At 38.3% G+C, this 144,179-nt stretch overlaps 2 protein-coding genes across 6 annotated transcripts; both read left to right on the forward strand.

Moving 5' to 3' along the window:
- Positions 1-6,751: 6,751 nt before the first annotated feature.
- Positions 6,752-100,239, forward strand: Heph (hephaestin). 5 transcript variants are annotated; one of them, XM_040744224.1, is made up of 23 exons: positions 6,752-6,951; positions 10,844-11,043; positions 11,743-11,856; positions 13,959-14,162; positions 16,095-16,339; positions 19,044-19,256; positions 19,876-20,058; positions 22,348-22,602; positions 24,477-24,645; positions 34,144-34,280; positions 35,722-35,853; positions 49,662-49,873; positions 50,803-50,953; positions 53,853-54,065; positions 72,091-72,304; positions 73,723-73,862; positions 74,621-74,752; positions 84,431-84,537; positions 85,451-85,676; positions 88,019-88,158; positions 88,890-89,052; positions 95,062-95,106; positions 97,502-100,239. In XM_040744224.1, exons 4-23 carry the CDS (start codon positions 13,996-13,998, stop codon positions 97,732-97,734), a joined length of 3,477 nt encoding a protein of 1,158 aa, XP_040600158.1. In that variant the 5' UTR covers positions 6,752-6,951; positions 10,844-11,043; positions 11,743-11,856; positions 13,959-13,995; the 3' UTR covers positions 97,735-100,239. The 5 variants fall into 5 exon arrangements, with proteins under 5 accessions (XP_040600158.1, XP_040600157.1, XP_040600155.1 ...); XM_040744223.1 differs by lacking the exon at positions 11,743-11,856; XM_040744221.1 differs by lacking the exon at positions 11,743-11,856 and having other exon boundaries at positions 13,962-14,162.
- Positions 100,240-104,098: 3,859 nt separating this feature from the next.
- On the forward strand, positions 104,099-108,137 carry LOC101833705 (glyceraldehyde-3-phosphate dehydrogenase-like). Its single transcript, XM_040743748.1, has 3 exons — positions 104,099-104,128; positions 107,312-107,488; positions 107,637-108,137. The coding sequence occupies exons 1-3, from the start codon at positions 104,099-104,101 to the stop codon at positions 108,135-108,137; spliced, it is 708 nt and encodes a 235-aa protein (XP_040599682.1).
- Positions 108,138-144,179: the final 36,042 nt, after the last annotated feature.

The following is a 144,179-nucleotide window of genomic DNA, read 5'->3' on the forward strand; positions in this document are numbered from 1 at the left end:
TACAATTCCTCATTTTGATCTTTTCTTCTGCTTTCTCTTCTATGTTAATGGATCTGTCAGATATCACTTGGCCCACCCAGATAATACAGGATCATCTCCTTGTTTTAAGGCCAAGTGATTAACAACCAAGTGATTAGGTGATCAACTTCATCTTTGATTTTAATTGACCTTTGTCATGTAATATAATTATTTATAAATTTCAGGAAATGGGATGTAAAATCTTTTGGGAGAGGCATTGTTCCTTGTATGTTACTTTCCATGCAAAGAGTAGCCATTTGTCAGAGGAGTAATAGAGATATAAAAAGACATCCAGTTTCTATTGCATTACATAGACTATAACCTGAGATTTCGTTGTGTTCAGTATCTTGGAAGGTTGTTTGTATTTATTCTAAATATTGTGCATATGAACATGCTAGTGTGTGTGTGTGTGTGTGTGTGTGTGTGTATGTAGGTCAGAGGGTAGTTTCTGTTGTAGGGTCCTCACCTTCTACCCTGTTTAAGGTGGAGTGTCTTTTTCACTGTTGTACATTCCAGGCTACTGACCTGCAAACTTCTGAAGATCCTCTCATCTCTGGCTATGATCTCATCTCCTCAGAGCAGCACTAGGCTTGTACATGTGACTTACCATATCAGGCTATATATTGTCCTGGGGATCCAAACTCATGCCCTCACACATTTGCAGCAAGTGTTTTACCTTCCATTCCAATCCATCTTTCTAACGCCAACAGTTTCTTTGTCACAGATAGAAATAAAGAGAAGGAAAGAAAAATAGGCTCACATTCATTTTCCAGATATTCTTTTTTAAAAGTAAAAATACAGAAATGAATGTATGAGGGATGAAAATCTAAATAGCTCAAAATGTAAAGTGAAAGCCACACTTCCTGGTGCCAGGTCACAATTCCAAAAGTAATCCACTCCTGAGAGTTTTTTGGTTATAATATATATAGAATGAAAATTTCTTACACTCCCACATGGTGCATGTGTAAACACGTACATATATGGCTGCCTTTATTTAAGCATTTACCTTGCTTTTTTGCTTGTATCCCTTATTATGTGACAATGTTATGCTAGTTTTTTCATAAACATTTTTTTCATTTCATTTCTAAAACCTGTTGTTGCAGATGATCAAACAGATACTTGGAAAATTCAGTGACTTCACTAAAATCACACATTTCAGGAAGAAGAGTTAAAATTCAAGCCAGGCTTGCCTGTGCCCAGAAAACACCATAAGAAAGAAAATCTTGACAGCAAAGGAAGGTCAGAGGATGAATTGGATCAGCTGATGCCATTTAAAGAACCCTGTTATCAGGTAGGTGATCTGGGAAGAAAGCCTTTGTAGCTGGTCAAGCAGGGAGAAAGACATATTCACTCAAACAGGCAAGGTCTGGAGCAAAGGGAGTGGGAAAATAGATGTTTGGATGATTCTTGGGGAAATGCCACATAAATGAGATACATGAAGAAAATACATTTTTGACCTGGCCAGCCATAGACAAGAGGAGCAGGTATGGAGGTATGGAACTCAATCATCACATTACACAGGGAGGTGAAACATCAGGGGGCAAACATTCTTTTTTTAATTTATTTTACATACCAACCACAGGTTTCCCTCATTCATCTCCTCGCATTCACTCCCCTATCTGGTTTTTGTGACCCCCCTCCATTCCTCAGAAAGTGTAAAACCTCCCATGGGGGAGTCAACAAAGCCTGGCATATCAAGTTAAGCCACACTCCCCCCTCCTGCATCAAGGCTGAGTAGGCATCTCACCATAGGGAAAGGGCTCCAAAAAGCCAGCTCATAAGCCACAAACAGATGCAGGGTCCCTAGCTGTTGGTCTAGAGTCTGGGAGTTCTGTGAGCTGTGAACTCCGGTGTCTCTGTGGGTTTCTCCATCATGAACTTGACCCCCTCACATTGCTCATGCAATACCTCCTACCTCTCTTCGACTAGAATCCCAGAGCTCGGCCCAGTGCTTGGCTGTGGCTCTCTGCATCTACTTCCATCAGTTACTGGATGAAGGGTCTATGATGACAGGGTAGTCACCAATCTGATTACAGAACAAGGGCTATTCAGGCACCTTCTCTGCTATTGGTAGGAGTCTTAGCTTGGGTCTTCCTTATGGATTCCTGGGAAGTTCCCTAGAACCAGGTTTCTATAATGGCCCTCTCTATCAAAATATCTTTCATTGCTCTCCCTCTCCATCCCTCCCCTCTCTAGACTATCCTGATCCATCCTGTTCCCATCCCCCATTCCCTCTCCTCTACCCCTGCTCCCTTCAGTTTATCCATCAGATCTCATCTATTTTCCCTTTCCAGGGTCATCCATTTGTTCTTCTTAGAGTCTTTCTTGTTACGTAGATTCTCTGGGGTTGTGGATTGTAGCCTGATTATTCTTTACTTTGCATCTAATTTCCAAAGTGATTGTATAATTTTGCACTTCCACCAGCAGTGGAGGAGTATTCCTGGGGGTGAACTTTCAAGGAACAGTACTTTATGACAACGACAACATTAGCATCACCCACGAGGACACTGGAAATATGATAGTTTCATGTCACATGAAAGATATCCTGATCCAGAAGTTTGGAGTCTTAATAATTCTTCAAAGAATTCTAATAAGCACTCTAGTTTGAGACATGATTTCTTATTTTCTTTTGTTAGGCATAACATTTTACACCTTTGTAGGCTAATGACAGTAATCTAATGCATCTATACAAGAAACAATAAAAATAAGATAATAAGCATTTCCAGCTCTTCAAATGTTAGTAATTTGCATATTTTGTGAACTTTTTACTCTTTGAGATATCTGTAAATTTATTATAGATTACTGTAATCAAGCTACCAAATTTTGCTGCAGAAAGCCATAACTAGAATCCTTGATAACCTGATTTGATCCCTGGGGTCAACATAGTAGAAGGAAAGACCCTCTGACTTCTACACCTATGAAATATCATACGTGCACACACACACCCGCACCACCACGCATACATAGAAATGTAATAAAAGTAAAGCCATAACTCATTCCTCATATGTGTGTTATGGTACTCTTAGTATGACTTGTTTCTGTTCCATTCCCCACTTGCATGTCTCTGTTTCTAGTGACCACTTCTGAACTTTGTTCTTTTATGATCCTTAGTCTTTCTAACCCTAAATCACTTGTTTTTCCTACTATGAAATGCTATACCTATTTTTAGTGTCTTTGCAACCCTGTCTTCTTTGAAACTACTTCAGTGTTATACCCCTGTGAAAGTCTCTAAACAAGACACCTGGATATATTGATCAATTTGATGAATAAATGTAAGGAAGGGATGGATTAGTGACAGAGCTTAAAGCTTGAAGACCCATTAAGGATATTTTGTTTTAGTGCTTTTCATACCTGCTTTAGATGTCCTAAAGATTTCTTACTGGTTTACCAAGGTTAGCTATATTGCCTGGGAGAGTAAGCATGTTGTAGATTACCGAATCCCTTGTTGCGAGCACAAATCTGAAACTAGGGATACCTGTGGAATTATCCAGGTTTGTAACTCATTGCAAAAAAATTAGAGCAGGTATACATGACTAGAAATAGAAACAGAGACAGTTTATTTAAGAAAAGAACTCCTAACAATGGGAGCAGCAGAGGGAAAAGTTTAAAACTCCGTGGACTGTAAGCCCCTTTCACAGCAACTTCCTCTTCTTGAGCATGCCCCATATGTTGTAGGAAGACAAGGTGTGAAATGTCTTCCAGTCCTTTTAATCAAATGCCTACATACTGATAAACTTGAGGTAGTTTTTTTTTCAGGTTGTATTGTCCCGTCATACAATTTGTTAGCCCTATTATCTCTTTTCCTCCCCAAGTTACCTAGAACTGCTTGACTTTTATTTTCCACAGATAAGGGGTGCTTACTGTGGTTCTGTTTGTAGAAGATATTCAATGGTCAAAATTAAATTTTAACTATGGAAACCTACAGAGGACAGAAGATATCACCAACTTTACCCACATGTGAACTCTGACAGTTCCAACAATGACCAACCAACCTTACCCGGGGTGAACCCTGATAGTTACAACAATGACAAGCCTCATACGACGTACCCACTGGTGCAGTAGTAAAACTAATGTCATGGGATCAACCAGCCGTTTTTTTATGATTTTATTTAAATCCAATTCTACAACATGAAACACAAACTTGGCAAAATTTTGGGGGCCAAGTATTATGACTGAGCAGATCATATGCCCAAGGAGAGAACTTACTGTTATTACTCTGCCAAATGGACATAAATAGTAGTAAGCTGACTTGTAATGACTTAACATTATAAACATGGATTAATGCATCTTCTCAACCCTCAACAGAGAAGCTTCCATTTGTAATGGATGGTGATTAATATAGAGACCCACAAGCAGTCAAGGTGCAGAAAATAAGAAACTGTGGAATGCTGGTCCCTAAACAGAACATTTACATCACACTCCCTGCTCCAGAATCTCAGAATCACGGTGGAAGTAGGGCAGAAAGATTGTAAGAACCGGGTGTGTGTGTGTGTGTGTGTGTGTGTGTGTGTGAAGATGACTCCAAGAAAGCAGTGTTTTCTGGACAATGCAAATCAGTGACACCAATGAATTTATAGAAGCCAATATAGCTTGCACAAGACTTGTATGACATCAAGCAGACAAAATTTCACATAGAGAAAGGACGTGGATGTGAATTTCCACCATAACTAAGGAGCTATTGCCAATTGATAGCTGCAAGGAGAGGTGCAGTCCCTGGTGTTGATTACTATTCAGTGGAAGGCCATACATCCAAGCATATATTGGCAACACAAATCGGACTTGGTGGGTTTACTAAAACAAGAAGATAGAGCTGAGTGAGTTGGGAAGAGTTTATGGATCTGGGAGGAATGAGGGAAGGGAATGAATATGATTAAAATACACTGCACAAAATTATCAAAGAAAAAATCAAAGTGAAAAAAATTAAACGTGCACAATCATCTTAAAAATACGGAAGCCTAGTAATTTTACAAATGTTACTGTTAAAGGTCCCCCAGAGGTAAAATAATATGTTAAGGATCACTGTGTGTCCTTCAGAAACAACCAGAATGTAAAGCCAGAACTGTTGAAGCATGCTTCCTTTATTTATGTCTTAGTGACTTTTCTAATACTTGGAAGAGACACCAGGACAAAGGAAACTTATATAAGAAAGCATTTAATTGAGAGTTTACTTACAGTTCCAGAGACTTGGTCCATGATCATCATGGCAGGAAGCAGACAGGCATGGCACTGGAGCAGTGACTGTGAGCTTTACATCCTGATTCACTAGCAGCAGGGAAAGAAAGAGAGAAAGGAGATGGAAGGAGGGAGAGAGAGATAGAGAGATAGAGTGAATGAGAGAGAGAGAGAGAGAGAGAGAGAGAGAGAGAGAGAGAGAGAGAGAGCACCTGGAATGGACTTTTTGAAACCTCAAAATTACTCCCAGCCATGCCTCCTAATCCTTTGTAATCTGTCTATCAACTGGTGACTAAGTATTTAAACATATGCGCCTATTGGGGCAATTCTTATTCAAATCACCACAATATGCCATACATTCATACCATTTGTGTTAATAAGAAAGTTACTATTTAGTCTCACAAACTCTAGGCTGGCATAGAATTCAATACGATGCCAAAGATGACCTTGAACTTCTGATTTTCCTTCCTCTGTGCCCTGCTGGTATTACAGACATATGCCATAATGCCAAGTTTTCCATGGTGCTAGAAATTGGTCACAGGTCTCTGTGTATAGTTTTCAAACTCTATACCCACTAAGCTACTTCACCAACCCTAGTTTGATAGCTTTATTAAACATTAAGGCAGTCATCTCTGTCATTTTACTATGTACCAGTCACCATGTTCCCATATACAATTGCATTTCACTCCTTATAATAGTCCTACAAAACAGTTTCACAAGGGATGAAACTTATATTTGGAAAGATTAACACACTTTTCCAAGTTTTCATTATCTGGAAATGGCAAAATTGTGATTTCAATCAAGAACACCAGACTCACTTTTCATGTTCCTTGCAATGTAGTTCAAATGTTAATTCTCATATATTAAAAAAAAGAATGAAAGAAAGAAAAGAATAAAGTTCCATAGCTCATAGTCCAAATCATGTCTGTTGCTTTGATTTTATAAATTTTTAGTGCTCAAAGGTAGCTAGATCATATGAGCTATCACTATAGTTTGAAAAATTATAGCACTGAGAAGCTATGCTAGAAAAACAAACTATATACTAAGTAACATTTTACGTTGAAACTTGCCAACCTGTGGTCTACAGGCAGCTGTTTAAAACTGTATTTCAAGGGTCTCCCAAGAGAAAGGACCAGGAATGCACAGGATTTAAGTGAGAGGTGCTAACCACTTACGCTCTCAGTGAAATCTGTGACTAAATGATACAAGTCTGGAAAACCTGCCTCGCTTGCCTTCTGTAGTCTTTACTGTGTTGACTCAAGAGCATCTATAATGACCTGCTTCTTGTGTTTCATGAGTCAGAGCACAGACCTTATCCCTTCCCCTCCCTTCCCTGTCATAAATGCCTTAGAGCCTGGACTTGGATCCCAGCTTAATGGGTTTGGTCACTGCCTTCCCCCTCTGGCTTCAAGGTCCACATGTATGTCAGGCAGGTAATCCCAGGTGCTGCTATGAACCAATCCAGTTGCTGTTGGTCACTGCGTGTTTCTGAGGTAGCTGAGTCTGGTGGCTCCTCCCTTCTCTTTACTCATACTTCCACTTCCTTTGGTCTATGCTGCAATGCACAGGGCAGCTCCTCAGTGGCTGAGGATCCTGAAAACCTCTCGTTGTTTATGATTCAGACTTTGCCCTACTAGCTGAGTGGGACCTTCAGTCTTATGAAAATCCTCTTTCGTGGCCCCTACTCCAGGTGCTTCAGGTTCAGAGCAAGGACGTGTATTCAGCCTGAGTGAAGAAGACAATCTCAAGTAAAGACACCAGGTAGTAGACTGTCATCTTATCTGTACCCTTCCTGGGTCTGGGGGGTCTGGGTGTTAGAAGTAGTCCTTCCCAATAAGACATGGGGTATTCAGCTGTATCGGCATGACTCACTCCTCACTCATTCTTTTCTTATAGTTCTTTCTCAACTGTTCTTGTTACATAGAACACACCTTCATAGAATCCTAGATTTGAGATTTTACAGAGATGAATGGATTCCTATCTACTTTAAGGCTTTTATCATACAAATAGAAAGAGGCCCAGTAAAGCAAGGGCTTAGGCCAATTTCACTCAGCTAACTATTGCCAAAGTCAGAAGAGCTAGGACATAGGTTCTATTTAGTCCAGTGACTTTTCACTGCCCCTTCTTTGCAGAAGGGACAGAAATGGTATTTGGCTAAAAAATAAATAAAATCCAGACTACAGTGTTTTAAGATATTGTGGCATTACTATTGTCACCATCATTATCAACAGTTCTGCCAGTGATCTATACTCCTTGTCCTCCTATTTCTTAACCCAGGCAGTTGGAATCTGCCTGCGGGCTTTGGCTGGCTACACTGAAGATGCATTTTGATCTCAGCTCAGCAAAGCCAACTAGCAAGCTACTTAACAGCCCACCTCCTTGTAATTCCTCCGGAGATCCTCGCCAGGATTTGGAAAACACCCGGATGTTGTCAAAGAACCACCCCGGGTTTTGTACCAAACCGGCGGGAACAGGACATTCCAGTAGTTTAGTTTGTGGAAAAGAGGGCACCCAGCACTGTCCCCTCCCCCCTTTCACTCACCCCAGAAATCCTCGCCAGACAGGAGCCCTAGATTTAATTCATGGGAAGAGCTTTGTAACCTTGTTTACTAAGTAAACAGGGCTGGCAGGCTCGGGCTGGGGTCTGCAGTTCAGCATTGATGGGCCGCTGACATGAATTTGGAAGGAAGGTGGAAAGAAAGGAAGGAAGGGTTTTCCTTAACAAAGGTAAGCTTCTTTTTCTTTTGAAACAACCTCACTTGCCTTCCTATGCATAATGTTTATTCAGTTGGTTTTAGAAGAGTCCAGGGCCACTGGGAAAGAAAGTAGGTGGACTGCAAGTTGGAGGAAGTTTGGTTAGGTGTACAGGGAAGTAACAGGAGACAATAGACTGCCTTCCTTTTGTTCCTCTAGCCAAAATGGCCAGGATTTCACTGGTTCCACTGTTTCTGAGACAATCTTGAAGTCATCGAGAATAATTCACTTTACTCTCCAAACAGCCTGTTTATCTTCTGTCTCTCAGGTTGGGAAGTTTTACTGAGCTCATGGAACTGTAAATTCCAGGAATAGGAGGTCACAACCCTTAAAAACAACTCTGCTAGCTTTCATATTTTTCAAACAAGATAGGCACAATCAGAGTCTGTAAATGGTAATTGAGTCATACTAAAACAGTGAATTATTTTAAGAATCATTTTAAAGAGTACTTAGTGTTTAATGACCAAAATTTATCAGGCATGGATTTGAACTCTGGCCATGCTGATAACTGGCTGCATGATTTTGAACCAACATTTCACCACTGTGGTCTCAGTTTTCTAAGTATATCACAACTACTTACACACACACACACACACACATACACACACACACACAAAACTGGTCTTTAATAAAACTGGTCTCTAATGGTTTTGTAGATATGTAAGTATTTAGTTTACTCAGTTTCTGATTACTGAGTATCTGCCATACTATTTGTATGTAGTATACAAATAATTTGTATATTGCCTCAGATATTCAGCATTTGTTTGAGTCTCAAAACAGTCATGTGAAACAATTAAAATAATCAGAATCCCCATTTTGAGGATGAGAAAGCAGAGGCTCACAGAAGTGAAAACAATTTACTGAATGATAACTCATACAGGCAAGAGATGGAATTTGAATGAGGGTCATTAACATCACTATTTTTCTATCAACAGAGTGACAAAATGTTAAGAAAGCAGGGAACCAAAAGACGAGCCTTGACAGGTTGCTGAGAGGCTGGAGGCAGGGCTCGCTTAAGATAGCTCCAAATTCCTAGTTAGTTTAGTGACTTTTTAAATCTGGGATGAGCTTTTGAAACCCAATGTAGTTAACCAAGACAAGACTAAAGGGAGAAAAAAAGCATTATCACATTAAAGGAGCAACTTGCAAATTCTAGGGAAAACCTCGATGCAAATTGCCATGGTTGATAAGGCCTAGGCCAGGGGACCATAGTAACTGGAAGGAGAGGCTTGGCTTTCTACTCAGGTTGAAGCAAGGTTTCGGTGTACAGTGATTAAATTCTACTGCATTCCAAGTAGCCCAGAAAGTATCCTTAGCTGTTCTTTACCCCGAATGGCTCTAACTTTTTACTTCTTAAAGAAACTTCCTCTTTGCTTGTACCTAGTACTTAAGCTCACCTTACTTATCTCATTGCTTGTTTTCCTTTGCCCACACTGGTTTGGCTCTTCTCTGCAGGCCCAGCAGCAAGAAACATGTCATAGCTCTGCTGAAAAATTTTCAGGGGGTTGTCATGTCTTTCACCTATTTTGGTCTTCATAAGAACCATTGAGATGTCCAAGGTATAGATTTTCACTATTTAAGAAACAAGGAGCTTAGGTTCAGGAAGCCACATAACTTTCTCAGTGTCATATAATAAAAAAAACAGTGAATACGGAAGTGGATTCTCTCTCTCTCTTTCTCTCTCTCTCTCTTTATTGGTACTTGGATACTTTCCACATTCATCATGAAATGTCTAAGTGGTTCCAAAGGAAGTTTATGGGTTCTTCCTTTCCTCTGCCCTTAAAGTATATGATAAAAACCAAAGTAAACAACATAAATGACAACACCAATGACAAATTCAGTCTCAAGGCAGAAAGATAGGAGGGAAGTCAGTAATTTAAAGGAAGAAAAACTAGTACTTAAAAGATGCTTGATAAGTTCTAGATTCTATAACCATTTATCTTATTTAAACACAAAACAGATAGTCCTAGCAACTAAGTTTATCTGATGCTAAGTTCTTGTTCCATATATATACATATTCGAAAGACAGAGACACACAGAGGCAGAAAGACAGAGACAGCAGTTTAACCTGGACCTTACAATATAGCTCAGATTGGCTCTTGAGCTCCTGAACTTCCTGCCTCACCCTTCACCCCCTTGAGTACTAGAATTATAGGTATGTGTCACCGTAACTGACCCAAGTTTCTTCCAAGAAGAGAATGTCATCCTGGAATGTGTGCATTTTATAGCACTGTACGAGTACTTCTGTACATTGAATGTATTCCTGTTGTGTACAATGTATACATGTCTGTCATTATCAATAAAATTATAAGCTTTTGGCTATGAGTAATTTCCTTGCTTGTGCAACAACATGGATTTCATTCCCAGAACCAGAAAGGAAAAAAAAAGAGAAGACAAATAAACAGACAAAACAGGCAAATCTTTGTGATAGTGGTTGGTTTTATGTTCAAATCTATTTTCTCAATTTTAATAATAATAGCCACTATTACTTTCTCAGAACTACCTTGTATACATAAGCACTTTTGTGTGCTTTATACAGGTATAGATTGCTATTTATTTAATCCTCCCAACTCTATGAGACAGCAAATAGTATTAAAAATGAAGACTGGTAGATTCAGGCTTTGTCTAAGAGGTGTGAGTCCAAAGCTTCTGCACTGCATGCAAAACATGGAAATCAATCCATATCTTACAGGACTGTTGCAGATATGAAAAGCACATTGTGAAGTGAATGCTGCTGTGTTCTATGCTATCTAGACTTTGGGATTTTAGTCATCATTTTCAAAGTTTGAATGTTTGTTCATTCTTTGCTAAAGGTTTGTACTGTGTCCCCAGACAGTTCCTAGACTATTAGGTGAGACTGCACTCATGGAACTCTTACCTGTGACTGTTTTCTCTCTAGGTAAATAAGTTGAAGGCACAACTTCCTTGCTTGTAACTCCTTGAGAAGGAAGTTTGAACGAATTCCCGGTGACATTCAGACGTCCATTGAACAAAGGCTTCTCCTTCCAGGTTGAGGTTTCTTAAGGAATGGCTAACTGTGTTTCCATGCATAGTATTGTTTGTCGGTACATGTGACTGTACCTGTGTTTCATCGTAAAAGTGAGTATCGGCATCATATGAAAGAAATGAGTCTGTGAGAACCTTTTAAATACCAGATTTTTCATAGTTATGCACTTATGTATTTCCATTAGATTATAAAATATCCATAACTTCTACAATGTAAGTATTGTATGGTTCAGCTCTGGATGTTTCACTGTTTTATAGATGAGAAACTGGGCTCATTAAAGTAAAGAAACTTGACTGACATCACTATTCAAACTAGTACTGGAAGCTAGACTGGAGCAAACAGATGGGAACACGCATGCCTTGCCTATTCCTCTTTCTTTCACTTTAGCAGTAGCTTCTATGGTTGCCTACTAGACCTACTATACCACATCTGACAACAGGTACATAGATATCTGTATGACTTGACATCTATATTCAAGGATTGTATTATCCAGTGTGGTAAATGAAGGCAATTTCTTAGGAATACGCAAAGATACATTAGCAAGCTAGCTAGGAGAGAGAAGGAAAAGCTTGCAGTAGGAACTATTTCTTGTGTGCCAAACACTGATATTACTAGGGCTCTTTTAGGTAAATTTTCCAATTTATTCTTCCAAGGCTGATAACAAATTCACTTTACACATGAATAAGCAAGATCATAGCTATTAATAATAATCAGGTTATATAACCAATCAGTGGGACATCCAGGTTTCTGCAAGAAGTCCTCACCCCTGACAGACCTGTCTTTACATCTAGGGCTTTCTGCCAGACATAATATGGAGACTGGTGATTAATACTAACATAGTTGCTGTACATTGGAAAGCTTGAGAGTTCATTTTTAAAAAGTCTTTAAGTTTGATTTTAATCAAAGTAAGTATCTGGGCCTACCTAGGGTAAATATCTGAGTCTTTCCTATCCATATGTGAATCTGCTTATTTCTTTTAATTTTTTGTAGTACGTAGGGCTTGGATTAATTAATTAAGCAATTCATTAATTTTACAGAGTTTGTTCTCTATATGTAGTCCAGGCTGAGCTTGAACATGTACTCCTTCTGCCTCAATCTCCTGAGTGTTCTTAGTCATATACCACCACACCCAGGAGATACTGAGTTTCTAGTTTGGAGTAATAATCTCTATTACTTATGCTTTGAGTTGACTATTTAATGAAACAGTTTGTCTAAAGCACTGAACATGGTGTTTTGTGTTCAGTCATATCTCAGTGAAACACAGTTATTATCGTTATTATGATTAGCTCCTTGTATGATTATCTTTTTTGTTTCTAAAGTAAACATAGCTACATGCAATTGTATATTTTAGAATGCATGCAGTTTTTCTAGATACAGCTGTGGCTGTGAGTATATACATGTTTTCAGTGTGTATACCAGTAAGTGTGCAAGTATGTTTTTGTGCTAGCTAGCTAGCATCATAGTTACTGGAGTCATATTTCATGGAATTAAATCCCAACTCTAACGTTTGTTAACTAGCATGGCTTGGACAAATTACATTTCTGTTTACCAATTCCTCCAATATACCATGGGGAATAATGACATCTGCTTCATAGGGTGGTTGTCAGGCTTAAAGTATTTAATATATGTTAGATGATTAGAATGAGCACGCGATAGACCAATGGATACCTATTTATTATTGTTATTCTGAATGTGATGGTGTCTCTATGTTGGCAATACGGCAGTGTGTGGATGTAAATATGTGCGTCTGTGTTTTTAAGTAAAATTATGTGTGCAAGTGTTAATGTGCGTTTATGTTTATAGTTTTGAACTATGTATGGTACGACTAGTGCTTCCCTCCCAGGTTCAAGAATTCTAGCCTTCTTGTTTAAAACACTGAAATGAGAGGCTAGAAGGCTGGGTATGGCAGTGAATCAGGATGGAACATGTGAAATGAATTTATGTACAGCATTGGGAACCAGCTGAGAATCTAAGATGTTCAAACTAATTCCCTCACATATTTCGTTTATTTTTGTTCTATCTTTTTGCCTTTTTAAAGTCAAAAATAAAAGATGTGCAGAATGTCTATAAATCCTATATTTATCAGAATATTGTCAGAAACCACACACACCCATATGAATTGAATGCAGATAACGAAAGACAACATGCCTCTTCCCTTCCCAGTCCTTAATGTTTGCTTCAAGGGTGAACATTATCTCTACTTATTTTTTTTATAGTGTTAGGGATGGGATTCAGGAACTAACGTATAGTGTGTAAGAAGTAAACAGCTGAGCTGTTTTCCCACTTCTAACCTTGCTTCTAGTAGAGCAAATTCATTTCTGTCGTTTTCCCTTTGCCTGGTGAAATCATATCGTATGTATACTTTTGGGTTTTGTTTCTTTAGAGTTGCACTTGTCACATCTACCTACAGTTTTTTGCATAGTCGTAGCTTGTTCATTATTACTGCCATTCTGAATTCCATTGTGTAAGTAAAATGCAATTTACTCAACCATTTTAATATTGATTGGCATTTTGGCAGTTCTCATTTTGGGTCTATGAATATTCCAGTAAATGTCTTTTGATGATTTCTTACGTGTTTCTAAATATAATTTATTGATTATGGGAAGTAGCAGCTATGAGTCATTTTTGCTTAAGGGAAAACAGGCAAAGGAAGAATTACTGACTTGATTAAGGTACCAAGTCAGTCAGTATAGTCTAATCATGATTCTGATGACTGTTTCCTGATTCCAGGGTCAGAGTACATTCTCTCTTCCACACCACTGAAAGAATGAACTCAGGCTTCTCTTTTGAAGGAAGCAATGCATGATTAGTAGTATAGGTAAATTTTTAACTTTGTTCCCTAACAACCTATGTATAGAAGCCACTGAAAGGAATCTAGTGAAGTTAAAAAAACAACCTGGATTAATTGGATTTTCCTTTTTCAGCCATTTCATTTGTTTCTTGCTTCTTCAGTTTTCCAGATACATGCAAAATTTCGTTGTTCTCTTTTCTCTTTTTTTCATACCAGCAGATTCCATTCCCGGTTTCTCAGAGTAGTGTGGGCCATGAAGCCAGGCCATTTCATCTGGACTTTACTGTTCACGCACTCCTTGTGGCTTTTACCAACTGATGGGGCCATTCGAAACTACTACCTGGGCATCCAGGATGTGCAGTGGAACTATGCTCCCAAGGGAAGGAATGTCATCACAAACCAGACCCTGAACAATGACATGTAGGTTTAATCTCACGTATTATTAGATGTAGAGATAAAAGAGGATATTCTGGAAGTCAGGCAATGTCTTTTGAGGGTACTTTCTCAGGGTACCATAGCAACCAGTTTCCAATCTCTTTGGACCACACATGCAACAACAGTTTCCCTAGAAAGCAAGTTGGTTTAGGACCCAACATCCAGTCTCAAGTTTACATTTTAGGAATGAAGCACTTAAGCATGTTTAGATTCCTAAAGATAAGTCCATATTCCTTTCTGTCTAAGCTGGGATTCAAAGTGCCCATCTATCAACAGCTGTTCGATTTATTTTTTTAATGAAATGTATGCAACATTTGTAAGGCATGTGTAGTGAAAATATGCTATTGTATTCTGATGGAACTACCCTAATTCTAAATACATGAAAAAGTATTATAAGCAAGGAAATGATAGTAACAAATAGCTCTTAGACACTAGCTCTAGGGAAGGAGCCATACTAGACATCTACAAATATGTCATTCAACTCCTGAAAAATCTCTAAGAAGTATGAATATTATCAATCTTGTGGTATGAGGACAGAACCCAGGATCTTACACACGATAAACATGAACTCTACCACTGAAAAACATGTAACTATAGGCTGTCTTGGTTTTATTGATGAGAAAACAGGCTCATGAAAGTTATGTGACTCATCCAAATCCTGTAGACAATAAATGGAGGAGCTGGGATTTGAATCTCTGTAAAGGGATGTGTGTACTTGATTCTGTTTTTACCATTGCACCCCTCACATGATCAAACTTTCCTTTCTTCTCTTTTTTGCTACTCTGCATCCTCTGACCCTCTGTCTCCCTCTCCTCTCCCTTTCCCCTCTCTTTTTTGTTTTCAGAGACAAGATCTTACTTGTACTCTGCTACAGGCTGTTCTGGAACTCACTGTGAAACTCTTCCTATGTTTGAACTCATGACAACCCTCCTGCCTCAACCTCCCAAACTATGGGAAGGTTTACCTTTGGTGATCTTAGATACTGATTTATGCTTCACCAAAAGGTAAAGAAAATGAATGTACTGAAGCATCTTTTGTAATGGTAATTCATTTAATCTCTCCATAGCTCTCAGTTTTCCAACTTGAAGTACTAATAACTGTTTTGCTCTTTCTGGTTGGGTAGTGCTGCCATCCATCCTAGGACCTCATATATTGTAGGCAAGTGTTCTACAATTGAGATGTATGGCCAGCATAAGCTGTCTTTTGACACAAACCATTCATCCAACTTTGGAGCCAGAACACTTGTATTAAAATTGCTCTTTAAAGAGTAACAGCCACTCACCTTAGTAATTTGAAGTAATAGCATTGAGCTTTTGAGATTTTCTAGGTACTATCTAAAGGATTCCTGAAGTTTTCATTTACTTTTTTGTTTCTCATAGTTCCAAGAATCAATTACAAGGCCTTATACATGCTAACCATGTATTTTAAGTCTCCAGACATATAATACAATTTTTGTCACCATGACAACTTTGAAAGTCAGATCCCACAATAATCTTCATTTGGAAGATGATGAAATTATATACATGGAAGTTAAAGCAGCTTGTCAAATGTTCTAAAGATTTGAAAATGGAGCAGCTGGTATTTAGTACAGGTGGTCTGGCTCCAAGCCTGTGGTCATAGGCACTGTGATCTTCTGCTATTTCTCTAAGGGTTACATGAATGAGTTGTTATCATTTAAGAAGAGTCATTACACAGTTAGTTGTCTCCTTGTCATTGTACATTTGTTTGCACCGTGTAAGAGTGACTCTTTGTATGTTGGTCAAAATTCAGCAATTTCATATGACTCAGCTTCCTATTCACATCATATTTTCACAAGTGCAATCCAATTCTTTTATTTTGTCAGCATTCTCTAGGAAAAAAATGTCCAGTTGTTTGAAGATGGTAGGAAAGTTGTAATTCTGTCTTGCATTTTCTCAGAGTGGCTTCCAGCTTCCTAAAGTCTGGCAAAAACAGGATAGGGAGTAGTTACAAGAAGACTGTCTATAAGGAATACAGCGATGGAACATACACTGATGAAGTAGCCAAGCCTGCCTGGTTGGGCTTCCTAGGACCACTGTTACAGGCTGAGGTGGGGGATGTCATCCTTATCCACCTGAAGAATTTTGCAAGTCGGCCTTATACTATTCACCCTCATGGAGTTTTCTATGAGAAGGACTCAGAAGGTAAGGCAGCTTACCTTTCCTTTCTTCCTTTTCTACAAAGTATCACTTTTTCTTCCTGCCATCTGAGAAAGAGGGGTTTGGAACAAGATTGCCCCTCTCTCTATTTTCTTCGTCTTTCCAATAGAATGTTGGTCTGTGGCTGAGAATGGTTTAGAACTCATGATTCTTCTTCCTAAGCCTCCTGCGTGCTTGGATGCTATCATGCCCAGTCCCAAATAGCTTTTCTCATACTGATTTACCACAGCAAAATTTTGCTTCACGTAAACATGGCTGTGTACCAGTACTTACTTGGGCAAGACATTGTACTTCTTCGGGTTTCAGACTTTATATGAGGAATATGAAGACACAGTCCCTTTTTTATTACAAGTGATTATTTGAATTCCATTTCTACTGAGTATTTGAATATGCTTTTGAGAGAAAAGTTTTGTGAAAGTAATGGAGTGCTACTCTAATTCCCAAGTCTTCCAGAAGATCTGTTTTTTTTAGAATAAGTTCAATTTATTCTTTAGCATCTTCTAACATTCAAGGCATAATGGCAGATACTGTAGATAGTGAGGGAATTAATGGGAAGTCAGTAGCTCTGGTTTGGGATGAGGATGCAGAGAAAAGGAACTCTTTTATACTGTTGTTAGAAAGGTTAATTAATATATTCATCAGGTACCAATAAGCAGTTTTTAAAATTGGAATTATGTTATTGCCCAGAAATTCCATTACCAGGTTTATATCCAAAGGAAATCATATCAGCATGTTGAAGATACACATGCTCCCATGATTATTGTAACACTATTCACAATAACCACATTATATAATCATCCTAAAAAGTTAACTGAGGATATGGGAGATAGATTTGCAAGGAACTGGGTCCCATCCACAGAGCTGCAAAAACAAATTATATATATGAATATTATATATAAGTATATGAACATGAAAATTACACACACACATGAATGTTATTCACCTTTAGAAAGGAAGAAATATTTTTTATTATAAAATGGAGTAACCTGGAAGGGCACTATGCTGAGCAAACTAAAACATCTACGGACAGATAAATACTTATGATTTCATCATGTATAGAGTCTGAAGTAATTGTTATCATAGAAGTTGAAAATAAAATAGCAGTTACCGAGGCTGGGGCAAAGAAAGGATGAGAATGTGGAGAGATTACTCAAAGTTCAGTGTCACAACTGGAAGTTTTGGTGTAAATAGTACTATGATGATACACACCTATGATTTCAGCACTTGGGAGGCAGAGGCAGGAGGAAAATGAGTTCCAAGCTACCTTGGAATGTCTGAGGAAGCCCTGTGTCAAACCAACACCCCCTTTCACAAAATCAAAACTGTTAGAAGAGAGATCTTTAAATGTAAAGAAATACAATTGCTTGCAGTTTTATTTTCTCTACAGTGAGAAAGTAAGCCCACTGGCTATTAAATTGACTTTAAGCTAAATTGTGTTTGTTTGCTCTTTGCATTTCAAAGTAAGTGCTTAAAACCAAGGGCTTTCTTTACCTTCAGGCTGGGTCTCCTTCTACAACCCAGGCTAGCATTTTATCTGGAGACCCTCTGTCTCCTGAGTGTTAATAGAATTGTTCTGCCACGGGAGCTTGGAAGGAAGTTTTTCTTTTTTTCCTTGCTTTCACACCATTTAAGGTAGGCATACTTTTTTCAACATATATTTCTTCCCAAGTGATTTCTATTTATCTCAGAACCCTTTTAATTATGTTAATGCTTAAAATGGTAAATTATCAAATTCGCATCCCCTCCCCTATCCTTGCAATCACCATTCCCTCTTCCCAGCTTTATGCACTCTGTTTTTTTGAAGTGAACTCGGTACTCCACTTAGTTCTGCCAGCACATACATGGGTGGAGGGCCATTAACTGGAGCATGGGTAGCCTCTCAGGGACCACATCCCAAAGAAAATGAACTCTCTTCACCCAGCAGTCATGATTTGCCATTATGTCTTCAAATAAGGGTGCAACTTCATGATTCACTCCCCTATCTGTGCTTGGATTTTGCTTGGTTTGATCTTTTGCAGGTCTTGTGCATGCAGTTCCTGCCTTTGTTAGTCTATGTGTGTAACTGCCCTCTTACACGCAGAAAACATGTCTCAAGCCATCAAAGAGACTTCTTTTTGTATTGGATGGCTATTAACATAGAGACCCACAACTGATCAATATGCAGCACATTAGAAACTGAGAGATTCCAAGCCTTAACTGGGATATTTATATTGTGTCACTTCTCTCAGGGCTCAGGAATGAATAGGGAAGAGGATGGAGAAAGCTTTTAAGATCCAGAGGCAGTGAATGACTTATAGTAGCTTCTCCCTTTTACCTATTGTTGATGTGAGGACAGAGGTAAGGAACACTGTAGTACTGAACCTTAGATTTAACCTAAGTATCCCACATTTTTAAAAAATTTCCAACTTAATTGATTATCATTGTGTATGTGTGTATTGTGTGTGTGTGTGTGTGTGTCTGGGAGAACATGTGAATGCCACAGTCTACATGTTGAGAACAACTTTGTGAAGTTACTTTATTTCTTCTGGCTTTACATGGATTTTTTGGGATTGAATTCAGGTCAACAGGCTTGCTCAGATGAGTGCCTTTACCTGATGAGTGATCTCACTGATTAACGCCTTCTCTTTAATTCTTTATCTGTGTAATCTTACTCATACTGGTGCTAGACCTGTACACTTTAATTTTGTAGGCTCACTGTACCCAGATGGTTCTTTTGGGTACATGAAAGCAGATGATTCTGTTCCCCCGGGAGGCATCCATGTCTACAACTGGACTATTCCAGAAGGCCATGCACCCACTGCTGCGGACCCAGCATGCCTCACCTGGATTTACCATTCTCATGTAGATGCTCCACGAGACATTGCAGCTGGTCTCATTGGACCTCTTATCACCTGTAAAAGAGGTACTTACCCAGACAACCACACAAGATGCAATTTGGTACATCTATGGGAAGCAGTGAGATAGTTAAATCAAGATCATATTGAGTAGCAACCTGAGTGGTACCCATTTATTAGCCTGCCATACTCTCTCTCTACTCTTGTGTCTGTTTCATTACCTTTAAAAAACACCAAATAACTCTACTACTTTTCTGTTATTTATTTCACTTTTAAAATTCAAATAATTGATGATGGCAGCCAACTCACATTTGAGTAAGGTAACTAATAAAAGCTTAAGTTGAATCAGATAGAAAATGGAGCCACTAGGATTCAAGTATTCAGCTGCATGATTTTGAATGGGTTATTCTCAAAGTGTAGTCAGGACTGAAGGCCAGGGTATTGAAGGAATTGTATTAAGTTTAAACATTAAACACTGAGCATGATGGGAGGAAATTATTCTAGAATCTGTATTTTCCTCCTTTATGCCATAGATTCATCCGGCAAGTTTGGAAATAAAAACTGGCATCAGAAACATTTTCTGTTGTTGATAAACCTATAAGATCCTTTTCCCTCTTTTCCTATGTTTTCTTATGAGAATGCCTTGCCTTGTAGCCTATTATCAAGGATATTTTTATGCTTGCCCAGGTACCCTGGATGGTAACTCCCCACCTCAGAGGAAGGATGTGGACTACAATTTCTTCCTTCTCTTCAGTGTGGTAGATGAGAACCTTAGTTGGCACCTTGATGACAACATTGCTACGTACTGCTCAGATCCTGCCTCGGTGGACAAAGATGATGGAGCCTTTCAAGAGAGCAACAGGATGCATGGTGAGCTAGGAGGAAGTGGCTGCATTGTGACAATGGAGACTCTTATGTAGAGTTTCCATTTGCTCTACTATTTGTCTGATTCATTCATATGTGTTGTCCTTTTTTGAAACACTTTTTTATTATATACTCCCTCTCCCTCCCCTCCACGCCCAATACCCCCCACTCTAGACAGACAGACTCCATGGGGGATCTCTAGAGTCTGTCATTTCGTTCCAGGGAGGGCCCAGGCTGAGAAATCATTCCTCATTGTGGGATGGGTCCCCGAAATCCATTTGTGTGCAAGGGATAAGTACTGATCTACTACCCAGAGCCCCAAAGATTGCCTAGGTCTCCGCACTGATACCCACATTCAGGGGGTCTGGATCAGTCCCATGCTGGCCTCTCAGCCATCAGTCTGGTGTCCAAGAGCTCCCTCTTGTTCAGGTCAGCAGCCTCTGTGGGTTTCACCAGCCCAGTCTTGACCTCTTTGCTCATCACTCCTCCCTCTCTGTCACTAGGTTTCAGGAGTTCAGTTCAGTGTTTATCTGTGGGCGTCTGTCATTACTTCCATCTGTCACTGGATGGAGATTCTAGGATGGCATATAAAGTAGTCGTTAAACTCATTATCAGGGAGGGGCATTTAAGGTAGTCTCTCCACTATTGCTTAGTTTGCCAGTTGGTTCCATCCTTGTAGATCTCTGGAAATCTCATTGTCCCTTTAATACAAAGTTCAAGATAGGTGGAAAGATGGAGGGCAGGTGGACTTTCTTTTGTCTTAGAAAATATTGAGGATCATATCATTATGGATCGAAAATGGCACAACTTAAATCTTTCCTCTGATCTCTCCAGTTATATGGGCTGTACCCTGGCTCATTAATATTATCTTTTTCATAGTGAAGAATAGACAGGATTATTGATTCTGAATCATATATGACATAGTCACCTGAGTGAGTTGCCCGCTGATATAAGAAATTAATATTGCTTTGATTTTAAAAGGATGAAAGATGGCAAAATTATCTACTTTGTGGAGAAAACGATTACTTTCAAGATACATTCTTTATATTCTACTATTGGCTCGTATCTATTTTTTTTTTAATCGGGAGAGCATGAATGCAATTCCCCACAAATTATGCAGGGTCAGCATGTCTGAAGTTCAAAGGATAATTGGCTAATGTCTATAAAAGAATTGGTTACATCAAATTAAAGATTAATTATATTAAATTAAAGATAAATAAAATTACAGAATCCCCAGTCATGAACAGAGAACTGATTTTAGGAAAAGAAATATCCTGACTTTGTTTTTGTTAGTGAAGGAAGTTATTTGCTACTTTTGGATATAGGGATGCACTCAAAGCAATAAAGGAACTGAAATTTTAGTAGAAAGAAACAAAGGATGGACTGGTTAGTTTAAATTTATCTTGAGTTTTATAGAGATAGATTCCAGTGGCCATGATAGTAAGGTAATGTAACAGTCATACTATGGAAATTTCAAAAGGAAACTGGCCAGAAATGAAAGAATGGCTTGGGAAAAATATCTTACAGAAATTCCTTAGATCACTGGATTTGGAATACTGATTTTATTAATTAATAGATCTGTAGTTCTTGCATGGAAGTAACTTCACTTTTAATGTCTTGGTTTTCTCAATTTTTTGATTGACTAATAATATTTGTCTATTTTAATTGTTTCTCAAATTTACATGAAACAAGACATACATTCAGTGTAGTATGTTCTTTTTTGTTTTTTTCTTCCATTTTTTTATTTAAGTTAGAAAAAGGCTTGCTTCACATGTCAAAGCTCCCTGTCCCTCTCCTCCTCCCCGCCTTCCCCACCAGAACCCCCGGTCCCTCACCCAATCTCCACTGTGATCCCCAGGGAGGGTGAGGTCCTCCATGGAGCATCTCTACAGTCTGTCATTTCATCCAGGCCAGGGCCTAGGCCCTCCCCTAAGAGTCCACGCTGAGAGAGCATCCCTCATTGTGGTATGGGCACTCAAAGTCTGTTTGTACGCCAGGGATAAATAATACCCAAGGCCCCATAGATTACCTAGGCCTCCTCACTGACACCCACGTTCAGGGAGTCTGGGTCAGTCTCATGATGTCCACCCAGCCATCAGTTTGAGGTCTAAGAGCTCCCCCTTGTTCAGGTCAGCTGTTTTTGTGTGTTACACCAGCCCAGTCTTGACCCCTTTGCTCATCAGTGTAGTGTGTTCTTTAAACCTTCATTTGGATGCTATCTACTCTTTTTGTCAGATGATAAATGATTCTCCCATTTATCTGTCTTTTCCTAATTTCTGAATTTTTCTTCTGCAGCAATCAATGGGTTTGTCTTTGGGAACTTACCAGAACTAAGGATGTGTGCACAGAAGCATGTAGCCTGGCACTTGTTTGGCATGGGCAATGAAATAGACGTCCACACAGCTTTCTTCCATGGACAGATGCTGACTACCCGTGGACACCGCACTGACGTTGCTCACCTTTTTCCAGCCACCTTTGTGACTGCTGATATGGTGCCCCAGAAATCTGGAACCTGGTTAATTAGCTGTGGAGTGAATAGCCACTGGAAAAGTAAGGTCTAACATTTTTCACCCTTGGAATATGTGAGGAAAGTGTAGTTAATGGTCAGTGGGAAGTGGGCCTTCTAGCTTGGAGCCATCTACCTAATAGGTCTTTGAGACTTCTTGTTGTAAATAACTAGTATGAAGTCAGATACTTAGGCTATTTCTTGACTCTGCCATTAATGTGCTGAGTAAATTTAGAACCATTTTTTGGGGGTTGAATTTTCCTGTCTCAGTTAGGGATATATTGCCATGAAGAAACATCATGAGCACAACAACTCTAATAAAAGGAAAAAATTTAATTGGGGCCTGGTTTATAGTTCAGAGGTTTAATCCATTATTGTTATTTCTGGAAGCATGGTGGCAGACATGGTGTTGAAGAGGTGTCTGAGAATTCTACATCTGTATCTGCAGGCAGTCGGAAGTGACAGTCACACTAGACCTGGATTGAGTATTTTCACATCCAAAATTAGCTCCTTAGTCACATACATTCTCCAACAAAGTTACACCTACTCTAGCAAAGCCATACCTCCTAATAGTGCCACTTCCTATGGGCCTATGGGGGCCACTTTTATTCAAACTATCTCATTTCCACTCCCTGGCCTCCCACGAACTTATAGCTATATCATAATGCAAAACACATTTAGTACAACTTCAAAAGTCCCCATAGTCTATAACAGTTTTAATCCAGCGAAAGTCCAGTGTGCAAAGTCTCTTCTGGGACTCATGGCAATCTCTTACCTGTAATCTCTTATAAAATAAAAATAAAAAGGCAGATCACATGCTCCCAATACATAATGGCACAGTATATACATTACCATTCCAAAAGGGAGGAAAGGGAACATAGGAAATACTGGACTAAAGCAAGACCAAAAACCAACTGGACAAACATCAAACTCTGCATCTCCTTTTCTGATGTGAAAGCGCTCTTCAGATCTCCAATTGCTTTCAGCTTTGTTGACTGCAATACATGTCTCTCTCTTGGGCTCACTCCATTCCCTGTTAGCAACTTTTCTCAGTAGGTATCCTATGGCTTTGGCATCTCCAATGTCTTGTGTTCTGTATGGCAATCCAGGCTTCCCCTTCACAGCTTCACACAATGGCATTTCTAGGCCTCCATGCAGGGACACCCCTGAAACATGCCTGGTCTCAGTGGCTTTCCTTAGTATTGAGTGGCTTTCCTTAGTCTATCTTTTTTCTATCTTTAACTCTAAATCCAGAACCATATGACCAAAGCTGCTAAGTTCTGCTGCTTACTGGGGCTGGAACATGAACCCCTTGTTCAGTTACATCTTCCCTAGATTTCTGTTTTGCCATATATCATAAGAATAGTCTTTCAGCCACATGCTATTATTCTTCTTTGATACCTCTTGAACCAGGCCTTCACAGTTCAAATCACCCTCAGCATTAGTGTCCTCCATGTTCCTATTAGGATGGCCCATCAAGCCCCATGTAAAGAGTTCAACTGCTTGTCTCATCCAAAGTCCCAATGTCTACATTACTCCAACCAGGCATGCATGCCTCTGAGGCAGATTTCTTTATTCTCTTCACTTACAAAAGACGGGATGCTCAGACTGAGAGCTTATCTAAGTTCTTTCAGATAGTGACGCATAGTTGGCTTTAACTTTTATGTCCTGACTTGAGTCTTTATGATGTTGCCGAGACATAGATCTTTTGCAGAGGATAGGATGAAGACCTTAAGTGCATCAGTTATTGCCTGCACTCTCTCTTTCTACTAGCCAGACTCTTGAGTCAGGAAAAGTGGCTTATTTGGAGATAGCAGTAAAGAAACTAGAAGATGATGGGAGGAGATAAAGACAAGGAAAAGCATGGCCCTGAGTAGGAATTTTAGCTGTAGAAAAGGAAAGATGTGTTTTTTTCCAGGTGGCATGCAGGCCCTCTATAAGGTCGACTCTTGCTCCACGAACCCACCTGTGGACCAACTCACAGGCAAAGTTCGTCAATATTTCATTGAGGCCCATGAGATTCAATGGGACTATGGCCCAATGGGGCATGATGGCAGAACTGGGAAGAGTTTGAGAGAGCCAGGAAGGTAAGAGACAGAGGGATCCTCTACCTACTCCTACCCAAATACCTGTTATACTCCTCCTTTAAATCTCTTTACTTGCAGGGTAACAGCCTTGCCTCGATGGAATTGCTATTGTAATCCAATTTTTTTGTGATTTTCTTGTTTGCAGTATGTAGCAAACCTTCTGCAAGTGTATTCAATTAATGTTTCAAATATAATTTGATGTTGTCACTGCTAAATATGTGGCCATGTTTAGAATGAAAAGCCCAGGTAGAACCAGTTCCTCATCAATCAAAATGACTTTTCTTCATTTTTATCAATTATTTGTCTCCTTTCTCTTTCTTATCATTTTCTAAGGAGAACAAGTGAGCATGGGTATTACAAAAACACCTTGAGAAATATATGGGGAAATAGAGGCTGCTTGTGGTGAGCCAATGTCCATTCTTTTGTAGAAACTTCTCCAGTTTCCTTTCCTTTATATATGAGCCACATGTACAAAGGTTAGAGCAGGTTAGTTCTTCACTCGGTTGCCAGGCCTTAAGTTTCCAGCGTATTAGGCCATTGTCAGTGCAAGTTCTTTTATAGAGGTAGCACTTGGTAGATTACTAGGGCAAGACATAGGGAAGATACTTGGATACCATTCTCCCAGTAAGAAATGAAGTGAATATAGAGAAACCTTCAAAGTTGGCATTGAAATTCTGAAATGCTGTCAAAAAGCTCCATGTAGGCTTACTCACTTAGTAGGTTTTCATGTTAGAATGAAGGATTTTTATTTTCTCTTAATAAAAATGGGTCCAATTATGTTTCTATGGCTGGTCTTTAATTCCTGGACTCAAATGACCATCCTGCCTCAGGTTCTGGACTACCTAGAACTACATGCCTCTGGGGACTGAAAGCATACACTAATGTGTTCATCCATCTAAATATATTCTTGATAAATGAGAATAAAATATGGGACGATAAGTTAGAATAGAATACGGGGTATTGAATAGATTGGGCTTGCTTGACTGTAGGGTGAAATATAGCAGGTAGATTGGGATTCATTCCATCTACCTGCATAGAAATCACAGACAGGCAAGAAGTTTTCAAATGTTGGTTTCTAGCCTCTTTTGTGTTTTTTCCAGTGTTTGACATCAGCAAATGATGGTCACAGGCAGATAGAAGCAGCAGAAGCATCACCCTCTTTATTCCAGTCCTTAATTTTGGATTTAACAAATGGGAAAAGAGTATATGAACTCTTGGCTTTTGGCAAGAGCTAATTTTGTTTCTTAGTCTGGAATCTGAAGTCCTTGATCCTGATGATTTAGGAGCTATTTGGAACTCTATTGGTAACTCTCTTCTGGCTTCTTTCAGTCTGCTCTCTCAGTCTTTCCCATTCCATTTTGGGTCTTTTTTCTGAACTGGCTACTTTCAAACCATTCATTTGTTCCTCAGCTGTCATTGTTTTCTGCAAATCTTGGGTTATCGATCTCTATATACTTGGAGCCATGGTACATCTGTGGCTCCTGCTGCTGGTTGGGAGTCTGCGTTGTTCAGAAACTGAGCATGGGACATGGTAGGGATCATTTAGGGATAGAGTGCCCCCTCTCACTGAAAGCAGAATTCTTGATTTCCACGAGGAGTTATCAGGTATTCTACAGCTATCATGTTAACACTGTTGGGTGAATTCAGGCCTTTGGGCCCTGCTACTGTGCAGATATGAGGCCTCCACAAATGCTATTTCTTCAGCTATTAAATGGCATTTGCCAGTACTCTGTACTGGGGATCCTGGCCCTGGGCTCCCAAACTAGGCAGTGGTTGCAAGCAGGTCTGTTTGAAATTCTTCCTAGAAATACGGCATTAGCTTCTGGGACTGTCTTCAAGGCTGCCTGTTCTTCTTCAGCTATGAAACAACAATGAAAGTACCAATACTTTGTATTTGGAAGCTTGGGGCTCAGAAATGCATGCTGGTCTGGTCAACAGAAGCCCAGTATCAGGGATCAGAAGCAACATTGAAAGTAAAGGTGGTGCTTGGCAATGTTGAGTTTGTACAGTGCCCATGTGTGGCACTGAATGGTATTGTATTCAAGTTTTACCTGTGTATATTCTTCAGCTGTCAGTCACTGATCTGAGATCAAGTTATTGTTGAAGGCAGGAACTTGTTCAACTACCAAACAACTAGGCAGTGCATGGGTTAGTATGGGGCCTATGGCATCAATGTTTATCTCAAGCAATATAAACTTGTTAGTTTAGACTACTTCCACTGCCAATTTTTCACATTAAGACCACACAATAACAACAAAAATAGGTAAAAGACATTTGAAAGAAATGTTTACTGGAACCAATGCTGCAATATAGGAGAGGCAGCACAGTATAGTGTCTTCTTGCTGACTTTCTGAGTAAGCTTAGATTGCCTGATTCTATAGTTTGAGAAGGCAAATTTGGATCAAATCATAGGCATTTGATTTGTCAATTATAACCATTCATTTTACAATCCCAGTCAATTAGGCTGTATTTCTGATCAGTCATAGCACTGCCCCACTCCATGGAAATGGTTCCCAATTTGAGTAAGGTGGAAATGTTGTATCAAGACTTCTGATTGCAAAAAGTCTGGCACAAATTATTTCAGACAGTCTTGGCTAGAACTGTACCTCTAGGAGCCAAGACAATCAGCTGTTATCGTCATGTCTCAAGGCATCAATAGTTGGTGCTCCTACAAGTATCGTCTGGCTGGTTATTAGACTGATACTCCTTTTTCCCACAGCAGCTCAGGCAGCAAGGCGTTTAATAGTTGCTAATTAGAAAGCCAGATTGGCTCATTCCTAATATTTTTGCTTGTTTATTGGAAAATGAATACTGGAAGGAATCATAATATAAATTGGTAGAACTTATTGTCAGTAATAGCAATGATCTTTATTTTATGTTCTGCTTTTTAACTTTTCCTTACATGTATGTATACTGTATAGTAGGTATATGATTCCCACCCTGTTCTTCCCTAACCTCCCTCTTCTCACTCCTTCCCCTTCCCATTAGTATCATTTATTTCTGTGAATAGTTAATTCCCTTTATTTCTGATACTACCTTTCTGTCATGTATACATGCATAATTTCAAGTGACTATAAAATCTAGGAAGCACAGAGCATAGAAAACATACAATATTTATCTTTTGGAAACTAGCTTAATTCGATTAGCATTATTATCTCCAGTGTATCCATTTTTCTGCAATTAGTATGCTTCATCCTGTATGATGGCTGTAAAAATTCCACTGTGTATACACACCATATTTTCCTTATCCATTTCTGTGTTGTTGGGAATGTAAGTAGATTTCATAGCTTGCCTATTGTGCATAATGCTTCAGTAAACACTGGTGAGCAAGAATCTCTGTGATATGTTGAATTTCTTGGTCCTTTGAGTAAATACCCAGCCATGGCACACCTGGGTTATATGATAGATCTATTTTTAGGTGATGTTTCCTTCCTTCCTTCCTTCCTTCCTTCCTTCCTTCCTTCCTTCCTTCCTTTCTTCGTTTTTTTGAGAGTCCTCCATACTGATTTCCATAGTGGCTTGACTGGTTTACATTCCAATCTGCAGTGTATAAAAGTTTCCTTGTTTCCACACCTGAATCAACATTTACTATTGTTTTTTGTCTTCATGACTGATATTCTACCAGATGTAAGGTAGCAACTCAGTGTAGTTTTGAGATGAGACGGAACGCAGTTTTTTTTTTGATTTTTTTAAAATTTTAAATAGCTTGTTTTACATGTCAATCCCAGTTCCCTCTCCCTCCCCTCCTCCCGCACTCCCCTTCCCCCCCCCACCCTCCCACCCTATTGCCAAATCCATCCACATAGGGGATATCAGAGTCTGTCATTTTACTCTGGGTAGGGTCCAGGCACTCCCCTAAGAGTCCAGGCTGAGAGAGCATCCCTCTTTGTGCTATAGGCACACGAAGACTGTTTGTATATCAGGGATAGACACTGATCCACAGCTCAGGGCCCCATAGGTTGCCCAGGCCTTCTCGCTGACACTCACATTTGGGGGGCCCAGATCAGTCCCTTGCTGGCCTCCCCACTATCAGTCTGGGGTCCAAGAGCTCTCCCCTGTTCAGATCAGCTGTCTCTGCTGGTTTTGCCAGCCCATTCTTTGCCAATTTGCTCATCACTCCTCTCTCTTTGTCACTGCGTTCCTTGGGTTCAGTTCAGTGATTAATTGTGTGTTTGCCTCTGCTTCCATCAGTCACAGGATGAAGGCTCCCGGATGGTTATAGACATCAAGTTCATTATCAGGAATGGGCATTCGAGGTGGTCTCTCCACGGCGAGGGGTGGGAGGGAGTGGGACCTGGGAAAAAGAGAGGGGGTGAAGAGGAAGAGAGTTGGTCATGGGGGAAAAGGAAGTTGAGGGGGTGGGGGTAGAATAGGGGGAAGAGGGAATCATAGGATCGAATACAGATCAGGCACCAGAGCGACCTCGAGTGATCTAAAGGGATAACACCAATTGGAACACAGTTTTATATGTGTTTATTGACCATTTGTATTCTTTGTTTGAGAACTGTCTGTTCAGGGAGTGGGTGGATGGCTCAGTAGAGAATAGGGTTTGTTCTGCAAGCATGTAAACTTGAGTTTGAGTCTCCAACACCTACATGAAAAATTGGACATAGCTACTCATGCTTATAAACCCCAACAATGGGGCATAGAGACAGGTAGATCCCAAAAGCCATCCAGCCTAGTGAAGAGGCAAATGACATACTATCTCAAGGTAGTAAGGGGAAACAACAAGAGAGGAAGACACTGTCTTTCTCCGGACTTTTCATGTACACACATGAGCATATGCACTTACATACTTGTATGCATGCATCATGTGCACATGCAATACAACACATACAAAAGAGATTTTAAACCAAAAAGGCAACTACTAGTTTTAAATATTTTGCATTGGCTTGGATTTTTTTGTACATTGATACAAAACTAAGTTTATCTTGCTAGAACATACAGTACTTACATTTCTAATTTTATTCAAGGCATTGTACCAATTCAAATCATTTAACAATGTAATATAAATTTTTAGCCCTTGAAGGTTATTATTATCAGCTATTTAGAATAATAAGGAAATTTAGTTTAGCTATTAGTTACCTATTACAACTGAACTTGTAGTCATATTAGGTATGGTTTCAAGGTCAAACAGAGATATATTTTAGATAGATAGGTGGTCTTCAAACGCTTCAGAGATCAACAGAATATGACAATTAATATGTTTTAATAACATAGATTTTTTTCTCTTTTTATGACAATGAGTCATGTATGTTCCTGGCAGCACCAATCTACTTTAGAGAAGATGATGGGCATCAAAGAAACTCCACATGGAGTTTACTTTCTTTGTGGCAAAAGTTAGCCACTGGGCAAGAAAGTGTTCTTGCCTTGATGCTGACAGTATGCTGTCCAAATTGGACAAGCAAGACACACAAAAAATTAACAGCTGAACTTGGCCACAAGAAGGTAGGATAGCCCTTCAGAAAACCCTACTTCACAGAAAAGTATGGCAGATATGCTAGGCATATAAGCTGAGGATGGATGCCTCAACATTGAAGAGGAAACTTGCGTGACTCTCCAGGCAGCCAGTTGTTTCTGTCATTTCTCACATTTTTTTGGAATTCGGTTGCTCATGCTTCCTGCTTACTCAAGTAATATTATTTCCTTCTTGGGATTCTGATGGAGTTGACGACTTTATAGTTTTCCTTGTTACCAGATTCAGGAAAGAAATGTAAAGTGTATACGGTTGAGAGACATAAAAAGATAGTTTTGGTAATATAAGTTAAAATAGAAGCAAATTAGGTACAACCTTTTGGACTCACCAAGATAGGATACATAAGGAGTATTTTCTATGAATTTGTTAATTTTTAATGGATTAGACATTGTTGATATATTTATTGCCATACACATTACATATAGTTATTGTACTTACTGTGCATAGTTTTTCTTGTATTATTTATAACCCTTTTTATTTCAGACAAAAAAGGGAAATGTTATGTTTCCATTTCTCAGTGTCAGCCTTATATTCTAAATGACTGTAGTCCTCAGAAAGCCATTATCTATGGCTATATAGTTTTATTGTTTTTCTTTCTCTACCCTCTAGCAGTTTAGAAATTCAAGTCTTACATTAAGATCCTTGATCCGTTTGGACTTGATTTTTGAGCAGGGTGAGGAATACAAATCTAATTTCAATTTTCTACATGTGGGCATCCAATTTTGCTAGCACTATTTGTTGAAAAGTCAGTCTTTTCTCCAACATGTGTTTTTGACATCTTTGTAAAACTTCAGGGCACTGTAACTGAGTGGGTGGGCTTATGTGAATCTTTGATTGTGTTCCATTTATCTTCATGTCAGTATTTGTTGAAGCACCATTCTGCTTCTGATGTTTTTTTTGATAACTGGCTTGCTATTTTTAATGTAGTGAGATATAATATAGTTACATAATTTTCCCCTTCCCTCTCCTCCCTCTAAGTCCTCCCATATACCTGCCCTTTCTTTTTCTTTAATTATTGTTATAATTATAGGTTTGTAATGTAACTTGAAATCAGTTATGGTGAATACCTCTAGCATTATTTTCTTTGTGTGTTCCCCATTGCCTTGCCTTGATGATCTGGGATCTTTCATGCTTCCAAATGAATTTTAAGATTTTTTTTCCTGTTTCTGTGCAGGTTGACAAATTTTGATGGACATTGCATCGAATCTATAGCATAACTATTTTCACAGTATTAATTCTTCCTGTTCATGTGTATGTGATTTATTTCTATCTCTAGAGTCATGATTAATTTATTTCTTGAGTGCTTAAAAGTTTGCATTGTAGGGGTTGTTTGCTTCCTTGGTTAAATTTTTTTCCAAAATAACTTTGGAGGCAATTTTGGTGGGCTCGGTAATTTGATTTCTTTCTCAGCATGTTTACTGTTGGTGTATAGGTAGACTACTGATTTTTATGTGTTAATTTGCATATTTTGAAGTATCACTGCACCCCTGGAATAAAATCAAGTTGATCATAGCAATGACATATTTGATTTCATTCATGAGTATTAAGGAATATGGCATCAATGCTTATCAACGAGATTGCTCTAAACGATATATTTTTTCTTTTTGTGTGTTCGTGCCTTTGTCTGGTTTTGGTATTAGACAAATGCAGATTTTCTACACAAAGTTCTATAGCATTCCTCTCTTTAAATAGCAGTGAGTTTTAAAGAACAAACAAAGAAACAGATTTCAAGATTGTGTAACATCTGCATGGTGCCTAGGGAGAGTGTTCCATATGAAGAATGAACCCTGGCAGTTGTGCAATTGATTTTGAATGGATGGCTTTTATTAAGCAGACAGCAACTAGGAATAAAAGAATAAAAGAAACAACAAGCAGAATGGAGATGATAAAATATCAAACCAGACATGTATATCTTTCAATAGAAACTGACTGGGCAAACCCTGGGAACCAAAACAGTCAGTTGGAGCCTCTGACCAGTAAATAGGGTCCTGGGTACAATGTCTTCTCCTTAGTGATATTTCTAATTAGTTGTTCCTAGTTATAGCATGTTATATTTTTATATCATAGGATAATCAGTAGCTGAATTTTTTGCTTTGAGAAGGTACTTGGGAATGATTTGTCTCTCTCCCGTGTTCAGGGACACAGTGTTTTGACTAACAATTTACCCTCCTTCATGGCATTTTTACTCTTGTCATGTTTTGTTGTTCTCATTCAGCTTTCTCACAGTGAGCTTAAAGAACATGAGGTAATTTACTAATAATATGTATATTATAGAGAGCGTCCCTTCATTTTCTCTAGAGAAATTTGGAGTATATGTGGGGTAAAACTGGCCTTGTGATGGCAGGATGTGTGAGGGCATAGGAAAGTTCTTGAAGGTGTCTGATGAGGAGAAGGTTAGAAACGACTGCTCCTTCGAGCTGTCTGCCTAGGACTTACAAATTATGTTAGTGAGGGTTTTTGTTTGTTTTAGCATCTAGGATCTAAAGATATTTTGATCATAATTCTGACAAACCAAAGTTAGGTGTCCAGATGCACAAGTTCCAGTGATAATAGGGTGACAATTTCAGAAACTTTATTCACGACTAGATAAGGACAACAGGTTTTTTTTCCTGTTGCTTGCTGTTCATAGAGAAACGGGTAAGAAATTTTTGAATCTCCTAGGAAGAAAAGATCTAATAAGCTAGTGGATTATCACTTTAAAAATGCGAAGAAACACAGACATGTAACAATGCAACAAGCTATCAGGATCCATAGAAAGAACAGTAAATGAACATTAATTGCTGGGGGGTGGCTATTCCCTTGGGGCAGCACCAGAGATGGTCCACCTGTGTGGAAGGAGAAAGGAACCAATATTCCAGCCAAGATGTTCATGTACTGCTGAAGCTCTGAAATAAAATCTATTCATTATGTAAAAACAGTGACCTCAAAGGTTACTAAAGGGGTAAAAGTTAAGCATCCAAGGCCCAGTTTCTGGAAACTATCTAGAGTGGAGGGGCCAGAAGAGCTCTGGAAACTTCTTCATAGTAGGCAAGTGAACTTGGACACAGAAGACTGTTGGTTGGTATAGGACTTTTGGAAGCCCAAGATAATCTTCAGAGATTCCATTGGTGTGCCTTAGCAATTTGGTAACATATCAATTCCTATACCTCAGTACTACTCATCAGTCATCCTGTGAAACAGACAGAAAATAAGGGCATAATAACCCTTCTAAACTAATTAATGAGTCACAGTTCACCATGAATATCCAGACTTGGTTAGCTGATTGTAGGAGGCTGTTATAGAAATTTACCAACATCTACAGGAACAGCAATGCCCAAATCTTCATTGTACTTTCCTGGCCATCCACAGTGCCTTCAGCTTTGTTCTCATGATTACCTTCTCAAAAAATGGGGGTGATTTTGAAGGAAGCCAAGCTGTCCAATACAATCACCATGCAGAAATGCAGCAGTTAACATACTCTTTCTGCCCACCTTCTCACCTCCCTCTGTGTTCTCCACAGGCCATCAGCTGTGCCTCACAAAGATCACAGTTCCTGCCTGCACCCTGTGTACAGCCAGCAGTTAAATGCCATAGACTCTTAGTAGTTATGTGTTCTTAGACTTTGAATATTTACTTTCTCATTATATTATATTTCTTGGGTTTTACCATGATCAGTGAACTCCAAAAAAAAAAAGGGAAAGCAAAAAAGATTAAGGAAAATAAAAGAACAGATATAGGCTGTGCAACTGGAGGACTACACTAGTCTCAGTTCATAGAAATTAGAAGCAATATAATTTTCTTTTCTAAAAAGAATAAACAAATAAGATACAGCACTTTCTCTGAAAATAAGATCTTTGTCTTTGGAAATGTTCGAGAAAAATCTGTATCCCACTTAATAGTGTTATCACCGGAGAAGGTGTTTTCATTGTTATGAGCTAATCTAGGTGGTTCATAAAGATCTAGAAGTTATATGTTTAAGGATGAGGTGGAACTCTATTTGATACTCTGTGGATTCATTTAACATTTACCCTCTTACATGTCAGTGGCCCAGATAAGTACTTCCAGAAGAGCTCTAGCCGAATTGGAGGTACTTATTGGAAAGTTCGATATGAAGCCTTCCAAGATGAGACATTCCAGGAAAGGGTACATCAAGAGGAAGAAGCACATCTCGGAATTCTGGGTGAGGAATCTTTAACTCTCAATATCCCTGAACTAGGAACAAAAGGAGGAGATTTTAATAACTTGAAACTGTTGGTGACTAAAGTAATGTGTAAATGCATCTTCCAAGTTGAATCCCAAGAAATAAGTGTTTGTAAAAAGTGTTTCAGATCTGAGAGTGTTTTAAAATCATTATCTTTTAAGCATAGTCAAATAGAGTTTTTCTGTAAGACTTTTGTTTATGATAAATGTTCAAGATGGAAATGGAAATTATATATCATTTCTCAAACTTTCACTAATAAAATGTTTTGGTACCACTCTCTAGTATCACTATGGTACATAGTACATTCTGTGAATTGCCTGGGTAGAGGTACTCCGAGGAATTATTTAAAAGCAGTAAGGCCATCCCAAATCCTGATAGTGTAGAGCCAGAAGCACACTCCTACCATGTATAGACATGTTCATTATTATTAGAGAAGAACTAGGCTTGTTGTATGATATTGGAGACTACATATAGAAGGTCCAAAGCACATTATTAATGCAGTTTAAGAAGGTTGGATGTGGTCTAATCCGTTCATAGAACCAAGAAATGAAGTATGTTTGGTGGGAGAAAAGTTTGGAAATAATATATTATTCCAGGGATATTTGTCTGCAGTTGACGCTGAATTAAAAAAGAATGATAAGCACTACATTAGCTGAACAGGAAAATAAATGTAAGGAGAAAATATCCCTAGAAAAGAGAGGTATTGGTTTATGTGAAGGCGATTTGGTTGGTCGGTGTTCTCTATATATACCAAGTCGTTCAGTTATAAAGACCATGTGGAAACTGAGATAGGAAACCAAGCTAGAAGGTCTGACCTTGGAGTCGAGCCACTATAAACAGTCTGGCTACTGTCTTTCTTGGCTGTCTTAAAAGTGACCCAAGTCAGGTTGGAAGTGATAATGAGTAGCAAAACACACAGAACTCCAGAAGTTTTGCCTAGACTACGTAGTCCCAGGGCTTTATCCTCTTTGCTTAGAATTTGGTTAAGATTTTAGTGAGCTCATATCTTAGATTGAATTTACCAGGTAGTATAACTATGGGATAACAGAGAATAAAGTCAGTACTGGCTGAATTGGATCTGACTGTGGTATAGAAGAAAGGCATGGCCTTAGGATCTGGCTTTGCAATTGCTGTTAGAATTTTTATAGGTCAACACTTCTTTCCTGACGTTATTTAATCTGTAAAATGGAGGCAATAACCTCTCCTACTATACCTTAGAGTAACATGTGAGAACCATAAGTGATAATGGATTTAATAGTGATTTTTATTATTATAAATAGCATGATGCTTACGATAGATTATTTTAAAAGGAAGCATTCTCTATCTTGTGTATATTCCATTACCTTTTCTCTCCCTACCCTTTTGTTTCCATTATTCATATTTGTTTTCATTCTCATGGTCTCTACTTTCCATTTGTCAGGACCAGTGATAAGGGCTGAAGTGGGTGACACCATCCAGGTTGTCTTCTACAACCGTGCCTCCCAGCCATTCAGCATGCAGCCCCATGGAGTCTTTTATGAGAAAGACTACGAGGGTACCGTGTACAATGATGGTGAGCTGGAAGGGTTTCCAACAATGTAGGCTGCAGGTGGCTCCAGAAGAAATAAAGAGTTGGTAGAAAGAGCAAAATTTGTGGTCATGTGAATGAATGAATGTCAGGATAGTGAAGCAGAGCCTACCTCAATAATAGAAAACTTTTTAAAAGTTTAGAAATGATCCTTGAACATATAGTCCTATAAAAAGTACTTTTAGAAGGCACAGGTATAGTGTAGTGATAGAGTTTATACCCTGCATTTGCAAAGTCCACAGTTCTATTCTCAGAAACAAAATAAAAATACACTTAGATATATTCTTATTATAAACTGTATACACCATGAACTTTTAAAAAACAAATACATAAAATTATAAAACAATCATCATTCATAGACAAACTGTCATATGCATTTTATATGCCATTTAATATTTTTCTGTCTGTAATTATATATTTAAGAAATGAGATGATATGATTTGAACATTTTTTTCATTATACTTTGGTCTACATTACATTGTATCTGTCTATGATCATAATACATTTTACTAACCGTCTAACACTCTTTGACATGGATTTTTACTTTTGCTTGTGTTGCTCAGGCATATATGTTTTTAGTAGTTTTAAATATTGCTCATTTAAATAGTAACATGAGTGTTTATACCCTAATTTCATGGGGGGGTTACATCACATGACAGACAGAATCCTATTAGTGGTATTACTCTGCAACTAATTTCTTATTTTCTCTGATGATGTTTTCACATGCCCAGTCTAAGATAAACATGTAAAAAGCACTGAATGCATAAATATCAAAGTTACAAACAAATATAAAAGAACTTTCCATGAGGCATTCAGATCTTGTTCTTTTCTGAAGTCAATACTGTGAAGGAGGGGGCAGGGTTACACAGGTAACAACCAAATGCATCCTGCAAACTTCTATTGATCCTTGATGCACAAATAGCTTAAAGAGTCATTCAGAATCCAGATATGAGTGCGCACATGTAATACTAGTACTTCAGAGGCTGTCAGAATATTTACAAGCTTGAAGCCACCCTGGTGCTATTAAACATGTTTGGTGTGATGGCTCATGTCTATGATCACAGAAGCTGGGAAACAAAGGAGGATTGCCAGGAAGGGTGTAGCTATCCTGGGCTGCTACTTGGTTCCAGGCTAGCCTGTGCTGCCTAGTAAAATTCTGTCACAAGAAAATTTAAAAAGTGAAACAAAGCAGAAACTTTGAGGATAACTTAAAAAGTTTGGGCAAAGATTAGTCCTTGAATGGTATTAAGAAATTTCTTAGCTGTGATAATGCTGTTCTGATAAAACAGAAGACAAATTTTAAGGTTTATTTTTCCCATTTTATTAGTTCTTTAAGAGTTTCATACAATGTATTTTGATCATATGCACTCCCTCCACCCATTACTCCCAGATCCATGCCTACTTCCCTACTAACCCAACTTAGTATATTAAGAAAACAACAACAAAAAAGACCCAGCTCCCATTTGTGTTGCACATATACTTTGGATGTGTATCCTTCACTGGAAGGTCTTCAATCCATCAGGGGCTCCACACTTTAAGAAAACAAACTCTCTCTCCCCAAGCAGGCAATAGCTTTTTAGCTATGTGTAAGACTTTGTATTTAATTCCATTCTCCAAGATGGAATTTAGTCTGGCCTGAGATTGTGCAGGTCTTATACATGCTCTCTCAGCTGTTATGAATTCACATGTGCAGCTACCCTGCTGTGTTCATCTTGTAGCCATCCTCCACCTCTGCCTCTTAGGTTATTTCTGCTCCCTTTCTGCAATGATTTCTGAGCCTTGGATATAAATGTTGTGTTTAGGTCTGAGTAACATCCAGTCTCTTTTTCTGTATACCTTGACCAGTTGTGAGTTACTGTGTTAGTCACTATCTACTGCAAAAATGTTTCTCTGATGAAGGTTGAGAGATGCACCAATCTCTTCATAGAAAAATACATTAGACACTAGGAGTGAGTTTCATATTATACCAATTTAGCAGAATGATGGTTGTCGCACGCGCCTCGACCAGCAAGGAAGACTCAACACCCAGACTCTTCTTTAAGCAGTTTATTCAGGAAACCTTGAACAATCTTCTTTTCCCGGGGGAGCGCCAACCCACAGCTTAAAAGCCCTTGGGGGGCCAACCCCAGTATGCCACATGGAACATGCAGATAGGTCCACGTACGCAGAAGCAAGCCTGATATCCAGCCTTAACCAAATACAGGTGTTGTTTATCACAGAGAGCACCTGCTGTCGGGCTAGCAGAAGGTGGAAGCCAGTGCCATCTTAAGGGTGAGGCACTTTGTAGCTCTCTACAGTTCCCCCTTTTTTGTTTTAAACGCAACAGGCAAGAGTAGAGGTCTGATCTCTGACATAGACAGGGACATTGTACTGCTTTCTCATTTGGTGTCATCCACCCAACGAGCATCAGACCCGTTGGATACCCTTTTTTTTCAGAGGCTGGACGTTTTTGAGGCGGGATGTTCTTTGGGTACCTACCCGCATGCAATCAGACGTGCTCTTCTCTGGGTCACTATTAGCTGACTCAGAGTGCAGTGCTTTGCCTTGCATCCTGATCTTGGAACACATGGAAAGCAAGCCGTAATTCCATACGTACTTGCTTCCATGTCCCTGGAAAAAAGGACCATCCAGAGCATGGACCCTGAGTAGGCTGTTCCACTTCCTGGTATGGCAGTGGAGCAGTAGGTCTGCAACAGCCCTTCACTTCAATACCTGTCATAGTTTTTTTCTTTTTCCCTTTTCTTTTCCTTTTTCCTGCAAGCCACTTGCATGGCTGGTAGACTGGGTAGCATTTAATGAGTAGAGGGGTAAAGCGACTAATACCACACTGGCTGTAATAGATTCTAATCAGGGCAGCATTAACTGGCTAAAATAGGCCCAGGTGGTGTGAGGCAGCTGGAGAAAGCTGAGTAGCATTAGTAAGGTAGTAAGTTATTATATATTAAGTTGACCGCTTCACTAATCGCAGTGGGAAAAGACATGCCAAGCCTGCAGTGAGGGAGGGGAAAGTAAGAACATTGATCTCAGCTGGCCTGTGCTTCTAACATTGATCTCAGCTGGCCTGTGCTTCTGCTTGTACAGTTACCTTTAATGGTCCAAACTGCTTCGTGCTGGAAGGGGGCGCTGTTCATACCATAGGGATCATGACAAAACTCAGAAACCTGTATAAGTCCTTACTTTTGGGGTCTGTAAAGCTGTATCATCTTAGCTGTTTCAGTTGTTGGAACACCTGGCCCACTGTTTCCGGGGGTCTTGGTTCATTAAACCACAGAAGCCTGGAAGGAATCCTTAGCTTTTAATTTTCTGTAGAAACATAAACAACAACTCCTTTCCAAAGTAACATATCTTTAAATTTTGAAGTCAAGGCATTTTTAAAAGATATAAGTTGAATTAATTCAGCAGCATTTATAATCAAGTGTACTTTAGCAGTTGTTCCTTCCTAAGCAATCAAAAACTGAAAAACACAATAGCATTCAGTATCCAGACTTTCTGTGTATTTTCCATATTGTTCCTTGGTCCCATGCAAAATCAAGATCTCTCCCTAACTTCCAAAAATCTTAAATTCTTAGAACCAAGCAGCTCATTCAGAGCCAAAAAAAAAAAAATTGGGTGCGACTGAGAAACGCCCATAGCCAAAGTAACAATGTTTCTTTTAAGCTTTTACTTTGGTTCACTGCTAGCCAAACTAACAATGTTTCTTTCTCTCTCTCTTTCTTTCTTTCTTTCTTTCTTTCTTTCTTTCTTTCTTTCTTTCTTTCTTTCTTTCTTTCTTTCTTTCTTTCTTTCTTTCTTTCTTTCTTTCTTTCTTTCTTTCTTTTTTTTTTTTTTTTTTTTTTTGGTTTTACGAGACAGGGTTTCTCTGTTTTGGAGGCTGTTGGTCCAGCCTGGCCTCGAAATCACAGAGATCCGCCTGCCTCTGCCTCCAAGCTTTTACTTTCGGTTTGCTGCTAGCCAAACTAACAATGTTTCTTTTAAGCTTTTACTTTCGGTTTGCTGCTCGGTGAACCGTTTGTCCCACTCTCTCTTTACCTACAGAGAAGAGCAAACCAACCGGCTCTTGTAGCGGTCCCTTTTTTACTCCACTCTTGTTGCGGTCCCTTTTTTGTCTCACCTTACCTTGGGAACTTACCAGACCGCTGCCTTGACTGCAAAAAGTTCTGAGTCAGTTGGAAAAGACTCCCCTTACAGGCCACCATTTGTCGCACCCTCTTTGACCAACAAGGAAGACTCAACACCCAGACTCTTCTTTAAGCAGTTTATTCAGGAACCTTAAACAATCTTCTTTTGCCGGGGAGCGCCAACCCACAGCTTAAAGGCCCTTGGGCGGCCAACTCCAGTATGCCACTTGGAACATACAGATAGGTCCACGTATGCGGAAGCAAGCCTGATATCCAGCCTTAACCAAATACAGGTGTTGTTTATCACAGAGAGCACCTGCTGTCAGGCTAGCAGAAGGTGGAAGCCAGTGCCATCTTAAGGGTGCGGTACTTCGCAGCTCTCTACAGATGGCAATAGGTTCTCTCCTATCATCTGTCACTTGACTATTCGCAGGATCTTGGCCCCAATAATGGTTATAGCTATGGCTTTCAACTTGAGGGGCAGGCCTTAAATCCAATCACAATGTAGTTGGTTATGCCCATAGCATTAATGTGCAAGTGGCATGTTTTGCTAGGCTGGTTATTGTTGTAGCTCGTAGGGTTCGAAGCTAGGTGAGGTTGGTTCCTTTTCTCTTCCTCTGTCATTCGTATCACCACCTAACATAACAGCTAACCAGTAGATGTGAAATTTCCAGGTGTATCAGCTTGATTTTCCATGTCCTATGACTCAAGTGTATGGTGGCTTCATCAACAGAGCTTTGCTATCTAGTTCTGGGTGGTAACCAAAAACATTTCTAAGAAACTTTAATATTTAGAGGTCAACGGAACATTACTTATCAAAATTTCCAAAAGCGATAACTCATTCCTTTCACTGGACTTATTTGTTGGCCTGTGGTATCTAATAGGGGCATGCTGTGCTGCTGTGGGGTAACTCAATGTAAATTCTTTTTCGATGGTGCATGAGTATATTTTAGGTTTCTCATATGAATTTTCCAAAATGTCCCTAATGTTAATAATTATATCTTTTTATTCTCTCCTTTGTGCTGCCATGCCCTTTTCTTTCCCATTTAACCATTCCTGTCCATTATTCCCCTTAAATATTACTGTATTGTATTTCCCCTCCCTTGAAACCTACTGATGTTCAGATCTCTCTTTTTAATATATTCTGTGTACTTATCTTCTATTAGATAAATACTTGGTAAAGATTATTTCTAATTCTGTAGGCTGAAACTTTGCCTGAATAACGATGATATTTGCTCTACAGAAGCTCTTCAATTTCATGAAGTCCTATTTAATAATTTTTGGTCTTAGTGCTTGTGTTATTTGTTCTGTTCAGAAATTTCTTTCTTGTGTCAGTGAGTTCAAGGCTTTTTGTCATGCTCTCTTCTGTCAGATTCAGATTTCTGATCTTATGTTGAGGTCCTTCACCCATTTGGAATTGAGTTTTGTACATGGTGAGAAACAAGGATCTACTTTCATTCTACATATAGCTATCAAGTTTGATCAGCACCACTTGCTGAAGGTGCTATTTTTCCTCCAATGTTTATTGACTATCACTTTGTCAAAATCAGATGGATGCCATAATGTGGGCTTACTTGTAGCTCCTCAATTCTATTCCATTGAACAATGTGTCTCTTTTATTGTCAGTACCACACAATTTTATTATTATAGCTGTCTAACACAACTGGAAATCTAGGATAGTGATACTTCTAGCTTTTCTTTCACTGTTTTGGATTGCGTTTGTGTATCTGGATTGTGTATCCTAGGTCATTTGTGTTTCCATATGAAATTTAAGATTGTTTTGTAATTTCTGCGAAGAATTACACTGGAATTTTGATGGGAATTTTACTGAATCTGTAAATTGTTTTTGGTAGGGTAACGTTTTTGCATTATTAATGCTGTCAGTCTATAAATATGGGGGTTCTTTCTGTCTTCTAATATCTTATTCAGTGTCCTATTGCTGCATCTTAAAGCTTGCATTGTACAAGTCTTTCAGATCCTTTGTTAGATTTGGTATGAGCTATTTTATTTGGGGGGCACTTGTGAATGAAAATTTTTCCTGATATCATTCTTGGTATGATTTCCCTCTATTTATGTGAAGACTACAGGTTTTTGTCTGCTGGTTTTCTAGTCTGTTACTTTGTTGAATGTAGTTATAAGGTATAGGATATTTCTGGCAGAATATTTAAATATGCCACATCATAGGTATCTAAAAATGCATGCATTTGTTAGATTTTTTATAACTTGGTGAAATATATATTTTTTGATAGTATGTACTCCTGATTCTCGGAATTTCCTTAATGTCTATTATATTGTCGCTCTTTTCATTTGTATTTTTTCTTAATTTGAACTCACAATTTCTTTTGATTAATTTGACCAAAGGTTTATTAATGTTTTCAAACAACCAATTCTTTTCTTCATTGACTCATTGTACTGAGTTTTTTATTTCTGTTTTGTTAATTCAGGTCTTATTTTGATTACATCATTTCATCTACGTTTTTTGGAGGGGGTTGTTTGCTATTGTTTTTCAAGGGTTTCAGTTGCATCACTAATGCATTTATTTGAGATCCCTTAATTTTTTCATGTAGGAATTTAGTGATAAATTTTCCTTTTAGGCCTGCCTTCATTGTGTCCCGTAGATTTTGAAATGTTGTATTTTCATTTTCATTCAATTGTAAGAAGATTCTTTTAGTTTTTTAAGGATTCATCACAAAAGTTTTAGTTTTATGTGTATGAATGTTTTACAGATATGTATGCATGCACACCATGTGCGTGCCTGGTGCACATAGAAGTCAGATCTGGAATAATGGGAACTGGGGCCATAGGCAGTTGTGAGATGCCTTATGGATTCTAGGAAGCAAACCCAGGTCCTCTTCAAACCTAGGAAATTTCCTTAATGAATTGACTTCATCCTTGATCCAATTATTCAGTTGTATGTTGTTTAAATTCCATGAGTTTTTACAGTTTCTGTCATTTCTTGGCTGTTGATATCTAGTTCTATTTTACTGTTTTTTGAATAGACTGCAGGATGTGATTTCAGTTTTCCAATATTGCTTAGTCTTGCTTTGAGTCACAGTATGTGGTCTATTATGGAGAACGTTGCATATTCTTTGATGCTTGAGTGGAATATTCTGTGGATTTCTGTTAGGTACATTTGATTGTTTTCTTTTTTATGTGATTTAGTTCCAATATATCTCTCTTTAGTTTATTTCTGGATGACCTATCTATTGGTGAGAGTCACATATTGATGTTAACCACTGTCACTATGCTGTACTGAATTGGTGGTTTTTAGTTCTAATAGTGATTTTTTATGAAATCAGGTACCAGTGTGTTTAGTGTGTTTATGTTCATGATTGTGATTACTTGTTGGTAGCATTTTTCTTTAAGGATTATGAAATACCCTCCTTAAGTCTCTGATTAATTTTGTCAGATATTAGAATAGGTATGCCTGCTTCTTTTTCAGTTTCATTTGCTTGGAATGCATTTTTTATCACTTTAACTTAAGGAGGTATCTGTCTTTCATGGTGAAGTGTATTTCTTGAAGGCAACAAAAAATGAATCATCTATTCCAATAAAATCTGTTAGTTTCTGTCTTTTTATTATAAAATCAAGATCAATAATCTTCAGTTATTACTGAATGATGTACATTAATTCTTGTCACTTTGTTGATTTGGTACTATTTTCTTAGATCTCTTTGATTACCTGTCCTGGCATTGCTTATTTGTTTCTTATTAACTCTTGGTTATTATTCTTCTCTTCAAGTTGAAATGATGCTTCTAACATCCTCTGAAGACTAAATTCCTTTAGACTGTTTTTACCATGGAAATTTTGTTTCTTCTTTAATTTTAATAGTTTTATGGGTATAATAGTCTGTGTTGACAATTGTGACCCCTCAGGACTTGGAGTCATCTTTCTAGGACTTTTTGGTTTTAAAGTTTTTATTAAATACTAGTTGTTTTTACAATAGATCTGCTTTTAAATGAGACTTGACTTTTCTCTCTTGCATCTTTCAATATCCTTTCTTTATCATCTATTTTTAATGTTTTAACTATAATATGCCTATTCCCATCTGCTTGTTTCCCTTTAGGCCTTTTGGGCCTGGATGGTCATCTCTTTCTCTTGGTTGAGAAGTTTTCTTCTATGATTTTTCTAAAGATATTTTCTATGCCTTCATTGTGGTATTCTTTACTTTCTTCTGTGCCCATATTTGAAGGCTAGGTCTTTTTATGATGTCTCAAAGCTTGTTCATGTTCCTTTCATATGTATTAAGTTTCTTTCATTGACCTATACTAAGCAATCCAATTCCTGTACTTTGTGTGCTCTTCCTGAATCCGGTTTTGTCATGACACGTTTTGTTAGTGATGCTGTCCATTAACACTTCTAGTTGACTTTTGAGTTTTTCATTTCCAGCATTTTTTCAGTTTGAGTTGTATTTAAATTTTTAAACTTTATTTTCATGTCTTGATTTGACTTACTTATTTCAAGTACCTCTTTGTTTTATCTTCTTTGAGTTGTTTGCCGTGGTGATGATCATTCTTTTGAATTCTTTGTCTGAAAATTTCTACGTTTATTTTCAACAGAGGATATTGCTGGGGGATTTGTGTTTTGGAGATAGCATGCTATTTTGCTTTTTGTGTCTTGTTATTTCTGCATTAGGATTTGTACATCTGGAGTTACTTTGTTGATTGATTTTTTTCTTTTGTTTTTGTTCAACTCACTTTTTCTTCTTTCAGCAGAGATTTTTGCAATGTTCTAGACATGGCCATTTCACAATAGTATTGGAATCTTGATTTCATCTGTTTAACTTGTATTTAGGAATATATCCTCTAGCAAGGTTTGGTTAAGGAGTCTTGAGCAAGTTTCTCTTGGCAGTGTAGATTGATTCTGCATTTAAAGGCCCCAAAGGACAATTATAGGGTCCTAGTCAGGCAGCTGGCAGGGCCCTGGAACTTTGGGTTATGTGTGATAACTGGAAGACCTCTCCTGGGCATTGATCTGGGATCTGGTGAGTGCCAGAGGAAGAGAAACTACAGGCTGATGGGAGATAACTAGTCCTGGAAATCAGCCTTGGGCCTCGGTGACTTGATGGAGGGAGGCAGTGAGAGAGAGAGAGAGAGAGAGAGAGAGCAATGGTAGCTACTTGGGCCCTGTACATAGGTTCAGTTTTATTATTTTTGATTATGCATATATGTGTTTGTATATGTGCACATGAATTCAGATGCCCTTGAAGGCTAGAGGTGTCCAGTTCCCCTGGAACTGGAGTGGTTTGTCAGTCTCCTGAAGTGTGTGCTGGGAACTGAACTCAGGTTTACTGCAAGAGTATATGCTCTTAACTGCTCAGCCATCTGTCCAGCCCTATCATAGGAGATTCTTACTGATTTGTTTTTATGTTTGAGGTCATGGTGGTTTAAATTTTATTTGTAAATGACTCAACAAAGGAAAACAAATACGTGAAAGCCTGTGTGTAGGCATATAGATGTACTATATCCACAAATGGATACTTTTATTCCCTCATGGTGGCTGAGGATAAAACTTAGGACTTAATACCTGCTAAGCAAATGTTCTCACACTGAGCTATACCCATCAGTAGATATAGACACATTAGCGATGGCAAAATTTTATAAGTACACATTGAGTCTAGAAGTTAGTGTCACAATTATGCTATTTAAATAACTTCTCTTGTTCTTGATTATAAATACTGAGTTTCATAATAGTATTTTAATATGTATACAATATGTTTTTATCATATTCCCTCCATAACCATTTTCTTCCCCTACTTCTTCCTTTCTCTTATCAACAAGCCCTTTTCTTTCTCCTCCTCCTCCTCCTCCTTTTTTGTGTTTTCAAGACAGGGTTTTCTGTATTGCTTTGGAGGCTGTCCTGGAACTTGCTCTGTAGACCAGGCTGGTCTTGAACACACAGACATCTGCTTGCATCTGCCTCCTAATTACTGGGATTAAAGGCTCAGCTCTTTCTTCTTATTTCACATCCATTGTACTATTCTTTAAAGTCTTCTACCTATAAAAATTTAAGGAGTTAGAAATGATGAGTGAATGAGAAAAGATATGTTCATAACACATCAAATTTTATCCTTTTGCTACAAGCCATGCTACCAATGGCCTTTTTTTATGCTCTTATAGGATTTTAGTGATTAATTCTTCAGGTTATATTTTTTCAGATGTTCTCATTTAAATTAGAAACAATCTTGTTTTACATATCGATCCCAGTTCCTTCTCCCTTCCATCTTCCCCTCCTCCCCTGCCCCCACTGAAGCCCTATCCCATCCCCTGTCTGCTACCCAGGGAGGGTGACATCTTCCATGGTGGATCCTAAAAGTCTGTCGTATCATTTGGTGAAGGGCTTAAGTCCTCCCCCGTTTATATAGGCTGGGAGAGTATCCCTCTATGTGGAATAAGCTCCCAAAGACTATTCATATACTAGGGATAAATACTGATCCACTGCCAGAGGTCCCATAGATTGCCCAGCCTGATTATTCACAGCCACAATCAGGGGGTGTGGGTTGGTCTTACGTTAGTTTCCCAGCTATCAGTCTGAGGTCCATGAGATCCCCCTTGTTCAGGTCAGCTGTTTCTGTGGGTTTCTCCAACCTGGTCTTAACCCCTTTGCCCATCACTCTTCCCTCTCTGCAACTGGATTCCAGGAGTTCATTCAGTTCCGTGTTTAGCTGTGGGTGTCTGCTTCTGCTTCCATCATTACTGGATGAAGGCTCTAGGATGGTATATAAGGTAGTCACCAACCTTACTACCTGGGAAGGACATTTACAGTAGCCTCTCCACTATTACTTGGATTGTTAGTTGGTGTCGTCCTTGTAGATCTCTGGACATTTCCCTAGTGCCAGATATCTCTTTATGGTATCTCTTCTTGCTCTCCTCTGTTCTTCCCTTGACTTAATCTTCCTGTTCTCCCATGTCCTCCTCTACCCTCTTCTTCTCCCCTTCTCTTTCTCCTAACTCCCTCTCACTTCCCCCCATGCTCCCAATTTACTCAAGAGATCTTGTCCCTTTTCCCTTCACCAGGGGACCATGCATGTCTCTCTTAGGGTCCTCTTTGTTTCCTAGCATCTTTGGTGGTCCAGATTGTCAATCCTTAGTTCTATGTCTAAAATCCATATATGAGTGAGTATATACCATGTTTGTCTTTTAGTTACTGGGTTACCTCGCTCAGGATTTGCCTGCAAATTTCAAGATTCCATTGTTTTTTTCGCCCACTGAGTAGTACTCTATTGTGTAAATGTACCACATTTTCTCTATCCATTCTTTTTTAACTGCTTTTATATAAATTAGAAAATAGCTTGCTTCACATGTCAATCCCAGCTCCCTCTCACTCTCCTCCTACCCTGCCTGTCCAACACCCCCAGATCCCCACTAAATCCCAACTCCACTCTCCAGTGAGTGTGAGGCTCTTCATGGGGGATCTCCAAAGTCTGTCATATCATCCCCGGGCAGGAGCTAGACCCTCTCTCATATGTCCAGGCTGAGAGAGCATCCTTCTATGTGGGCTCCCAAAGTCCATTTGGGTGCCAGGGATAAATACTGATCTATTGCCTGAGGCCCCAAAGAATGCCAAGAGCACCTCAGTGACACCCATGTTCAGGGGGTTTGGATCAGTCCCATGTTGGCCTCTCAGCTGTCAATCTGGGGTCCATGAGCTCCCCCTTGTTCAGGTCAGCAGTTTCTGTGGGTTTCACCAGCCTGCTCCCAACCCTTGGCTCATCACTCCTCCCTCTCTGCAACTGGTTTCTAGGCGTTCAGTTCACTGTTTAGCTGTGGGTGTCTGCCTCTGCTTACATCAGCCACTGGATGGAGGCTCTAGGATGTCATACAAGGTAGTCATCAGTCACATCATCGGGGAAGGGCATTTAAGGTAGCCTCTCCACTATTGGTTAGATTGCCAGTAGGTGTCATCCCTGTAGATCTCTGGAAATCTCACTAGTGCCAAATCTCTCCTTAAACCTATAGTGGCTCCCTCTATTATGGTATCTCTCACCCTGCCCTCCTCTATTCTTCCCCCGACTTAACCTTCTTGCTCTCCCATGTCCTCCTCTTCCCTCCTCTTCAACCCCTCTCTCTGTCCCAGATCCCTCTCACCTCCCCCGATGCTCCCATTTCCCTCTGGAGAACCTGTCTCATATCTCTCTTAGGGTCCTACCTGTTTCCCAGACTCTCTGGCGGTGAGATTGTAGGATGGCACTGCTCTGTTTCATGTCTGAATTCCAAATATGAGTGGGTACATACCGTGTTTGTCTTTTTGTGAATGGGTTACCTCACTTCGGATGGTTTCTTCTAGTGTCATCCATTTGCCTAATACCCGGGTTTTCAATTCGATTCCATTGGTCTACCTGTCTATTTTTGTGCCAATACCAAGCTGTTTTCAGGACTATAGCTCTATAATAGGGTTTGAAGTCAGGGCTGGTGTTGCCTCCAGAAGTTTATTTATGGTACAGGGTTGTTTTGGCTATTCAGGGTCTTTTTTCCATATAAAGTTGATTATTGTTCTTTCAAGGTCTGTGAAGAATTGTGTCGGTATTTTGATGGCAATTGTGTTAAATCTTTAGACTGTTTTTGACAAGATTGCCATTTTACTATGTTGATCCTTAGCTATCCATTCTTCAGTTGAGGGGCATTTAGGTTGCTTCCAGATTCTGGCTATTACAATTCATGCTGCTTGGGCTGGAGCAATGTCTCAGCCATTAGAGGCTAGGTTCACAACCAAAAAATATGCAGGTTATATTTTTCAGATGTAAAATTAGTTTGTCAGGACTATGGACACCCCCACAGAGGGCCTCACCATCCCTGGGGAAATGAGGGGATAATGGGGGGTTGGGGGAAGGGCACGGGAGGAGGGGAGGGAAAGGGAGAGGGTCCTGGAACTGACTTGTGAAGCAACCTTGTTTCTTATCTAAATTTAAACTGAAAAATAATAAAAAATTAGTTTGTCAGAGGATATGCATATTGAAATTTTACCACCTATTTCCATATTGTTCTCTAGACAGATTTGTAGTCTGATTAACTTGTAGTTGCATCAATAGTACTGAAAAGTTTATTTCTTTACAACCTCACTTGCATTAGGACATCTCTACTTTTTTGTCAAAATGAGTGTCTAACAAGCAACATCAATGCAACTCACTCTTGTTTTGATTTGCATTCATTCAATTGTTTTATTTTAACATTATTTATACTAATACTAATATCTTACTTCATTTTAAGACTTTTGCAATTTGCCAGTATTATTTTCAAAAAAAGTTATTTCTGTGTACATTTAAACTCTCTTTATAGGTAAGGAAAAGAGCTAGATGCTATCTGAACCATTTTCACTGCAGTGATTAAAATTTATAATGTATTTGCCAATTTTATTGATCAGAAATTATTTAGGTGCTTTCATTTATACTTCTTTGATTACTAATATAATGAAAATAAAAATACAATTCTTTATATTGCTTGATCATGCTGTGTGTCCATTTAAAGGATTTACAGCCTTAAGATAGGCTGCAGGTCAGTGGTAAAACTCTTGTCTAGCATGCAAAATGCTCTCAAGCATTTCAGTATCCATCACTGCATGTTACTGCCATCACTGCTGCCTTAAAATGTCTTTGTAGTTTTCATTTTTATTATACTCTTTGGAGTTGATGATCCCTACTCTAGCCAATGTGAATAATAGTTTCATGTTTCCTTTCAGGCACATCGCATCCTGGCTTGGTAGCCAAACCCTTTGAAAAAGTAACGTACAACTGGTCAGTTCCTCCTCATGCTGGGCCCACTGCTCAGGATCCTGCCTGTCTAACCTGGATGTACTTCTCTGCAGCAGATCCTGCAAGAGATACAAATTCTGGCCTGGTGGGCCCTCTGCTGGTTTGCAAGGCTGGCGCCTTAGGTGTAGATGGCAAGCAGGTATTTCTGGGGTGTCTGGGTAGGATGTCTTGCTGGAGAGATGTAGAGTTGAGTTTCTGGGTATGTGTCAAGAATGGGGCTGGATCCTGGAGGTAAGGGAATAAAAAAAGATAAACCAAGCAATTATATCAGAAATTAATAGTTGGTGACTTTCTATCCTTTTGTATATTATTTACATGCAAACACATATCTCTCTTAGCTTGTGATTCTTACTTTTGCCATATCCCCAAATCATTATTCTCCCTCCCACCTCGGTGGTCCATAGCATTGTTCATAATTGATAACCTTGCTTTGTGTTTGCCATTCTTTTCGTTTAGCCCATCATTTCTGTGTAACTTGGAGCAAGTTATTTAAAATCTCTTTAGCTTATCTTTTTCATCTGTAAAGAAAGGGTTAACCAAGGAAATTGTCTTTGATTTCTTTGAAGAATCATGAAATTAATACACGTGAAGTGCTTACTGCAGTGTTTGGCATCTAGTGAACACCCAGTAAACATAAGCTTTAAAACTTACAAAGAATGTTAATGCATTTCTAATGTTTTTAATTTTCAATTTTCTTCCATAGACCTTCCCTGCTTTCTTAGCTATTTTCTCCTCCATCCTCTTCCCAGGTGACTTTAGGCTATCTTTGGTCACATACTGTGCTGTTTCTTTAATCCTCACCCTGTGCTTCTTCCCTGCTTCCTTTCATACATTATTCGCCTCTAGTCTTGTCCTTTTACTCTGCCCTTTCTCCTCTACAATTTGAAGTTTTCCTGAGGAAAACCTGCCTAGCAACAACTGCAGCTCTGAGCATGAGATATGGGCCTGGCTCTGAATCTGAAAAAGGAAATGAAAAAGAATCAGGAATCGTTGGGTCTACAACTACGCAATATTCAACTGCTGAAACAATTGTCATTCCTCCCTCTATTTTTTCCAATGGGACTACAGAAAGGAATGGATAAAGAATTTTTTCTCCTCTTCACTGTGTTTGATGAGAACATGAGCTGGTACAACAATACCAATAAAGCAGCTGGTATGTTGGATTCCCGACTGCTCTCAGAGGATGTCGAGGGCTTCCAGGACTCCAATCAAATGCATGGTATGCGGAATAGTTTTGCCTTTGACTATAACTTTGGGGTCTCAAAGAAAATGTAATTGTATCCACATTCATAACCAATTCCTTAAAGTGTTCATTTCATTGATAATCTGTATGCAAGGGACAAGCTAGATTGAGGAATATAACATAAAAAACAGTTTTCCTGTTTTAAAATTCATTATTATTATTATTATTATTTCTCTCTCGCTGTGTGCGTGCGTGCATGCGTGTGTGTGTGTGTGTGTGTGTGTGTGTGTGTGTGTGTGTGTATACGGAGTCTAGAAGAGGTTATACCATTGAACTGGAAGTGGTTGTGAGCCACTAGATGTGGGTGCTGGGAGCTGAACTCAGGTCTTATGAAGAGTTTCAAGAGCTTGTAGCCACTGAACCATGTCACCACCCTGTAACAACAGCTGTTCTTACACTGATGTCTTGTGCCATGATATGCATTGCACAGTATGGGAGGAACTAGAAGATGAAAATTGTGTATATGTGCTATTCTATAGGGTATGGCAGATTAAGCAGGGATGATATTCTTTAATTATTTTTCTTTGTAGTTCTGGTAACAGAATGCAGGTCTCTTTTACCTGCTAGGCAAGTGCTCTTCCACTAGGCTACACCTGCAGGTTCCCTCCAGTTTTGTCTCCTTTTACCCTTCCCCCACATCTCTTACCTCATCAAAGCGTGACCAATTTATTTCATTCTTTGCATTGCTGTGCCCCTCAGTTGAAATATACATTTTTCACCTATTTACCTTCAACATTTAGAAATTCTGCCCAGTTTCCAAGTTTCTACTCAAAAGCTACATTACCAATAAGTGCACTTCTTATCACTCAAGTCCAGAGTAGTGACTCTCATTTCTAAGTACCACTGTGTGCTAGGAATTTTAAAAGCATACGCTCCATGTATTATTCAACATTGTAATTATTTGTTACATGGTGCTTCATTACTTCTGGAGTATGCTGATTATCTCTGCCTCTTCCACATTTTATTTAATTATTAGGTTCTCACAAAGTGCATGTTAATTGAATTACTGAACTACAAATCAATGGGTAGACGGATGAAAGAATGAAGGAAAACTAGTCCCAGATTTCAGGGAGAGTCCAGTAATTTTTCAATGAGATGTGACTAGCACCCATGAAAATAATTATTAGAATGATCCAAACAGACTGCTATATGTGTATAGGACCCTTTTAAGTGCAAAGGAGAAAACTACTAATAAGGAACAAATTTAGGTGATTCGTTGAAGGATGGAATGCTTGGGTGGAGGCTGAAGACTGAATAGGGTTCCAATCAAGACATTATAGACAGGGGATGCAGAACTGAGGAATAGCAATGTTCTCATGAAAATCTTAGGGTATTGGTGAAATAAGTCCTGGAATCTGACTTCAGTGAAGATGGGAACACAGAAAAGTTTCACCATATTTGGGGACAAGTAATAATAAGAGGACATATAAATTAATGTATTGTCTTCTGCATCCTTCTTGTTTTCCTATCCCAGGGAGTACATTGTTATGGGACAAGTAAGGCACTTTCATGAGTCATATTATTCCACTTTGAATTTATTAAACTCTTAATAGGCAGTCATAGGGATACAAAAAATGAGATGGTTAATGTAGAAATATTTTGGACACCCTGGAATAAGTTTTATTACATAAATTTTCCTCAAAGGGAGAGGGAGAGATGGAAAGACAGAGGGATATTTATATACATATATATATATATATGCATGCTTCATAAAGGGTAGTTCTATTTGAGCTAGGGCATGATGGATGAGTAGATTAGTGGATTACATAGAGACAAGAAATGAAGTCTATTCTAGGGCTGAGGGGAAGTGTATAAAACTCAACAAATACACAGCAAATAAACTAGATTTAAAACTTTATGAAAAGTTTCTACACCCCTATAATCCTCTCTGCTGATGCAGCAATCCAAATCAGACCAAATCAAACTGAATTAGAAAAGCTCACGTTTAATGGATACAATGCTCCCCGATGACCTTCCAGCCCCCAGAGAGGAGACAGGAAAGGGAGACCAGAAGAACCACAAGTCTTGTCTCTGGGGGGCAGTTTAAGTGCCCTGTGGGAATGGTCTTGAGTTTTTTGGGGGAGTGGCCATCATTTGGTGGGCTTTCTGAGATGCAGCAGGTTCTGGAGGGAGATGGGAGAGGGGGGCTTGGGTGCAATTTCCACCATAACATCCCAGACTCTTTGGGTATGTGGATTCCAGGGGGTGAGGCAAAGCTTTTATCATAACATCCAAAACTCTTTGGGTATTTTAGATGTAGAGATGAATAGGTATGCTAAGACAGTAGTGTGTGTGTGGGGGGGTGGCTATGCCTGTATAAAGACTTCAAGGAAAGGTATTTGGAAAGAGGTTTTTTCACAACAGCTCTAAATATCCTTGGTATTACCAGTGAAAATACAGAGAAGGACTTACCTTGAACTTGGAACTGGAAAATACATTCTATCGGGGGTGTGAATTAGAACAGTGAGGAGAAAGAAAAAGCAGATACTGCAAGAAAACTAGAAAGTATAGCCTGAAAGAAAGTTGGAGAGCAGGAGTAAATTGAAGTTCAATGGTGTGTGTGTGTGTGTGTGTGTGTGTGTGTGTGTGTGTGTGTGTGTTTTGGCATGTGCATGAAGGAATTGAAGTAGCAGAAAATAGTTCATTGTTTCCAGAGTATGGTAAAGGAGGTGAAAGAGGTGAGACCAAAAAAGCTAGTTGGAGGTCTCATCCCAAAGGCATTCTATGAGTAGAATCTGACTAGCATAATAGAAAGCAGAGGATGATCTGCAATTTCATGCTATAAAAAATCATAGTATAGGGCTGATATGCTCCAGACCATGATTTGAGCCATCTAATCTCATTTTCCTGTTTTGTCTGTGTTTTTGTTTTCCAGCTATTAATGGGTTTCTGTTCTCTAACCTGCCCAGGCTGGACATGTGCAAGGGTGATATGGTAGCCTGGCACTTGCTTGGCCTGGGCACAGAGACTGATGTCCATGGGGTCACATTCGAGGGCAACACTGTAGAGCTTCAGGGCATGAGGAAAGGTGCAGCCATGCTCTTTCCTCACACCTTTGTGATGGCTGTCATGCAGCCTGACAATATTGGTAAGTACTTCAGCAGAAGTCACAGGACTCACAGGGTTTGTTATGTAGTGGGTCCAGAGTGACATGGGATAACATGGGAGGAGGAAGGGCTGGCGAAAAGAAAGGAGTGTGTTCAGGGGGCTTGGGAGATTTTCAAAACTCTTGCATTTCTTCAATGTATTGTCCATGTTCTGGTTATTTGATGTTTTCTTCATTTGCAGAGGTTGAGAAAGCTCTGTTCTGGAGCAAGAGGAGGGTAATTCAGGCACTGCTCAGCTTCAGGGCAGTGCAAATATGAGACAGTACATTTGACTACATAGCTCATTGGCCATGCAGAGACAGATTATAATACAATCCTATATTTGGGAGGTCAGTGGAATGGAGTTGTGTTTTGAACTCTGCTATTCTGTGAAGATTTCTGCAAGCTCTTCTATTTGTGTGTGTGTGTGTGTGTGTGTCTGTGTTTAGTCAAATGTATTTGTAATGAAAACAAAAGACTAGAGAAAACTGTTTTGTTCAACTACATGCCTTAGTTATAACTAAGATTGAGGAACACTTGCGGCCTTCCTTTGGGCTGTAACAAGGAACAGAAGTGTAAACAATGTGAAATGAAGTCATTGTTTGTGTATAAAAAGGAGGGACAAGAAATCTGAAGATCTGGAATACAGAATCTGCTTAGCTACTGCCAGAAAGCATGACATGAGCAATCTGCTTCACTTGCTTTCTTTTAGATCAGAAATCAAAACCTCAGAATGACGTTTACCAACCTGCTAATCAGTTTGTTCTAATCACTCCCTTATCTGTACAGAATCAGCCCTCCCTCCCTCCCTTTCTTCCTTCTTCCTCATTTTCTTTCTTTTCTGCACTTCCTCTCTTCTCACTTCTTTTTTGTGAAGAAATTTGACTTAAATGTTTTTCAGTTTTTCTCAGATTCCATTAACCTCAAGTTTTTTTTATAGTGCACCCACATTTTCTTTAGTCCCTAGGGTGGAATCTAGCCAGCAGGTGGCAAGTAACTTTGTAAGGAAGGTCTCTACTAAACTTCCATTTTTATTGTTTGTAACGTTTATTTTATTTATTTACTGACTTATTTATTGGTTTTTCGAGATAGGGTATTTCTGTGACTTTCGAGCCTGTCCTGGAACTAATTCTTGTAGACCAGGCTGGACTCGAACTCACAGAGATCCTCCTGCTTCTGCCTCCCGAGTGCTGGGATTAAAGGCGTGCACCACCAACACCTGGCCTTAACTTTTATTTTAGTTGTGAAAATTCTATTTATATTTGGAATATAATTCCTTAAAAAGACCAATTCTTTGCAACGATTTAAAACATTTCTTCATGGATGCGAACTTTACAAACACAACACAATGCGTTTCTCTTCAGATATCTTATTATTTTCCATCTACCTAGAATATTTTCTTGACCAGAAATAGTTGTTAGAAATCTATACACATCGGTTAAAAGAGTTGAAAGAAACAAGAGGAGCATGCACAAGAGGGTAGGAAAGCCCTGAATAAGAAAGATCATATTATTGACCTGCAATCCCAAAGCAAAACTCCAAATTTAATCTCCTTTTTGAAAAACCAGCTGGGATCCCCAGGAACATCTACATCCTTTCTTAGGGTTCATTATAACTTTAAATGAATCAAATTATTATTTTTTTGCTATCATGTAATAGACCAGAAAGGATAGCTTTAAAACATTCTGGTTAGACATGATAATATGTCTTTATAGTCCTGGTAACTTCAGTGACTGAGGCAGGGGGATTGCTTAAGCTCAGGATATGGAGACCACCCTGAGCAACAGGATTGAAAAAAGAAAAAAATGTTGAGAAGTCTGGAGGGAAATATAATGGTAGGTTTTCAAGTATAAAGCTTAAAATGTCACTATTGACTAAGATTCTTGAATTTTGTTACTCTTGAAAACAAGTCTTTTTTTTCTTTCTTTGCACGTTAATTATTTTTAAAACTTCTTTGTCAAAGAAATGTCAAGCTATATAATATTGGAATCTATAAGGCTCCTTTTAAATCACTTAAATTCACTTATTTTGCTAATTGATACAAAGAATACTTACTTGAAAGGGATAAATGACTTCCTCATTAAGCGTACTTATTGAGAAAAGATTGTTTAAAAAATGTATCCAAAAAAAAAAAGAAGTACAGACTATAAATTTTTAGCTTTTCCTCTGGTTCATCCTCCATCAAATTCTATTAATTCTCACTCCTGGATGACATTTTGAATCTGAACTTTCCATTTGTCCCCTGGACACTTGCTCTTTTATTAAGGAGGAGAGAGTCCACTGTGAGTAGTTCTCCAAAATCAAAGTACTATAATGACCAATCTAGATCAGAACCCGGCTTTAGAATTCTGCGGAGACTAGTATTGATGGGCAGTAATGAACATACGGTTGGGCTTGTTCAGCTTTGTGGATGATTTATACACCTCACTGTAGCCAAGCACAGTGTGCCATAGCTTCAGTCCAAACATCTTAGAAGGCTAAATTAGGAAAATGAATGACCTGAGCCAGAGAACTTGACAACACCCTGAGCAATAGAACAAGACTCTCTCATAAAACTCCCTGTTGGAGATTCAGCATGTTATGTTCTTATACTTATGTTTGAAAAAAAACAAACAAAAACCATGCAACAAAATCAGATATTAAAGAATAAACAAGAAATATTTAAAGAATCCATATGTATACCTACTGTCATCATCATTTTTTCTTTGCTGTAATATTTTTCATTTATGTATTTGTAATTTTAATGGGCTTATATTACCTTTAATTGAAAATATCATCTTGTACTTAAAAATAGCACCCTAAATAGTGGGCCTCAGCTAGTCAGACTGAAATACTGAGACTACTAGATCTTTAATAATAAAGAAGGTGTCAGATAAAAGGTTAAAGCCTGAATATATTATACTCCATTAAACTCAAGTTAGCTATTCAATAGTATAGATAATATATTTTTTTTTTACCACCCAGACCCTGATTAGTGTTTCTTTCCTTTGTTCCTTTTTTGTCATTGGAGCTCTTTCTTTGTTTGCTGTTTCCATCCTTCCTTCTCTTTGCCATTTCCTTTGTGTGGTCGTTTTGAAGACATTAATAGTAAACTCCGAGTCACCAATAAAATTTGTCGCTTTTGCACTAAGGGGAAAAATAATTAAAGTATTTCCTCCCGGTGTCATTTAACTAAGAACAAACCCAGATTAGAATTCTGTAGTTTTCCTTCCCAGTATCTTCTGTCCTCTGTCTTTCTGTTGTATGTGTGTGATTGTGTGCCTGCTTGAATGCTGTCCTGTGAATCTGCCCCTGCGTCTGTGTCTGTCTGGCCCTAACAAAGGACTTTGCTCTGTATCATTGAATAGCACAGAAGGTATCACATGGGAAAGGAATGAGGATCCTTTCCAGAAATCTTTAACAGAATTTTACAAGGAGTTAAATCACTCATCCTGACTGACCTGACTAGCAAGCAATACTATAAACATCATTGTTTGTCATGCAATATCTGAATGCTGTGTTCAACATTTATTGTAGATCTCCATTTTGTAACAATGCTCCCAAATTCTATTTTCGCTCTTTTCAGCAAATGATTATTAGAACACATGTGTTACTGTAGGTAAGAGACATGGAAGACTATATTATTTAAGATTACGGCTATGGGTTAATCTAGGTGGTAAAAGTTGATGACATGGCAAGTCCAAGGGAAGTAAGGTTGGTTGTTGCATTATTCTCTTAAAGGTAGGTTAAATAAACAGGGTAAGTACACAGTAAGCTAGAAGTCTTATGTGACCTCAAGGTGTATTTTTAACTCTGGCTATGAAGTCCAACAAAATTCCAGGTTCTTAGAATTGAAGAAATATTTGCATCAGTTTGCATCACCACACTTCTTCTGTTTTTGTTTTATTGAAGAAGTAACACACTGATGGAGGTAGTTACTGGTGAAGAGCTGGTCAAGGTATGGTGCATGGTAGGGGCAGTCTAAATCAGCATTTCACTTTGTTCTGGATGATCCTTTTGAAAAATAGACAAGGGCACACTAGTACTGCAGAAAAGAGGCAGACAAACTGAGTGGTTCTTCCTGTAAAAGACCACATTTTAAGATTTAGTCCTGAAAAGCAATTAGAGAGGTTGAACCTGTTAGTATAAAACATCATTTCAAGCTGTTTATTTTGAAGATAGGAATTTATAGTTGTCTTAGTTTGGATGGACTGAGTTAAGGCTATGTTAGCAGTTGTAGCTCTAACTGTGGCAGCTGGGACACCTGCAATAATCATTGCAATGAATCTTTTGTACATATAGGTTCAAGGGAATAATTAAGTTGCTCTGAAGCAGATTCTCCATGTCATGGGCAAGCCAGATTAACCGGAATCCTGGCATGCATGGGCTTGCTTTAGAATTAAAACTAAGAGAGAAAATATCATTGTAATGAGAGTAACTCTGGAAAAAGGTGAGAATTAGAAGTGGCATACAGTTTATATGTAGTTGAAAGTCAGGCAAGTGTCCCTCTTTTGTTTCCAGGTTGTTGTCTTCTGGTTCCACTTTATGGTGTGACTTTTCCAGTCCTGTTGTAATTGAGAAAAGGCATATAGGAGAAAGCAGAGATGTGAACCCACAGCCCCAAGTTCTAAAGGGAATAGTACCCAAACACAGGTTAGGTCCTTCAGATAATTTATATAAAATCATGGGTTTGGATAAACTCTTTGCTTTTTAAATTTTTATAGACGTCAGGGAAAGGACTGAGATAAACAGTTGTTAAAATTGCAAGAGTACATTGCTTTGGCAAGTTGCTACTGTTCCTTTATCCTCCACCCATTTTTATTTGTGTATTTGGTTTCTTTTTTTAATAAAAGATAAGCTTGTTCAATTATGATTTGTCCTTGGGGTTATAGGGCATTCCTTATAACCATGAGAGACATGGCCATTTCAAAGTTGACAAAAAGAGATAAAGGCTGAGATCATCAGAAGGACCATTGTCCATTTTGATCTCTCTGAGATCCTCATAGCAGAGAAACCCTCAGCAAATTTTTGCAGTTGATTAGTGTCTGAACTGTAGCAAAAAAAGAAACCTTTAAAGTTATCAACACAAACATGAAAACATTTTTAATATCCAAAAGAAATTTAAGGTTTTGGGACCATGTCTATGAAAATTTTACCTTGGTTTTGTAAAGCTTTGGTGGGTAGTACTTACAACTTACAAAAACCCCATTGATTTAAGTAGAGGCTTAATATCAATGAATTAAACATAGAGGTTTTAATGTCATATGTACCATCTATCAGTCTTGTCTTTCCCATACTTTGAATCATCTACTCAGACCCTCACAACTTGCACACGTTTTCTACCTTTCCTTTCCATATGGAAACATCTGACCATTTACCCCCCCCCTTTTTAAACTAAAACTCTTTCTTTACACCCATTTTTGAGTTTTTATGTATTGCTTTCCCCTTTTAATACTATGAGATATAGATGCTTGATTATTGAGAGGAGTCATTGGAAAGGCAAGTTTTTACATTATTAGGATGTAAAGATGTAGTAAAAAGCAATCTTTAAGTCAATCACAACAGCATGGTAGTTTTAAATGTGTTTTCCCATTGAAACCGGTTTGTGAGTTTACTTCTCTCAGTAGGAAGCCTATTGGCTCTAGGAGAAGGCAAACCCTGCTTTCCACATTGGAAACTCTTAAAGAGCTCTAGTCACAATTTATATTTTCACAAGTCAATAAAAGAAGTAAGCTGCCAGCAATCTCTTCATCATTTCCAGCAAAGGCCATAAAGTTCTCTGTGTGTGTGTGTGTGTGTGTGTGTGTGTGTGTGTGTGTGTGTGTGTGTGTGTGGCTTTGTTTGTTTGTTTTTTGTCTGATATTGGAACAAGACTCCCCGAGTGTGTATTAAGGTCAGGGATTTCATTTGTTTATTTACTTACTTACTTTAGACCCTTGCTTCAGAGTCTGTGAGCCTGTTGTGAGTCTTGAGGACTGGAGGGCAACTGTGCCTCAGTTTAGAAGTTTTCTTATTTTAGAGACTCAGATAATTCCACTTTCTTTTCACGCTCTCAGATTTATATCATCAGCAAGAAATGTGACCATCCTTTGTCTGCCGAGACAGTACAAAGCCAAAATGTTTTCAAGGTGAAAGCTGTGGATGGACTGGCCAGGCAGCCTCAGGGGAAGTACTGGCAGAGGCTTGCTTGCTGGGACAAAGAGGCCCCAGAGGAATTGCATAGGCATGGTGTGCTCCATGAAACTTTACAAGCTTGTTTTAATGATGTCTCAGATCTAATTTTTAAAAGAAATTTGTTAACTGCTGTGCATGGATATAACATAGAGGGCTCAAGACATTCTCCATAGTGAGCGCAGAGGGCAAAGTGGAAAGGCAGGCTGTGCATTGGAGTGCTTAAGAGAGAGCCCTCTGCTTGTGGTGGCAGTTGAATTAGAATTAAACAGGACTTGACTAAAACAACAAGAAGAAGGAACTAAAAGCCTAGAGGAGAGCTTTCAGGTCATGGACCATTGCTACCTAGAGTGACCTGTAGGTTCTTCCCACCTGAGATGTCCAGATTTCCCTTTTCCTTGCGACACTGTTCCCCACTGCAGACATATAAAGGGAGCTTTGGGGAGAGTCACAGACTACTGTTACTTTTGGCAACTGAGACATCCAAAATTCAAATCCCTAACATCCCATGCGTCACCCACAAGCAATCTTCCCCATGCACTCATATAAATTCAGGCTATCCTGCTCTCACACTGGGTGCTTCAAATGTTTCACTAATGCATTAAAAGTATCTCACACAGAACACCAAAATGTGTGGATTAAACACATTAGAGATTGCTTATACAGGGCACCAAAATGTGGTCAGTTTCAAAGTATTAGTAATAACCTTGGAGTCAGTATTACATTAGGAACACAAAAGCACATCCTCTTGGTATCATTCAAACAAGAGCTGCTATCATGTAAACAAGAATGAGATTTGATTTCTCTTCACTCTCCTTTTGTCTTCTGTTGTCTGTTCATCTGTTGTGTGAGTCTGAATTTCTCATTTTCCTTTCATCTCTCATTCCTGTGTACTGTTTTGTTCCCTTGCTTTGATGTCCTTTTTTCTTATTTTTTTCTCTTTTTCTTGTTTACCTCCCATTTGCACGTTGGTTTTACTTATCTTTATACCCTTATTTGCATTATTCTATTCCTTACTTTACCAATTTTCTTCTACTCTTGTCTCTTTTTAATTTTGCTCTAAGATGTCTTTAATTTATTGAAAATGGGTTGTTTTCTCATATAATATATCGCGATTAGAGTGTCTCATCCCTTTATCTCTCCCAGTTCCTCCCCACCTCCACTCCTATCCAGATCCACCCACTTCCTGTCTCATAAGAAAGAGAACATACTTCTAAGGGATAATAATACAATAAAATACAACAAGATAAAACTGAAATTAACACATTGGGATAAAACAAAACAGACAAGCAAAAGGAAAAAGAGCCCAAGATAAGAACAAGAAACAGATAAAAGACTCAGATCTAACCATAACCAAACCCAGGAATCCCATAAATAAAATAAAAATAATTTTAAAAGTCCTGACATGACATTATGAGACAAAAAACCTCCAAAGAAGCCAGTGCATTTGTTTTCTTTTTACTGTTGGGCATGCAGCCTACCCTTAAGAGTGTTTTTTTTTTCCTCAGTGAGACTCTCTTGGAAAAAAACTAAATTTTCATTTGCAAGTAGTTATCAATTAGAGGTAACTTCTGGATTAAGGATGGGTGCGTATGTCCACTTTTTTCAGCTCTAGGACCCCATGCGGCTTAGACTCTTGGAGGCCCTGTATATACTGCTACAGTCACTGTGATATCGTATGTTGATCTAGAAGTCCTTGTTTCTATGGTGACCTACCTCCCCTTGACTGGCACACACACTTTTTCCTCCTCCTCTTTCACAGGATTCCCTGAAGGCTAAGAGAGGGATTTGATGGAAATTTCCCACATAAGGTTTAGTGCTCCTAGGTCTCTATCTGCATACTGTCTGGCTGGAGGAAGCTTCTCTGATGATGACTGAGCAAACACTGATCTGTGAGTTAGCAGAATATCATTAGGAGTCACCTTATTTCTAGTTCTTTTAGTAGACCAGCATTATTTGGTTTTCTCCTAGGTCCCTGGACTATCTAGTCTCTGATTCTTGGTCACCCAAACAATATTTGGTATGGGTTCCATCTCTTAGAATGGGCCTTAAGTCAAATCATATATTGCTTGGTTATTCCTACAAGCTTTGTACTACTATTGAACTAGGGTATCTTGTAGACAGGACACAACTGCAGATCAAAAGGTTTGTAAATGGATTGGTGTTTATGTTTCTCCTTTGGTAGCCTGCAGAGTACCTTCCACTACCAAAGATACTAGTACATAGAGGTAAAGACTCCATGGAGGGACCATTTCAACTTCTCTGTGTGCAATGAGTTGTGTAGATGTTGTCTTCAGCAATGGGACCTTGAGATCAGCTTTTGGAGAGCAACCTATAGTCTTAGGAACAGTCTGGGTTGTTTGGGGGTTTCTATGAGACCTCCTTGGCCAACAATTCTGTTAGGCATAATTCATTACCAGTACTGGAAGCTTCATTGAATGCTAAGAGATGTCCAATTAGGGCTTTCTCTCCCCCATTATTTGACAGTTTCATTTATATCACTTTCATGTATGTATATATTTTAGGAAGCTTTTAATGTGTTAGGTTTCATATTACTCCTCAGATGTCCTTAATTTTAGCTATCTCTCCCTGTATTCCCTCCCTCATTCCTATATCTCCCTCACCTCCCCATTTTATCACCCTTTTCCAGTCTTCCCCACCCTTCCCTAATTACCTATTTTATTTCTCTTTCCTAGGTAGAACTATCTGAGCCCCCTACCACCTTCCTTTCTCTATACCTAATCTCTGTGGTTCTATATATTATAGGTTGGTTGTCATTGGCTTAACAGCTAATATCCACATAGAAGTGAATACAGTCTATATTTGTCTTTCTGGGTTACCTTCTTTAGGATGTTTTTTTCCTAGCTCTATCCATTTAACTGAGAATTTCATGAGTTTATTTTATTAACGGTTGAGTAATATTCCATGTGTAAATGTGCCACATTTTCTTTTTCCATTCATCTGTGAATTGCATACAGTTTGTCACGAATTTCTGACTATTATGAATACAGCAGCTATGAACATGGTTGAGCAAGTGTCTTGTGGTAAGGTGAAGTGTCTTTGGGTATATGCCCAAGAGTGGTATAGCAGGATCTTGAAGTAGATCAATTTCTATCTTCCTGCAGACCACTACACTGATTTCTTTAGTGGCTTGCAAGTTTGCCTCCCCACCAGCAATGTGTGAGTGTTCTCCTTCCACCACATCCTTGCCAGCATAAACTGTCATTTGTTTTATTGACCTTAGCCATTCTGATGGGTGTAAGATAAAATCTCAAAGTGCATTTGATTTTTATTCCCCTGATGACTAAGGATGTTGCATGTTTCTTTTTAAGTGTTTCTCAGTTATTTGAGTTTCTTCTTTTGAGAATTCTTTGTTTAGATTTATACCCCATTTTTGAAATGGGTTATAACTTGATACCCAGTTTTTTTTAGTTCTTCATACATTTTAGATAGTAGGTCTCTATCAAATGTGGAGTTGGTAAAAACTTTTCTGATTCTGTAGGCTGCCATTTTGCTCAAATGATAGTATACTTTGCCATGCAAAAGTCTTTCAGTTTCATATCTGCTTTTGTGCAACACCATGCTGTTTTCGTTACTACAGCTCTTTAGTACAACTTCAAATTGGGGATGGTGACATCTACAGCAGTTTTTCTTTTCCAGAATGTTTTTAGCTACCATAGGTTTGTGTGTGTGTGTGTGTGTGTGTGTGTGTGTGTGTGTGTGTGTGTGTGTGTGTGTGTGTGTGTGTGTGTGTTTTCATATGAAGCTGAAAATTGTCTTTTCTGTGAAGAAATGTTCTGTAATGTTTATGGGGGTTGTAATGAATCTGTAGATTGCTTTTGGTAAGATGCCTATTTTGACTATATTAATCCTACCTATCCATGAGCATACATTTGTCTCCTTCCATTCTGTAGCTTTTCTTCCCTCTATCTTTTTCCTCTTTTTATTCCCCCATTCCTCATTTTGTATTTTCTAGTAAACTTTTTGAGTTGATATCTGTTTTCTTCCACTTCTTGTCTTATGTGATGGATGAATCAGGCAGCTTAAAGATAGTGGGAAAAGGTAGTATGTATGTAGATATTACCAAGTTCATAATGGCACTATGTGCCAAGAACTATGGCAGGGAGGGAACTGTGAAAAAGTTTTCCTGACTTACAGAGTGAAGGTTTTCTAGGAAAGCAGACATTCTGACTGAGGTTTTACACCTGTAGTCTCTGACACAGGTGAAAAGATCACTACAGACATCAAGAAGCAGTACTTTAACTAGAGAAAGTTGGCTCTAACGATTTGTTTCTTTACTTGATATGGTATGGTAAAAGGTATTTATAACTGTGGTAATGTTTTATTTGTAACAATGATGTGGAGTGTTAATATTGTGATGTTCAGTATTAAGAACCTGAAACAGAAGAGTATGGAAAAAGAAGTGGCCTAAAAAACAGCATTGATATGAGAAAATGTATGCAACATTATACGATTCTTCCTGGAATGTTTTCTAGTTGTTTCCATAGCATCAAGTGTTTATCAGACTTTTTAAAAGAAAATGCTAGGTCCTGACCTGTAACATTACTTTGATATTTCACTTTTTAATTCAATTAATTAATTTATGGGGGTGTGCATACCACAGCACTTGAATGGAGTTAAGATGACAACTTTGTGGAGTTGGTTTTCTCCTTTCATCAGGAGAGGTCCACAAGCAAACTCAGGATGTCAGGCATGGCAACAAGTGCCAGGACCTTCTAAACAACCTTACTAGCCTGGCTTTTGGGCAGTGTGCATAAATCACTCCATTTGCTGGTACATTTAGTCATAAAACCACTATTAATTGAACACCTTTTACTGTTAAGATTGTAATAGTGTGTTAAATAAGATGTGTAACTGATATAGTATGTCCTTCTGTATGCTGTGAATATGTGTTGCTTTTCTTGGTTGATAAATAAAGCTGTTTTAGCCAATGGCCTGGAAATATATAGCTGAGGGAAAATTCAAATAAAGATGCAGAGAGAAGGAAGGCATAGTCAGGGAGATGCCATATAGCTGCTGAAGGAGTAACATGCTGGAGAATTAGCAATAAATCACAGTCTCATGGCAATGCACAGAACAAATAGAAATGGGTTAATTTATAGGTAGAGCTAGCTAGTAAGCAGCCTGAGCCATTGGCCAAACAATTACCATTTAATATTAGCTTTGGTGTGATGATTTTGTAATTGGCTATGGGGACAACGTGTGGGGGAAACTGGTCCAGTAGAAATGGGCAAGACAGAGATACTTCAAACAACACACAACAGTCTTTTTGAGTGTGTGATTTTTGTGTTTTGATGTATGATCTTGCTATACAGCTGTGTTGAAACTTGCTGCGTTGAATTTATGATTGATTATATTGCCTCTACTTCCCAAGTGCTAGGTTCCAGACATTCACCACCATACGTGTCCTAATATACATAAATAAATTCAGATACTGATACAGGTTAGAAAACAAAAGGCAGTGATAATGCTATTTTAAAGAAATTGATCCAAGAGAAATACTCTGTGAAAAATGTGATCTGAAACCTGAACCCTAAATGGTGAGGAAAAGGAACAATGTAAAGATTTCTGAGCAGAGAGTGCTAAGTGATTGCAAATACCCTAAAGTGAGAACAAACATAGCTTGTTCAAGAGTCAGTAAAATGTCAGTCTGGCTAAACATGGTGATTCATGCATGTATTACCAGAACTGTGGAGACAGAGACAGAAAGATAACAAATTTGAATCCAGTTTCTGCTACATAGTGAGTTCAAGGCCAGCTTTGGCTATGTAAGGTGACTCTATTTTAAAAGAAAGATATATAGAGAGAAATCAAGCATTGACATGCAGTAGGTTAAGGTATGTTTTATATGATATAAAGTTATAGATTCTCTCCCCTGTGTCATATAATCTATTGGTGACTCTTCAGAGTTTTCTGTGTCATCCTAAAGTTTCCATTTCCGGTTTTATTTCAATTTGAATTTCCTTTAATTATTCTATTTTGTTAAATTCCACTACCATTTCTTGTATCACTTTCATTATTTCCTTCAACTGTTTTCCCTCATGGGCTTCATTAAATGATTCATTCATATTCTCTTCAATGTCCTTGAACATATTCATAATTGCTACTTTGAAGTCCTTGTCTTGTGCTTCAGCTATATTACATTCTACAGTGCCTTCTGCAGTAAGAATACTAGATTCTGGTGGAGGCATATTTGCCTGGCTGTTCCTGTTTCAATTTTTTCCAAGACAATGTTTTTCTGTGTAGCCCTAGCTGTCTTGGAAGTCATTCTGTACACCAAGCTGGCCTCAAACTCAGAGATCGGCCTGCCTCTGCCTCCTGAGTTGCAATTTTGCACTGGGATTGAGACATCTAGAATTATATTTGAGATTTTTTTTGGAGTCAATATCTGTTCTTGAATTTTTTGGGTGTGTGTTTTAGTCTTGTTATTGTTTCCCTCTCTGTTTCCAAGAAAAGTAGGCTGTGGGTCACTGGAAAAGAGTGTTTCTGTGGGCCAGTAGGGAACACAAATGAATAGAGATAGACTGAGAAGGCTGATGTGAAAGGGCTGTACTGGGTTTGCACCAAGAAGTGGAGCCCCACAGCAATGGAGTAAAACACTGACTTTTTTTTTGAGAGTCTTTATTTTATATTTTCTTTTATTTTATTTTCCAGTTTAAATTTAGATAAGAGACAAGGTTGCTTCACAAGTCAGTTCCAGGTCCCTCTCCCTTTCCCTCCACTCCTCCCATACCCTCCCCTCAACTCCCCCCAACCCCCCCCCGTTATCCCCTCATTCCCCCAGGGAGGGTGAGGCCCTCCATGGGGGTGTCCATAGTCTGTCATTTCATATAGGGCAGGGCCTAGACCCTTCCCCAAGAGTTCAGGGTGAGAGTGCACCTCACATTGTTCTATGGGAGTCCAAAGTCCATGTGTATACTTGGGATGGGTAATGATCTGCTGCCCAAGGCTCAATAGATTACCTAGGCCTCCTCACTGACACCCAGATTCAGGGGGTCTTGATCAGTCCCATGCTGGATTCCCAGGCTGATGCCTGGGATTCAAGAGTTAACCTTTGTCTGGTCAGCTGTTTCTGGGGGTTAAACCAGCCCAGTCTTAATCCCTTTGATCATCAGGCCTCCCTCTCTGTTACTGGCTTTCTTGAGTTCAGCTCAGTACTTAACCAAGGGAGTCTGCCTCTTCTTCGATCAGCCACTAAATGAAGTTTCTGTTTCCCAGACTCTCTGGCCATAGGATTGTAGGCTGGCACTCCCCAGATCTATGTCTAAAATCCATTTATGAGAGAGTACATGCCATGTTTCTCTTTTTGTGACTGGGTTACCTCACTCAGGATGGTTTCTTCTAGTGTCATTCATTTGCCTGCGAATCTCATGACTCCATTACTTTTTTCTGCTGAATAGTACTCCATTGTGTAGATGTACCACATTTTCTCTATCCACTCTTCGGTTGAGGGACATCTAAGTTGCTTCCAAGTTCTGGCTATTACAAATAAAGCTGCTATGAACATAGTGGAACAGACATCTTTGTTGTATGAATGGGCATCTTTTGGATATATGCCTAAGAGTGGAGTTGCTGGGTCTTGTGGTAGGTTTATTCCCATTATTCTGAGGAATCTCCATACTGATTTCCAAAGGGGCTGAACCAGTTGGCACTCCCACCAGCAATGGAGGAGTGTCCCCCTTTCACCACATCCTCTCCAGCATAAATTGTCATTGGTGTTTTTGATTCTAGCCATTCTGTCAGGAGTGAGATGGTATCTCAGAGTTGTTTTGATTTGCATTTCCTGGATGGCTAAGGATGTTGAGCACTTTCTCAAGTGCCTCTCAGCCATTTTACACTCCTCTATTGAAAACTCTCTATTTAGTTCTGCAGCCCACTTTTTAATTGGGTCCTTTGATGTTTTGGAGACTTGCTTCTTGAGTTCTTTGTAAATTTTGGAGATCAACCCTCTGTCAGATGTGGGATTAGTGAATATTTTTTCCCATTCTGTGGGCTGCCTTTTTGTCTTGCTGACTGTGTCCTTTGCCTTACAGAAGCTTCTCAGTTTCAGGAGGTCCCATTTATCGATTGTGGATCTCACTGTCTGTGCTAGTGGTGTTATGTTCAGGAAGCTGTCTCCTGTACCAATTCGTTCAAGGGTACCACCCACTTTCTCTTCTAAGAGATTCAGTGTGGCTGGATTTATGTTGAGGTCTTTGATCCATTTGGACATAAGTTTTGTGCATGGCGATAAACATGGATCGATCCATATTCTTCTACATGCCAGTCTCCAGTTATGCCAGCACCATTTGTTGAAGATGCTTTCTTTATTCCATTGTATATTTTTAGCTTCTTTGTCAAAGATCAGATGTTCGTACGTGTGTGGATTAATACCCGGGTTTTCAATTCGATTCCATTGGTCTACCTGTCTATTTTTGTGCCAATACCAAGCTGTTTTCAGGACTATAGCTCTGTAATAGAGCTTGAGGTCAGGGATAGTGATGCCTCCGGACGTTGCCTTGTTGAACAGGGTTGTTTTGGCTATCCTGGGTCTTTTGTTTTTCCGTACAAAATTGATTATTGTTCTTTCAAGGTCTGTGAAGAATTGTGCTGGGATTTTAATGGGGATTGCATTGAATCTGTAGATTGTTTTTGGCAGGATTGCCATTTTTACTACATTGATCCTACCTATCCAAGAGCATGGGAGATCTTTCCATTTTCTGAGGGCTTCTTTAATTTCTTTCTTTAAAGATTCAAAGTTCTTACGATACAGGTCTTTCACTTGTTTGGTTAGCATTACCCCTAGGTATTTTATGTTGTTTGTGGCAATTTTAAAGGGTGATATTTCTCTGATTTCTTTTTCAGCCCTTTTATCATCTGTATATAGTAGGGCTACTGATTTTCTTGAGTTGATCTTGTAGCCTGCCACTTTGCTGAAGGTGTTAATCAGCTGTAAGAGTTCCCTGGTAGAGTTCTTTGGGTCATTGATGTAAACTATCATATTGTCTGCAAACAGTGAAAGTTTGACCTCTTCCTTTCCAATTTGTATCCCCTTGATCCCCCTTTGTTGTCAAATGGCAATGGCTAGAACTTCAAGTACCATGTTGAAAAGGTATGGAGAGAGTGGACAGCCTTGTTTTGTTCCTGATTTTAGAGGAATTGGGTTGAGTTTCTGTCCATTTAGGTTGATGTTGGCTGTTGGTTTACTGTATATAGCTTTTATTATGTTTAAGTATGTTCCTGTTATCCCAGATCTCTCCAAGACCTTTATCATGAAGGGGTGTTGGATTTTGTCAAAGGCTTTTTCAGCATCTAGTGAGATGATCATGTGATTTTTGTTTTTCAGCTTGTTTATATGGTGGATTACGTTGATGGATTTTCGTATGTTGAACCATCCCTGCATCCCTGGGATGAAACCTACTTGATCGTGGTGAATGATTGTTTTGATGTGTTCTTGGATCCGATTTGCTAGTATTTTATTGAGTATTTTTGCATCAATGTTCATGAGGGATATTGGTCTGAAGTTCTCTTTCTTAGTTGTATCTTTGTGTGGCTTGGGGATCAAGGTTATTGAAGCCTCATAGAAAGAGTTTGGCAAAGACCCTTCTGCTTCTATTTTGTCGAACACTTTGAGAAGAATTGGTATAAGCTGTTCTTTGAATTTCTGGTAGAATTCTGCACTGAGGCCATCTGGACCTGGACTTTTTTTGGTTGGGAGACTTTTGATGACTGCTTCTATTTCCATAGGGGTTATAGGTCTATTTAAATTGCTTATCTGTTCTTGATTTAGTTTTGGCAAGTGATAGCTATCCAGGAAGTCATCCATTTCCTTTAAATTTTCGAATTTTGTGCAGTACAGGTTTTCAAAGTATGACCTAATGATTCTCTGGATTTCCTCAGAGTCTGTTGTTATTTCCCCCTTTTCATTTCTGAAATTACTGACTTTTAAATGAAGATGTGATAGGATTTACTGATGGAATGGATATAGAGGATGATGAAGATAGAAGACCTGGGAGGTAGATATGAAAAGAAATGAGAAGACCCTTTCTTTCAAGATGTCTATCAAATAATCTAAGGCACTAATTTTAAATAGAGAATACTTCAGTCTCTTACCATGCCATTTATGTATGGAACACACAATAATGAAAAGGTCAAGAGTATAGTGTCCATTAGGGCCCAAGCCATCTGGGAGGGATTTCTAAAGGAGATAAACTATGAATTGTGTCTTGAAGAAGGAGTGGGCTCTCACAGAGTTTGAGAGTTGGACAAACATATATATATATATATTTCAGACAGGAATAACATCATGAGTGAAAAATGCAAGGTAGAAATTAGATATGTAAGGAGGCAGTCAGAAAAAGATTTAGTTACCAAAATAATTGAGTGGGGAAAATGGGGCTGGATCGATAGTATAGGGACAGCTCATAAGAGGCTTTGCAACTGATGAAATATTTGTAGTGGTATGGTAGGCAGTAGACCACAAAGTAAGGAAGGAGGAAAATAATAAATGTAAGATAGTTAGCTCCATTTGATTAACATAATCTGAGCCAGAGTTTATGACACAGAAACCTGTGGCTGGAGACAGGTCCATGTAGCTCTGCATCACAGATATCCAAGATAGACATCTGAACATTTCATGGTATAAAACCTAAGATGCCATCTTTACAAGATCTATCATGTAAGCGATGTGTGGTGACACACACCATTGATCCCAGCATTTGGGAAGCAGAGGCAGGTGGAGCTCTGAATTTGAGGCCAGCTTGATCTACAAAGCAAGTTCTAGGACAGCTAGGGTTACATGGGGTTACACTGGGAAACCTGTCTGAGAGAGAGAGAAGAGAGAGAGAGAGAGAGACAGAGAGACAGAGACAGAGAACAAAATAAAAGGAAAAAGTTAAAAAGATCTAGCATGTAAGCATCAGACAGTTTCTTTTAAACATCTATTTAAATCCATATGGTTTGTTTGTTGTTGTTGTTGGTAGGGTTTTATATTTTGGGGTTATTTCATAGGAAGAAAGAGGTCAGTGTTTCTATCAAATGATAATTATTAAGCTGTATTGTTTACTGTTTATTTATAATTTCAATTACTGAACATTTGTTAGACATGGTGATATATATTGTATTTCTTTCTGGGTTAATTACTATTGGCCATGTATTTATGTATGATGTGAATGGGTGAGTCCGGTGGCGTGTATGGTATGACACATGGAAATTAGAGTACAACTTTTAGAAGTGGGTTTTTACTCTTACTGTGGGTTCAAGGATTGAGCTCAGATTGCCAGACTCCTGGGGAAAATACCTTGACTTGCTGAGCAGTCTTGTAAAACAGCCAAAAGGAGTAAGCAAAATGTTTCTCAATTTACTGAAGAGGAAACTGAAACACAGAGCATTGAAAACCTGTACAAGCTTAGATGGCTAATAAGTAACAAATAGGGTTACTCACTACCTAAGAACAAGGGCTTCCAATGATGCGGCAACCCTGGAAGAGTTCCTTATTCTCCTGGAAAATGTTAGTGGTTAACACAGTGGCTTTGGAACTGGAACTCTTCTGGGTCTTTAGTCTCAACAATTTTTTGTTTGTTTTTCCAGACAGGGTTTCTCTGTATTGCTTTGGAGCCTGTCCTGGAACTTGCTCTGTAGACCAGGCTGGCCTTGAACTCACAGAGATACACACCTGCCTCTGCCTCCCGAGTGCTGGGATTAAAGGTGTGAACCACCAATGCCAGTAATCTCAACAAATTCTAATGCACTTTAATGTACATAAGAGCTTTCTCATAAACTGTCTTTCCTCTGAAGTATAGCTAGGAAAAGGGTCGATATCCCCATGTGCTTTCATGGGTATTCTCACTTAGATTTTGTTCTCCAATTATCTTTTAGGGACATTTGAAATCTATTGCCAAGCAGGCAGCCACAGAGAAGCAGGGATGAGGGCAGTTTACAATGTCTCCCAGTGTTCTGGTCGTCAAGACAGCCCACGACAACACTACCAAGCTTCAAGAGTCTACTACATCATGGCAGAAGAGGTGGAGTGGGATTATTGCCCTGATAGAAGCTGGGAACTGGAATGGCACAACACATCTGAGAAGGACAGGTAAGGTTTCAGAAAAGGAGAGATCACAGCTTTAGAAAATCATTTCAAAGGTGAAGATCCTGAAACTAAAAGTAGGAGGCATTTTTTTTATAACCACCCAATATGATGCCAATATGAATCTAGAATGGAGGGATCTTGAAGTCCAGCTTCATGTTTCTTCTACATTCATTAGCTATGGAACTGAAGAAAAGACCTCGCTACATTCTTTCTCTCTTAGCCTTGCTTCACTTCTAATTAGCTAAAACGTACCTAGAGTGGGATTTAAAGTTCATAGGGGTTTACTCAAGCAATGAACTAACTCAAGGTCATTTATTACGGTAGAGACCAAGCTGGGAAACAGAAAAAGTCCAAAACAGAGTACTTTAAATAGGTTACAATTTTATCTGCTATTTACATATGAACAGTCTAGGTCTGGCAGGTGAACCAAGCTGCCCTCATCTTGTACTTTCTGGGCCCCAGATGCTTATTGTAGTTGTTCCTATCCCCAACTTTCAAGTTAGGGTAAGCAGCAATGCCTGTAAGGATAGACCTGTAAGCTTACATATCAATTTTTTCTCGTGTTCTATTTCCTAAGCTTATTCACATGACTACATGTAACATCTGTGTGAGTAGCCATGTGTCCCAATAAAACCTAGGTGATTCTATTACTAAAGAGAGGGGGAGTGAATACAATCTGAGGTACAATGTATTACTAATAATAGTTTTCTCTAGTTTGTGGTGCTTTCAGTGTCTTTTGTCAGTTCTAGACCATTACAAATTTAGGTTGAAGTCTTCATGCAAACATTCTGTGGGAGTGAGAAAATGTGAAGTTTCTTCTGTTAGCCCTTATTTCTTCTACTATGCATAGCTGAAAAAAACATTACTGGAGAAGAAGGAAGGGTAGGAACAGTAGATTTAACTCTAAGTCCTGTCTGCCTTCTGGGTGACAGTCTTTCTGTACATATTCCTGTCAGTTCTGGGCTAGTGATTGTACCTCTGAGGCCAACCTATTTGGAATATTCACTGTTAAAATTAATGATAAACACTGTCAACTGTTAAGAATCCTATAATGAAAAAATATGTGTTCCCACTTTTGTTCTCCAACAGCAGCTACGGGTGTTCAACTGACACTTTTTGTCTTGTCCTTTTGTAAAAATAATTCCAAATCTAAGACTCTATTAAGGCTAGAACCAAAGCCACAGACTTTTGATTCTTAACTCAGTTAGGCATACTGCAGATATCTTTCTGGATGATGGAAAATAACTGTTGCAACTTCACAAACCTATTATTTTCAATCATGGTAATGCAATTTGACATTATAATGGATAGAGCTTACATTTTTTCATATTCGACATGAGAATAGTTCTAAATTAATTTTCCCATATCTGAAAATAACGGTTGAAGGTCAGGTGTTAATAACAGTCTTTGGATTCTTCTAGTTATGGTTATGTTTTCCTGAGCAACAAGGATGGGCTCCTGGGTTCCAGATATAAAAAAGCTGTATTCAGGGAATACACTGATGGTACTTTCAGGATTCCTCAGCCAAGGTCTGGACCAGAGGAACACTTGGGAATCTTGGGTAAGGGAATTCTACTTACATCCTAAGACAGCTATATATCAGGGAGGCTTGCTTTCCCAACCCTTATTCTCAGAAATTCCATGTAGACTATTAAAAGTATGGCCCTATTTCATAAAATGGACATGAATACAAGCACTGGAGAGAAATGTAGAAGCATGAATTCTGAAGTAGCATTGCCCAAAATGTTTCCATTTTCTATACCTATGAGTCATGGATCCTTTGAAGGTAATAAATTTTAAAAGACTCCAGAGGCAAGTGAATTTAGGAATTCTAGCAAGCAAAAACAAAAAATGGTACACAAAGCCACAATTACCCCCATACCTCAGTTTAATCAAGACTACATGCGATTTTGTATGATGGGTGTCTTTATTCTCATCCTAGACCAGACAGGACCCACTGGCCTCTGGAGAGAGTACAGCTATTCTATGTGCTATGTGTATGGCAATATTTCAGTCCTTACTATCAATGATTCTACAAAATTCAGAATGTCAAGAGCTCTTGGTTATTACGTAGAGGAAAATAGGATGATGAAAGTGGGGATAGTAGGAAGCATATTTCTGTTTTTGAGGTACCCCCATGCTGTGGGTAGCAATACCAATTTTAGGGCTTCTGAATCTGAAAATTGTCCTAGGCATATCTTCTAGTCTTGGGAAGATTAATTCCCAATTCTGTGGATCTTGCAGGTGTGCCTTGTTTTTTTGGTGTCTCCCATTTCACTCCCCTGCTAATGAAACTTGTACTTCTTTTGTATGTATCAGGTCCGCTTATCAGAGGAGAGGTTGGTGATATCTTAACTGTGGTGTTCAAGAATAATGCCAGTCGACCATATTCCATACATGCCCATGGAGTTCTAGAATCTAGTACTGGCTGGCCACAGGCTGCTGAGCCTGGTGAGTTGGAACACTTAGTAAAGGGACGAAGGCTTTCCAGTCCTACTTTAGTCTTCTGATTTATTGTTTTAAACACCTTATATTCTTGGTCTGGGAGTGTGGCTCAATGAAAAGTAGAGGGAATTAACTGGTGAATTGGAGTGGAAGGCATGTTTTTCTTTTGTATTTTGGGTAGTTCCTGTAGTTCAGTTAAAAATACCTTGTTTAGGACATGATTTACTTTGTAACTTTCCAAGTTCCTTAGAGTGTAAGTTGGGTTGTTTATGTGTACTAATATGTAACTTTTGATTACAGTAAAGAAATGCCAGACAGTCTACTTTAATAAATAAGAGGGGTTTGTTTGGCTCACAGTTCTACAAGTATAAGGTTTGAGAACCTCATTCAGCAATGACTTTGTATTTTGAGACTGTACAAACCATCACAGACAGAAAATGTGTGTGTGTGTGTGTGTGTGTGTGTGTGTATGTTTGTCTAGTCACCTCATAAAACCAGAAGACTCATTTTTCCAGTTTTCGACCCTAATAACGTCCTCAAAGCCATATCTCTAAATTAGCTGGATCAAATCTGTACCATTTTACTACTTTAAAATATGAAGTAAATTTGAACATATGAAGTGTTAGGTCATAGTCAAACCATACCTGAAACATCCCTTTATATCTCTCTTTCGGCTTAATGTGGATATCTATAGCTCTAAATGTGTCTATAGCATCTCCTCAGTTTGAATATATTTTAAAATTCATTTTAGGGTATTCTCTAGTTGTTTTTATAAGTTTTTCCTTTTAAAATTTATTTTTCATTATTTTTTCAAATTCTTGTTGTATGAATACATTACATATGTCACAGTATTTGGTAAAGATGATTTCATGTAAGTATATACTGTTGTACATTGAGCATATTTCCCCCATATTCCCTTACTCTCCTTTTTCTTATCCTTCCCTTCTCATTTATTCTCCAGTACAGTTTTACTTATACCTTCAGGACATACATACGCACACACACACACACACACACACACACACACACACACACACACACACACAAACGCATGATTTTCTGTATCTCTATACAGATCTAAGAATGATAAATGGATGAAGCCTATGATATTTGCATTTCTGGCTTAGTTTGATTAATATGATTGTCTCCAGTTTTATGTATTTTCCTACAAATGACACAAGCTTGCTCTTCTTTGTGGCAGAGAAGAATTCCTTATTTATTTAAATCAGGTTTTCCTTATCCAATACTTTCTTGGACACATAGGTTACTTCCATAACTTAGCTACTAAGAGTAATGCTGTGATAAAACTTAGGTCTGGAAGGATGCTTGTAATGGGTGGACTTGGAGTTGTTTCAGTAAATACCCAGGATTGTTTTTCTTGAAGAACCCCCATACTGATTTTCATAGTGACAAGTCTACTCTTTAACCAGAAGTGTGTAAGGGTTTCTTTCTTTTTCTTTTTCTATTTTCCCTCCTTCCCTCCTTCCCTCCTTCCCTCCCTCCCTCCCTTCCTTCCTTCTTTTCTTCTTTCCTTCCTGGTTTTCTTTTCAAGACAATATTTCTCTATGTAAAGGCCCTGACTGTGCTGGAGCATGCTCTGTAGACCAGACTGGCCTAGAAGTCACAGAGATCTTGCTGTCTCTGCCCTCCAGAGTGCTGGAATTAAAGGCATGCACCAAGACTGCCTGGTTCTTTTGTTCTTTTTCTGTTTTCTTAATGACTGCTTTTGGGACTATGATGAGAATCTCAATGTAGTTTTAATTTGTAGTTCTTTGATGACTAGTGAGTTTGAACAGTTTCTATTTGTTTATTAACTATATAAGACCTGTTAGTGCATTAATTGAATTATTTGATTTATCATGGTTTAGTTCTTTTATATTCTAGACATTAATCTTATCAGATATCCAACTAGTAGAGATCTTCTTCCATTCTGTACCTTGTCGTTCCACTCATTTAACTGTTTCCTTTCTGTTCAGTGCTTTCGAATCTCATGATGTCTTATTTGCCAATTGTTGGTATTATTTACTGAGCAACTGCAATCTAACTTTAGAAAGTCCTCCCATATACCTAATCCTTCAGATGTTTTCCATACTATTCGAACTAACAGTTTCAGCAGGCCAGGTTTAGGTCTTAGGTTAATTTGGTTGGTTTTTGTGCTGGGTGAGATACGATAGGGATATAATTTCATTCTTCTACATGTAGCTATTCAGTTTCACTAGCAACATTTTTGAGGAGATTTTTCTAAAATGTATGTTTTTGAAATTATTGCCAGGTATCTGGTCACTATGGCTACATGTGCTTCTCTATTCTGCTGATTTGTGTTTCTGCTTTGTGACAGCTCTATGCTGTTTTCTAACTCTGTCTGTGCAGTTTGGCATGCAACCAAGGATTATTCTTTTTGCTCAGGATTGCTTTGGCTATCCAAGGTATTTATTGTTGTAATTTGTGAGTGCACCTCAATGTGGATTTTAAGATTTTTTTAATTTTGTGAAGAACAGCATTGGAATTATATGGGGATTGCATTGAATCTGTAGATTGCCTTGAGTACTGTAGCCATTTTCACAATATTAATTTTTCCAGTCTGTAAGTGTGGGAGGCATTTTAATCTCTTAGTGGCTTGCTTTATTTCTTCCTTTAGTGTTATGAAGTTTTTAAGACAGATATTTTTTTACTTCTTTGGTTAGATGTATTCCAAAGTATTCATTCTGATTGTTCTTTTGAGAGCTTCACTCACTATGTAACTATGGCTGCCCTGGAACTTGCTGTGTAAGTCAAGTTGACTTTAAACTTTTAGAGATCCACCTATTTCTGCTTTTCCAGTGCTGGGAGGCAGGTGTGGTTCTAAGGCATCAGTAGCTGAGAGCTTACATCCTCATCTGCAAGTAGGAGGCAGAGGGAGAGAGGGAGGGAGGGAGAGAGAGAGGCAAAGAGAGAGACAGAGAGACAGAGACAGAGAGAGGAAAGAAAGGAGAGAGGGGAGAGGGAGATAGAGGGGAGTGAAAGGGTGAGAGGAGAGAGAGAGAGCGAGCGAGAGAGAGAGAGAGAGAGAGAGAGAGAGAGAGAGAGAGAGAGAGAGAGAGAGAGAGAGAGAGAGGAATGTGGTATAGACTTTTAAAACCTCAAAGCCAGTTCCAGATGACACACCTGCTCCAAGGAGGCCAGACCTCCCAATCTTCACAAACAGTTCTACCAGTTGGGGTCCAAATATTGAAATACTAGAGCCTATGGGGGCCATTCTCATTCAAAACACCACATCAAACACCCAGGTCCTAAGCCATGAGAAACTGTGTTTCTTTTTTAAGCTAGCCTATCTTCCTTCTGAGAAAAATATATTGTGGGATTCTATTTCTTGCTAACATCTCCAGCCTGTGGGCCATGGGTTGCACATACATGAATCCAAATTAATGACTAATTTTTGTCATGTGGAAGTTGCACTAATTTTCTAGTGGTGAACCAGGAAAATACTACAAATTGAGTGGTATGAACAACAGGCATTTTATTGTCTCAAATTGCTAGACTAGAGGTCTACATTAATGTACTGGGAAAGATTGCCTATGTTTTTTAATGTCTGTGAGGGAAGGCGTTTTTGAAGATCTCAGTCTTTTTGAATTATAGACAGCCATCTTTTCCTTGTTTTCTGCCTTAATTTTCCATTGTTGTATTAAACACCATGACCAAAAGCAACCTGGGAGTAAAAGGGTGTATTTCATCTTAGGTCTCTCAAGTCACAATCCCTCAGTGAGTAAATTCAGGGCAGGAATATAGAGACAGTAACTGATACAGGAATACTGTGTACTGACTTGCTCATTGTGGCTTGCTCACACATAGGACCACCTACCTACCTAGGGGGAAAAGTCTAAGATTGCTCAACTGTGGGCTCCTGAAAAATAAAATAAATGTTGCATATTTTCGTACTCCAAGAGGGAAGAACAAGGGCACAGTCACAATACCAAGCCACAATACAACACTGTAAACAGTTCAGTGCTTGATGTCTGGGACAGGATCAAAATCTTTTGGGCTCCACAGGCCTGTGCAGTTTCCCTTATCCATCTCTGTCTTTTGCAGCATAATCAGTTTGTCTCATGAGCTCAGGCCAGCTCCATGCCACAGTTGCTGCTGTCCTTAGTAGTCATCCTGTAGTACTGGTATTTCCAAAATTTTGGAGTCTCCTCTGCAACTAAGTATGAATCTTCACCAGTGGCCTCTACTGTCTTCTCTTCAGGGACTCCCATCCCTATGACATATTGCCAATCCTCAGCTGCTCTCCATTACCTCTTCAGATCTTCAAAACCAGTACTACCTGACTCTAGAGAACAGTACCAATTTTGGCTGTGTTGACCACCCTGGACCCCAGTTTGTATGTTTTAATCCAGGACGTTTCTCTTAAATGATGCTGGTCTTTTCTTAACAGAAGCTTATTTCTCAGCCCCAGGGAGCCAGCATCATTTGTGTCAGTATAGCAAAATTTTTACTTCAGTAGTGCTAGTCTCTTGTTAACCACATGACTCTTCAGCTCCAGCTGACCAGAGTCAAGGAATCTTAATACAAAACATCACACAACTAGCCCTGGGAGAGTCTTTGTTTCCTTCTGAAACTGCGCAAGCCAGTCTTTCATCATTTACATCTCTTTCAGCATTTTTTACCTTTCCAGCTCCCAAAGCTCATTAAGCTCTGAGCACTCAGTGGCTTTCCTAGATCAAAGTTCCAACGTCCTTCCACTCCTGAGACAGTGTGATCGGGTCTGCCACAAGTACACCTCATGAACCTGATACCAACTTCTGTTTTAGGTTTCTAAGGCCTTAATAAAGACCATGACCAAATAAACTTGAGGAGTACAGGCTTTATTTCAGCTTACAGTTCCACATCACATTCTATCATCAAAGGAAGTCAGGGCAGGAACTCAAGGTAGGAACCCAGAGGCAGGAGCTGAAGTAAAGACCATAAAAGAAGGCTGCTTACTGGCTTGCTCATCACTGCTTGCTTAGCCTGTTTTCTTATAGAACCCAGGACCACCTGCCCCAGGCCCGGTAAAATCCACAGTGAGCTGGGCCCTCCCTCATTAATCATTAAGAAAATTCCCTATATACTTGCCAATATCTGGTGGAAGCAGTTTCTCAACTTATGTTCTCCCTAGATAACTCGAGCTGGCATCAAGTTGACAAAAACAAACAAACAACCAGGATACTCTACCTTCGTGTCATTTTCTTTTTATGTGTGGCTCTACACCTAAAGTTCTCCTTTTTTTTAAGGATGCTGGATAATATTGGAGGCCTGCCTTACTAACCTCATTTAAAACTGATTTCCTCTTGTTTCTAATTTGGCCATGTTTCTAAAGGAGGTCAGATTCTGAGCTAATAGGGGCTAAGACTTCAATATATAATATTTTGAAAGGGACACATTTGAACCAAAAACAGATAGACGATTAATAAGTAGCAAAAAGGAAATGAGGAAATCAAGATAGTAAATGTTGGCAGAACTGTAAAATTCGTAATTATAAAGGAAACATGATTAGGTTGAAAGAAGCAGCAGTTTAGGGTTACAACAGAAGCAAGGATAGAATTAAGCATGGTATATAAGGGAAGAGGGATGACTAGAGGAGACGTTAAAGATTCAGATGGGAGGATAAATGAAAATCTGACAATACACAAGAAGAAATGGCATTGGGAACTCTCATTAAAGGCATAATCTCATGTCATAAAATGAGAACTTCCTCATCTGAGACTGGAGTGACGAGTGGATATCAATACAAATGTGTCACTAGATTTGGTAATGACAGTACAAGAGATGAGAGCCTTCACAATAGTATGTGAAGGCTCATTTTGTTTCTCACTTTAATTGAACTGAGGAGTTGGTGGGAATTTGTAAAATACTTATCTGGGTGTATCTGTGATGGCATTTCCAGAAAAATTAAGGCAAGAATACGTACTGTTTATGTACACAACGACATCCTATTCTGAGCAAAGAGCCGAATGTATAAGGCATTACCTCACTCTACTTCCTGACCACTATATTTGAAGCTGCTTGTTCTACAATTCCTTGTTACTCACTATGTACCAAAAACATGACTCATGGTAAATCTTTCTTTAAGGTGTTTATATTAGATATTTTGTCACAAGGACAAGAAAAGTTATTAATCTAGTTTGTATGAACAGAATTCTAGACCTAGGCTTCACAAATTCAAATTTCAGTCCTATGTGTGGCATTTGGACAGCTACTTTAACATCTGTCTGTGACCTTCTCTTCCTATCTGCAAAGGTTTCTTTTTGAAAATTCAGGATTTCAATTTGCTATATGTGCTATACAAGAATTTGGCAATGTCATTACTATTATTATGTAAAGTCTGAGTGAAAATTAGTTTTGGAGTGTGAGGTACAAAACAGGTGAGACCTGAAAGAATGTGGTAAACATTGGAGTCACCAAAGAGGACAGGATATGGAGCTACAAAATTAAATAGCACTTGGGACATAACCGAGACCACATAGATTTTTAAATGCTACAATAAGCAGGACCAAGCAGCTTTTATCAGCTTTGTTTAGCATCTGCTGGTCTAATACCAGAGGACATGGATTCCAAGATGATATATATTTTAGTAGTTTATAACTTTAGTGAACATGAAAATTACTTGAAGTTATTAATCATATGTGATCAGTGATATAATATTGTGCTTATTTATCGACGGTGAAGGCAAAGCCATGTTCTTGTGCATGTTGGGAAAAATTCTACCATTAAGCTAAAAAAACCAAGATCATTGAGATTTTTTATTTTTATTTTCGTTTTTCTGATAGCTGCTGCTGCTGAAAGTCTTTTATATTCTTATTTATATTTTTATATAATATTTAGTGAATTGTGCATTCAAAGTCTTGCTTATTTTTATTGGCTAGTTTGTTTTTGTTTTGTTAAATTGTTTATGTTGTTTCATAAAATAAATTAGCAAATTATTTAAATAAATATTTCTCTCAAAATGTATTTAAAAATACCAGAAAATGACAGAGAAAATTCTTAACATCATTAGACATGAGAGAACAACATATCAGAATTTCATTAGAATATCCTATTTCCTTCATTGAAGCAAAATTAAGAAAAAAGATAACTAGTTTTTATGAGAATATTGAGGACTTAGAATGTGCACAGTGATGTTTGATGATTCCACTGCTTTGCAAACCAGTTTGCCAATTCTTCCAATTGTTAAAAATTGCCATTACTGTATAGTTCAATAAGTCCATCCCAAGTTATATACCCAAGACAAATGAAAACATAACTTCATATAAAAGCTTATATGATAATTAATGGTGGCAATTTTATGGTGTTTTGAATTAAGCCAAAGGTCTCACTCATGCTAGGAAAGCACTTTATCACTGAGCTACAACTGTAGTCCTTAATGTCAGTGTCATTCATATTATGCTCAAAACAGAAATAACCAAATATCTGTCAATTGATGAGTAGATGAGTAAAATGTAATATATCCATAAAATGTCATATGCTTTGGCAATAAAAAAACAACTGTTTAAGTGGCAGCATGTGTAGACCATTACAATATTATAAGAATTAAATTAGTAAGAGAAAGACAATAAAATGATTCAATTTGTGTGAAATGTTCAGAATGAGATAGAAAACAAATTTGTAGTTGCATTGGAGTGATGGGTAGATTAAAGGATGACAAGAATATAGGAATTTGTTGATTGTAATGAATAGTTCTAAAATACATCATGGTAGTAGTTAGAAAACTATGTGAAATTCTATTATTTATGGGAGCAATATTTTATTTTTTCTGTTATTTTAAATATATTTATGAACTATATGATAATCATATATATGTATAAAAGTATCAAATGATGAAATTTGGATAGTTTGGTAATGAATGAATTGTATGGCTTGTAAACCATATCTCAATAAAGTTGCTATACAAGGTCAATATGAGAATAATTGGAAGTTGTTTAGAAAAGGCAAGGTTATGACAAGGATGATGCCTGGGAATCCAACATGGGACTGATCAAGACCCCCTGAATGTGGGTGTCAGTGAGGAGGCCTAGGTAATCTATTGAGCCTTGGGCAGTAGATCAGTATTCATCCCGAGTATACACATGGACTTTGGACTCCCATCCAACAATGAGAGATGCACTCTCACCCTGAACTCTTGGGGGAGTGTCTAGGCCCTGCCCTGGATGAAATGGCAATCTATGGACACCCCCATGGAGGGCCTCACCCTCCCTGGGGAAATGAGGGGATAATGGGGGAGTTGGGGGGAGGGCACAGGAGGAGGGGAGGGAAAGGGACCTGGAACTGACTTGTGAACCAACCATGTTTCTGATCTAAATTTAAACTTAAAAAAATTAATAATAAAAAAGAAAAGGCAAGGTTAGAGGCTGAGGGACTTCTTAGAGTTAGGAGTTAGTCACTTTTCTTATAGAGATGTGAACAGAAATCTATTCACCACAGATAGAGCAGTGACAATTGGTCAATCAAGCTACTCTATACAAATTTACCTTCATGAACTGGTGAGTTTATTGGAGTACTTAAAGCAGCAGTGATGGTTCAGGGGCTACTTAAAGGAACTTGGATAATAAAAAAAAATTGAAAACCTCACCCTGTAATAGGTGCTGACTCATCAAATTTGCATTAATGGAGCTTCCTGCACATTCCTCTTTTTTTTTTTAGCAGATTTTACAATCTCTAATGGCAACTACTTGTGAATCTTGAAAGTATTTGGAGTAAAGATATGAATCAATTGTTAAGAATAAATATTTATCTTCCAGAGGACATAAATTCAGTTCCAAAAAGGCACACCAGGCAGCTTAGAACTGTCTCTGGTTCCAGCTCCAAAGGATATCATGGTGCTTTCTTGTCTAAATGGCCATCAGCGTTATGTGGACATAGTCCCCATATACATGAATTTGAAATAAAATAAATCTTAAAAAACTAAACTATATCATAAGACTTGGTACTTCATTGGATGTTGAATAAATGAATGTTAAAGTGGCAAAGAAAACTAAAGTTTATGTCTTAGCAACTAGAAAATAGGAATGCTATTTCTAAACATCAGAGGCAAAATTGAAAAAATAAGATAATTTATAACAATTTTAGGTTGTATTTGGTCCTGAAGATAGAAGCTAGGGCTTCATACATACTAAGATGCTCTACTATTGAATTATAACCCCCAATAGAAAATTATTATTTTTATCTGCTATTAGGACAGTATTAAAATGATGCCTAATATTTAATTACAATTTTGGTGTGAGAATTTAGTAACAAAGTAGGTCTATCTTGAAGTACTTAAGATTTTTCAAGACATATATCATAATACGTGAATGAAATCTTCCATAGGGTATTGAAAGAAGGGAGGGAGATGAGAACAGAGTTTGTGGAAACAGTTTCATTAAGGAGGCAGCAGCAAGAAATCAAGATGAACACAGAACCCAAATGATAGATCATCATAGCTAGTGCAAACAGCAGCAGGATCACATTGCCACAGGATTAGGACTGAGCTTTTGTGCATGGAGAGGCTAGAAATGTAATACTGAGTAATTTTCAAGAAGGGAGAAAAATGTGACAAAAATAAAATGGTGCCTGGTATGAGAATGATGGAAAGGGATCTTAAGGGTGCTGAGACTCAGCCAATATAGCCTTTAGAAATTGATAGAAATGTTTTACTTGCTTCAATGAGACCTCCCTTTCTACCTTTCTTAGGTGAAGTACTTACTTACCAGTGGAACATTCCAGACAGAGCTGGTCCTGGACCCAGTGACTCTGCTTGTGTTTCCTGGATTTATTATTCGGCAGTGGATCCCATCAAGGTAAAGAAAAAATTGAGTATTTAAAGGAGGATCCCAGAAATGGGCAAACTACCTGGCAAAACCATGACAAAAGATGGAGTTCAAACAAACAAACAAACAAACAAAAACTAAAGCAACCGACCAACTAACCAATCAACTAACCAACCAACAATAACAACAACAAAAAACTCTGTAATACCCGGGATATAAGGAAATTTCCTCAAATGCTTCCCTTATTTTAATTGTCAGGAAGAAGAATGGATGTAGTGCATGACACCAGATGCTTGTCCTGAGGATTTTCCTTTTTTTTTTCTATTTTGGATCCTGTAAAGCAGTATGTTCTCATACCTTTTACAAATGGAGATAGTTGTCAGGAAATTAGGGGCCTAGTCGCAAATTTGGCACTAGAGTGACTTTGGAATAGCTATCATAAAGTCATACTGCCTCTGTTTCCTAATCTGGAAAATGAATTTTGTCTATCTAGTCAGTTAATAGTGACAAGCCATGGGAAATATATTGTGTCTACTCTGTTATGGGTATTTTTCTTAATGTTACGGATGATACAAATGTAAAGTGCATGATCCAATAGAGCAAAAGGGAAGTAGAGAAGCTATCAGAAGGGAAGCTACCTGTAATCTAGATTTTGAAATCTAAATGAGAGTATGCCATAGATAAGGAGTATGTTGGAAGGAAGGCACTGCCTAAAAAAGCATTAGGTTGATAGATGAATAGTTCAATCTAGCTAAAGCATAAGTTACACATCATCTCTCAACTATGTATTAAATGATTGGTAGAATGAATTTTGATATCAGAGTATCATACTTATGAATATAAGGCATTTATGATGAAATTCTAAGGGGCTTAGAGTATGCTGATATGTGACTCAACTCAACTGTCATCCAGGAATAACCTCATGTTTTTCTTCCTTCATCAGGATATGTATAGTGGTCTGGTGGGACCCTTAGTCATCTGTCGAAAGGGTATCTTGGGACCCCATGGAGGTCGGAATGATATGGACCGGGAATTTGCCTTGTTGTTTTTGATCTTTGATGAGAACCAGTCTTGGTATCTGGAAGAGAACGTTGCAACATATGGGCCCCAAGAGACAAACCATGTTAATCTACAGGATGAGACCTTCTTGGAGAGCAATAAAATGCATGGTCTGTAGAAAAGAAGCTACTCTTATTTCAAAGTAGTCCACCCTGTTTTCATAAGATGATCTGCTAGGTTCACCTCTATTATCTGGAAAAGATGAGAAACTTGGACAGTGGAATGGGAATGACTTAGAAAAAAACTTTCTTATTATTCTACACACATATTTGCAGAACAGATACATGGCCCAGACTAGATGAGGTGCCCAAAAAGAAGGAAGCTAACTCTTTAAAGTTATCATGATGGCACAAGCAAATTTTAACAATCTAGATAAAGGAACATGGACATTTATGACCCTCTATATACATAATTAGCCGCCTTGTAAGTACCCCTCTGTGTCAAAATTCTGAGTTTGTTTTCCTCTCAAAAGCACGATACTGAATCACTATTTTTAATTCTGGATCTGTTCTGCCCCAATATAGACAAATGAAGGACAACTTATCATTTTTACTATATGTAATGCAAAATTTAAATTTACATGGAGTAGTTGGAGAAGACAGCCACAGAAAATAGCACACTGAGCTTATGTTCCATACAATAAAAAACTTTTTGATTCTTGAGTGGAGCTGGGGTGGGAGAATTGTATCATCAAAGCCTCCCTTTGCTCTAGATATCTGGTAGCTTTGCACAAAAAAGAGAAAGTCACGAATAAGAGGGAGGGCTTAAGTGCAGTGGAATGTATGAAGTGATCTCTCCCTACCACTTCTTGCCCAAGACTTTTTTGATCTGAAAGTGAGGTGCAGCTTTTATAATGACTCTAATGGAACTCAAAAGTAGTATCCCATTGTCCTACAGATTTTATCTGTTTCCCCTTGATGGAAAGATGAGTGATTCACACTAGAACAGATGATTCACAACTTTACAAAGTGAACTTTCTTAGTTTCTGTCAAATCAAGGAAATAAAATGAGCTAGAACAAAGAGGAAACGAGGGCACGGTTAGGTCCTCCCAATTCAGGATTTGGCTAATGCTCACCTTCATCTACTCAGGTGCCCACTTTTCCAAACTTCAGATATCACTCTACCTAGGTAGCTAGATAGCAGATATTTTTGAACATATTCTGAGCACTAGTGCTATAAATACCAAGAAAAATAATGTTGCAGTCAGTCCAAGAGGACAAGTAAATAATATTTTAACTCCTCTTTTACATTTCTGAACAAAATGAGAAAAATAAATGGTTAAGATAAAATATGAGCCTTATTACTGAGAATGCTAATTGGAAAACTGAATTTGATTTTATAACTAAATATGATTACTGATACTTTCCATGCAATGAATAGGTTTTCAAATTGTCATTGACATCAGTGGACAAGAAAGTTTCTCTGCATTAAGACAGGCAGGATCTTACCAGAACCAATTAGAGAACCAATTTGCACCCTTTTCTATTATCAAAGAGATAAAATATCTAGAAGTGGATGAACTGAACAATTTTTGTTCATTTTTTTTACCAAATCCACAATTTGATGTTGGTAGACATCGAGAAATACTGTACCTGTTCCTTACATTATTTTCCTCTTGAAAAGTAGAGTAGAAATTACCTCTCATATATGAGAAAATGAGATGTGGGAGGAAATGATTTTGGGTAAGATCGTACCAATGGGAGTTAATGTAACAATGAATAGTTCAGTGTCTTTGCAGCATAGGATGTGACTTTGGAAGAGAATGTGTTAATTAAACAATGTATATTGCAGTCTGAGTTATCTGCTTGTGCAAATGTGCAAGAAAGCTATAGCACTGTAGTATATGAATTTATTTCCTGCTTATTAGTAACCTAAGACAAGTTGGTAACATAAGCTTTCACACCTTAAAAGATAAATAAACTTAGAAGACAGATTTTGGAGAGCTCTAATGAATCATGCTGAGGAGTACTGGAGGAGTTCAAAGGGGGAAGGTGATATAAGAAATTGAGGTTACATAGAGGAGCTTAGGAAATCAGAAAAGTTTTCTTAAGGAGGCAAAATTTTAAAGAGAAAAAATAAGGCAGTAAATATTGACAAGAGGGAAAGAAAAAATCCCACTCATTGGAATCAATGCCATTGTCAGTAGGAGGTGAATCTGGGAAAGTTGGTGTGGAAGTACATTTTAAATGAGTTTATTAGCTGAGCTACAGAGCCATGCACTTGTTCTTTGGGAAAGAGAGGAACCCTTAACTTTTTTTAACTTCAGAATTACATGGTTAGAATAGTTGCTTGGAAATAACTCTGATATTATTATTGTGGAAGATATTTTGAAGAGAGAGATGTAGCAAAATACTAGCCTATTACGATCATCAGAAATGATGAGAAATAGACATAGGGCAGTGGTTAAATATGAATAAAAGAAAAGATATGAGACATTTTCTTCTTTTACAGCTATCAATGGGAAACTCTACGCTAATCTCAGGGGTCTCACAGTATACCAAGGAGAACGGGTAGCCTGGTACATGCTAGCCATGGGCCAAGATACTGACATTCACACTGTACACTTCCATGCAGAGAGTTTTCTCTATCAGGTGAGCTGAAATATGGTTGACCCTCACAGGTAGTCACTTCTGTGCTTTAGCTTTTTTCTGATAAGTAAGAATGTCTCATTGAAAAGTCAAGTAGACAGAAGGAACCTGTGTCACTGTATCTGAGCCAAAGACTTTAGACTCGATGAGCAATGATTTGAGCAGCAAGGAATTTCAAATATTCTTAAAATCCCTGAAAGTCTTTAAAACATCGTTGCAAGAGTTTAAATTCAGGAGCTACATAGAACAATGTATGATTCTGGAAATGTTTTAATCATAGGAAAGAGCATGGAATTGGAGGCATCATTGTAGACAGAGATCTAGAACTATTTTGATCAGGTTCTTGCCAAGAAGGAGTAACTTAGCTGAATTAATTCACTTCTAAAGGAAACATGAAGATCCTTCTTAGAGGTCAGAACTTAATCCAGACTCTCCAGATTTTAGCTTATAGAAAATTTCAGGGAAACTAGGTTTTAACCCTCTACAAGAACTGATTATACCTTTCATCTGTGGCACTTTATGAAAAAGTAGCAGGAGAAAAGAGTTCTGTTGTTTTAGTTTGCATGCCTGGATTCTAGGAGAGATAAATAAAATGGACCTTTGAGGTTTCTCGTTGCTACAGATATTTTACACTATTAAGACTCTAAAATGAACATCATAGACTTTTAGTTCTTATAAGTTGTAAATCTATTCCTATAATTTTCAGTTTTTCTCCCCCATCAACTTTCTTGTAGAATGGACACAGTTACCGGGCAGATGTTGTGGATCTCTTTCCAGGGACATTTGAGGTTGTGGAAATGGTAGCCAGCAACCCTGGGACATGGCTGATGCACTGCCATGTGACTGATCATGTTCATGCTGGCATGGAGACCATCTTTACTGTCTTGACTCATGAAGGTAAGACCCAAATCTCCCAAGTGTGTTATCTTCTAACCTTTTGTCTAGCCTGTAGAAAATAGGTGATAGTAAGGAACAGCTTGCCCTTCCCCTACTGACTCAGAAGAACCAGGTTTTATCACAGATCAGGGCCCTTGGTTAGATATTTACCAAAGCTGCATTTCCCATCCTCCCTTGCAAATGTAATAAGCTCACATGGGTGAGTTCGCCTAGATTGCAACTGGGAGCACTCTTTGCTAGTATGGATTTACTACCCATTGACAAAAAACTAATTAGTTAGTTTTCAAATTCATCATTGAAAGTCCAAGAGAAATACTATTTCAAGGAAATTACTAGTGAATCTTTCTTTGATGTGTTCATTGTCAAGGACAAATACATGGGGCTGGGAAGATGACAGAGTGGGCAACAATGTTTGCAAGCAAGCATGAGAACCCAAGTTTGCAGCCACTTAAAAGACCAAAGTATCTGTAACCCAAGTGTTACAGGAAGAAGACAGGAAGATCCTGGGAGCTCAGTGGCTAGTTAGCTAAGCCAAGCAGCAAGTTCTGGGATCAGTGCAAGACTATCAGTGAAACAAAGTTGGAAAGCAGTAGAACAAAACATTCAGTGCCCTCCTCTAGCCTTTGCATGCATGGTCATGAGCACACATACCTGAACAAATACATGTGAGCATATATAGATCACATTACACACACACACACACACACATACACACACACACACACACACACACACACACACACACACACACACACACACTGATCCACTCTCCCAGATCACAGTGATCCCTTTTCTAAAGAAAAGAAAAATAATTCTAGTGGATCCTCTAATCTTGGTTTTGTGAAGGTTTTTTCCATGGCATTCTTCAGAACTATCTCTGTGTAAGTTAAATGATAAATGTCTCACTCTTCTGCATGAACTGTGTCCAGCCACCAGCACTGTTTCCCTTCCAAGAAGCCTTCTTGGAAAAAAGCATATTTTTACTTTCTTTTTATTTTTGAGATTATTATTGCATTTTCCCCTTTCCTTTCCTCCCTCCAAACCCTTGCATATAGTCCTTCTTACTCCATTTCAAAGTCATGACCTCTTTTCCATTAATTATTATTGCATGCACAAATTTGTATTTATATATACACATATATTTTCCTAATTATAACCAGCTCGGTCCATATAATGGTACTTGCATGTGTGTTTTTAAATTTTTTTCATGTATCATACTGCTTTGGAAAATAATGGTATTAGAGTAGGTATTCTGAGATTGGCAGCCACTGACTCTATCAAAAGACATAGAGAGGGAAGATACTTTTGATTATTGAGACTACAGACCACAAGATACACTATCAAGGTACAATAGATTCAAGAAAATAGGCTCTCTTCTTACCTTACAATAAGTTATCCTTATATATGAGCCATCAAAAATATGAGACCATTTCAGTATGTATCATCAGAGTACCTCAGATTAACACTTGAGAAGATCCAGCCCACAACTCTTAATCTGTTTGCGATTTTTTTGTTTATTCAATATGAATTGCTTCCATTTTGCTCTGACTCTACATATATTAGCAGGGCAATCAGAAGAAAGAATTAAAGAAAGATAGAAATAAAAAGCCCAACTATTTTATTTATTAAGGTTTTATTTTATTATTTAAAACAATTTTTAATTTTAAATATATTTGACCATATTTTCCTCTTCCCTCGAGTCCTTCCAGATCTTCTCTCTCTCCCTACCCACCCAACTTTAAATTCTTGTTTTCACAAGTGAAAGCCCCATACAACACCTTCCCCAAAACAAGAAAACAATATAAAAGAACACCTAAACAGCAAAACAAACAAGAAAGAACCCATCAAACTGTAATCAAATAAAAGCAAGCACATCAGGACAGCCTCAAAGCTAGAGAGAAACCCTGTCTCGAAAAACCAACAAAATGCACATGTGTATGTTGATCAGCTACTCCTGAAAAAGAGGCCTGACCTAGACTGATTGATATACACAGGATCACTCCATTTAAGAAAATGTATTTTACCTCTCTCAGCAGAAGTGAGTGTTCAGTTGCTAGCATTTACCCTAGTGGCTATGTTTTCCATTTATTCCCTCGTTCATTTTTTTTAAATAGACACAAATAAATAAGATAAAGCAAAAACTGTCACAACAAAATCATATAAGACAAACCCACAAAAGGAAATGAACCCAAGAGAAGGCACAAGAACCAGAAACAGACTCATAAGTACCATCAGGAATCTGATAAAAACACTAAACTAGAAGCCGTAATATTTATGCAGAGGACATAGTGCAAACCCCATGCAGTCCCTGCACATGTTGCCTTAATCTTTGGGAGTTCATGTAAGCTTTTCTCATGCTGATTTAGATGGTCTTTTTCTCTTGATGTCCTCCATCCTCTCTGGTTTTTACACTCTTTCTGCCTCTTCTCTCTTAGTGTTCCCTGAGCTCTGAGCAGGAAGGGATTTGATGGAGATTTCCCACTTTGGGATGAGTGTTCCAAAGTCTCTCACACTCTGCATAATGTCTGGCTGTGGTTCTGTATATTTGTTCCCAAATGCTGTAGGAGGAAACTTCTCTGACAATGACTGAGTAGGCATTGTTTTATGAATATAGCAAAATATAATTAGGAATCATTTAATCACTATGCTTTTTTGTTGTTTTGTTTTCCTCTTTTAGACCAACATTATTTAGTTTTTCCCTAGGTCACAGGGCTATCTTGTCCTTGGTTCTTGGTCACCCAGGTAGTATTGGGTATGGGTTTCATCTCATAAAGTGGACCTTATGTCTAATCAGTTATTGGTTGGTTACTCTTACAAGTTTTGTGCCATCATCACCCTAGCACATCTCGCAGACAAGCCACCATTGTAGATTGAAGGATTTGTGACTGGATTGGCATTTATGTTGCTCTTTTGAGAGAACACAGAGTGCATTTCTGTACTAAAGAAGCTAGAACTTAAAAGGAAAGGCTCTATGCAGGCACCAGCTTAACTTCTCCATGTTCAGTAAATTGTGTAGGAGTTATCTTCAGCAACGGAGCCTTACTCTCAGTTTGTGGAGAGCAACCTATAGGCTTGGCAAAAGCCTGAGTTGTTTGAGCCTTCCCATTGGGCCACTTTGGCCAACAACTCAATTAGATAGGTGTATCCTAATCCTGGTACAGGAAGCTTTAATTGGTAACAAGAGATGTCTAGCTGGGACTCTTCCTCCCTTGTTATTTAGCTATTTCATTAAGATCATCTTCATATATGTACTTTAGGAAGTTTCTACTGTATAAGGCTTTCATACTACCCCTTAAATGTCACTTAATTTTAGCTGTTTCCCACAGTATTCCCTCCTACAACCCTGTATCCACTTGATCCTTCTGTTCCAGTCCCCCATCCTTGTCAATTTATAATTATCTGTTCTACTTCCCTTTCCTAATGAGGTCTATCTTTTTATTCCTACCCTCTGTGGGTCTGCAGATTGTGGCTTAGTTATTGACTTAACAGCTAATATCCACATATAAATGGATATCAACATGTTCGTCATGCTGGGTCTGGGTTACCTTACTCAGGATGATGTTTTTCTTGTTCCATTCATTTGCTTTCAAATTTCATGATATCATTTTTTGAAAAAGATGAGTAATACTCCATTGTGTGAATGTTCCACATTTTCTTTACCCATTATTCTGTTGAGAGACCTCTAGGTTGTTTCCAATTTCTAAAAAATCTATTTCTTTGATAAAGTTCCTGATGAAACTATGAGGTATATGAACGACATCTAAGATGAAAGATTAATACAATGCTGCAGGAAGATAATCCTTCTATTGTGATAAAAGAGAAGACAGAAAAAAAGAGTATGAGTGTGTAGGCTTAGAAAAAGGTCATGACAAGCAGATTTTCTGCCTCTTGTTCTCTTGATTCCTTTGGAGTGTAGCTTATAGTGTCATCTGCTGAGTGGGAACTACTTGAGGAAATTGAGAGAAGTGTTAATATAGTTACTTTGGGGTGGAGAATTAAGTCACTGTTATCTTATAGCATTGAGGGATTAGTTAGAATTAGACACAGAGAATCCAAGTACTTACATGTGTATGTTTTCTGATGGTATTCAGCATACTGGGTAAAATACAAGGCAGGAACAGTTACTGTGATTCCGTATGTCAGAGTTTGAAGTTATAGACCATGGATTCTAATCTATTCATTAGTGGAAGAGAAGACCATGGATAAATTGGTAGGTCAGGAATTCCTATGATTTAGGAATAAAATGTTTAATGATGGGAGAATAACAGGATTTTTGCTAACAAAATAATGAGCATTAAAATGAGAGATTTTTGTCAAGTTTGGAATTTCTGAGGTGCTGCAGACCTGGAGGAGCGATCCAATATGACCATGATTGACCATGAGTGGTAAAACTGGAGTGAACACACCATGTGACAAGAATGAAACAGTCTATTCCTGGGAGCAGAATTGAGAAAGACTATATTGATAACCAATGGCTTCCAGGGACAAAGAGAAATACTAGATAATGGTCAAAAGAAATGTTTAGTTTTTCTGCCTAGTCAATGTGAATATCAAAAGAAATCAATCTTTACTAGAATGGGAGAAACAGTATTTGAATAGCACATACCTCAGAAAATAGTTCAGCTTCACTGAAGAAAGAAAAGAAGAATTATTTTGAGACAGGATTGAATGTGTACAGAAATACACTTGACAGCAAGGGATGACTGAAGGGATAATGGGAAATGGTGGAAGAGAAATAGTATAATATTCAATGGGGATAGAGAAAGTGATAAGAAACACAGAAATAAAGGCATAGGGTAAGCTATATTTTGGTTTATAGGTCTATGCACTTGTCCTTGTTTCCTGTGAACACTCAAAATCAAATTAACATTTTAATATTGATTTTTACTGATGACATTTTGTATGTGACAATTTCTTGCATGTCTGTTAATGTATTCTGTTTACTCTCTCTACCTTAACTACCTCTTTCCCCAGACCAGTCAGTCCCTTTCTTTTTCATGACATTTTGGTTGGTTTTGTGACATTCAGTTTAGTCAGAGCCATCTGCTTGACCTTTGGGATTGGAACTATTTGTTGGAGCCTGGTGAGATAAATCATCAGTGTACTTAACTGAAGGCAATGGTCCTCACTCTCTCTTATCTATCTCTAGCAATGTCCAGCCATGAGGGGAAGAGTCCTCTGAGCCCCTCCTCCAACTGTGCTTGACTGTTGATAGTGCCATTCTTGTGCAGATCCACTACAGGCAGCCACACCTGCTTTGAGTTTGTGATTACAGGGGCTTTTTTTCCCCTCAGGAGATGATATTTTGCAGCGCTTCTCTGTGTCTTCTAATTCCTACATTCTTTTTTTAATACATAGTAGCTTGGATGAACTTTATTAATCTGAAGTTCTCACTTTTGAAAATGTAATAATAAACAATTTATGCTAGGTGTGGTGTTGTACATCTTTAATTTAATTACTCTGGAGGCAGAGGCAGGTGGGTAGATCTCTGAGTTCAAGACCAGCCTGGTCTATAATATAGCAAGTTCCAGGCTAACCAAGACTACGTGGTGAGACTTCTTAGTGACACTTCTTCCACAGTGTTCCTCAAAGCATACAGTGGATACTATGTGTTTTTTAGGCCTGAGCACCTGTGCAGCGATAGGCCTCTGCTTTCATCATTATTCACAGGAAACAGTTTTCTTTCATTAAAGTTGAGAGAGTACCATATGTTTAAAAGGATGAATGTAGCTTTTTAGAAGGTGGCTTGATTATATGTTAATTTGTCAAACAATGGTATTCCCTACCCCCTACCAGACACACAGTCTTATCATGGATTTTTGATTAGGTTTAAAGTGCTAGACATGGATGCCCTTGTTCTCCTAGAGCAGATATCAAATCCAATCAAAGAGACCTTAATAAAGTAGTAAATTCCAGAAAGAAGTTGCTTCAAGTATTGTAAATTTCCCATAGAAATCCTATAGGTTGATACAAAGAATAATAGGATCAACCTCTTGTCTTTTTTCACAGAACATTTAAGTACTATGACTACCATTACCAAAGAGATTGGAAAAGGTATGTATGATGATATATATGCACTGAGAAGTTACATGTGGTGTGTGTGTGAGTGTGTGTGTGTGTGTGTGAGATATGTGACACTTCTATCATAACTAAACTTGGGCATGTGTGTGTGTGTGTGTGTGTGTGTGTGTGTGTGTGTGTGTGTGTGATATGTGACACTTCTATCATGAATAAACTTGGGCACCATAATATAACACCTTAAGATTTTTGTAAAATGTCAGAAACCAATGAGCTAGAGTTTAGTTACCCTCAACATGTTTACTCACCTTGTGTCTTTCCCATAACTTTTAGAACTTGGGGAAACAGCCACATAGAAAGCTCTATTCTTAGCTCAAAAAATATTTATGAGGGAGAATAAAATTCCAAATCCTGCTATTTTATATCTGAATGAATGACAATATGAGACTGGAAAAATACCAAACATCCTTTAGGAACTACTTTTATTCTTTTCTCTTTTTATCTATAGAATAACAAAGAAGTGTAGCTTTAGGACTATTCATTTTTTCCCTTTGGGAAATAATGATTATTTTCCTATGATGCCTAGGTCAAAATTATTCTTTCATTCTTTGCTCCATTTTTGCCTTTTGACAGGAAAGATTCAGAAAGTTGTATGAAGTACAAGAACTATTAGACTCATGTGCTACCATGCCTGATATCTCCGCACTTGGAAAGTAGAACAGGAGAATCACAGGTTCCAGACAAACTTGACTTGAAGTGAGATCATGTCCCAAAAGATTAAAAACAACACAATAAAAGGGACACTAAGGAATATGAATTTACTCTGGAGATTTTCAGCTCTATTGAAAATCAGCTTCTCATTAGTAAAGTCCCTATGATCTACCTAAGTGTCCCGTGAATTATTAACCATGGACTAGGATGTATCCTGGATAGGTTAGAGAAAGTTAAGGTAAGGTTGAAAGGGCAATCCTCAGATCACATTTCCTTCCACTCAGGTAAATATATATATATATATATATATATATATATATATATATAGTGTAATATGTGCATATTTATACATGCATATATAAATATTGTGTATGTATTGTTAATAAACTCTCATTTGAGGAAAAACTGTCAATTTTTGGTCCAATAAAACTTACTAATTTTCTAAATTGGAAGTTTGTTCACAGTCACAAGAAGAATAAATGCCAGAATGTGATTCAGTTTCTATTTGAACTCATTACTTGGCATCTTCTTTCAGTTCTGTGAGAACATTCATTCATCCAATTATGCATTCATCAAACAAGTGTCAATTACCAGGGGCACAAAAACAAATAAGACATAATTGCTACTTTCCATTGCCTAAAAATGGAATGAGACACAGAAACAATAATTGTAATGCTAGACACTGTGCACAGAAAGGGTAAACAGCAATAGTATCGTATAATTATTGTATATTTGCTATTTACCAGGAGTCATGCTAAATATTCCATGCATATTATTAATGCTTTTAAATCTGATAATAATCCCTTTTGTTAGCCACAGTCATCATTATCTACATTTTACAAAAGGAGTAAACTAAGATTAATTAGAGATGCAGTCACTTAGCCCTAGGTCACAGATTAGATAAACCATAGGTTCAGAAAGAATTCATGCAATTTGGAACTCTAGAGGAACGTACCATTAATTGTCTAAATGAATAGCAGATATGTGACACTTAACATGGAGCTACAAAGGAGAGGAAAAGGAGGAAAGTATTCAGGCAAAGTAAGAAGTATGAACAAAGACAGAACCCATGCTATACTTTATGGGAAATAAAGATTGAATTTCTGTGGTTGAATAATAGCAGATAAGACTAAAAAGGTAGTTTAGAGCCTGACTGAGAAGGTTGAAATGTGTGACTTAAAATACTGAACTCTGCCCTGAAAATCAGCTGAAGACAGTGGAATGTTTATATGACAGCAACTGTCACAAACATCAGAAAAGATCTACCTGAAAGTACTATTAACATGCTCCACAAAGGTGGGAGTACAGACAGCTTGGTGGCAAGCTGACACAGGCTAGTGGCTAGAATGAACATTGATAAATTGTATTGACTCAATGGTTCTTCATGAAGTTTCACATATTTCTCCTAGTTCTACCCTATGAGTTCAGGCTGACCAAGTCTAATTATTGTTTTTTCTATAGCATAAGGTTTTAAGTATTCTCCAGTGACTCTTAGGTCTTCCCATGGGCAAACAGAATAGGTACATCACTGATTGTCAAGGGGAGCTTCCAGCTGTGATTTTATAATTATGTGATTATATATTTGAAATTGATCTTCGTCAGCTGATTTGAAAAATGGGGACAGGTTGTCTGTCCTATTTTCATGGACTTATTTTTCTAGGAGACGTCTACAAAAGGTAACATTATATATGAGTGTCCTTTTTCTCTTCCTCCATTTCAGCAGTGGTCCTAAGAGAAATTGGAGAAGGCAATGTGAAGATGCTGGGCATGACAATCCCCATAAAGGATGCTGAAATTCTGTCTTCTGTTTTGATTGCCATATGTATAATTCTGCTTCTTGTTGCTCTGGCTCTTGGTGGTATAGTCTGGTACCAGCATCGACAAAGAAAGCTTCGGCGCAACAGGAGGTCCATTCTTGATGATAGCTTCAAGCTTCTGTCTCTGAAGCAGTAATAGCGGAAACCAGAAGATATCTTCAGAAAACACATCTGGAATGTATACCATGCTCCCAGGAAGCCATGTACTAGCAGCAAACTCTTTTGTCAAGGGGTACGGGTAGTGGAGAGGCAGAGGATGAAATCAAAATTATCTGGCTATTTCTTTATTTATTTACATGGAAATCACAGGCTCTCACTTTTTCTTTATTTCCTTGCAACCCGAGGCAGTTAGGATTGGGCAAATTCTTTTGTATACAGATTTCAGCAGCTAGGATATGTCACCCTTCAGTACTGGAAGGTACGGAAATCCTTAGATCATAATTGTTCTCACAGAATATACACCAAGAAAAAGGTATCTAATTCGGTTTTTATTTATTGCCCTCGTAATTGAGGGCAAATGATGAGCCACAAAGATAATCCCTAACTAAATAAAGGACCAAAAATATAGGCATGATAGAAAATGAGAGATAGGGTGGGCAGTGGGAATCCAAATTACACTTTAATTATATTTGGCAATATTTGGCAATGGACTATTTTACGAGAAGTAAATGAAAGGGTTGTGGTTGTTGTGAGCATCTACAACCTCTGGAACCAGAAACACCTGTAAAACAGTCCTTCAGGTTTCTACACAGTGGTACTAAAGGGAATTTTGCATGTTCTCTTCATGTTTGAAGTAGTAAATCTTGTCCGTTAAAGTACTTATTAAAAGATTGGAATATTGAATTTGGTGATTTTGGTGATTCCCATGGCAATTGGGAGGTGGAATTACGTTTGAAATGAAAGAATTTCAGTAATCTGGGGAGGCAAATTATAGATCTACACACCCTTTGTGGATCCTAGAGATTTGTGTGCTTTCTCAAAGTAAGCCTCCTTGTCAGAGTGGTAACATCTTAGAGAAGTTCTATGAGTACTAACCATTTTTGGAATACCAAGAAAAGTGGCCAGAGAAGGTACCTGTCCCCTGGGAAAAAAGAGGTAGATGTATGCATGGTGATTTGGTAGATGGGGGAATAAGAGGCATATTAGCAATTTGTAAACCTCTTTATAGAACAGAGTCATTCCTTCCTGTACCTTACAGCAATATCCCATTTTTGCCAGCCTTTTCAGTCCTCTCTGAAACTTTCATCCAGAAAACACACACAAGAAAATAGGAATGAGCTAAGACAGACTACAGTTTCCACATGGTAAATGGAGAACAGACGGGGCAACATGGAGAGTAATGATCATAGCAGTGGGATGGGGATATAGCTGAGTGGTAAAGTGATTGCCTAATAAAAGAGAGTCCCTGGGTTGGAAAAAAAGAGCACACAGAAAACAAGGTAATAACAAGGGTGCATAGAGATATTCTTACACATAGCAAATAATTCCAATTACTGATTGGACTGGACTCCCTAGATTCATTAAAGTGGAGATTAAATTATTTTACTTAGGGTGTCTCAGCTGCAAATTAAGTGGAGACTCAAATTTTCATCTCTTTGATTCCAAAAAGGTTCTATTTTCCCTTTGTTATGGAAACTTCTACTGTGCTTTGTCTTTCTTACCCACTTGATTTCAAATTGTGAGGTTGCCTAGCAACTTGTTTACTTAGTTAGCAACCCACAGAGTTGGTTTCCAGTTGCCATAAAATGTTACAGGTCAGAGGCCAGAAAAGCTAACAAATGCTAAAATAATGCATTTTGTTCATCCATGGTCAGTGGCTTTCCGGATAATTTCTGAAAATCTAGGGAACATAGATGTAGATGTGGAGGAACATATTAATTACCCATTATCCTGTTATAGAAATAATGTGCCTTCTTAGTGAGAAATCACTCTACACACTTAGAGATAAAATAAAGGCTCTTAACCAAAGTGCAAATAAGAGTCAGAAATGAATGGAAGATTTTACTAACTTACATATACCTTAGGCGTATGCATCCCACAAACACTGTCATCCTAACATCTTGTTCTGCCCTTGCCCAAGATTAGACTTTGAACAATTTAAACAGGACACTGTAAGTCTGGCCACTTAGGCAGGTAGGAGATTTACAAAGCACAGGTATTGCCATAATTGTTTTTAAGTATACCAGTGTTAGTCCTTTTTGAATAGCTGTTCCTCAGGGTCATCCTTTCTTCGTGGCAGAATTGTAACAGAGCAAGATGGTACTGAGGTTCTTCCATCTTATATCTTTGGGGAAGCTGTTCTAGGTTTGATTAGAATTTGATCTCTGTGATGGAAAGCTCTGTGGAAAATTACCCAAATCTGTTCTAGAGACCTGAAGTCAAGATGCTCCAGCTATTTTATCTTGGTTTCTCTTCATCTGCCTACTTGTGTAAACCGCCCCCTCCAACTAATTGATTATCTTAGTTTCTGTTATACTGCTTGCTTGTGTGAAACCTCTCGCTGCAGCTGCTGAACAAGATAGCAGGATATGGTTTTGCCTTTAAAAACCCCTCACTCTAAATTTGCAGTGCTATACGTGAGTCCCAAATACCTGAGTGTAGTCCCAGCTGGCTGGAATAAAGACTTTCAATTGGATATAAACTATGTCTGAGTAGTCTTCTGTGGTGGACTCCCTGTAACAGACTTTGTTTTTCCTGATAGGAACATAGAATACTTAGTAGCAGACCAGAGCTTAGTTATGGCTATGACCCTATGCTGCTCCAACTCCAGCTGCCCCGTAAAAATATGTCCTTGGTATAGTAATCAGGGCCCACTGATTGGTCAGTCCTGGTGAATAAATACTCACATATGAGCATCATTAATTTTACTTATCTGTAACAGGCCCGGTGAGCATGTGTTGGGGGAAGTCCTGTGCATTTGTCAATAAAGTACTGTTGAGCCTATAGGGAACCAAGATAGGAGGGACTAGGAGTCCAGGAGAACTCTGGGAAGGAGAAACACAAGAGAGTCAACATGTAACGCCATGGGGGTAGGAAGCCTGGAACTATTCTCCGGTAAGAAACATACTTAGATTAACAATTATGGGGTAATTACTTAAGTCAGAGCTAGCCAGTTAGAAACAAGCAAGGCCAACAGCTTCATAATTAATACAGCGTCTTGTGTGTTTATTTGGGGACTACAAAGCGGCAGAGCCCAGGCAACTGGCGGGAGATAAACCAAAGCGGCTAGCAAAGAAAAAGCTTCTCTTAACAAGCATGCTACTTACCTTTGATATATTTTATAGGTAGTGCTCCTTAGGCTAAGTTTCAACTTGTGTGACTGAAAAGACCTCGGCATCAAAGCGCCGGGCACCGAACCGAACCCTCTGCCCAAGAACCGGGGCCAGACCACTGGATGCAAATGCAAGAGGTGATTTATTGAGTACAAAGGCGCCTGCCGACGCTACTGCAACACAGGTGCAGAGCATACCGGGCTTGCAGGGAGCACAATATTTATAGAGTTTTAATGGTTACGTAAGTATCAGCATAGCAACAGGCATTTCATTGGCTCATCTTGGGGGCGGGGTAGTTCCCACAGACTAAGTTTCCTGGTCTTCCTCATGAAAGACCCCGGCATGCTTCAGCAATTATTATCCGGGTCCCATGACTGCTCTGGTGACCACAGAACCTGTTTGACATCCTGTTTGAAGCACCAGCTGGGCTAGGCACCTGGTCTGGGTTTTTTCATTAGGCAACGGCCTGGCCTTGTTTTTCTTTTCCTAGGGGGCCCTGGGTAGGGGTCTTTCATGACTTAATCTCTCCTAAGCAAATCTATTAGTAAATCTGTATAAAGTCAGTTTTTATCACTTTGAGTTTCTTTTACAACAGTTTCCCACAATTCAAGTGTTAGATTTAGCAGCAGCAGAGAACCTACCTTTGACCTGTTGTTTATAAGGAGATTATTGAAAATTGAGTCTATTCTGAGGAACCCATTCAATTAATGTTGATAAGTTACATATAACTGTGAAGTCCTTAGTGTGTTTATGTGAGACTGGGAGATATAGGTATAGCATGACTTTTTTTTTTTTTTTGGTTTTTTGAGACAGGATTTCTCTGTATTATTTTGGAGGCTGTCCTGGAACTCACTCTGTGGACCAGCCCAGCCTCAAACTCACAGAGATCCGCCTGCCTCTGCGTCCTGAGTGCTGGAATTAAAGGCATATGCCACCACCGCCCAGATGGCATGACATTTTTTAAAAGACTTATTTTTTAAAAATTATTTTCTAATTATGAGTATGTTGGGGGTGGTGGTGCAAGGTCAGAGACATCAGATCCTGATACCCCTCTCCACCCACCAGCTGGAATTAAATGGTTGCAAGACATTGAATGTAGGCTTGGGAATCAAACCCAGGTCCTCTACATGAGCAATGAACCATTTCTGTAAGCAAACATAATGCATTTTAGAAAAGGATGTATTTTTTTACTGAGGTTCTTCCAAGTATGGATATAAGGTATGCAAAAAGTAGTTAAGTAGTACTCTCGTCTTGTTCATTTCTCATGCTACCTGCTCCCAACATCAACACCATAGTGTTGTCTTGTTTGCTTTCTCCCCAAGACATCATTAAAATATTTTATGTTTCAACTATTTTGTTTTGTTTATTACTATTGTGGAACAAATATTAAAGCATGTATATGGAGGTAAGAAAATAACTTGCAAAAATGGGTTTTCTCCCCCAATGTAAGTTCTGAAGATTGAACTCATTATCAGGCTTGTATGATAAATACCTTTACTCAGTGAGCCATCTTGCTGGACCAAAAATATCTTCATTTTCTTATATCTTTGTTGGTTCCCACTTATTTAAAAGCTTAATCATTTGTTAGGTTAGGCATGGTTGTTTATGTGTATAATACCAGCACTGAGACATAAGGGCCATGAGGTCAAGGTCAGCCTAGAATGCATATTGAGTTCCAGACCAGCATAGGCAACTGAATGAAACAGTTTCTCAAAACAAAGACGGCAAAAAATCGCAACCATTTACTTCCTGGACTATTGTATTCTTTTCCTGCTGTTTTTCTCAGATTCTCTCTAGACTTACAATTGATTTTCCAGACACAAAAGTGAGGTTTCAAAAATATAATTAAGCCTCTAGTTTGAACAACATATTGTACATTTAGATCTCCCTGAAGATAACTAGACCCTGGAGATAATTAAAGAGGCAACAACAGAAGAAGAAAGAGAAAATCAGTAAATAGGGACAGCAGGACTGAAAATATAATGTGTTAGTTTTGTATCATATGACTCTCTACCCAGAGCAGCAAAGTCATATCATACTTACACTAAAAAAACACAAGGTACAGCATTGTGATGGTTTGAATGAATATGACCCCCATAGAATTATTTTTGAATACCCACAGGGTGTGGCGATATTAGAAGGTGTGGCTTTGTTAGAGGAAGTGTGTCAGTCAGTATAGAGGTGGACTTTGTGGTCTTATATGCAAGCTATGTCCACAGTGACACACAGCTGATTCTGCTGCCTGCAGATCAAGATGTAAAACGCTCAGCTCTTTTTCTAGCACCACATCTACCTGGACATTGCCATGTTTCCAGGCATGATGATAATGAACTAAATCTCTGAAACTGTAATCCAGTCCAATTAAATGTCTTCGTTTATAGGTGTTGTCATGGTCATGAAGTCTCTTCACAGCAGTAGAAATCCTAGCTAAGACAAACATAATCATGGAAATAGCCAAAAAGTAACAGCAACTTTAGTGACAGTGGGTATCTTTTAGAAACCCTGGAAGCTGGAAGCAAGTGGCATCATATTTTCCTAATGAAGAAAGAAAAAGATTACCAAAACCAACTATTGTGGTACATGCCTATAATTTTAATGCTTGGAATGCAGAGTAGAGAAGACTAAAGTCCATAGTCAGCTTAGACTTCATTGAAAGTTTGAAGCTACCATGAGCTACATACAGAGAAGCTGACTCACCCTGTTAAAAATTCTGTATCTAGTGGAGAGTCTGCATTTTCTGTAATTGTGAATAAATACAATTTTGTGTCATATGTACTATGTGATCTATTTTCTTTGTTGTATAAAATGGCATTTGATTTTAAAAATAATATATGAGTTGTATTCTATTGTATTAAATAATGTGATTATTTTTCAGTTCACTTGTTGTGGGTATTTGAGTTATACTTATCACAAAAATTTGTATTCAACATTCATGTACAAAATAGATGATATCCTGGAGCATATAATAAACATTATTAAGAAAGACAAAATCTTACAGTTTGTGTTTTTTTAACCACAGTGGACCCAAACTAGAAAACAGTAACTGAAAAAAAATAAGACAATCACAATTAACACTTAAAAACTTTAAAATATAATTTAAAATATTTCATGGATAAAACAAAAGTCTCCCTGGCCCCTGGAGTGTGATTTACATCATGACTTTAAGTTGAAGTCTTTGGACATAAGAGACTTAATAGCAGACCAGAATTTAGTAGCAGTTGTGGCCCTATGGTACACTCCATGAACTGCCCATTACAGGTATGTCCTTTCAGATGGGAATCAGGGCTTAATGGCTGGCTGTTAGTAAGGACCCTCTTCTTTGTCATGGGAATGGGGCCTAATGGTTAGTCAGTCCTGGTGAACATACATTTCCATTATAGAATGCTCAATTTTCCTTATTTCTAACAGGCCTGCCTATGGCTCCTAAATAAATCTATCGGCAGTTCCTTTATATTACCAATTCTATCACTTCTCCATCATTATCATTATAGGTCATAAGACTGTTAGAATGATAATAACAAATGAGTGCCAATGATCATAATGTTACTGACCTATATCAGTATATAAATTCCTTTAATGATACAATCTAGCAAATTCACACAAAAAGAAATGGACAATTTGAATAATCCTATATGTACTTAAAATGAAAGAACAATTATTAATGCTCCAAACAGAAAGCAATGGCTGCAGATGGGTGCCCTGGTGAATTCCAGCAAACATTTAAGAAAGCAGTGTGTCAGTTCATTTACAGTCTCTTCCAATAGAGAAACTGCTTCTCAGTTTATTCTAAGTCAACAGAATTACTCAGGAGAAACTTGAGGTGAAAAAATGGTACAATAAAGGATTTACTAAAAATGCTAATTAGGAAATATTTACTTACACAAAGTACAATTGGGCTGTATTCTAGGTATACAGGACTGCCTCAACATCAATTAATGTAATTTAGTCCATCAGTGGCCTAAGAAAAAACAATCATATGACAATGTCAATAGGTGCAGAAGAGTTATGTGTAACATTTATACACCTATTCATATAAATATAAACAAACCAGAAATAAAGGACAGCTTTCTTCATTAAATAAAGAACATCTACAAAGTCATACAGCTAATAAAACAGTGACGAGAAGCTACAAGTTTTTCCAGCAAGAGCAGGAATAAAGGAATGTGTATCTCCCCTGACTACTCCCTTTTACCTGATACTGGTCTTCCTAGGCAATGGAATAAAACAGAAAAGGAAAAATACACAGATCAGGAAAGAAGAAGAAAAACTGTTTTTCACTATTTGCATGGTTATCTAAAAACTCTGGAAATACAGAAACAAAACTTTAAAAGAGGGAGAGATTCCCTTCCAAAGTCTGAGGAAGATGAGTTCTTGTTACAGTGAGGATCACTTCTGTGCCTCTGCTCTTCCAACCTTATTCAGCCTTAAATGCAAGAATGTATTTATGTGCTTCTTTTTCTGCCTTCTTGATATACACACAACTTACTAAGCTTTTCTACCTGTTGTGACTAGTCTTAGAAATATGTCCATACAGGAGAAACCCAAAAGTCCCCCATGTCTTCTTTCTGTCGCAGAGTTAACCTAGGGACAAGACACGTCTCTCTTTCACTGGGCAGAAGTCAAATCATACAGGCTTGTCATTCATAAAAAATGTATGGATGTTATGACACATGATCAAGAAGCAGGGCTTTTAGGATATGGCTCCTAAACATATGGGAAAAGTCTTCCTTGAAGAGTTATGTGTAATATTTCTAGTCTTGTGGAGGAATTAAATAACTTAGAGTCACTGTGAAGTTCAACTGGCTCTTGCCTTTGTACTCCATATCCAATAGATGACAATACAGTTCTTTACCAGGAGAATCTCCACCAAGGCAAGAATTAAGCACTGAGTCATGGGCTATCCAAGTGAGTTTATTTTGTTGTTCTTGAGGCAGTGCTTATTTACTGCTCAAATTGGAAATATTTCAGTATTTCATTGGCAAAGATATGCTTGTTGATTTACAGTCTTGGTGGCTTTCCATTCTCTACCCTCACACATGCTACTTCTTTCAATATTCCTTTAGGAAACATTCAAACTCCACCACCACCTCAAAGTAAACAAAGTACACACAGACTTGGATAAAGACCTCAGATATTCCAGGGGCCTGGGAGATCTAAAGTTTACCTATCGTTGGGAAAAGTCAGTATTAACCCTATTGTGTTGGTAGATTGTTGATTGATTAAGACTGAACTTCAGAAGCACATGACTTTAAATTTCACCTTGGTGACTGTGGGAAAACATTTTCGGTATTTCACTGATTGTACTAATACCTTTATCCTCTTAAGCTGATGTTTATCTATTATTTCTTAGTTCCAATAAAGAATAATTGGGCATCATGTGCCTGACCGAGAAGCAGCAATCTTTCTGTGCATTAAATCTTTTGTACTAGAGTTTCATGGATGCTGGGTGTTCTAGTTCAAAGGCAGGGGATATGCAAATGGATGAGGTCCAATTGTAGCCTTTAATGCTGCATAAAAACCCTTTGCTTAGAAACAAAGGCAGCAAAGAGGAATGTTAACATCAGGAATAGGGCTCTCCAGAGTATTCAGATCTAAATGAAGGGTCAAGTACAGATGATTAAGGAAGTAAAGAGCTGCATGCTTTTAATCACTGCCTAAGGAATGAACCTTTGGCTTATTTTTCCCATACTGTATATTTGAATGTTCACAAGTTGTTTATACACTAAGTGCTGGCAGAATTACATAGTTTAACTTTGAAATAGTTCAGGTCTTAATTGGTTGCTAGGAAAAACCTCTTCAAGATAAGTAGAAAATATTTTTTTTTCTGCCTCTAAATTTGTAAAAGAAAGAGTTGTTAATTCTGGGTCAGAAAAATGGTCCTTGCAAATGTTGTACGTAAAAATGTCAACTTCAGAGGTTATTGATGCTACACTTTGTGAAACTATATCCAATCTCTAAGTAAGTCCTTGGAGCTCTGAGTAACTGCCTGAGCAATTTGTTCAGGTTCATGATACTGAAGCATATTTCACGAAAAGAATTTACAAGCCCTCCTTGAATTTTATATGAATAGAGAATGAGAGACTAAGTATTTTCTTTTAAATTAATGTAAAAAGAAACGACAAAACTAGGATTCCTATGCTTTGACAAAAAGAACTTTAACATATTTCTGAAGTTTTCTATTTGCTATTGAAATAAACACTGTCTCTCAAGTAGTTAAAAAAGAATAATTGACTGTCTACTCATTCCTATTGCAGAGACAGTAGCATCTAATTGTGCAGTAACAGATTTCTCCCTAAGACATGATGGTGAAGATTAGAGTGAACATATTTGGCCATATTGGGTGCCTGGTTACCAGGGCTTCCTTCAAATCTGGCAAAGTGGATATTGTTGCAGTCATTGACCCTTTACTTGACCTCAACCACATGGACTACCTGTTCCCAGTATGACTCTACCAATGACCTGTTCAATGGCACCATCAAGGCTGAGAAAGGGAAACTTGTAATTAACGGGAAGGCCATCACTATCTTCCAGAAGCGAGATCCTGCCAACACCAAATGTGGTGATGCTGATGCTAAGTATGTTGTGGAGTCTACTGATGTCTTCATCAACACAGAGAGGGTCAGGTCGACTTGAAGGTCGGGGCCAAAAGGGTCATCATTTCTGCCCAGAGCTGATGCCCACATATTTGTTATTGGTGTGAACCATGAGAAGTATGACAACTCACTCAAGGTTGTCAGTGATGTTTTCTGTACCACCAACTGCTTAGCCCCCTGCCAAGGTCATCCATGACAACTTTGGCATTGTGGAAGGACAAATGACCACTGTTCATACCATCACTGCTACCCACAAGATTGTGGATGGCCCCTTTGGGAAGCTGCAGTGTGATGGCTGTGGGGCTGCTCAGAATATCATCCCTGCATCTACTGGAGCTGCCAAGTCTGTGAGCAAGGTCTTACCAGAGCTGAATGGGCATCTCACTGGGATAGCCTTCCATGTTCTTACCCCCAATGTGTCTATCATGGATATGATATGTTGTCTGGAGAAATCGGCTAAGTATGATAGCATCAAGAAGGTGGTGAATCAGGCATTCAAGGGCCCACTGAAGGGCATCCTGAGATACACTGAGGACCAGGTTGTCTCCTGTGAATTTAACAGTGATAGTCACCCTTATGCTATTAATGCTAGGGCTGGCATTGCCCTTAATAACAACTTTGTAAAGTTCATTTCTTGTATGACAATGAGTATAGCTACAGCAACATGTTGGTAGACCCCATGGTGTATATGCCCTCCAAGGAGTAAGAAGCACTGGGCCACTCACCCCATCAAGAATATGGTAGCAAGAGAGAGGCCCTAGGCTGCTGAGGAGTCCTTATCCAACTCAGCCCCCAACACTGAGCATCATTTAAGGGGATTGACTGCAAATTGTTCTTGGTCATGTTAAGAAAATAAACTAAGCAAAGGAAATTAAATTCAGGAATCTTTTTCTGAACATAAATAGAGGGTTTTATTAGTGATAGAGTAAGAGGGTAGATTATTGAATCTAATTTAAACTATTAATCTCAAATATTTTACATTGGTATGGATTTTTTATTTTGATGCTAAATTAAGGTTATTTTGTTACAACATACTGTATATATGCTTCTACTCTTGTTAAAGTGATTTTTGTACATTAATACATATTTCAGGTTTTTTGTTATAACATACTATATATATGTTTCTACTCTTATTTAAAGTATGCAGCCAAAAGGATAACCCACACATGGCAAAAACATGTTTTTCCATAGAAGTATATAAATAACAACAGATGAAGTAAATTCACTCCTATCTCCTGCCTCTGGGAGCGGCACAAAATCACATTCCAAGAACAATTCTGTGTTATGAAGAAACTAAGGTCACAAGACGCTTGTCATGTTTTCTTGAAGTTTTCTCACAAGCACTCAGAATTCTCATACAACTCTAGTCTTGGAATATGTTCTGACATGGTAGCAGCATATATTCTTTTTAATGGCCCAAATCCAAAGCTCCAAGATTACCAAGGGCTATAACGAAAAATAGAAGTAGAAATACCCACTGCAAAATGGAATAGCCACTTGACACTTACATCATTTCTTAAAGAAATAGGTGCACACTCTCTATATGATCCACCAACTGTGCTTCTTGGTATTTATCTAAATAAGTCAATAATTCTTATCTCTATTAAAACATACACCTATATTTACTATATCTTTATTCATAATTGGTAAAATTTTGGAATAAAAAATGTTTTTCCCAGAGGGTGAATATGTACTTGAAACACTGTTCAGAAATGGAATATTATGCCGGGTGTTGGTGGTGCACGCCTTTAATCCCAGCACTCAGGAGGCAGAGGCAGGTGGCTCTCTGTGAGTTCGAGGCCAGCCTGGTCTACAAAGCAAGTTCCAGGATAGCCTCCAAGACAATACAGAGAAACTCTGTCTCAAAAAACAAACAAAAAAAGAAATGGAATATTATTCAATATTAGCAGAAATAATTTTAGCCATAAAAAGTGAAAAAATCTTAAATACATATTGATAAGTGACAGAAATCTATCTGAAAATGCTATTTATCATTATATTTATTCCAATAAAAGTTAAAACTATAGAGCTGATGAAAATGTCAGTGCTTACTAAGGATTGTTGGGGAAGAAGAGAAATAGGAGCAGTACAGAGGGGACTGTTAAATTATTAAAACTATTCTGCAAAATGCTGTAACTGTAGGTACATGCCAAATGTGGAGAGTTACAGATGGAAGAAGTTCAATGATGCTCCATAATAATACTATGGACTTCAAGTAAAGATTATTATGGATGGAGGCTCAATAACTATACCATTGAAAACCATGTAATATTGATAGTAGAGGAGACTTTGCATATGTGAGAATGGGAGAACATGAACACTATCTTTACTTTGTGCTGAATTTTGTTGTGAACCTAGCACTTTGCTAAAAGATCAGTTTTACAGAAAGAAATGACGTTCTTAGGTGACTTCAGGAAGAGATACCTGCTTGTGATTTGAAGAGGTAAATAAACAAAGAGAAATTCACATTCTCACTTTCTTTCCCTTTGTTCTGGAAGATGGGAAGTATTTTTGGTCATGCTGTAAGCCTGAAGCAGTCATTTAGTCATAGTTCTTGTTGAGGTCCTCAGGAAACACAAGACCATCACATCTCCATGGGTGCAATTATTTCTAACCAGAGAGGAGTTGGATGAATGCTAGAAAGGTTGAGACACTAGATGGGAACACTGAGTGGAAGTTACTGTAAGCAGAGAGGAAACAACGAACGACGCTGGTAATCTCAGAGCATTTGTGCCAGGAACTTTACCCAAATAGTGGTCAAGTGTTTGTGTCCTGAGCATGGACACTTGTGGTTTAGCTGATGAAATGTGTTTAGCTGATAAAATTTGCACCCTATGATAGCACTTGAATGTTGAAAATACTTCAACTGAAAGCATACAGCTATTTTAAAAATACTGTCAATTAAACAACACCAGATACATAAGTATCTCACTATAAAACATAAAAAAGCAAGACAATATGACTCCTGTGGAAAATATCCATTTCAAAATAACGGATTCCAACTGGAATTAATTGAATGATGTTCCAAAGATTTCAATGTAATAATTATAAGAATATTGTATGAAGTGAAAGTGATTGCAAGTAAACTTTAAAGTGAATGCAAATAGCATGCAGATAAACAGCTGAATGAATCTTCACTATAAGATATGAAATTAGAATCCAGTAAAGAGACATACTGAAAAACTGTAATTCTATAAATAAAAAAGTTCAGAAGTCAAGCAAAAAAAATATCTCAGTAAAATGTATCACCAATGGAATTGATTATCAAGTGAAAGAAAGAATAACAGGGATGGAATACAAGGTAGATTAAATCAGAACTTTGGGACATAGAAAAATGGAAAATAATTAAAAAATATGAACATAACATTAAAGATCTGTAAGACAGCCGGGCGTTGGTGGCGCACGCCTTTAATCCCAGCACTCGGGAGGCAGAGGCAGGCGGATCTCTGTGAGTTCGAGACCAGGCTGGACTACCAAGCGAGTTCCAGGACAGCCTCCAAAGCCACAGAGAAACCCTGTCTGGAAAAAACCAAAAAAAAAAAAAAAGATCTGTAAGACATCAAGAAAAGACAAAATTTACAGGCAATGGTGATAGAAGAAGAATTTCAGGCTAAGATCATATATAACAAACTCAATAAAATAATAGCATGAGACTAATCAAATTTATTATAAGGAAAGAGATGATCATCCATACTTAAGAAGTATTTTTTACTTTAATTCCAGTACTTGGGAGGCAGAAACAGGCAGATATCTGTGAGTTCAAGGCCAGGGTATTTTACATAGTAAGTTCCAAGATAGCTGAGATACATAGTGAGATCCTATCTCAATAAATAAATAAATATAAGGAAAACTAAAAAGAAGCATTTATACCACCAAACAGACAACACCAGAAAAAAATTTCCACGTGCTATATATTATAGTCAAATACTAAACATAAATTAATATATTGAAAGCTGCAAAGGACAAGTACCAAGTCACATTTACAGGCAAACTCATCAAAATTAGAACTGATTCTCAAGAAAATCTAACAGTCAGGAAAGGTTGGAATGATGTTCACCAACCCCACTGAACAACAACAATTGCTAACCCAGAAAACTATATTTAGGCAAAACTATCTGTTCTGAGGGAGAAAGAAAATTCTTTATGATATAAACAGACTAAAGGAATTCATGATATTCATGATCACTAAGACAGCACTACAGAAGCCACTTGAAAGAAAAATAAACACAGCCATATGGCTAGGGTAAAGAAGAAACCATGTTAGTTAATCAAATGAAGAATAGTAAAACACCAAACACTACAAAATCAACAAAACAATGAGAATTATGACATACCGCTCAATGACAACTTTGAATATTGGTGGACTGAACTCCCAGTGAAACAACACAGATTTGACTGGGGAGACAGCTCATCTGTTATATTACTTCCTGCATAAACAACCACAAATGTAGATCCTCAGGAACCACATAAATACTAGATTGGCATGACAGCCCATCTGTTTAGCCAGTTTCACAAGGTAGAAACCGAGGACTCCTAGAGCAAGCTGACTAGAAAGACTTGCCATATCAGCAAGCTCTGAGTTTTCTGAGAGATCTAACTACAAAATAAACAGGGTGAAATATTACCTATATCAACCTTCTACACCCACCCATGCACACACATATACCACATACACATGAAAATAAGACAAAAAGACACAGACTGGAGTTTTAAAGAGGATGAATCTATTTCTTGCCTCTAAGAATCATGCCTCACCATTAAGTATAAATATAATATGGTAAAAGAATGGGAAAAGCTATTCCAAACAAATGAACCCTGAAAGCTATTAAGGATCATCCTCTAATATGTAAAAAAATACCTTGATCTCAGACAAAAAATAATTGTGAGTGATAAACAAGATTACTTGATATTGTTAGGTTGTAGGGCTTGAGACAGCTGCTGAGTTCATTCATCCTTCAAAAATTCCAGGCTCTAGAGTAAATGTTTAAATTAAAGAATTTCAGACCTGAGGTAGAAGAAAAACTGTCGCGACTGCCGCGCAGCCTGTGTCCAAGAACGTGCGGAGGGTGTCGGGGATTGACAACACAGAGACTCATTCAACGATATAAAGAAAACTTTAAGCAGGCCCCAAAAAGGCTCAAGAAAACTTCCTAAGAAAGGCTCCCACCAGAGAAGCTTCTGCTCTCTCCTCTCCCCTGGCTGGTTCTGCCTGACACCAGAAACTGATCTGGGCGTGTCAGAAGAGGCAGTTAGTCTTTGGACAAGGTCGAGGTCAGGGTGGTTTCCGTGGGCAGGCCTTTTCCAGGAACTTATTGCCCTGGGCATTGTATTGTTTTTAGTAAACATGTTTTTAGTAAACATTGTCTTACAGCTGCCTACTCCCAGGCCGAAGGGGAAGTGGGTCTCTGCTCAAGGTCTGGTGTTCCCACAAAAAACTATGTACTTTCAAGGTTTCTTGGAGAAAGAGATGTTTCACTACAAGGAAACAGGCTTAGTTAATATGTGATCTGTACTAGGTGACCAAGGTAGGGAATGAGGGCACATATGACTTATGCAATGTGACAGAGAAGTGAAACCTCATTATTGTGAAACCCATAGGGTAATAGCTTAGTGTGCTGCCACATGCTCACAGGGATAGGGGCCTGAGAATGCTGCTGCCTTGATCTAAGCCACCACTGCTGAAGACCTATGTCCTAATTAGGGTTACTATTGCTGTGATGAAACAGAATGACCAAAGCAACTTGGGAGGAAACAGTTTATTTGACTTGAACTTACAGAGCACTATTCATCATTGAAGGAAGTCATGACAGGAACTTTTAAACAGGGCAAGAATCTAGGGTCAGGAGCTGATGCAGAGGACATGAAGGAGTACTTCTTACTGACTTATTCTCCATGGCTTGCTAAGTATGTTTTCTTATAGAATCCTGGACTACTAGCCCAGGGGTGGTCCCACCCACAACAGACAGTGCTTTCCCCCATCAATCACTAATTAAGAAAATGCCCTATAGCAGTAGTTCTCAACCTGTGGATCATCATCCCTCTAGGGGTAGTGTATCAGATACTTATGTTATGAAACATAAGAGTAGCAAAATTATAGTTATAATGTAGCAATTAAATAACTTTATGGTTGGGGGTCACAGCATTAGGAAGGTTGAGAACCACTGACCTAGAGGCTTGCCTACAACCTTATCTTATGGAGGCATTTTTGTAAGTTCTTTATTGAACCATTGGAGGGTTCATATCGTGCATCCCAATTCTGCTCATCTCCCAGGCCTCCACATCCCCCCTCATCCCTGCTGTGCCCCCTGAAAGAAAGAAAAACAGTGTAAGCAAGCATGCAAGGAAGCAAGCAAAAGCAAGAACAACCTCCACAATAAACCAAAACAGAACAAAAACAACACCAGGAACAGAAAAATCTGTTTCTTCTCTCCTGCCTCTCTATCACTTCTTCATTCATCCTGATAGCATTTGAGACTTTGGTGTGTCATGTAGTATGCCCCTTTAGACCATCAGCTTGACTGGCAAATGTTCACTGCAGTCATATATTCATTGCACCATACTCACTGGATCCTCACAAGAGCTCCTCTGGGGCATCCTGTGGCTACCCTGAGTCTTGGAGACCTTGTGGGCATCATCTCACAGTATCAGTTCCTTCCTGAACTCCAGAAGGACTCAGATGGAGTATATGCTTGGGTAGGTCAACCAAAGGCCCAGTTCTGGGCCTGGGTGTTAGCCAGGCAAGTTATATTGAGCCACTGGAGCCACCCACAGGGTCTCTGAGTTGTTTGTCAGCTGAAAGCCACAGGTGCATCCTGTTTTCTAGTCCTGGCTTACTGTCCCCACATTGCCCCACTGACATCAACATCTAGCAGGAGGAAAACACGCTCTCTTCCACCTGGGGTTTTTCTACTGTGTTGTAAGACTATATATAAGACTACTCCCTCCTACAAGAGAGAGACCTCTTAGCACTTGCAAAATAAAGACACTTCTCAGTACAAACAGCTGGACATCTGGTCTTTCTTCTGATACCTCGGAGTTGCTTGTCGCGCGGGCACTGCAGTTGTGGTGATGAAGTCACCTCCCCTACATGCATTCCCTCAGGGTAGGTTCATCCTAGGCTGTGGTGAGGTTTGGGAGTCCTCTCTTGCCAGTGCAGGGGCCAGCTCTCTTACTGTAGTGGCTAGTGAGAGATAAGGCCAACTTTCCCAGAGCAGCAAAGCACTGGGACGTCTTGGCATAGCCCTCTGATTTCATCTTGCATGGTTGCTAAGGAATCCTGAGGTGACCCTGGCCACAAACATCAACCTAGACCCCAGCTGCGACTGAGCTGCAGACTCAGCCAGACATAGCCCTTGGCAGCAGCTTGGGCCCAGACAACATCCTGGCTCTGGGTGGAAGGAATAGCCACTCAGATGGGAGTGGTTCTGGCAGCCACCACCACGGCCTCAGGTTTCCACCCCAACTCTGGGCTTCTAATTTATCATTGGTAGCAATGCAGAACCCAGACTTCAGCTCAGATCCAGCAGTGCAAGGACCATGGATCCCAAAATGGGCCTTGGCAGCAGCTGTATTTAGATGTCAACCACTGGCCCAAGCAGCAGTATGGACCTGAGACACTAAATTGGCCCTTGATCTTGGGTGGCTTTATGGCCTTTGATGGTAACAGAATCATCAGACATCAGCATAGACCCTGGCTGCAGTAAGACCATGGGCCTTGACATGGACCTGAGTTGCAGCTCAGGCCCAGACATCATCATGTTGTCATGTGGCAGTGCTGGCCACTCAGGCCTAGATGCATCCTGGCCCTCTGACAGAAACATGGATTCAGGTGGCTGGTCTGACCTTGGGCTTCTTCATGGCACTCCGTGGTAACTAGAGTCACATATGTCATTCTGGACCCTGTCCCTGGCTGCTTCAGGGCCATGGATCCAGACATGGCCCTTGGCAGCAGCCTGGGCTCAGATGACACCCTGGCCCTTTGTGAAAGCATAGGCCACCCATATCAGTATGGCCTGTGCTGCGGTGTGCTCCCTGACTCTACCCAAGCTACAGGCTCTGGCCCAGATCCTGGGCCTCTATATGGGCCCCAGTGGCAACCTGTGCAACAGAGTTCAATGCAGGCCCCAGCTGCAGGTGGGCCACAGATTTACACATGGCCTCAGGCAGAGTTCAGGCTGGTCAACATCCTCACTCCAAGTGGTAACTCTAGGCACTAATATCAGGATGGCTCTGATGGCAGCATGACCCCTGGACACCAACAAGGCTGCAGGATGCAGACTAGACCCCAGGATTCAAGTGTCTTCTGGTGGAAGTGTGCAGACATGGGCATCAACTAAGACCTCAGCTGAAATAGGAACATGGACACACATTGTGCTTAGCAGCAGCTTAGGCCTGGCTGACACCATGGCCTCAGGTGACAGTAAAGGCCAACCAGAACAGTGCTGCCCCAGTGGCAGCTTGGCTTGTAGACCTGAACTCAGTCCCAACAGGTGTCCCAACTGACTAGAGTCAGCATGGCACTCAATGGCAACAGGAACCATATATATCAACACAGGCTCTGGCCACTGTAGGACCAGAAACCCACACATGGTCCTTGACAGCAGCCTGACCTAGATATCACCATGATCCCCAGTGGCAAGCAGACCTCCCTCCTCAGTCTGCTCCTCACTGCTGTCACCATGGACCCAGTTGGCAAGCTGGCCATGGAGACATTTTCTTAATTTATGTTCATGCCTCTCAAATAACTGTAGCTTGTTTCAAGTTGGCATTAAACGATCCAGCATAGCCTGGTTACTTGGTTTTTTTTTATTTTATTTTCCAGTTTAAATTTAGATAAGAAACAAAGTTGCTTCACAAGTCAGTTCCAGGTCCCTCTCCCATTCCCTCCCTTCCTCCCGTGCCCTCCCCCCCCCGTTATCCCCTCATTTCTCCAGGGAGGGTGAGGCCCTCCATGGGGGTGTCCATAGTGTGTCATTTCATATAGGGCAGGGCCTAGACCCTTTCCCAAGAGTTCAGGGTGAGAGTGCACCTCACATTGTTCTATGGGAGTCCAAAGTCCGTGTGCATACTTGGGATGGGTACTGATCTGCTGCCCAAGGCTCAATAGATTACCTAGGCCTCTTCACTGACACCCAGATTCAGGGGGTCTTGATCAGTCCCATGCTGGATTCCCAGGCTGAGGCCTGGGATTCAAGAGTTAACCTTTGTCTGGTCAGCTGTTTCTGGGGGTTAAACCAGCCCAGTCTTAATCCCTTTGATCATCAGTCCTCCCTCTCTGTTACTGGCTTTCTTGAGTTCAGCTCAGTACTTAACCAAGGGAGTCTGCCTCTTCTTCGATCAGCCACTAAATGAAGTTTCTGTTTCCCAGACTCTCTGGCCATAGGATTGTAGGCTGGCACTCCCCAGATCTATGTCTAAAATCCATATATGAGAGAGTACATGCCATGTTTCTCTTTTTGTGACTGGGTTACCTCACTCAGGATGGTTTCTTCTAGTGTCATCCATTTGCCTGCGAATCTCATGATTCCATTATTTTTTTCTGCTGAATAGTACTCCATTGTGTTGATGTACCACATTTTCTCTATCCACTCTTCAGGTGAGGGACATCTAGGTTGCTTCCACGTTCTGGCAATTACAAATAAAGCTGCTATGAACATAGTGGAACAGACATCTTTGTTGTATGAATGGGCATCTTTTGGGTATATGCCTAAGAGTGGAGTTGCTGGGTCTTGTGGTAGGTTTATTCCCATTTTTCTGAGGAATCTCCACACTGATTTCCAAAGTGGTTGAACCAGTTGGCACTCCCACCAGCAATGGAGGAGTGTCCCCCTTTCACCACATCCTCTCCAGCATAAATTGTCATTGGTGTTTTTAATTTTAGCCATTCTGACAGGGGTGAGATGGTATCTGAGAGTTGTTTTGATTTGCATTTCCCGGATGGCTAAGGATGTTGAGCACTTTCTCAAGTGCCTCTCAGCCATTTTACACTCCTCTATTGAAAACTCTCTATTTAGTTCTGCAGCCCACTTTTTAATAGGGTCCTTTGGTGTTTTGGAGACTTGCTTCTTGAGTTCTTTGTAAATTTTGGAGATCAACCCTCTGTCAGATGTGGGATTAGTGAATATTTTTTCCCATTCTGTGGGCTGCCTTTTTGTCTTGCCGACTGTGTCCTTTGCCTTACAGAAGCTTCTCAGTTTCAGTAGGTCCCATTTATTAATTGTTGATCTTACTGCCTGTGCTACTGGTGTTATGTTCAGGAAGCTGTCTCCTGTACCAATTCGTTCAAGGGTACCACCCACTTTCTCTTCTAAGAGGTTCAGTGTGGCTGGATTTATGTTGAGGTCTTTGATCCATTTGGACTTAAGTTTTGTGCATGGCGATAGACATGGATCGATCCGCATTCTTCTACATGCCAGTCTCCAATTATGCCAGCACCATTTGTTGAAGATGCTTTCTTTATTCCATTGTATATTTTTAGCTTCTTTGTCAAAGATCAGATGTTCGTACGTGTGTGGGTTAATACCCGGAGTTTCAATTCGATTCCATTGGTCTACCTGTCTATTTTTGTGCCAATACCAAGCTGTTTTCAGGACTATAGCTCTATAATAGAGCTTGAGGTCAGGGATGGTGATGCCTCCGGACGTTGCCTTGTTGAACAGGGTTGTTTTGGCTATCCTGGGTCTTTTGTTTTTCCATACAAAATTGATTATTGTTCTTTCAAGGTCTGTGAAGAACTGTGCTGGGATTTTAATGGGGATTGCATTGAATCTGTAGATTGCTTTTGGCAGGATTTCCATTTTTACTACATTGATCCTACCTATCCAAGAGCATGGGAGATCTTTCCATTTTCTGAGGGCTTCTTTAATTTCTTTCTTTAAAGATTCAAAGTTCTTACGATACAGGTCTTTCACTTGTTTGGTTAGCGTTACCCCAAGGTATTTTATGTTGTTTGTGGCAATTGTAAAGGGTGGTGTTTCTCTGATTTCTCTTTCAGCCCTTTTATCATCTGTATATAGTAGGGCTACTGACTTTCTTGAGTTGATCTTGTAGCCTGCCACTTTGCTGAAGGTGTTAATCAGCTGTAGGAGTTCCCTGGTAGAGTTACTTGGAAATACTTGATTCTCTAAGAAATACTGATTAAGGAAACAAACCATCAAGAGGATAATACAATTCTAAACATTCTCCAAACAATGGTGTGTCCCATTTCACAAAACTAACATTGCTGCTGGGTAAGGGCATGGATAAGCCCAAAGAATAATAGTGGGTGATTTCAATCCCTACACTCACCAATAGACATATTATCCTGAACAAATACCACTGAAATGTCTGAGTTAAATGACCTCATAGAACAAGTGGACTTAAGAGAGGCCTACAGAACACTCTGCCTAAACACTGCAGAGTACACATTCTTCTCAGTAGCCCATGGAAATTCTTGAAAAATACAGGAAAATTTAAATAATTTCTTTATGCTGATATGACAGAAATTGAATAAAATTAAGGAAAGAAATTATAAACTGTGTAGAAACTTATGAGGTTTGAACAATACATTGTTAATTGGCAAATGAATTATCAAAACATTCTAATTTTTAAAAAAAGTTTTAGAATATTTTTTTCCATATAGTTTTATTTAACTTTTTATGCATGTCACTTTCAGTTCCCTCCCCCTCCTTTCCTCCCCCACTCCCCAATCCTCCCAACCCATCACCCCCACTCCACCCCTCCTCTGTTCCCCGGGGAGGGCAAGGGCCTCCATGAGGGATTTTCAGGGTCTGTCACATCATCCCGGGAAGGGCCCAGGTTCTTCCTCGTGTGTCCAGGCTGAGAGGGCATCCCTGTATGTGGTATGGGTTCCCAGAGTCCTTCTGTAGAATATAATTTACAAGAAATATTCCAAAACATATGAGATATAACGAGTAAGAAAAAGGTGTCCATGTTCTCCACTCTCATTCAACATAATACTAGAAAGCTAGAAAAATATGACAAGAAAAAAAAATAAAGGGGATACAAATAGGAAAACATATTCAGGTGTTATTTTTATCAGATGATATTTCTATACAGAAGACACAACAAAGACTGCACCATAAAACTTTTAGATTCAATAAGTACTTTTACATCCAAGTAGCAGGTTACAAAATGTATGTGCAAGATCAATGACTTTCCTATACACCATCAACAAACATGCTGAAGAAAAAATAAGGGAAACATTTGACATACAGTTTCCTATAAAATACCCCACAAAACTTAATCAAATAAGTAAAAGATTTTCCAGATGAAAATTTTAAAACAGTGAAGAAATAGAAGAAGACACTGGAAGATGGAAACCTGTGTTTATAGATTGTAAGGAAATAATATTATGAAAATGGATATAGTAAAATACAGTCTACAGATTTAATGCAATCCTAATTCCAATGACACTAATAACAGAAATAAATAGATAATAAAATTCACATAGAAAATCCAAAACGACTTTGTATAATCAATCCATGTAATCCTTCCTACAAAGAATAATCTGCAGATTTCATCATAACTACTTTCAAGCTATACTACAGAGCCAGAGGCATAGTTACCAAAACAATGTGGTACTGGCACAACAGGCATGTAGGTCAATGTAAGTGAGTATAGGACCCAGATAACAGCCCACCAAGTTACAGCCACATGGATTTTTTTTTAAGTGACCAAAAAATACATTGAAGAAAAGACAGTCTTAAACCAATGGTGCTGATATCTCATGGATGCATGCACAAGAAAATTTAAACTAGAATCTATGTCTCACACTGAACAAAAATTTACTCCAAATTGATTAAAGACCTCACTGTGAGACTTGAGGTTCTGAAACCGTTGGAGGACAAACCAGGGGATACACTAAATGAGAGGCACAGGTAAATTCTTTCTGAGTAGAATTACAGTTGCTTGAGATATAATGCTAAAAATTGTCATATGAGATCTCATGAAATCAAAAGGAAATAATCATTTGAAGACAAAAAATACAGATTGTTAAATATTTTATATCTGTTCAATTGACAGAGGATTAACTGACATTTAGAATATTAAAAATAACATAAAAACTAAACAAGAAACAAGACTATCCAATTAATAAATAGGCTAATGAGATATATAGTTCCGAAAAGATTAAAGTCCAATTAAGTGCAATATGACAGTAAACACATGAATGCATGTTCAACCTTACTAGCAATCAGACAAATGCAAATTCTCAGTATATTGAAATTCTGTATCAGTCTATTCAGAATGGTAGTCTTGAAGAAAATAAATAGTAACAAGAATGTGGACAAAAACTAACCATTATACACTTCTGATGGAATGTAACCTTGTTCAGCCATTATGAAAATCAGTATGGGGTTCCTGAATGAAAAACTACTAAAAGCAAATCTATCATACGATCCAACAATTTCACTCCTAGGTATTTATTCAAAGCATTGCTGGGCAACATATCACAGAGATAATTGCACATCAATAGTTTTTACAGCACTATTAATAGTAGCCAAATCATGTGACCACCTAGTTGTCCATCAGTAGTGGAATGGATATAGAAAATGAGGTATATATAAGCAATGGAATCGTCAGCTATAAAAAGAACTGAAGTTTATCACTTGCAGGAAAATGCAACTGGAGGTAAACATGTTAAACGAATTAAGTTAGACTCACGAAGACAATGATCAAGTTTTCTCTTATTTGTGGTTATTAGATCTTACATAAGTAGATAGGACATAATCATATATGCACACGATATGAAAGTGAAAGTGAAACTGTCTGGGGAACCAAAGAGGATGAATGGGGGTGATAAAATGGGCGATGTAGGGTATATGAAAGGAATATGCCAAAAGTGCATTATATTCTTCTATGAAAAGATTCCTAAGAACCAAGTACCATGTACAATGAATATACTCCATTGTTTGGAGGCAGAGAGCAGAGGGATTTATTGGTCAGATTCTTTGTCAGTGTTCATGACTGTAAACAATTGAGTGTTCATGACTATAAACAATTGAAAATGATAAAATGATAAAAATGATTATGTATTTACCAGGCGTGCAATATCTCAAAACACATTTCACTTTAGGATGCCCTGGAGTACCGAATGATATAATATTATCACTGGTGAAATGAATTCTGAATTCTTCCCTACTTTGCTATCATCTCATTTTAAGATTGTAGGTAAGCCATCTAACTAGCCAAGCTCTTTTATTTTTCAAGGCTTGGACCATGATTAAAATTTCGGGAAACATGGAAAAATGGTTTCAACACTGAATTGCTCTTTTAAAATGCAAAGTGAAAACAAATATCTACACTTCCTGGCTACCTCCCTTCCCTTCTTGCATCCCTCCCTCCCTTTCTCTCTCCCTTCTCTGGGTCTCTTCTTTCGGTCTCTCAGGACTTTCATTCTTCTTTTTTCAGATGATGCATTTTTAGAGTGATGTTCTGTGTTTCAAATGAATCCTTCCTTTTCCTTATTAGAATTCATATTCCTTTAGGACATGGATTTCTGCTTTTCAATTACTAATTCACAGTTTAGAATTAATGACTTTTTGCAGCTGAAGTCATGATCTGACTCAGAAATAATTCTCATTTTGAAAAATGAAGCTTGGCATGATGTTACAACCTAAAGGGAATATAACCCTGAAAATGAGAGGCAAATGGTGTCCAAAAATGATTAGTTCTTTTCCCCTCTTCCCCTTTTACTCACTTCTTTCAACCCCATATTGATTTTCATAATGGCTGAACTAGGTTACACTCCATCAGAAGTGTATACAGGTTCCTTTTGTCTACATTCTCATCAACTTTTGTTGCTGTTTGTTTTCTTCCTGAGTGCCATTATGAATAGAGTAATGTGGAATCTTAGTATACTGGAAATTTTCACTCCTTTGATTGCTAGTAAGTCTCAAAGTAGGATTTGTGTATCTGGAGTACGGGTCCAAGCTAAGATCCAGTCAAAGTGGATGTAATTTTGAGGATTATTGTGTGGAGCTCAGCAAGAAAAGAAAATGAAGTAGGGCCAGACTGGATGATTTGACAGGGATGCAAGTTGAGTCAGGCAGGGATTTTTAAAATTTTTATCCCCAGGATGACTCAAGATATTTAGAGACTCTGTAGTATTGGTGCACATAACTCTTCCTGATTTGTCTTGGGAGTTATCTTTCTGCATGAAAGATTTTGGCTTCTACTAGTGGATTTCAACAAGAAACCCACTTCTATCTATCTCCACAATTGCTTCTGGTACCTACATCTCTAGAGTCATCGTCAGGGAGTGTTCCAGGTTCTTATGTCACCAAGAGATATTTCAGATGTTGGACTTCAGGATGTCAGTGAAAATAGTTCTTTAAGAAGTCAATAGAACATAGAATAGAATTTTGGCCTGAGGACAAAAGGCAGATTGTTGAAGCAAAATAATACACTGCTTACAATCACAGTCTTCTTACTTATGTCATTCTGTCATCAGTTTGCCTGTACAACACAACCTCATTCGTTCTGTAGTTTTTCTATGATTGGATTTTCATATTTCCATACCACAAAATTTCTGTACCACAGAATTTTGTTTGAGTTCTATAGTAGTAAATTGTTTTTATGAATTGTGTCTAGTATGACAAATGATATAGGACGCTGGTCAAGAATATGAAACCTATATTCAGGTAGACCTATATTGAATTATTTCCATACATTGAAAGAATCTGTTACAATTTCATTTGACTAAAAGTAAGATCCACTGAATAGTGGCTTAAACAAATTGGTGTTCTTCACCTATTCAAAGTAGTTAGTAGTTAGTGAATAACTCAAGAATTTCAGAATCAAAATCAATAGACTACTCTGGGTATCTTCCTTGCAAACACAAAATTGTAAGTGTTGCTTTAGTCATCATGGCTTTATCTAAAGGAGAAAAGAGGAAGAGTTAGTGCTCATAAATCTATCTTGCTTTATGTATTTTTGTTTTGCTTGTTTTGAGACAGGGTTTCATAGTGTAGCCCTAGCTGGCTCAGAACTTTTTATGTAAGTCACTTATTTATCTTTTTAAAAGTTATTTATTCATGTCCATTTTTACTGACCACATGTTTCAGATTTCCCAGAATCTCCAGCACCTTTTTCCTGACTCCCATTTGTAACATGAATAATACAAACTCAGAGACAGATGTTGGGATTCAAGCTGAAGATCAGAAATACAAAGCAGTCATCCAGTAGCTCTTACCTCTACCAATGCTGAGATGAAGATCTTGTCTTCCTTGTGACTGGAAACTAAATCTGTCATGAGACCCTGATCTCTCATGAGACCCTTTGCTACTTCCTTATATACCTTTCTAGTGCCGGGATTAAAGGCATGAGCTCTGTTACTCTTTAAGACTGATTTACTCTGGTGTAGCCTAGGGTGGTCTTAGACTCACAGAAATCCATCTGCTTATGTCTCCTGAGTCCTGGGATTATAGGTGTGCACCACTACCACTACTGCCCAGCTTCTATTACTGTGGCTTGCTTTGAATTTTGATCCCTAGACAAACTTTATTAAATTTTAAACAATATATCACCACATCCATTCACAAGAACAGTATCATATTGTACCACTAACTAAAGGAAGCCTTAGAAAACAAATATCTAGTGTTCTTGCCCTTGTACAGAAAGAAATGGGTGTATTCTTTCTTTTCACAATAAATGATCATTCTCTATCCCAATTTCTGTCTATGTTTATTCATATCTCCCTATTTCAGAGGTACATAGAATATGAACTGCCATTACCTTTCCAAAGCAAGGATTCCATAGCAGGCATCTCACAAGTTTTTGCCTCTCATCTTCGTTGTGATAACTAGTGTCAGGTCCTAGCTATTTACATGTGTACTAGAAATTACATGCTGGAGTTCATAATGCATTGTTATTATTGTCTGCCCTCCAACTGACAGTGATATGAAGGCTTCCTTGTTGTTAAATACATGAAATTTCAGTGTCATGTATTTTCTCTCCTTTATGAGACAGGTTCTCCCTAGAGGTCAGAGCACAACTTTGTCGAGTCAGTTCTTTTTCTTTCTTTCAAGACAGGGTCTCTCTGTGTAGCCTTGTCTGTCCTGAAATTCACTCTGTAGACCAAGTTGGTCTCAAACTCAGAGATTCACCTACATCAGCCTCCCAAGTGCTGAGATTAAAGGTGTGTGGTACCACACTCTACTCAGTGTTATATTTTTAAGAACTTACTTTTAGTTCTAGCAAGCATGGAAAGCAAGTCTTTTTTGCTTAAGTCATTTCTTACAATGATGGGGGGAATTTTCTTTTAGCTTCAATTGAGGCTAAAACCAATTTTGAACTCTGAGAATTGCTGATGACTGGACAGTAGGACTTTGCTTTGAAACTGTATGTGGTATGGGTGAAACAGGGAGAAAGAGGTCAGGGAACAGACAATATCGTTCCTTGAATCTCTAAGATTTGCATATGCAATTTTCTACTTGATAATTTTGTTTAGACTGTTAATATACATTTCAAACTCAATAAAATTAATAATGGTCCCTCCATCAATATTACTAATCTCAATTGAAGTTGTCATCATTTTATCAGTTTCTTAAATTATAAAGCTAGATTATATCTAGGTATTCTATAAGCCACCTTTATTTAAAAGTGGCCATTTCATAAACAACTCAGTCACTCCCTTTAGTCTCTGCTATTGGTGCTATTAATCATAACTTGAACTACTGAAATAATCCTTTACCTAGTCTTTTCTTTCTGTTTTATGTCACTTTCTTACAGAAACCAAAGTCATTTTATTAAATTTTGGATGAGATCATATTAGCTTTCTGCTTTAAAATTTCCAATTACTTTCTTTTTATATGTTTTCTGAGACAGTGTCTCACTGCATAACTTTGTCTGGCTTGAATAGACTAGGCTGCCCTCAGACTCACGAGATCTACCAGTCTCTGACTCCTGAGTGCTAAAATTAATGGCGTGTACCACCAAGCCTAGATCTAATGTTTTTCTATTAAATTTATTCTACGGCTTACATGACCATGCATGATCTTACCTGTGCCTGTCTCTCCAACTTCTTGTTCAACCTATCTTCTACCTTTTCCCTTACTTGCTTTTTGGTATCATTGACATTTCTTTTTGTAGAATACACCAAATCCACCACTGCTCTTGAGTTCTATATTATCTGTTTTTTATGCCTGGAATGTTCTTTACCACAACATATATATGGCTCTTCCTCTGAAACTTTTGTCTCTAATTCAAACATCACTTTTACAAAGATGCCTTATTTGACTGTTTTATCTGTATTAGTCCACTTAATCTGCCATTAGAAAATGTCAGCTTTATAAAGCAATGTTTCCTAGAGGAATAGAACTGAAAGAATGAATGTATGAGATTTATTGGAGTGTCTTACTGGTTGTGGTCCAGCTAGCACAGCAATAGCTGACAACTAATGAAAGGTCCAAGAACTCAGAAGTCACTTAGTCAACAAGGCTGAATGTCTCAGCTGGTCTTCAGTGTTTGCTGGAATCCCAAAAGAAGTACGTTCTAATGGCTGTGAAAGAATGAACATGCAGCTGAGGGTAAGGGCAAGCAGGCATAAAGTAAAAGCTTCCTTCCTTCCTCTCCTTTATATAGGCTGCTATCAGAAGGTTTGGCAGGGTTTAAATCGTATCTTCCCACCAGATCTACCCACTCTGGATTTATGGTGCATCTTCACACTTCAATTGGTTTTAATTACGAAAAAAATCATTCACAGTTGAACTGAGCCACTTGTGTTACTGTTAAATTCTAGTTATAGTTGAGTTGATGACTAAGAATAGCCATCACATAATCTTTATTATAAATCTAGAGCTGGGAAGTAAAGGACATGGTATCTGCTTGCTTAATTAAGGATGATATCTCCAATATCTTGTAGATGGCCATAATTTTACTCTTCTTTGTCTATGAGAAAGAAGAAATATAAGGTCTTTTTAATGCTGCTTTTTTTTAAATTAAGGACACTAACTCCAACATACCAAAGTTCCTTTCTTATAGGTTCCTCTAACACCAATTACTGCCCAAATAACTTTTTTCCAAATACAATGAAATGAGAAGGTATGAATTAAACAAAATTATTTTGAAGAGAACACAAACACTCATTCTATAACACTATCCATAGTAGCTCCTCAACCACAAACCATTTCATGGATCTTCTTGGTAGCTCTAGAGAGCTTTACAACTTTTGCCAGGATATTCTCTAACTTATATTGTAATAGGTCTATACGACTTGCCACATAGGAAAACAACAAGAAATTTTAAAACCTGTATTCTGTATAGAGACCATGCAGTATGTGAAACCAGTGATTTAGTATCCTAAACATATGATCTTTAGCCAGTAGATTATATAAAGAGGGAAAACAAAGGCAGTCAATAATCCTAAAGTTTTCTATTGATTCTCTGGTCAGGTGTTCAGTCTAGTTTCTGACATTTATGGTGTTTTTCTTTCTCTACTTTTTCTCTCCCTCTTTTTCTCTGTAGCAAAGCAAGATAATCAAATTCTGTTTCTGTATTTGGAGAAGAGGGTTCATATATTTCAAGGCCACAGGTTTTCCGTTGCTCCTGAGCCTCTTCTCCTCTCGCAGAGAAAGAATGGGGCTATCTTGCTTTGCTATAGAGGAAGGGAGGAGACAATAAGTAGAAGATTAACTCAGAACAAATCATTAGCGGTGATTTTTCCCTGTAACATGAGAGAATAATGTAATGCATACTATAATATAGATTATGAAGTTACTATCATTATTATCACTATTTTGGAACTCACTCTATTGTATTCATTGCCCAGGGTGGGTGGAGAGTTATACTAGTCTTTTTATTAACTTCAAAGAATAGTCTATAGATGGTATAGAATACTGTCTTCATAATTTCTATTTTTGGGACTGCACTATGTCAGCCAATCCAGGATTCTGTATAATTCCACCAGGAAATAAATCTCAAGTAGTTAATATAGACAATAAAGCTGGACATGGCCAGAGGTAAGAAAGATTATAGATGGATAGAAAAAGTTCCTAGAATGGGGAAGGTTTCAATTATCCCTCAAAAATGAACAAAATTTAGATGAAATGGGAGGTCATAGAAGGAACCTTTATTATCTGATATGTAAAAATATACAGTATAAGAAAATGCCCTAAATGTGGCTAGAAAAATGCCTTGGTTTGCCACACAAACAAGAGAATCTGAGTTCCATTGACTTTTGACTTCTGCGTGTGTGTGTGCTCGCACAAGTGTACATAAACATAGTATATATATATATATATATATATATATATATATACACATTCCTGCTTTGTCTTAGAGTTCTATTACTGCAAAGTGACACCATGACCATGACAACTCTTATAAAAGAGTTTCAGAGGTTTAGTCCTCTATTATCATGGTAGGGAGCATGGTATGGTGGCACACAGGCAGACATTGTGCTGGAGAGGTAGCTACATCTGGATCAGTAGGCAGGAGGAAGAGAGTGCCTTTGGCCTGGTTTGGGCTTCTGAAACCTCAAAGGCCATCCCCAGTGTCACGCTTGCTACAACAAGTCCATATCTACTCCAACAAGTCCATACCACCTAATCTTAAGTGATGGGAGATGTCATTCTGAAATCTGTCTCTTATTGGTTGTTGAATAAAGCACTGTTGGCCAATAGGGAAGCAAGATAGGTGGGACTAGGAGTCGAGGAGGACTCTGGGAAGGAGAAACACAAGGAGTCATCATGTAGATGCCATAGGGGTAAGAAGTCCGGCCCCTTTTCTCTGGTAAGAGAAATGCTTAGATTAACTATTTTGGAGTAAATACTTTAGTCAGAGCTAGCCAGTAAGAAACAAAGCCAACAACTTCATAATTAATACAGCATCTTGTGTGTTATTTGGGGACTACAACGTTGTAGAGCCCAGACGACTGGTGGGGAAAAACCAAAGTGGCTGGCAATGAAAAGGCTTCACTCAACACTTAAGTATTGTCACTCCTTCATGACTAAGCATTCAAATGTATCATATTGTGGGAGCCATACTTATTCAAACCACAACATGCTTACATATAAATAAAAGGCTTGGGTTGGGGTATGTGATACATTTATATTTTCTGGGGACATTGTATAGCATATCTGAACTTCAGAGCTCCATTGGAATCTACAGTTAGGATGTTGGCTCCAGGCTGCTACACTGTGTAGCTCCTACTGTAGAGAAAGAAAAGGAAAGTTTGTATTATGTTGGTATATGAGATTGTTATTTGTCATTCATTAGCCTGAGAGCTGTAACTTTGAGGCTTCACACATGAAGGAACTTTCTGAATCATGTGGCTATCACAGCTTTGGAGTTCACTTCAAGATCATGAACTTCTGAAAGCATGATGACTCATAAATATAATTTTCAGTTGCTCTCATTCTCTGAAAGCCACTTACAATTCAAACTAGTTCTACATACCTCCTCTTTCACTACTAATCTCTTTCCTCATTTTATAGTTTGTAAGTCCCACAGCATCTTTCTTTAGCAGACATCCAACATTTCACACTAGTACTCTGATGTTCTTATCCCAACATTTCACACTAGTACTCTGATGTTCTTATCTGCCTTCTGTGAGGTCATAGACACTAACATTTGAACTAATTTATGTCAGTAATTTGAGTTCATTTTTATGAGATGCTTCCTGCTAAATATATTCATTTCCTGTCTATATACACTTATTTTTGTCAAAAATTTCCTAGTCGCTGACTGCTAAATTCAGTGTGTGGATGTGTGCACACACAATCTCTCATTGTTTTTAAACAATTAATTACAAATTAGTTTTCTGCCAAACACTTTAAATTATGACTGTAATTCAAATGCACTCTACTACAATGGCAGCTTTTGAATTTCTCACTCTTCCATGCGTAGATACCACCTCCCTTCTGGGGAGAACTCAGGTTCATCTGCTTGCATTGTCTTTGAATCTGAGGAAACCAGAACAATGGAACAACTGTGAGCATATTGTACTCAGAACAAAACTGAGAAGGGGTCAAAAATTAGGTGGAGAGCAAGATGTTTAAGAATGCCATTTTCTTACGTTCAATGACAGTGGAAATTCTGTGAAGATGTAGAAAAATACCACAACCACAGAGGAATTAATGGAATTCCTGAGGATGCGTTGACATTTCATGTATGCATTGCATGTCATTAGATATTTATAATTAGCTTTAATTATAAGTTAGAAATTCACAATTCAATGTTCTGAAAAACGGAATGAAACAGTATAAAATTTGTCTTTATTTCTCTTCCTCATCCATGTAGTTCTCCTCATAGTAAGCACTTATATGTTTAATTTCTTACATTTATTTCTAAAATTATAAATATAAAAGAAAACATGCATATGATCCATTTATCTTTATTTTATATTTAATTTTCATAACTTAAATGACAGTTTATGCACATTAAAAATTGTGCTATGCCCTTGAATTCTTTCCACTTGGTGAAGATTGTAGACTGTTCTACCTCCGTACATGTAGAAATTTCTCATTACTTTTAGAGCATAATATATGTGAACAAAATCAATGCAAGTTATAATGGGTCTGAATAAATACCTCTACATTCTTCAGTTATCTCTGATTCTTTTCTGTGACTCTCTGAGAGGAGACGTTTAAACTATAGTATAAAATAGAGAACAGAAACATCACCAGAAGAGGTGTCATCAGACCTTACTGAATACCATTATATAATTGATTAAGAAATGTTCAATGAAATTTTCTTGAAGGATCTTAGCCTGCTGAAATATAGTACACAAGAAGGAGAAAAGACTGAGAAAGTTGTTCAAGGCAAAGAGGATTGAATCTTGACATAGAAAAAATATAGGGTGAATTCATGGATCAAACATGTCTGTTTGATTGAAAGTCCAAGATAAATCAAGATAAAACACATTGTGTACTAAATATTTCTTGTAGTTTCAGTGTTTAGATAACAGTAGGAAGAAGTTTCCTGTCCCAACTACACAGTTACAAATAACCACCCTGATGATTACATTAATTGTAAATGCTTGGCCAATAGCTCTGGCTTATTATTAACTAGTTCTTATATTTTAAGTTATTTACCCTCTGCTATGTGATGGTACCTTTGTAAACATGGCATATTCATCTCCTGCTCCCTCTGCATCTGCCAGCAACTCCTCTGATTCTACCCTTCCTCATCCCATCCTACTCAATTTGACTTTCACTCCTAATTCTATTCTGTTCAGCTATTGGCCAGTCAGCTTGTCCACTAAACCAACCACAGTGACACATATTCACACAGTGTAAATGGAAATTCCACAGCAGATAGCCATACTACAATCTTCAGAGATATGAGTAAAGCCCTTCAAAAACGAAATATCAATTTTAAAAATAGTTCACTATCTTCACTAATTACCATTTTACTGTTATGACAAAATACCCTGATCAAGGCAACTTATAAAAGAAATCATTTAAAAGGGCTTATGGCTTCAAAGGGTTAGAGTCTGTGATGGAATTTATAGATTAAATGTGTTGGTGATGAACTCTAAGTTACCAATAATGCATCATCGTCTCACCAAGGAAAGAAAAGCACTTCACTGTGAAGTTATTTATCAAAGAGTAAGTCCTAATTTGAATTCTCTACTTCTTGCTTCCTGTGTCTTCTGTCTTGTCTCTATGTTGTATGATTCCCAGTCTGTACCTGTCTGAAGGCTATTTTGTGAATCTGTCTCTTCGTCTGTGCCTGTATGTCTGTGAGTCTGTTTCTCTAACAGATGGCTTTTCTTTGTCTTTATTGAACAGCACAGAAAGCTGTTCATATGGGAACAGAATAAGAGATACTTCATAGAAATCTTTAATGGAGTTTTAAAAGGGGTTATGTCACTGGCTCCAACTAACCTCAACTGACCCACACAACAAAAAGTACTACAAACCTCACTGTTTATCAACGAATACCCAGAAACTGATGTTTTTAACTTTTACGGTAGGTTTTAGAAAATTGCTTTCAAACTCTGCATTTGCTGCTTTCAGCAAAATGATACACATGTGCTATTCTGGGACAAGGACATGGATGAGTACTTAACTTTAAGATTATAGCTATGCATTAGCTTAGGTCATGAAGGTTTATTACGTGGAAAATTCAAGGCAAGTTTCAGTGTTATACTGTTCTAAAAATAGGTGAAATAAACAGGCTGAGTACACAACAGTATAGCAGTCTTAAACATTTTTAAGATGAATTATTAGCTTTATCTGTGAGGTTCAGCAAAAGTTCCAGCTTTTTAGAATGTAAGAGATTTATTTTTTAATAATAGTGCCTTGCCACAATGGTGAAGGAAAGGCCTGACAACAGGTACATTTTGAACAGCAGCTGAGAGCATATATCTTTATCTGTTGGAAAGAGGCAGAAAGAGGGAATGGTATGAGTCTTTTGAAACCTCAAAGCCTTTCGTCAGTGTCATACTCACCCAACAAGGCCATACCTAATCTTTCTCAAACAGTTCTACCAATTGTGAACCAAGTATCAAAACATTATGAGACTATGGGTGTTACTCTCATTCAAACCACTAGAGTATCTTAGAGGTATTCCTATACTTATAGAATACAGCAATTAAAAGGAGGCTCAAAGAAGCTGCCAAAAGAGGAAAACAATGAATGATAATACCTAGCTGCTATACGTATGAAATGCTACAATGATTAGGACAGCAGGATATTTCCAATGATATAATAATGACACATAGTGGTGGTAACCAACAGCTGTCTAATTAGACTTCAGACCAAAATGAACAGGGAAATGCAACAACAGACACTAAAGAAATTCAGACTTTTACAAGGAAATACTTTAAAAACCTGGAAAAACTACAAGAAATGGAAAAGTTCCTAGATTTATCAAAACCACTAAACATAAACAAAGACAAGATCAATAGCCTAAAGAGACTCATAGCAAATGACATCAAAAGAGTGATAAACATTGCATAATAACCCTAAGGGTGCAGTAGTGGCATATATACCTTGGCAGTATCCAACAGCTCTCTAGTTGGATTTAAGACCTGCTCAACAAGTGGGAAAACATGCCTGCTATTAGAAATCTAGCTAACTACTCAGTGCTAGAGAAGTCATGGTTATTAGAGAATAATCTGTAAGCGCTAATTTACTAAACCAGCATAATTCATAATGACAATCTTTAAACATTTTATTAAGCCAATAGATGAGTATAGTCTTCATCCCTCATGAAGGCAACTTCTAGGTATAATAGATGAAGAACCATAGAAAAGCCCCAAACAATCAAAATACAGTGTTGTAAGCACAGTCCAAACAGTTACCTCATCAAAACGTAGGTATAGGCTCAGGGACCATTGTAGAAGAGGTCAGAAAGACTAAGAATCAAAATAGCATGGATTTGCTTTAAGATTTTATTATCTAGTAATGCCAGAAGCTACATCCATAAGTTTCACCAACATGACTGCTCAAATATGAGCTGAGGAAGGACAACACCAATGGATATGTCAAAGTGGATTGGGGAAAAAAAAACCCATGTGACCACAACTCTACACAAAGCACTGCAGGCAAGTAAGTAATGCTGGGAGTAGGAAAAGTAGCTTCCCCAGGAAAATGCACACCAATTGGTTATCTAATACCAAATGGTCAGTCCTGAAAACATGCATACACTATATGTACAGAATAAGTTATATTTAAGAATGTATATATATATGCAGTGTGCATATATGTGTACAATGACAATGAACAAAACGAGGAATGAATTTGAATTAGAGCCAAAAAGGGCATATGGGAAGATTTTGAGGGAAGAAAGGGGAAGGGAGAAATGTTATAATTATATTATAATCACAAAAAATATTTTTTAAGATTTGAATGCAAAAAGTATAGGCTGAGACGTATTCAGAACAGAATTCTGCCAGACTTTAAAAGAGCTACAGCCAAACCTCCTTAAATTATTTTTTAAAAACATAGAAACAAAAGAACTCTCCAGTGTAGCAACCTGGTTTGGTTATGGGGTTACAACACTTCACAATGATCCAGGCGAAGGGCTAAGGATGTAAATGAAGACAAAGACAGCAGCTCATTCTTACAAGGAGAATGGCGTTTGTTTTAACAAGAGCAGAACATTATATACCAATAGCAGGCATGGTGGAAAACCAGGTTAGAAGCCTACATTCCCAGGTCCCTCCAGCAAAGGATGGGCCAATAACAGGAATTAGTATTTAGACAATAAGTATGGACAGAAAACAGGAACTTGCATGCAGGCCTTATTGGGAGGAGGTAACAAGAGGTGTTTTGCAAGAAGCTCCTAGTCACAAGCTGGTTAGCAGTCCCCCATGGGGGAAGGGTGCAACAAATCCCCTTTTTCATATAAATAAAAAATGAGCACCTGGCTTAGGTTGCCCGGGCCATTAACATCTATCTTGCCTGTCATCAAGAAACCTGCCCAGGCCTCACAGACCCTTAGGTTAATAGATGTCCCCTGAGACTTCCCTGTCATTGACTGCTCATTTGTCTAGCTGGCTCAGCCAGGCCTGCAATGATGCCAAGGATGCATGATCTGTTTTGTATGAAAATGGTCGCTACACTCCAGAATCCCTTCTACAAATGCAGTTTTATTCTAATACCCAAACCAAGTAAAGTCAGAACAGCAACAACAACAAAAGGAGACAACCACCAAATACCCCTAATGAATACGGATTCAAAAATATCCCATAAAGTACTTGCAAGCCGAATATAGGGAGACATATAGACCATCTACTTTACTAAAATTGGCATATCCCAGAAAGGCAGAAGTGGCTTAACATATTCAAGTCAAAAATACAATAAATTGTATGAATAGACATGAGACAAACATTACATGATTGTCTCAATGAGACAAACATTACATGATTGTCTCAATAGATGTAGAAAAAGCCAATTCAACATGATTCATGATAAAGATCTGGAGAGAATAAAAACAGAGGAAACATACTCTGCCATAATAAATACTATTTATGAAGCCACCACAGCCAACATTATCCTAATTGGAGAAAAACTCAAAAAAAAACTTCACTAAAATCAGTAATGTGTCAGGGTTGCCCACTCTCCTTTTTTTTTAGATTTTTTTATTTAAATTAGAAACAAAGTTGCTTCGCATGTAAATCCCAGCTCCCAATCCCTCCACTCCTCCCTCGCCCACCACCAACCTCCCTAGCCCCCCACCCAATCCCCAGTCCATTACACAGGGAGGGTGAGGCCCCCCGTGGGTTATATCCAGAGTCTGCCATTTCGTTCAGGGGAGGGTCTAGGCTGAGAGAGCATTCCTCATTGTGGGAACCCAAAGTCCATTTGTATTCCAGGGATAAATACTGATCTACCTGAGGGCCTCCTCACTGACACACACATTCAGGGGGTCTGTATCAGTTCCATGCTGGCCCCTCAGTCATCAGTCTGGGGTCTAAGAGTTGCCCCTTGTTCAGGTCAGCTGTTTCTGTGGGTTAAACAAACCCAGTCTTGACCCCTTTGCTCATCAGTCCTCATTCTCGGTAACTGCCTTCCAGGAGTTCACTTCAGGGTTTACCCTTGGGTGTCTGATTCTACTTCCATCAGTCATTGGTTGAAGGTTCTAGGGTGGCATATAAGGAAGTAGTCTAACTCATTATCAGGGAGGGACATTTAAGGTAGTCTCTCTACTATTGCTTAGTTTGAGAGCTGGTGTCATCCTGTATATCTCTGGAAATCTCACTAGTGCCAGATCTCTCCTCAAACCCATAATGACTCCCTCTATTATGATATCTGTTGTCCTGCTCTCCTCTATTCTTCTCCCAACTCTATTGGGAGACATCATTCTGTAAATATGTGTCTGATTGGTTTGAATAAAGAAGTGTTGGCCAATAGGGAAACAAATTGGTAGGACTAGGAGGCTAGAAGGATTCTAGGAATTGTAGTGAGGAGAGCTGTCGCCATGTGATCTCCCAGGATGAATATACATGACACAAACGTGTCCATGTAAAGATACGTCCTTATAAAATATATATTAGTAATTTTGTGTTAATAATCAAGTCAGAGCTAGCCGACAAGAAACAGACAACAGCTTCATAATTAATATAGTGTTTTGTGTTATTTTGGGTCTAAACCAGCAATGAAACCCAGGCAGGAATCCCTCAACATGACTCAAACTTCGTGTTCTGCCATATCCTCCTCTTCCCTCTTCTTCTCCACCTCTCTTTTTTTTCCTGGCTTCTTCTCCCTTCCCTGCAGGTTCCCAATATTCTCAGGAGAGCTTCCCACATTCCCCTTCTCTGGGGGGTGCCATGCATATGTCTCTTAGGGTCCTACCTGTTTTCCAGAATCTCTTTCAGTGGGATTGTAGGCTGGAAACAAGCGAAAGACCTGTATTGCAAGAACTTTGAATCTTTTAAAAAAGAAGGTAAGGAAGACACCAGAAAATGGAAAGATCTCCAATGCTCGTGAATAGGTAGGATCCATGTAGTAACAATGGCAATCTTGCCAAAAGCAATCTACAGATTCAATGCAATCCCCATTAAAATCCCAGCACAATTCTTCACAGACATTGAAAGAACAATAATCAACTTTATATGGAAAAACAGAAGACCCATGATAGCCAAAACAACCCTGTTCAAAACAGCAACTTCAGGAGGCATCACCATCCCAGACTTCAAGCTCTATTATAGAGCTGTACTCCTGAAAACAGCTTGGTATTGGCACAAAAGTAGACAGGTAGAACAAAGGAATAGAATTGAACACACCGATATTAACCCATACACGTATGAACACCTGATCTTCGACAAAGAAGCTAAAACTATACAATGGAAAAAAGAAAGCATCTTCAACAAATGGTACTGGCATAACTGGATGCTGGTGTATAGAAGACTGCAGATAAATCCATGTCTATAGCCATGCACAAAACTTAAGTCCAAATGGATCAAAGACCTCAACATAAATCCAGCCACACTGAACCTCTTAGAAGAGAAAGTGGGAGGTGGCCTTGAACAAATTAGTACAGCAGACCACTTCCTGAACATAACACCAGTAGAACAGACACTGAGATTGACAATTAATAAATGGGACCTCCTGAAACTGAGAAGCTTCTGTAAGGCAAAGGACACAGTCAACAAGACAAAAAGGCAGCCCACATTCACTAACTCTATATCTGACAGAGGACTGATCTCCAAAATTTACAAAGTTCTCAAGAAGCAAGTCTCCAAAACACCAAAGGATCCAATTAAAAAGTAGAGTACAGAACTAAATAGAGAATTATCAAAAGAGGAGTCTAAAATGATGGAGAGACACTTAAGAATGTACTCAACATCCTTAGCCATTAGGAAAATGTAAATCAAAACAACCCTGAGATATCATCTTACTCCTGTCAGAATGGCTAAAATCAAAAACTCCAATGACAGTTTATGCTGGAGAGGATGTAGAGAAAGGGGAACACTCCTCCCCTGCTGGTGGGAGTGCCGACTCGTACAGCCACTTTGGAAATCAATATGGAGATTCCTCAGGAAAATGGGAATCAGTCTACCACAAGACCCATCAATTCCATTCTTAGGCATATATCCAAAAGATGCACATTCATACAACAAGGACATCTGTTCCACTGTGTTCATAGCAGCATTATTTGTAACAGCCACAACCTGGAAGCAACCTAGATGCCCCTCAACTGGAGAGTGGACAGAGAAAATGTGGTACATTTACACAATAGAGTACTCTTTAGTGGAAAATAAAAACAATGGAATCTTGAAATTCGCAAGCAAATGGACGACACTAGCAGAAACCATCCTGAATGAGGTAACCCAGTCGTAAAAAGACAAACATGGTATGTACTCACTCATAAATGGATTTTAGACATGGCCCACTATCCTTTTCAATGTAATACTGGAAGCACTACTTGGAACAGTAAAGCAAAAGAATAAAATTAATGGGAAACAAAAAGGATATCAAATTGTATCTATTTTCAGATGATAATACATAAGAGATCTCAAAATTTCTAAAACTTCTGGAGATGATCAATGACTTCACCAATGTGGCAGAATACAAAATCAAACTACAAAAAAACCAGTGCCTTTCCATATAGAGAGTTCATGGAAATAATATCAATCATAATAACTTCAAAATGGTATCTAGAAATAAAACTAATGAAGGAGAAGAAAGATCTTTACAATGAAAACTTTAAATCTGTCAAAAGCTGATTGATGAAGACACTGGAACATGGAAAGACACTGCATAATTATGGGTTCATAGAATTAATACTTTCAAAATATCCATCCTACCAAAAGCAATTTGCAGATTCAATAAAAGTCCCCATGTTCTCCTTAACAGAAAAAAGTTCTAGTATTCTTAAATTTATATGGAAAGTCTGTAGATAAAGAATCCTGAGCAAATAAAATACTATTTTAGAGATTGCCATAGCAGATGTTAGTTTATACTATAGAATTATAGTAATAAAACAGTATAATACTGGCACAGACATGTATATCAATGAAACAAACTACAAGACCTATATGTGAACGTATAATAACAAATATTAAAAAATATTCAATACCCTTTGCCATTAGGAAAATGCAAATTAAAATTGGTTTGAAATTCCATATTACCCCAGTTAAAAATGCTGTCATCAGGGGCAGGAGAAGAGACAAATACCTATCATGGATGCTTGTTGAAGATTCTAAGGATCATATCACTTTATTATTACTTTTTAAAATTCAATTTGGGCTGAAATAAACATGGGCTATCTAATAAAAATCCCAATACCAGGTATGAGAAACTTCCATTTGACTTGTTGGTCAGGGTAGTCCCACTGACTCCCAAAACAATATAGTATATTTATCTTGACCTTGGTTCTTCCTCAGAGTTTTGGGGTGAGTCCCTATTGCTGAAGACATCCCACACTTAGGACATAGAACTTGGCTGATATGAGTCGCCTATCCTACTGTGATGCCTATGAACCACAATCACATCTAACTTTACAAGAATATCTCAAAAGGCATAGCAGTGATGCTCATACGTTGGCAGTAACCAATAGCTGTCTAATTGGATTTAAGATTTATTCAGAAGGAGGTTAATTATTACCAGTACACGAAGCCTAGCCAACTCCCTGGGGCTAATGAGGTCATAGATCTTAGGAGAGAATATACTACCACTATTTTCCTAAACCAACATAATTCCTAATTGTATTCTAAAGCTTATCCTTGTCATCATCAAAGCAGCTTCTCATTACAGCAAATGGTAACAATTACAGGGATAGCAACTGGTCATTATTCAGAGATTAACAGATTGTGGGGAGCCTATGTTCAGTGGTTATATCCACTACACAACTCCTGTACCTAAGGCTCAGGTAAAGTCAATGATGATGAGATGGAAAGATATCAAGAGCCAAAAGACAATGAAATCAATTATGAGATGTGACTCCCAGAAATAATAGGGAAACTTCACCATGTTACCTCAATAGTGTGGCTGCCTAAACAAGACATGAACAGTTACAAATATTAACTGACATGCTAGCATAGAAGAGGGAATTTTTATGGGGGTGTCACTCCTAGACAAATAACTACAGGCAAATAATGACCGATGAGTGAGGGAAAATTAACTTCCCTCAGCAATGAGTCTCCTAATTGATCATCCAAAATAAAATGACCATCCCTGATATATTCACAGAAGCAACAAAAAACAGATTGAGCAGGTAGCATTTACACATTTATATATGTAACAACAACAAAATAGAGCACGCTATTAACTTAAGAGGGAGTGCTTGTGAGAAACATATGAGAAATTGGTTGAAAGAAAGTGAATGGGAAACATGATATAACTATATTTTAACTTAAAATAATAAATAACAAAGAAAGCAAATGTCAGAAAGACTGGTGAGATAGATGTTCTACATTTTTTAAAATTAAAAATTAGCCACAGTTTAAGAATGAAGGTACCAATATAAAAACAGATGTTGAACTGTGTAGATTTTTATTTGTATGTGTCCAAATCAATATATATATATATACATATATATGTATGTATATATACATATAATTTACTGAAATAAAATTGTTAATTATAATTCTTTTTAGAATGTGCTGGTGAGCATATAGGGAAAAAGAATGCTTACTCACTGCTCACAGGAATGTAAATTTGTATAGTCTCTGTAAATCAATGTAGAGGTTCTTCAGGAAACTAAGAATATTACTATCATATGACAGGGATGAATGAAATGACATAATGAAATCTGGTGCTTTGTATGTTGACTTAAAAAAATTGTCAGTTTTTCCCAATGTCTGACTTGTATCTCTTCTTTTTGGCTTCATACCATATCCTTGGGAGCAAGAGTTCAATATAGGCGAAATATAGACTTTCCTTTCTTATTTTTCACCTTTTCTCATACTGTTCTCCTATTCTGAACTTGTTCCCCTTCCACCTTCAAAAATCTGACCTTCACTTGAAAAGCCAGCTTAACACATGAAAAATTCTCCAATATTTCTCTAGGAATAAATTACCCAGATCTTTCCTATGCCTTTCTTGTAGAATGAACATAATCACTTTAGTAATAAATTATCCAGTAAATGTCTATATACTTATTTAAGCTGCAAGTTTCTAAAGTGAGTTTCTTTGAGAATTTTGCACATTGTATTTTTCATCATATTCATCCTCCTCCCCAGAATTCTCCAAAAGCCACCCCCATTCTAGTCAGCTTCCGTTTCTTTGTCCCTCCAGTTTTTATTTGGCTATCTCAGTGGCTGCTATGAATAAGGTTTTGCTGAACAAAAGAGAATGAAACATTTTTCTGCATTCATATGTCTCCATAGATAATGTTCTTCACAAAAAGCTCAGATTCTCTATAAGATCTCAAAATGACTTCTGACTTACTAGAGCAAAATTCAATTAGCTACCATGTTGTTCAAGGTTTTTGTATATGCCAACATGTCTCATTTTGGAAATGTGGTCACTTGGCACAGTTACACATAGCAACTCCATTTGACAAGCTATTAAGTTGACTCCCCAGGTCTCATCCCAATCTTCTGTCGTCAGGGCTCAGTGACCCTCCCACACATTACTTTTCACTTGTTAATGGATGGTATTTTTTCCTGTTGAGCATACATTCAATAATTTTTGCCTCAGCACTAAGTTCACAGTATGAGTACTCCTTGTGCTCCAAATATAATACGGCTCTTTAGAAACTTATTGTGTGAGACATAGCTCACCATCACACCTTCATCAATACCTAAACTAACGCTAGCTTTCATAGAAAAGAAACAAGTAAAGGGGCAACATCTTTATCTTAGACAATTTATGGTTATAGACAAGGTTTACATTTCCAAGTAGATTTATTGATATTGTTCATCAGTGCTTCCTTAAATTCCCTATTGATAATGGGTTGCACATTTCCTTCTAATATAGAGAATGCTACTTGTTAGGGAATTACTGTGTTCCATTTCCATCACCAAAATGTAAAATAAAGAGAGCCAAAACAAACACACAAACAAAAACACATGTATAATCTCACACTTCTGGCACTGTGGTAACATTGTAAACTTGATAAGACCAGGGAGTATCTGACAGACAAGCCTCTGGAAATGTCTGTAAAGGATTATCTCACTTAATTTAGCCTCTGGGTATGCTTGTGTGAGATTATCCAGATTATGCTAATTAGACCAGACAGCCCCATTGTAACTGCGAAGCACTATTCCCTGGACTGGAGTTCTGAACTGAACGAAATGAAGAAGGCAAACTGAGCACAAGTAGTCATTTCTCTATCCTTCCTGACTACAGATTTAAGTTGACAGGTTGCTTCAAATACCTGTTACTGTGATTTTTGTGCTATTATTGATTGCACCTTATAATTTTGAGCCAGATAAACCCTTTGTGCCTTCAGTTTTTTTCTGGTATTGTGTCTGAGCAAGGAGGCAAACAACTAATTCAAAAAATTGGTGCCAAGAAGTGGAGTTGTTGGTGTGATTAACCTAAGCATGTGCTTCTAAAGTTTTGAAATAGTTTGTGGGATGTGAAATGTCTTACATGTCATGCTTGAAAAGTACAGGAGTACTGCAAACACATGAATGGGATATTCTGGAAGGAACTGTAAAGATCAGAAATGTGCATAGTATGTTTTGCTCATAAGATTTCAGAAGGGAACAAGGACTCTATAAGGAACTTGACTAGAGAACGTTCTGACTATATCTGGTGAAGGATCTGGCTAAATTCTCTGATATCCGGTGGATTAGTCACAGTTCCCTAAAGGAATAGAATTCATAGGTTGAATATCTATTAAAGGGTATCGATAGTCTACCAATGGCTGTCTTTCACAGTAAAGGCCAAGAACCTAGTAACCTGGAGGCAGGAGGTGATGCAGAAGCCATGGAGAAGTGCTGCTTACTGGCTTACTCATCATGGCTTGCTCAGCCTGCTTTCTGATAGAATGCAAGACCACCAGTCCAGGGGTGATCCTACCCACAATGGGCTGGGCCCTTCCCCATCAATCACTGGTTAATAAAATGCCTTACAGGTTTGCCTTCAACCCAATCTTATGGAGGTATTTTCTTAATTGAAGTTCCATCTTCTCAGATGATATGAGCTTGTATCAAGTTGACATAAAAATAGCCAGCACACTAAGGAAGTGATTTTCCAGAGTCAGCAAAACTGTTTCTTCAATTGTTGTCTAAGGGTACCAGTCTGAGTCTTAATCTAGCAGCAGAACATGGGAACATTGTTCACGTGGTACTGGGTTTTCAGGCATTAAAAATGAATCATTGATCATGTCAAAGGGACTCAACCAACTGTCTCAGAGATCCATTTAGGCAAGGCAGTGTGTAACAAGTTTGGAGTCTCTATAAAGGGATCCTGAGAGACCACTGCACTTTGCTGTAAATGTGAAACCTAAATTTCAGTGGAGATTCCAGGATATTCTAAATGTCAGAACTACATGATGTCCATAGAGAAAAGATACAAGTATACAGTGGAAGCGACCCAAGAGAGAGGCTATGTATACTACAGGCATAAGAGTAGGGGTGAAAGCTACATGAAACTTTTGGAGCTCAGAAAAGTTCATCATGAAATTCAGGGGCTAAATATTGAGATATATGATTTGTTGTTTGCTGTTTAAAGCTTTTGTCTTTCTTTGGTGTGATCATTCCATTTGTGCCCCTATTCTTTTTGAAATAGTAATGCTTATATTGTTCTATAGTATACCAGACATATATAGATTTTATGATGAGTGCCTTGAGTCGCAGATGAGTCTTAGACTTTAGAATTTTAAATAGTATCAGAATTGTTAAAGATAGTGAGGACTTGAAGGTAGATTGAATACCGTTTGTATTATGGGGTTATGTTTTAAATTGATATATCTGGGTTTAAATCAAAGTACATGAGTTCTGATTCTTGGAATGCTAATCCAAAAGAAATAACCAAATAGATACATATACAAAATGCATAATAAAAGAAAAATGAAAATAACAAGCTCTAACATTAATTAAATAGGATTAACTTGAGAAATATTAAATTATATAGGAATAACAAAATCCCAAAATAAAGCACTTGGTTTCTGATCTAAGACAATAGAACTAAAACTAAACTGCCGACTTTCACTTTTGTAAACCAGCTTGGCCCTTCCTCTTTTCTGAAAAAGGCATACATCTGCTCTTGGGCACTTAGGCAGCAACTTTTGTTTGCTAAAGATAAAACTGTCCTAACCAGAAACCTGCAAATCTTAGCTTCTATAAAACTTGCTTAGCTCTAGGAAAACTCTTTTTTGGCATGGGGATGAAAAGACCACCCTAGAGTGGTCATATAGACAAGATCATGACTGTGAATATCCCTCTATAAGTTATGAACCTCTCCAAGCAATAGCTAGAGACTACTGCTGTGTGCTAGCTAAAGAGTTTTTTCTTTTTATCTCTAAGTACTAGAAATTTCTCACTGGGGAAGCTTAAGCCCAACTGACACAATTAGCCTCCACTTTGAGGCTAATGAAAAGTCTCTTCAAGCGTGTTATTCCCTCAACACCAGAAGCAACCACTGCTAAGGCCTGGAAGTTCCTTGTATCTCAGATTAACCATAGATAACTCTGACTGTTGGAAAATTCGTCCTTGAGTTAAACAGAAGTTTGTAATCCTCATGTCTTCTACATATGGGTCTTAGCTTTGAGATACTTTGTGACGTCTGTACTTTTTGCACTGTAATAGTCTACAGGTGTCTGAATACTTTGGTCATGTATTCCTGATTCATTTAAAAGCAAAACAGATAGGACTTAATCAACTATTCCTTCTAGAACCTAAGTGATTGCTCTGTAATCAGCTTGCTTTCTCCCTGACAGTATGGGGAGGATAGATGTGACTCATATTTAATGTGCAAAATTGAAAGCCAAAAATATTAAGATGAATCACATACAATTTACCACGAGGTAGAAAAAGTCATTTCTCATTTATGTACTCTTGAATAGGTACATAGGAAACTACTAGTTCTAAATGTGGTATACTCCCTGAAGTAGAAGACAAAGTTTCAGAAAAACATGCCTCTGATATTAAACCTGTACAGCTATGTGAAGAATCTCCTTTGCATCATATTTCACCACAGTATATCTTAAAAATCAGGAACAACTGGTGCCCCAATAAGGTCATAGTGGTACAGAAGAAACTTAGAATAATAAAATTGATGTTATAAAGGATTTACTAATAGGTCTACTTAGGAGACATTAATCACACAAGTGGAATTTAGGTGAAGGAGATCTGCCTCCAAAATCCTCCACAGATAAGTAGTCTGCCAAAGAGGCCTGTTAGAGGTGAGGGAAATTGAGGCTAGGATGCA

This window comes from Mesocricetus auratus, unplaced genomic scaffold (genome assembly GCF_017639785.1).
Source record: "Mesocricetus auratus isolate SY011 unplaced genomic scaffold, BCM_Maur_2.0 Super-Scaffold_100003, whole genome shotgun sequence".
Taxonomy (NCBI): domain Eukaryota; kingdom Metazoa; phylum Chordata; class Mammalia; order Rodentia; family Cricetidae; genus Mesocricetus; species Mesocricetus auratus.

Bases quoted from the DNA above. Each gene is read 5' to 3' on its own strand.
- Heph (XM_040744224.1), top strand. From the start codon at position 13,996: ATGAAGCCAGGCCATTTCATCTGGACTTTACTGTTCACGCACTCCTTG. The intron at 35,854-49,661 runs GTGAGCTGGAAG...GTTTCCTTTCAG, and splicing joins GGGTACCGTGTACAATGATG to GCACATCGCATCCTGGCTTG. The intron at 84,538-85,450 runs GTAAAGAAAAAA...TTCCTTCATCAG, and splicing joins CGGCAGTGGATCCCATCAAG to GATATGTATAGTGGTCTGGT.
- LOC101833705 (XM_040743748.1), top strand. From the start codon at position 104,099: ATGGTACACTCCATGAACTGCCCATTACAG. The intron at 104,129-107,311 runs GTATGTCCTTTC...ACCTGTTCCCAG, and splicing joins CCATGAACTGCCCATTACAG to TATGACTCTACCAATGACCT. The intron at 107,489-107,636 runs GTCAGGTCGACT...CCAACTGCTTAG, and splicing joins TCTTCATCAACACAGAGAGG to CCCCCTGCCAAGGTCATCCA.